The sequence below is a fragment of the Scyliorhinus canicula genome, chromosome 12 (assembly GCF_902713615.1).
Source record: "Scyliorhinus canicula chromosome 12, sScyCan1.1, whole genome shotgun sequence".
NCBI lineage: Eukaryota > Metazoa > Chordata > Chondrichthyes > Carcharhiniformes > Scyliorhinidae > Scyliorhinus > Scyliorhinus canicula.
In genome coordinates, this window is record NC_052157.1 from 9,920,453 (window position 1) to 10,042,348 (window position 121,896).

The following is a 121,896-nucleotide window of genomic DNA, read 5'->3' on the forward strand; positions in this document are numbered from 1 at the left end:
GAGAGATTGACCAGTATAGGCCGATACACTCTCGAGTTTAGAAGAGTGAGCAATCCAGACGGCACAGGGGCGCAGTTGTTACCACTGCTGCCTCACGGCACCAAGGACGCGGGTTCAATCACGGCTCCGGGCCACTGTCCGTGTGGAGTTTTCCCATTCTCCTAGTGTCTGTGTGGGTTTCACCCCCACAACCCAAAGATGTGCAGGGTAGGTAGATTGGCCAGGCTAAATTGCCCCTTAATTCGAAAAATTTATTTTTTAAAAGGAAGTATGAGTGATGTAATTGAGGTATATACGATGATAAAAGGTGTTGACAAAGTAGACATAGAGCGGATGTTTCCTCTTGTGGGGCAGTCTAGAACACGAGGTCATAGTTTTGGGATGAGGGACAGCAGATTTAAAACAGAGATGAGGAGAAATTACTTCCCACAATGGGCTGTGAATCTGTTGAATACACCACCCCAGAGAGCGGTGGGTGCCGGGACATTGAGTAAATTTCAGGAGGAGATAGACAGATGTTTGGTTTTTTTAATAAATGTTTTTTATTGAGTTTTCATGTTTTATATATGACAAATTACAAATTATTAGAGAGAAAAAAAGAAAACACAAAAATTTAACATGTATATTTACAGGTAAGCATCTTCATAACAACAATTGTGGCCGCCCCCTTTAGCCGGCATACATATTTTACATTCCCCAATATGGCCGAGGCACATGTTTATAGGCATTTATTTATAGTTTGGTTTTGGGCCTTAGCTTGCCATCAAACCCCCATAACGAACCCATAACCCCCCCCCCCCCCCCCCCCCCCCCGCCGGCTACCTTCCCCCGATTCCCGTCCATTTTCCCCTGATTCTTGGCCACCCGACTATTCTTCCTCTTGTACGTTGGCCACAAACAGGTCCCGGAACAATTGCATGAATGGCTCCCACGTTCTATGGAAGCCGTCGTCTGACCCTCGGATGGCGAATTTGATTCTGGGCGGTGCTGCTGACCGCCAGCCAAACAGGATTCTACGGTGGGCGATCAGGGAGGCAAAGGCAAGGGCGTCCGCCCTCCTCCCCAGGAATAGATCTGGCTGGATAGACAGATGTTTAATTAGTAAAGGGTTGAAGGGTAATGGAGAACGAGCAGGAAAGTGGAGATAAGGCCAAGAGGACATCCGCCGTGATAGTATTGAATGGCGCAGTGAGCTCGAGGGGCTGAAGTACCCACTTTTGCCCCTAGTTTTTATGCCCACTGAATACCAGAACCATAAGAGAAATTCCAGTTCCAAGGACCATCACGGAATTACAGAGGCTAAGGGATTGGTGAATCAATGGTAACATTTCTAAAAAACGGCACAAGAGTTCAACAAGCCACCACATCAGTTGTTACAGCAATGGTGTGGGGAAGAAGCACATCAGAAACCATTCCAAAAAAATCAAGATGGTGTTGATGCCATCTGATATACGGGAACGTTACAATCTGGAATTACGTACCATTATTACAATGGACGCATCCGCTGCAGCATTGCAAGCAGCATTGTTTCATGTACAAGGAGATGGAAAATGCAAACCAGTTTATCGTGCATCAAGTTCATTCACCCATACGGAGAAGATAAGCGCAGCAATCAAAATGAAGCATGAGCAGTCATGTGGGAATGCAAGAAATCTGCTGACTACGTCTTAGGTCCTCACATTACGATAAAAACAGACAATAAACCTTGAGTCATATGATTGAATCCAAAAGAACTTCAGGACTTCAAAGGTTTGAATGACGATTGATAAGGTTTGATCCTCACATGGTCCAGGTTCAAGGGAAACAGCGGAGCACAACAGATGCATTATCCCACATTCAAGCAGAGAATCCAGACAAATGTGGGGCTGGAATTATTGTCAGTTGGGCCTGTGAACGTGGCTGGCCCAGAAGCAGGTCCATAATGTACTCCCGCCCACCACAAGGCCCGGAACGTGATTTCTCGCTGCCTGGCCAATTAATGGGTGGCCAGGGTGGGACGTGGGCTGGGACAGGCTCAGTGCTGTCGGGGAGGCCGGGCACTGAGAAAGTGGAGGGTGAGGCCTGGAGCTGCTAATGTGCCCCTCCCTCAAGGGGACAGACATTGCAGGGCTGTCTCAGGAAGGGGCAGATCGGCGAACAATAAACAGCAACGGAAAAACTATGCAAAGAATGTTGATGCAGTACATTCCGACACAAACCTCAGTCCCTAGGCAACGTCTTTACTTTTATTTCAGCCCAGACAGTTCAGCCCGTCCTGGATCAAGGCTGAAGGCTGAATTGCGTTCAATTGACCTCTTCATGGGCTAAATTGTCTGCTTGATTATCCGGTGTGTCTGCTTCTGACTCTCGTGCTCACGCACCGATCCAACTATTGCGTTAGTGCGCGACAATGTCAGGACACGCGAACAAAGTCTTATCGCGTGACTTCACGTGCTTCCGCCCAAGAAATGTAAAAGTCTGGCCACGATGTGGAATTTGTGGGAGGGGTTGAGGAGTCTGCCATTTCGACGGTCCATACTCTCCCGACAACTACATGAAGATTACACTACGAGACCGGTGGTGGCGGCTACCCTCAAACTTTGGGGGCAGTGGAGGCGACACAGGGGGAAAGTGGGGGGCTCGGTGGAGGCCCCGCTGCGGGGGAACCACCGGTTTGTCCCAGGGAACATGGATGGCGGGTTCCTGGGTTGGCACAGGGCGGGCATTAGGAAGTTGGGAGACCTGTTCATTGATGGGAGGCTTGCGAGCCTTGGTGAACTGGAGGAGAAGTTTGAGCTCCCCCGGGGGATATGTTCAGGTACCTTCCGGTCAAGGCGTTTGCTAGGCGGCAGGTGGAGGGGTTCCCTTTGCTGCCCCCACGGGGGGTAAGGGATAGGGTGCTTTCGGGGTGTGGGTCGGGGATGGGAAGGTGTCTGACATCTACCATGTGATGCAGGAGGTGGGGGAGGCGTCGGTAGAGGAGCTGAAGGCTAAGTGGGAGGTGGAGCTATGGGGAACAGATTGAGGAGGGGACATGGGCGGACGCCCTGGAGAGGATGAACTCCTCCTCTTCATGTGCGAGGCTTAGTCTCATCCAGTTCAAGGTGCTACACCGGGCCCACATGTCCGGGTCTAGGATGAGTAGGTTCTTTGGGGGCGAAGACAGGTGTGTCAGGTGTTCGGGGAGTCCAGCGAACCATGCCCATATGTTCTGGGCATGCCCGGCACTGGAGGAGTTCTGGAAGGGGGTGGCGAGGACGGTGTCGAGGGTGGTAGGATCCAGGGTCAAGCCAGGCTGGGGACTCGCGATATTTGGGGTTGGCGTGGAGTTGGGAGTGCAGGAGGCGAAAGAGGCCGATGTTTTGGCCTGTGTGTCCCTAGTAGCCCGGCGGAGGATCTTGCTGCAGTGGAAAGATGCAAGACCTCCGAGCGTGGAGACCTGGATTAATGACATGGCGGGATTCATTCAGCTGGAGAGGGTCAAATTCGCCCTGAGGGGGTCGGTACAAGGGTTCTTTAGGAGGTGGCAGCCTTTCCTCGACTTTCTGGCTCAACGATAAGGAACTAGGTCAGCAGCAGCAGCAACCGGGGGGGGGGGGGGGGGGGGGGGGGAATAGTGTTTAAGTTAATTTGCTTATTGTTAATTTATTTTGTTGTTTATTGGGTTGGGGGGGTGGGGGGGGGGGTTGTTATATGCGTTGTTACGGGTGCCGGGGGGGTGTTTATTATTGTTATTGTTATTATTGTTCTGTTGATATATATTTTTCAAAAAATTCCAATAAAAATTATTTTTAAAAAAACTACATGAAGATTGGCAGCAAGGTAGCACAGTGATTAGCACTGCTGCCTCACAGTGCCAGGGACCCGGGTTCAATTCCGGCCTTGGGTGACTGTGTGAAGTTTGCACTTTCTCCCCGTGCCTGCGTAGGTTTCCTCCCCAGTGCTCCGGTTTCCCCCCACAGTCCAAAGATGTGCAGGTTAGGTGGATTGTCCATGATAAATTGCCCTTAGTGTCCAAAGGTTAGGTGATATTACAGGAATAGGGGAGGGACGTGGGTCTAGATATGGGACTTCAGAGTGTCGGTGCAGACTCGATGGGTTGAATAGTGTCCTTCAGCACTGTAGGGATTCTATTGTATGTGTTTATTTTTTTAAAAACTACGTGAAGGTCGTGCGAAATCAAAGAGGCTCAAAAGTCAGATGAGGAATGAAAGAAGATCAGAGCATTTGGCGTGAAGTGGCATAAAAAACCACATGGTCCAATTGTGATACTATAATGGGTTCAGAGAGCACATCTGTCAGTGATTGAGGATTTACTGGTATACAATGAAATGAAATGAAAATGAAAATTGCTTATTGTCACGAGTAGACTTCCGGCGCCTGTTCAGGGAGGCTGTTACGGGAATCGCTGCTGGCCTGCCTTGCTCTGCTTTCAAAGCCAGCGATTTAGCCCAGTGTGCTAAACAGCAAACAGCAAAGTAATCCCAAGAGCATTGAGAGTTGAAATTTTACAATGTCTACATCAAGATCATTTGGGTATTACTAAGTGCAGAGACAAAGGCCGATATTCGATATTAGCTTGAAGGCCGGGTCTCTCAAAATCATTAAAAGTATTGACATCCAGATGTATCACATTTACTGACAGGTATCTAAAGAACCACTAAAGTTATCTTCCTTTTTCTACAAGGCCATGGGAACATTTTAGGAATGGATTCATTTGAGCATAAACGGAAAATGTTCTTAATTATGGCAGATTACTTCTCAAGGTAGATTCATAGAATTATAGAATTTACAGTGCAGAAGGAGGCCATTTGGCCCATCGAGTCTGCACTGACCCTTGGAAAGTGCACCCTACTTAAGCCCACATCTCCATCCTATCACCATAACCCAGTAACCCCACCTGACCATTTATTTTGGACCCTGAGGACAATTTAGCATGTCCAATCCACCTAACCTGCATGTCTTTGGACTGTGGGAGGAAACCGGAGCACCCGGAGGAAACCCACGCAGACACAGGGAGAACGTGCAGACCGTCCACACAGACAGTGACCCAAGCCGGGAATCGAACCTGGGACCCTGGAGCTGTGAAGCAACAGTGCCAGTAACTGTGCTACTGTGCCTCCAGTGAAGCAGCTACATGCTCACTTGATCAGAGGCAGCGATGACATTAGTGAAAGGAATTTTTGCAATCCACGGGATTCCTGGTAATGCGATATCAGATAATGTCCACAATCTGCGAATATAGAGTTTCAAGAGTTCACAGAATTAGCTGTTCACACATCGAGTTCACTGAAGCTCTCTCAAGCTGATGGAAAAGTTGTGAGAGGTGTCAGAACTATAAAGATTATAGTGAAAAAGAATAAGGATTTTCAACTAGTTTTCTTGAGTTAATCCTCGCCCTTCCAGAGTAGATTGGCTCCATGCGAGTTCCTCATGGCAGGGAAGGTGCCGATGCAGATTCCAACACACACATATTGATGCCACAGGTCAAAAGACAAATGGGTACGTTTTCTGGTTCCACCTGGCACGGGAGTCGTCGAGGACGGGATGGACAATATGATGGACAATTGAAAGGTCCCTTAACCTTGGGTGGGAATTTATGGACCTGGGCCGGATGGGTAAATTCCACCTCCAGAATTTGAAAACGGACGAGTTCATAGAATTTACAGTGCAGAAGGAGGCCATTCGGCCCATTGAGTCTGCACCAGCTCTTGGAAAGAGCACCCTACCCAAGCCCATACCTCCACCCTATCCCCATAACCCAGTAACCCCACCTAACATTAAGGGCAATTTGGACCCGAAGGGCAATTTATCACGGCCAATCCACCTAACCTGCACATCTTTGGACTGTGGGAGGAAACCGGAGCACCCGGAGGAAACCCACGCACACACGGGGAGAATGTGCAGACTCCACACAGACAGTGACCCAAGCCGGGATTCGAACCTGGGACCCTGGAGCTGTGAAGCATTTGTGCTATCCACAATGCTACCGTGCTGCCCCTAGTTAGAGTGGAAACTTACCAAAGTAAACACGGTCGTCACAGAACGAGAACATGAGCAGATCCTTGAAAGGCAGAAGAGGTTTGGCTCAGAGACCAATCGAGATTTGGACAAATAGGGGTGAATCACAACACGCGAGACCTTACATTGTCCTGATTGTTCAGGGCACAGCAAATCAAGCCGAAGAGTGAAAATTTGAAAGCCGAGCGGTCACAATCATCAGAAATGAAAGAAGACACTGAAGCAAGTGATACCGAACCGTCTGCTTGTTCAGATTCTGCTCAACAATGTCCGGTGGACCGAGAGCAGGATGAGGATGCTTCACTCCCTACACCGAGAGGAGACCACGGAACAGTAATCTGGTGAAAACACCAGGGTGCTTATTGGTGTAAAAGGAGAGAATCTCAAAGAAATGGTGGAAGGAGAGAACAAGAAAAGGCCATGGAGAGAGAAAGAGAAACAACATTTACCTGAGAGAGCAAAAAGATTTAAAACACTGAAATATTCAGAATGACTAGGGGACTGAAGCAATGCATCGCCAGGAATATCAAAGAACATTGAAACCTGACCGGGTAGGGGGGGAATGCAGTATTATGGAGTATGTTAGACCAAGTCCATAGAAGTTTAACAGTAATGATCTGTGATGTCATAGAAAGAAGTGACATATATTCATGTGATCTGAGATTCTAGAAAAAGCAGTATGGTAAGAAGCAAGTGTCAGAGAGTATTCTCATTGCTGTAATTATGTTACCATACAGTTAGTGTTTGCAGACTGTAATCTTCAGGGTTTATTGTGGCTACTGCAACCCAACGACATGATAATATGGTCACGACTGTTTTGGTAATATGCCTTTAAGAGATTGTAGCAGAGCATCACTAGATGGGAAGTGTGTCATGTGATCCAGCTCGGTTTCACTTTGTCCTGTGAGCAGTATACACGGCAGACAGCTCTGCTGCTGATGCCTTCAAGCTTTCTATCCAAGTATATCCGTTTTCCTGTCCTGAGCTTTAAAATAAATGAGCCTACAACGTGTTTCCACATCCCCTTTCAGTGATTGGTGCTTTTATATAATTATAAACAACAACATGGTCTTCAGTGGTGGTAAAACAGTGTGGCAGCAAGATAAACTCCAGGTGCGACATGGCAAACAGCCTTAGATCATAATACATGTCTTGGGACGACCCTCAACGTTTTGGTCAGACTGTGAGATTAGTGTTGCTTAATGTTGCTAAGTGTGCTTTACACTTAATTTGCTCTGTTTAATCACCTTGCTCTAGAGTTGCCAGGTATCTTTATGATACCACCATGAGGTTCAAGTTCAAGTGCTGATCAATAACTCAATACACCAGTTAGTAAGGTTCAAATCAAAACACATTTATTATATACACAGTCAATCGCTACTCATGCATAAAATACTACTCACTAGACTATTTCTAACACTAACAGGCCAATACTTAGCTTTGGAAAAGGGACCCACTAGGTCAGGGGAACAATTGGCCTCTCGTTCGATCCAGAGTCTGTAGGCTTCCAGCTGGTATGGACTAATGATTATAGATAGACTAATGGATATACGAGATAGCGCCTATCTCGTAGCGTGCGTTGACTGGACACTTATTTGGTTGGTGCAGCTGCTAGGCAAGTCTCTCCGAGTTGAGAGTCACGGTCAAGAGTTCTTTGAGAGCTGCCAAGAAGCTGTTAGGCCAGTCTCTCCTCGCTGAGAGCCAAGTGCCAAGAAGATCGAACTGAACTTGGGGACTTTTTGGGCGGACCCCGTACCTGGTTCCAATTGATTGGACCATGTTCCAATCAATTGATTTGATTTCCCCAATACTGATCGCTGGGCGGTTCCTAAGTGTCCATTGGCCTTCCTTTGTCTTGGCTCCCGCTGGCGCCGAGGAGTCTGGCTTGGCCTCGATTATTGTTCCCGGGGATCGCTCATCAATATGTAGATGGTTGTTAGTTTCAGTGCTGTCTGGGTTTCTGCAAGTTCTAATATACAGGAGATTTTGCACCTGCTTGTTTTCCTGCGTTTGGCCATTTCTCCCTGCATTCTTAGTGGATCTCCATTTTAAAGTCGGGAAGTGCCCAACCCAGGTGGCTACACTAGGTAGATTAGTCGTGCTCTCTGGGGACATGTGTTTGAATGGCCTACATGTGACTCCAGGTCCACGGCAAGGTGGTTGACTCTTAATTTCCCTTAAGGATGGGCAATAAATGCTGGCCAGACAGTGTCATCCCGGGGACGAATTAAAGAACACACTTTGCAGATTGCCTAACACAGCAAAAACGGAAGATATATTCTTGGATCTACAAGTCATCTTCGAATTTATCGATGTTCTCCAAATTGATCCGGTACATTTTGTGTAACGCAAATGCCAGCAGCCACAAAAAACAGGACAGAAGATTCTACACTACAGAAATTATGGTAAGTCATAATTGAAGGATTGGCCTGATTCAATTCAGAGTGTCCATGGGCACATGAGGACATTTTTGCCTTGTCGGGAGGAGCTGAGGCATCTTCAGGGGAGTCAATTTTAAAGGCAGGCCTGATCTTCTTCAAATTGCTCCCACATGGGCACAGATCGCAGGGGAAGACTTGGAAGAGAGACAGTCCGTTAGCCGGGTACGAACACTGACATTGAAGCCATTGTCAAGGCATGCCAAGAGCAGTTGCCAAGTCCGAGTTGCCAAGTTTACAGTTGGGACAAGTTCACCTACAGGACCCCGGGGAGGATGCATAGCAACCAGTTCAGAGGACCAGGATTTTCTTGGAACCATGGCCTGATGAAGTAATTATGTATAATGGCGCAACGGGGAGATGTAACTGAAGACAAATCAGATCCATTCCAGCTCCCCTACCATCATGTAGTCTGACTGCATCAAGGAAAAGTTCCGAAATGCAACCAGGAGCAACGTCCAAGAATGACAACCCCACTGATCACTGTGAGAAATTAAGAACACATTCGGACAAGATTACCATTACAAGATCTGAATACCCCAGCAGGTATGGGCAGCATGGAGCACAGTGGTTAGCACTGTTGCTTCACAGCGCCAGGGCCCCAAGTTTGATTCCCGGCTTGGGTCTGTGTGGAGTCTGCACATTCTCCCCGTGTCTGCGTGGGTTTCCTCCAGGTGCTCTGGTTTCCTCCCACAAGTCCCGAAAGACGTGCTGTTAGATAATTTGGACATTCTGAATTCTCCCTCTGTGTACCCGAACAGGCGCCGGTGTGTGGCGATTCGGGGCTTTTCACAGTAACTTCATTGCAGTGTTAATGTAAGCCTACTTGTGACAATAATAAAGATTATTATTATTACCGATTACCTCTACGCATCAGAGACTTAGAGATTCATCAGTCCTATAGGGTTATGTAATGGTATCTAAACATAAACATGTATTGTAAATAGTTTACTTCTTTGGAAGGGGGTAAAGTTTCTCTGAAAACAAAAGGGGGATGTAATAATATATCCACAGAATCCTTACACTGCAGAAAACACCCATTCGGCCCACCAAGTCTGTATCAACGCTCTGAAAGAATACTCTACCTAGGCTCATTCCCCACCCGATACCCTAACCCCTGGCATTGATCATGGCCAATTCATTTAACCTGCACATCTTTGGACTGTGGGAGCAAACCCACGCAGAGACAGGGAGAATGTGCAAACTCCACACACTCACCCAAGATCAGAATTGAATCCAGGCGCTGTAAGGCAGCAGTATAAACCACTGTGCCACCCAGCTGCTCATATATTTAAGGGATCAGTAGAAGGGCAGTGCATCATGTGATCCAGCTCAGTTTCTCTTTGTCCTGGAGGAGAACACACCACACACAGCTCTGCCGCTGCATTTGTCAAGCTATTTAGCCATGTACATCTGTTCCCATGTGCCTGGTTTCACTAACAGAACCCACAATGTGCTGACACAAACTCTTACGAGTGGTTGGTGTCTTTAAATCATTATAAACACACGACAGGCTGGAGTACGGCGAGTACAGTGCAGTCAGTCCTTCAACAAAAAGGAAAATCAGTCGGGATTCCCTCTCTGCAGGATTCTGGAACTTTTAATACCAGCATTAAGGAAGCTAAATAGACTGATCAAAAACAGAACTTGCTTCAACATAGCAACAAAGATTACAACATAAGATTGCTAACCTATCTGCTCAGAAAGCAAACTGAAATGATGTACTTTGTCATGTAGAACATAGAACAGTACAGCACAGAACAGGCCCTTCGGCCCTCGATGTTGTGCCGAGCAATGATCACCCTACTTTAACCCGTATACCCGTAACCCAACAATCCCCCCATTAACCTTACACTACGGGCAATTTAGCATGGCCAATCCACCTAACCCGCACATCTTTGGACTGTGGGAGGAAACCGGAGCACCCGGAGGAAACCCACGCACACACGGGGAGGACGTGCAGACTCCACACAGACAGTGACCCAGCCGGGAATCGAACCTGGGACCCTGGAGCTGTGAAGCATTGATGCTAACCACCATGCTACCGTGAGAGTACCTTTAAGAAATGGTTGTGTTTATAAATGGGTGTGTATATAAATACCTGTAGTGAGAGTACCTTTAAGAAATGGGAGTTTATTACTGCAGTGATGTCAGAGAGTGGGTGGAGTTGGGCTGTCTTTCAGCTTTTTACTTTCGTTTTAGGCTGTTTGCTGCAGGGTGGGTTTGGTTTAATCTTAGTTTTGTAGAAGTTGCAATCACCGTAGGATGTGTGTGAAACTTTGCAAGCTTATGCATGTCCATTTGCTGATTTCAACGTGGTAACTGTTCTCAGTAGTGAAGTTAAACCTGATGTGCTTCTGTTAAAGGTTTTGTTTTTTTAAGTCTTATGGATGTTAAAAGGAAAGCTTAAAGGATTACTTAGTGTTGTAGTCTTTGGGGGTTGTATTTGAATTAATGGTTGCTCAGATGTTCACTGTTTGTTTTAAAACGGTTAACTTGAGTTCATAGAATAAACATTGTTTTTCTTTAAAAAGTACTTTTCCATTTCTGCTGTACCACACCTGTAGAGTGGACCGTGTGCTCCCCATACCACAATCTATTAAAAGTTACGGGTCAGGTGAACTCCATGATACACTTTCGGGTTCTCTAAACCCTGGCCCATAACAACTTGCACAGAAATAGGACATGTTAAAGAAAACAACTAAACAGCTTCCCAGTAAGACCGAAAGGGGCTGTGGGAAATACAAAGATTTCAAAACTGTTTCTGCAGCAGGTAGAACAAGCGGGAATGTAACACTGCTGAGGAATTTGATGCTGCCAGCAGCCAGAATGATCGGCAAAAGAACCAGAGACAACGTGAGAAAAACCTTTCTATTCAGAGGGTTATAACAATAATAACCTTTTATTGTCACAAGTAGGAAGTTACTGTGAAAAGCCCCTCGTCGCCACATTCCGGCACCTGTTCGGGTATGCTGGTACGGGAAATGAACCCACGCTGCTGGCTTTGTTCTGCATCACAAACCAGCTGTCTAGCCCACTGAGCTAAACCAGCCCACTAGCAACTTAATCAAGTAAAGCATAAGATCATAGATTCAATATCGCAATCTGCACTGAGGTAGTTATTCACTGTCTCACAATGGAGTATGTTAAACTAAGTCGCACAGAAGAGGACACTAAGGGCAATTTAGCACGGCCAATCCACCTAACCCGAACATCTTTGGACTGTGGGAGGAAACGGAGCACCCGGAGGAAACCCACGCAGACACGGGGAGAACGTGCAGACTACACACAGACAGTGACCCAAGCCGGGAATCGAACTTGGGACCCTGGATCTGTGAAGCAACAGTGCTACCCACTGTGCTACCATTGCCCAATCAGACATGATGTGCAATGATAGCTGCAATAGTGAGGGACACGTGAATTTGGTCAGTTTGGCTTGGCAGAATGTGACATGGAATAAGTTAAATTGCAGTGCCATTATGAAAAGTGGTAATAAATCCCGTTGTACAGGTTAAGCACTGATGCCAGGACCACATTAACGTGAGATGTAGGCTGTATCTGCCACTGGTGAAGCATGCTGTAAGTCAGTTCCAAGTCTGGTAAATATTATGAGAATGTTCCCAGAATAGGCTGTGGAGCCAAACTATTGCGAATTCATTCGCGTTTAATTGAGCACAGGGTATCAGGATAAACACTTGGAACAGGCAGAAACGCAATGTTAGATCTTCGCACTCTGCAACACTGCAGAAATCTGTCTGAGATTGGCCTGAAAGCAAGAAGACACAAGTGGGGAGTGATGATATCACCAGCGTGGTATGGTGTAGGAGAGGAAACCTTTTCAAATCGACTTAAACCGTAACCCATTTGAGCTGCCAGTGAGTGGTGAGAAAATCCAGACTGCAACACACTTCAGGAAACTGGGCCCCTGATCAAATCGGCAGATCTAAACTTTTATTCCACCTTAAACACATAAATTAGATCACACCATATTCGTCAATATTTATTTTTATATTCATTGATAGGATATGGAGGTCACTAGCAAGGCCATCATTTAATGCTCATCCTTCTTTTTTAAATTTAGAATACCCAATTACTTTTTTCCAATTTAACATGGCCAATCCACCGAGCCTGCACATCTTTGGGTTGTGGGGGTGAGACCCACGCAGACACGGGGAGAATGTGCAAACTCCACACGGAGAGTGACCCGGGGCCGGGATCGAACCTGGGACCTCAGCGCCGTGAGGCAGCACATTTGTTGCTCATCCTGTTAAGTTTTAATTGCTAAGGACCTGGAGTCACGTGTAGACCAGGCCCACCCAGTAAGGATGCCACATTTCCTTCCCAAGAGAGGATTAATGAACCAGATAGGTTTTTATGACAACCAATTTATGGGCAGCACGGTAGCATGGTGGTTAGCATAAATGCTTCACAGCTCCAGGGTCCCAGGTTCGGTTCCTGGCTGGGTCACTGTCTGTGCGGAGTCTGCACATCCTCCCCATGTGTGCGTGGGTTTCCTCCGGGTGCTCCGGTTTCCTCCCACAGTCCAAAGATGTGCGGGTTAGGTGGATTGGCCATGCTAAATTGCCCGTAGTGTCCTAAAAAGTGAGGCTAAGGGGGGGGTTGTTGGGTTACGGGTATTGGGTGGATACGTGGGTTTGAGTAGGGTGATCATTGCTCGGCACAACATCGAGGGCCGAAGGGCCTGTTCTGTGCTGTACTGTTCTATGTTCTAATTAAATTTTCATGGTTGCCATTTACTGAGACTATTTTTCAATTCCAGATTTGTTTTTCTTAATTCATTAAATTTAAATTCCACCAGCTGCCAGGGTGGGATTTGAACCCATGACCCCAGAGCATTAGTCTGGACCCTCTGGGTTACCAGTCCAGTGACATAGTATTAGGGTTTGTAAGGGTTTGTGTGGGACTGTGTAACTAACACCTCCACATAATGACGATATAAGAGAACACATGACGGAGAGAGGAGGGAAGAATGTTCATGGCTTCAGCACTGTAACACCTAGTCATTGATAGCTGTGCACAGTTCAGTTGTATAAAATATACCAGTTGTTGTTTGTACATACCAATGTCTCAATAATCATTCCAAAGCTAGATTAATATGGTGATTGTTACTTTAAGGGCAACACAGTAGAGTAAGGGCCACATGACCTGGTTGACTCCTTCACGAAGGACTGGACACAATACATCGAGCGTTGTGTTATTTCTACGCAAACAAAACAGGGGTGAGGCTGAAACGCAAAGTAATTTTACTAAGTCTTTGTGGAACTCCGACCTATAATCTTATTCACAGTCTTACAGCCCCATACATGCCCGTTTCCAAAACATTTAGTGGGCTTGTAGATTTAGTGAAGGCTCAATTACAACCTCAACCATCCGTCATACTCCAGAGATTCAAATTAAATTCAAGGGTGAGAGCCCAGGCAAATCAATCGCAACTTGCACTGCTGAACTGAAGCAATTACCAGAGTATTATGATTTTGGAGCCACCCTAAATGACACATTATGGGATCGGTTAGTCTGTGGCAGGAAGAACAACGATGCTATTCAATGCAGATTGCTTGCAGAGGCCGACATAAATTAAAATGAGCAATGGAGAAAGTGCTGGCAATGCAGTGTGCTGGGAAAGTTACACAGGAGCTGCAGAGCACACAAAACGGTGCCGTTTACCAGTTGGGCAGGAACCTGCAGCCAGCCATGGTGCCAAAACTGCCAAAGCAACTGCGAAACAGAGGGGGGGGGGGGGGGGGGGGGGGGGGGGGGGGGGGAATTCAGCCACCAACAAAAGAAAAAAGGTACAGAGTAGGCAATCAGTCAGTAATGTTTAAATGGAATTTACCGATGTGGAGATGATCACGCTCCTCAATCATGTGGTTTAAGGAGGCTGAGTGATTCTACCATCACAAAGAGGACATTTGATAAAGCTGTGCAGAGCTAAGTCAAGGTTACTGAGTAATTGATCAACCAAGATGTTACAAGTATACTGTGTGAAAGAGCTGAACATCGGTGATTCTGGTATTCACTCCCTGTTTAATCTAAAAACAGGCAAGATAGACCCTATTACTGTCACGCTCCGGGTAAATGGGAAGCCTGTTAAGATGGAAGTGGATACATGGGCATCAGCCACTGTGATGGGTGAGCAGGCATTTCAATTGCTAAAAGAGCGAGTCTAACCCTTGAACTTGAAGAGCACTTCATCCAAGTTGAAGACTTATATGGGAGAAGCAATAAAAATAAAAGGCACCGTAATGGTACCAGTAAGATGGGACAACAGTCTACCCAGCTCCCGGTGATAATAATGACGGGTGAAGGACCAAGTCTTCTTGGCCGTGATTAACTACAAGAAGTTACAAGAAAAATTGGTTACTGAGTTAAACAAGTTGGAAGAGGGTGACAGGGTGGTGCAGTGGTTAGCACTCCTGCCTCACGGTGCTGAGGCCAATTTAGCGTAGCCAATCCACCTAGCTTACACATCTTTGGGTTGTGGGAGTGAGACCCACGCAGACACGGGGAGAATGTACAAACTCCACATGAAATGAAAAATGAAAATGAAAGAAAATCGCTTATTGTCACGAGTAGGCTTCAATGAAGTTACTGTGAAAAGCCCCTAGTCGCCACATTCCGGCGCCTGTCCGGGGAGGCTGGTACGGGAATCGAACCGTGCTGCTGGCCTGCTTGGTCTGCTTTAAAAGCCAGCGATTTAGCCTTGTGAGCTAAACCAGCCCCTAGGGCTGTGTGACCTGGGGCTGGGATTGAACCCGGTTCCTCAGCGCTCTGAAGCAGCGGTGCTAACCACTTCGCCACCCTGCCACCCATATACCTGCCTTTGGCCCACGTCTCCTGACATCTTTGCTGAACAAAACTCTATCCCTCTTCAATTTAAAATTAGCAACTGTTCTAGTTTCAACTTCTGCTACCACCCTTTGAGTGAAGAAATGCTTCCTAACATCTTTCCTGAACGGTCTGGCCTTAATTTTTAGACTAGTTTTGGAATCTCCAACCAGTGGAAATAGTTTATTTTTAATTACACTTTCTTTTCCTATAAATATCTTGAAGGCTTCGATCAGATCACCCCTTAACCTCCTAAATTCTAGCGAAAACAGGCCTAATTTGTGTAATCTCTCCTCATAACTTAACCCCTGTGGTCCAGGTGTTATTTTTGTAAACCTATGTTGCTCTCCATCCAAGGCCAAAATATCCTTCCTGAGGTGTGGTGTTCAGAACTGCTCCCAGTGACTCCAATTGGAGTCTAATCAGGGGTTAGTATAGCTGCAGCATAACCCCTGTGACTTATACTCCAATCCTCTAGATGTAAAGGCCAGCATTTCATCAGCCTTTTTGATTATTTTTGTACTTGTTTGTGGCATTTTAAAGATCTATACACCTGAACCCCCAAGTCTCTTTGGGCATCCACTGTGCTTAACCTCTTTTCCTTTAGAAAGTACTTTGCTCAATCCTTTTCTGGTCCAAAATGGATAACCTCACCATTTGCTACAACTTTGCCCATTCACCTAGTCTGTCAATATCTCCTTGCAATTTTATGCTATCATCTAGACTGTCTACAATGCCAACTAACTTTGTATCATCATCAAATTTGGATATATGAATTTTGTCGTTAATGAATGGGAATAATTGAGGCCCCAACAAAGATCCATGTGATACACCACTAGTCACGTCCTGTCAATTAGAGAACTTACCCATTATCCCCACTCTCTGTTGCCTGCAACTCAACCAATTTCCTAACCATGTCAATAATTTGCCCTCAACTCCGTGGACTTCCAGCTTAGTTAACAGTCTCTTATGTGGGACTTTATTAAATGCCTTCTTGAAGTCCATATACATAACATCCATAGACATTCCGTGCCCACTACCATAGTCACCTCTTCAAACAAATTCAATTAGCTTTGTCAGGCATAATCTTTTCTTCACTAATCCATGCTGGCTCTCCCTGATCTATCAAAACCTTTCGACGTGTTCAATTACTAAATCCCTCAATATAGACTCCAGCAATTTCCCCACCACAGATGTTTGGCTAACCGGTCTGTAATTCCTTGGTTTCCACTTTCACCCTTCTTAAAAAGTGGAGTGACATCTGCAATTTTCCAATCCAGGTGGCCTACTCCTGAATCTAGGCACTTATATGCTAAAATGCTGGGTCCACAAGGTGGGTAACATCAAAGGGAAATAATGATATATCCATAGCAAAATAACTGGAGAAAGGGACAAAGTGGGAGCAGCTACTATCACAATCACACCCAGTTGTAGAAAACAGTCTTCCCTGAAAACAGGTTACGGCTAAAAGGGCAGCTGGTTAAAATCCAAAGCCTAAACCGGGAAGATTGTGCCTTCATTGAAACTGAAGACTGTTGTCCCAAATGTGGATAAATAACCTGTGCGTGGTAATTATCTGCTGGATTTAGCTTGTGGAGTTATATGATATTGGATGTTATTTGGGAAAAAGGGGCACCTCAGAATAAATATTCTTTATTAGTTGATCACAAAACGCATGGAATCTTCCTCCTTGGTTTCCATATCCTTTCTCACGGTATACCACATTGAAAATGTACACCACTAAGAACTGGTATTCCAAGTTACCCTTATGGGATTTCGGATATCCTCACATTTAACATCAGTGGGATTCTTAACACCGTTTAACCAAAGCCCCACCTGCTCCCAAGGTGCACTGCTGCTTCACAGCTCCAGGGTCCCAGGATCGATTCCCGGCTTGGATCACTGCCTGTGTGGAGTCTGCACGTTCGCCCTGTGTCTGCATGAGTTTCCTCCGGGTGCTCCGGTTTCCTCCCACAAGTCCCAAAAAACGGTGCTTGTTAGGTGAATTGGACATTCTGAATTCTCCCTCTGTGTACCCGAACAGGCGCCGGAGTGTGGCAACTAGGGGATTTTCACAGTAACTTCATTGCAGTGTTAATGTACGCCTACTTGTGACATGAATAAAGATTATTATTATAAAAGGTTTGAAGGGGAGCAGTTATCTTTTGGTGTGAAAGCAGAAAATGCTGGAAAACGCAATAGGTCTTGCAGCACCTGTGAAGATTGAAACAGAGTTAACTTATCAAGCCAGAGGGCAGCACGGTGGCCCATTGCTGTGGGTTAGCATTGCTGCCTCACGGCACCAAGATCCCAGGTTCAATCCCGGCTCTGGGTGACTGTCCGTGTGGAGTTTGCACATTCTCCCCGTGTTGCGTGGGTTTTGCCCCCAGAACCCAAAGATGTGCAGGCTAGGTGGATTGGCCACACTAAATTGCCCCTTAATTGGAAAAAATGCATTGGGTACTCTAAATTTATTTTTAAAAACTTATCAAGTCAACTAAAACTTCTTGAGAACTGGAGGAAGGCAGAAACGTGATGGATTATATGTTGTTGACAGTGTGGAGGGGGTGGAAGAACAAAAAGAAAGGTCAGGGATAGGGTAGAGGGTGGGAGAGATCAAATGACAAATGCATCACAGAACAAAAGGCAAAGGGAGTGGTAACGGTTGATGGAAACAAAGCATTTGTTTGGAGCAAATGGCAGAAGAAAAACAGCTCTGTCTGAAATCAAAGAGGTAAAAAGCAAGATTCAGACAGGACAAAAAAAAAAGAATTAAAATGGGGGACAGAGCTCATAGTTGGAAATGTTGAATTCAGAAGCCTGCAAAATGCCCAATCGGAAGATGAGGTGCTGTTTGTCAAGTTAGCGTTGAACTTGACTGAAACACAGGCCGCGGGCTGAAACACGAGGGTGAGAGCAAGGTGATGAATTAAAACAGCAAGCAGCCGGTAGCTCCCGCAGGGGGCATGCTTGATCACTGAGCAGAGGTGTTCCGCAAAGTGGTCGGCCAATGCAGAGGAGGCTGCACCGTGAGTAGCAAATACCGTATGCTAAACTGAAACAAGCAAATTGCTGCTTCACCCGAAGGGAATGTTTGGGGCCTTGGATGGTAAGGAGATGTCCTCTCCCAGATGGAATTGGCCAAAAGGAGGCAACCCTCGCCCTGCCCCCAACCCAATGTTGATAATAGGGCTAAAGAGGGCAAAGACTGATTGATATTTTGGGTACAAAGCCACTGTCAGAAACTGAAAAGGTAAAAGTGGGAGCAGGATAATGGGAAAGATCAACGGTCAGTGGCCCACAGTTGATGGTAGGGTAGAAAGGCGGAGGTGAGGTAGAAGATTTTAGTGAATGGCAGAACAGGCTTGATGGGCTGAATGGCCTATTCCTGATCCAATTTCTTATGTTCTTCTCACCTGGAGGTCGTTACCAGTCTGTGACCACGTTTTCATATATACTGGCCCAAATAAACAAGGGAAACAGTTGACGGACTGGTGAAAATACCAAATGAAAAGCAGGACAATCAAAGGAATAGAAACAAAACCAGAAAAAGCTGGAAAAACCGAGCAGGTCTGGAGAGAGGAACAGAGTTAATCAGGTGAATTCTCTGGTGGGATTCTCTGTTCGTCCGGCCGCTTGCCTCCACCTGTGGGATTCCCGGCGGCATGGGGGCCGACAATGGGAAATCCCATTGGCCAGCGGCGGGAATGGAGTATCCCGCTGCCAGCAACGACACAACGCCGGGAAACATGCAGCTAGGGAGCCGAAGAATTCACCCAAATGTTTCGAGTCCAACACGAGTCTTCTTCAGAGTTAAAGAGCCTGTTGCAGAGAAGAGCAGTGCTTCTTCAAGGGAGGTATTCCTGGAGGAGAAATGGCAGCGAATTAAACATTGAAATAAAAGCAAAATACCGTGGATGCTGAAAATCTGAAACAAAAGCAGAAAATGCCGGAAAATTGCCGCAAATCTGGCAGCATCTGTGAGGGGGAGGAACAGAGTCCACACTCTGTTGATAAACTAGTAGAACCTCTTGGAAGCCAAAGGCAACGAATGAAATGATAGAAGGATAATAAGCCTAATTTCTGAAATGAGAGCAGGCAATGCCAGAAATGTATAGCAGACCATTAAGGGCAGCATGGTAGCATTGTGGATAGCACAATGGCCTCACAGCTCCAGGGTCCCAGGTTCGATTCCGGCTTGGGTCACTGTCTGTGCGGAGTCTGCACATCCTCCCCGTGTGTGTGTGGGTTTCCTCCGGTTGCTCCGGTTTCCTCCCACAGTCCAAAGATGAACAGGTTAGGTGGATTGGCCATGATAAATTGCCCTTAGTGTCCAAAATTGCACTTAGTGTTGGGTGGGGTTACTGGGTTATTGGGATAGGGGGAGGTGTTGACCTTGGGTAGGGTGCTCTTTCCAAGAGCCGGTGCAGACTCGATGGGTCGAATAGCCTCCTTCTGCACTGTAAATTCTATGATAAGACCATAAATCCATAAGACATAGGAGCAGAATTAGGCCACTCGGCCCATCGAGGCTGCTCCGCCATTCAATCATGGCTGATATGTTATTCACCCCCATTCTCCTGCCTTCTCCCCATAACCCCTGATCCCCTTGTTAATCAAGAACCTTTCTATCTGTCTTAAAGACACTCAGTAATTTGGCTTCCACAGCCTTCTGCGGCAAAGAGTTCCACAGATTCACCACCCTCTGGCTGAAGAAATTCCTCCTCATCTCTGTTTTAAAGGATCTATCCAGACCTCACAGTATCCTGTAAGTTTCAATAAGATCCCCCCCTCTTCTTTCTAAACTCCGAGTACAGACCCAGAGTCATCAACCGTTCCTCATACGACGAGCTCTTCATTCCAGGGATCATCCCTTTGATGCACGTCTGACAACTTGTAAGAAAAGAGGCAGATTAATTTGTATTCAGATCTCTTTAATTTCTGTATTTTCCTTTTTTAAAATATAGACAAGCTGTTGTCCCTTTGCCACATTGTCTGCATTTAATTCAGATCTCCAACACTTCTCTTTAGCTCTGTGAAAGTTGTATTTTCTTAATGAATTATAGACAGGCTTCCATTTAGGAGTCTCCTCCAATCCCAGTTGCTCAATAACTGATAACAATTTGGTCAGTATTTATGCCTCGCAGTTCCCCACCATAAAAATCCACGATCCAGTATTTAAAAGTCAGATTAAAGGGGACTCGAAACGTATCTTGAAACAATCTATTCGCTGTTTTGATATACTTATTAAACGCTGCTAAATCATCTTGATCTTGTACACAACGAGACTGACAATGAAATCCAGAGCGCAATTCCGCACAATATAAAATGTTTATCTCCAATATCTCGAACTGTGCAGTTGTTTTAAATCTGAAGGCAATAAACGACTTGGAGAAAGGAGAGATTACGAATGAAGATTAACTGAAGTTTGTCTCTCTTTTTCTACCTCCGAGATTTAGCAGGCTGCAGATTGTAAGTATCCGGAGTCATATTGCCCAATGGTGATTGAACAAACTCGGGGCCTTGGACTATGATTGTGTTATTCACATCCAATTAGGCTTATAATGCATTAATAATGTCAACAACTTGAATACTAAGCAAACAAGCAGATGCACCTTGAGGCTTGGCAACTGGCACCTTGCCAAAGACACAAATACCATCCGTGGATTTTATATTTTCATTCTTTGCTTAAGGCCACAGGCACAACCTAATTGGACAGCAGTTTGAACGTGTGGATATCTTTCTGACACTGCAGGATAATAGTGTGATTTTGTTTCAATATCTCTGCCACCTTTTCCCTCTTCTGTTTAGTTTACCTCACACTTTGAACGGTGGCTGGGCCATGGTTCCATGGGCATCAGTCGCTCTCCCTTACTTTACACCACAGACCATCCCTGACTTGTGAATGCACAGAGGCCTGATGGACTATTCAAACGTGGGAGCATCACACTGCACCTTCCAAGGAGTGAGCAGGAGCAGGTCTTGTGGCTGATTCCTTTTCCTTAATCCAGGAGCAATTGAAGCCAGTTGGAGCATCCATTTCGATTTGTTTTCTGACGGGCAAATAGTGGCCAGCTCCTAATCTGTCAATAAATTCGGAAATATTCCAGTCTCCCTGTGATCGTCCGGGATTTTTTACTTTCAAACTCACGACCACTACCAACTAGAAGGACAAGGGCAGCAGATACCTGGGAAACCCACCACCTGGAGGTTCCCCTCCAAGTCACTCACCACCCTGACTTGGAAATGTATCGCCGTTCCTTCACTGTGACTGGGCAACATCCTGGAATTCCCTCCCTAACAGCACAGTGGGTGTACCTATACCTGAAGGACTGCAGTGGTTCAAGAAGGCAGCTCACCCACCACCTTCTGAAGGGCAACTAGGGATGGGCAATAAATGCTGGCCTAACCAGCGACACCCACATCTCGTAAATGAATAAAAAAGCTCACACACTATGCATTGGAGAGATGTGACCAGCAAGTAAATGCTGAGAACCTCACTTGTAATGAGATCCCATTTACTGGAGGGAGGTGCTCATTCATGGTCAAGGAGCTTGCTGACACTTAATTGTCTAGATATTTGAGCGAACAAATCTAGCCTTGACATTCCAGTGCAATATTGAGGTGGGGCCGCCCTTTCAGAGGTACTGTCTTTTCCAGGAGACATTAAACCAAGATACCTTCCGCTCTCTCGGGTAGATGTAAAATAAGTTTGTGTTCATCCATGCTGAGTATACATTCTCTCTCCAAAGGGACTTGCTACTTTTTATGTTTGTGGAATTATGGTAACGGCTGGCAAAGGCAATGAACATAGAACAGAGAGTGCAGAAGGAGGCCATTCGGCCCATCGAGTCTGCACCGACCCACTTAAACCCTCACTTCCACCCTAGCCCCGTAACCCAATAACCCCTCCTAAACTTTTTTGTGTCATTAAGAGCAATTCATCATGGCCAATCCACCTAATCTGCAAGTCTTTGTACTGTGGGAGGAACCCGGAGCACCCGGAGGAAACCCACGCAACCACGGGGAGAACGTGCAGACTCCGCAAAGACAGTGACCCAGCAGGGAATCGAACCCGGGAACCCGGTGCTGGGAAGCCACAGAGCTAATCACTTGTGCTACCGTGCTGCCCAAATGCTTAGGGATCCCTAAGATCTGAGACCGCCACTGGAGGTCAAGAAACCTGAAATGGTGCAACCTATCAGAACTGGTAAATTTCCCTCTAATTGCCCAATGATGGCTGTCGCCTTCCCCCCCTAAGGCATTGGTTTGTAGTTTTATCGGGAACAAAATGGGAAGAACCCTATGTAGGTCAGACCAGGCAAGATTGTCAGATTTCCTTCCCTGAAGGATATTAGTGAACCAGATTGTTTTTTTACAACAATCGATCAATGATAATTCATGGTCACCATTACTGAGACTAGCTTTACATTCCAGATTTTTATTAATTAAATTTAAATTCCACCAGCCGCCCTGGTGGGATTTGCACCCATGTCACCAGAGCATCTGGATTACTAGTCCCGTGATATCACACCATCATCCTCCCCAGGCATAAGATCAGGATTATGGTGATGGTCTTCTATTTCTGTAATTACACCCAGCTCCACTCCTGCCTCAGCCCATTTGATACTGAAACCCTCATCCATGCCTTTGTTATCTGAAGACTCCTCTGTTACAATGCTATCTTGGCCTGACTCCCATTTTTAATTTTCCCTAAATTTAAGTCCATCTGCTGCTTGTATCTGAACTTACACTAAATTCCATAATAGTAGCAAAATACTGTAGACGCTGGAATCCAAAAGAAGAACAGAGAATGCTGGAAAAAAGTAAGTTGCACTAAGTTCCGTTGACGCGTGGGCTCGTGGGCCTACATTGTTTCTCCTGACCCAGCAACATCTTGATTTTAAAATGCTCATCATTGTTCTCAAATCACTCCATGGCCTTGGCCCTCCCACGCTCTGTAACCGCCTTCAACCCTTCCACGCTCTGTAACCTCCTTCAACCCTTCCACGCTCTGTAACCTCCTTCAACCCTTCCACGCTCTGTCACCTCCTTCAACCCTTCCATTGTTTGGGAATTCAGTATTCCTCCAATTCTGACCTCTTTCATAAGTTCATAAGATATAGGAGCAGAATTAGGCCATTCGGCCCATCAAGTCTGCTCCTCCATTGTATCATGTCTGATATGTTCCTCATCTGCTGCCTACAATGTTACAGACCAAGAGTTGGATTGCGAAATCAGCCAGAGCATCTCCTCCCGAGAACACATGACCAAGGAGCAGGAGTTGGCAATTTAACCTCCCGAGCCTAAACACCCTCAATGTGATCATGGCTGATCCCATCCTGGCCTCAACTCCACTTTCCTGCCCCTTCTCCATAACCCTTCAACCCATTACCAATTCAAAATCTGTCTAATGCCTCCTTAAATTTACTCACTGTCCCAGCATCCACCGCACTGTGAGGTAGCGAATTCCACAGATTCACAACCCTTTGGGAGAAATAGTTTCTCCTCAAATCTGTTTTAAATTTGCTGCCTCTTATTCTAAGATTATGACCCCTCATTTTAGAATGCCCCACAAGAGGAAGCATCCGCTCCACGTCTACTTTATCTATGCTTTTTAACATCTTGTATACCTCAATTTGATCTCCCCTCATTCTTCTAAATTCCAAAGAGTATAGTCCTAAATTGTTCAATGTCTCCTCATACGACAAACCCCTCATCTCAGAATCAACCTAGTGAACCTCCTCTGAACTGCCTCCAATGCCACTACATCTTTCCTCAAATAAGGGGACCAAAACTGTGCACAGTACTCCAGGTGTGGACTTACCAATGCCTTGAGCAGTTGCAACCATCCCAACTTCCTACATCCCACCACTGGCAGCCATCCCTTCAGCAGTCAAAGTGTTAAGATCCGGGATTCCCCACCCAAACTTCTCCACCTGCTTTAAGACCCCCTTGTTGATCATGCATTTGCTCACATTTCCTAATACTTTCTTCTGTGACATGGTGCCGCTTTCTGTCTGACCATGCTGTTGTGAAGTGCCTTTGGGGACATTTTGCTGTGTTGAAGTTGCTGCGTAAACGTAAGATGTTGTGAGGGAGAGAGGAAACCTTCAAGAAAACCTCTATTAATGTCAGCGTCTGTCTCAATCTCTGAAACAGTGTCTATCTGTGTGCGCAAACTTCACGGCAAGTAAGTGCAATTTGTGATATCCCAGCACTTGCAAACAATTGTTGTGACAAGATGAAATGGAGGTTGGTGTCAGGGCTCTGAACGTGTAACATTAAGTCTTGTTTTCGCTGCAGGGGAGTAACGACCTCATTCAAGCCGCATTCAGAAATGTGGTGCTTTGAAATGGCACAAAGACAGTCAGAAACCCCACCAATCAGGATAAACGACTAATTTCTCATTCTAAAAATCAGAGTGTAGATGGCCAATGGTGCAGCCCCAGGGGAGCCAGGCTATCATCATACAAAGCACTTTCCCGACGGCCTGGAATTAGATCCCACTGCCTGCTTTCCCTCTGGGACTTACGTATAATAATGATAAACAAAGAGACGGATTTTAACTCGGAATACAATCATTTCTCACCTGCTGGAAGCAGCAGGGGACAATTGCCCATTCACTCCAAAATGGGTTTGGGGAGGGATGTGGAGGAGCCCGGACTGGTGAAGGTCAGGGTTGCCCTTGGCTGGCTGCCTGCCTCTAGATTAATGGTGGGAAGGGAGTTTCAGAGTGTCTTGTGGAACAAATGCCACACGAAGCAGGACTAGGATTGCCAACTGAGGTTAAATGTATTCCTGGCGATTACATTTGGTAAAGAGAAATGGACAAAGAAAATGACAAAATAATACACCAATCTTCTTTAATGCCCTGATGGTTTTTCTCCAAGGTCGCACACAGCAGTATCCTAGAGGTTGATCTTGGCAACCCTAGATATGAAATAATAATAATAATAATCGCTTATTGTCACAAGTAGGCTTCAATGAAGTTACTGTGAAAAGGGGCGATTTAATGGAGGTGTTGATGGGGCAAATCATGGAATTTACAGTGCAGAAGGAGGCCATTTGGCCCATCGAGTCTCCACCGGCCCTTGGAAAGAGCACCCTACCCAAGCCCACACCTCCACCTTATTTCCGTAACCCAGTAACCCCACCCAATCTTATTGTACACGAAGGGCAATTTAGCGTGGCCAATCCATCGAACCTGCACATCTTTGGACTGTGGGAGGAAACCGGAGCACCCGGAGGAAACGCACGCAAACACGGGGAGAATGTGCAGACTCAGCACAGACAGTGATCCAAGCTGGGAATCGAACCTGGGACCCTGGAGCTGTGAAGCAACTGCACTAACCACTGTGCTACCGCGCCGCCATTGTTCCTCATCTGCTACTTACAATGCTACAGACCAAGAGTTGGATTGCAAAATCAGCCAGAGCATCTCCTCCCTAGAGCAGTGTTTTTCAAACTTTCTCTGGGGACCCATTTTTACCAACTGGCCAAACTTCAGGACCCACGCCGGCCGACCTTCGCGACCCATGCTAGTTGACTTTCGCAACCTACACCGCCCAAACTTTGTGGCCCACCATTTCGCTTACCTTTAACGCGACAGGTGAGCCTGCTTGGTCCTCAACGATCTCACTTGCTTTGCCATTCAATGTTACATTTCTGTATGGGTTGTTCATCAGAGGTCCTGGAGCTCACACCAGCACTGCTTTGTCCTGATGTGGATTCTCCTGAGCCACTCACTCCAGCTGGTTTAGTTCTGAGATCCTGGCCTGGTTGTGTCTCTGGCCCTCTCTTTCTTAATACTAAATGATCCATTTTAAAATTTTCAGTCCTGATGAATTTAATCTGAGATATCAGAGGATGAGGTCTGCGATCACCAGTGGAGCTCTCAACGTTGTCCTTTCACCTATCCTTGTGTTTTCCCACAATACGATAGTAACCACACCTCAGCAGTACCTAATTGGTCATAAAGCACATTGGGACATCTAAAGGCCGTAGGCACCATTGAACCTCCCTTTCTCTCTCCTTCTCTCCCAACATCACCCCATACAAATGTTACAGAAGGAGAAATTAGAGTCTTAGGGAACCTTCCAGAGTGGGTGCGATTTGGGGAGGACAGAAAGCTGAACGGGCTTTCCGCTTCCTGTCCCAACCCATAATTCTATTTGTTAAGTCATGACCTCACCTCGCCTTTGTTAATCGAAATTGTCCAAGTTGCTTTACCTCCAGCTTGCAGAATGTTTACAGCTAACAAAGTTTGTATATATGAAACTCAATCGGGCATTATAATGAACACACAGTGATCACTCTGAATTTTTCTTCGCAATTTTCTCCCCCTTCTCTCTTAAAGCTGATAACTCATGCTGTGATACAGCAGAGGCAACACACTCAAGCAACCAGGCCTATTTATAAACAGTGAGTGTTAGCAATCTGTTTGACCATAGGAGCATCACAACTAAGCTTGATTCTGTCCTCACCTATATAAATGTAAATTCTTCCAGATCTTTTTGCAGCTCGTATCCATGCGTATGATTTCCATAATAGGTTACTTGGTGGCAATCAGGAACAGAAACCCTTATTAGTTTACAAACTTACCAATCCAGGGGTGCTGAGGCCAAATACAGCACCACTATTCGTAATAGATAGAGTCATAGATGTTTACAGCATGGAAACAGTCCCTTCGGCCCAGCTGGTCCATGCCGCCCAGTTTCTATCACTAGGCTAGTCCCTCCTGTCCGCATTTGGCCCATATCCCTCTATACCCACCCTGCCCATGTAACTGTCCAACTGTTTTTTAATGGAAAAAATTGTACCCGCCTCTATCACTGCCTCTGGCAGCTCATTCCAGATGCTCACCACCCTCTGTGTGAAAACATTTCCTCTCTGATCTCTTTTGTATCTCTCCCCTCTCACCTTAAACCTCTGCCCTCTAGTTCTAGACTCCTCTACCTTTGGGAAAAGGTGTTGATTATATACCTTATCCATGCTCCTCATTATTTTATAGACCTCTATAAGGTCACCCCTAAGCCTCCTACGCTCCAGGGAAAAAAGTCCCAGCCTATCCAGCCTCTCCTTATAACTCAGACCACCAAGTCCTGGTAGCATCCTCGTAAATCTCTTCTGCACTCTTTCTAGTTTAACAATATCCTTCCTATAATAGGGTGAGCACAGTAAGAAGTCTCAGAACACCAGGTTAAAGTCCAACAGGTTTGTTTCAAACACTAGCTTTCGGAGCACTGCTCCTTCCTCACCCGAGGAAGGAGCAGTGCTCCGAAAGCTAGTGTTTGAAACAACATAGCAGGGTAGCATGGTGGTTAGCATAAATGCTTCACAGCTCCAGGGTCCCAGGTTCGATTCCCGGCTGGGTCACTGTCTGTGTGGAGTCTGCACGTCCTCCCCCTGTGTGCGTGGGTTTCCTCCGGGTGCTCCGGTTTCCTCCCACAGTCCAAAGATGTGCGGGTTAGGTGGATTGGCCATGCTAAATTGCCCGTAGTGTCCTAATAAAAGTAAGGTTAAGGGGGGGGTTGTTGGGTTACGGGTATAGGGTGGATACGTGGGTTTGAGTAGGGTGATCATGGCTCGGCACAACATTGAGGGCCGAAGGGCCTGTTCTGTGCTGTACTGTTCTATGTTCTAAACTCCATCTGCCATTCATCGGCCCACTGGCCCAATTGGTCAAGATCCTGTTGCAAATTTATATAACCTGCTTCACTATCCACTATGCCACCAATCTTGGTGTCATCTGCAAACTTACTAACCATGCCTCCTACATTCTCATCCAAATCATTAATATAACAAATAACAGTGGACCCAGCACCGATCCCTGAGGCACACCGCTGGTCACAGGCCTCCAGTTTGAAAAACAACCCTCCACAACCAGCCTTTGGCTTTGGTCGCCAAGCCAATTTTGTATCCAATTGGCTACCTCACCCTGGATTCTGTAAGATTTAACCTTTTGCAACAACCTACCATGCGGTACCTTATCAAAGGCCTTGCTAAAGTCCATGCAGACAACGCCGACCGCACTGCCCTCATCTACCTTATTGCTTACCCCTTCAAAAAACTCAATCAAATTCGTGAGACATGACTTTCCCCTTACAAAGCTATGCTGACTTTCCCTAATTAGCCCTTGCCTGTCTAAATGCCTGTAGATCCTGTCCCTCAGAATACCTTCTAACAATTACCCACTACAGAAGTAAGGCTAACTGGTCTGTAGTTCCCAGGCTTATCTCCACAGCCCTTCTTAAACAAGGGCACAACATTTGCTACCCTCCAATCTTCAGGCACCTCTCCTGTGGCTGTCGATGATTCAAATATCTCAGCCAGGGGGCCGGCAATTTCCTCCCTAGCCTCCCACAACGTCCTGGAATACATTTCATCAGGTCCCGGGGATTTATCTATCTTGATGCACTTTAATACCTCCAGCACCTCCTCCTCTGTAATATGTACACTCCTCAAGACATCACTTTTTATTTCCCCAATTTCCCAAACATTCCTGCCTTTCTCAACAGTAAATACTGACGAGAAATATTCAGTTAAGACCTCTCCCATCCCTTGTGGATCTGCACATAGGTGACCTTGTTTATCCTTAAGAGGCCCTACCCTCTCCCTAGTCACCCCTTTATCCTTTATGTGTCTGTAAAAGCTCTTTGAATTTGGATTGGATTGGATTGGATTTGTTTATTGTCACGTGTACCGAGGCACAGTGAAAAGTATTTTTCTGCCAGCAGCTCAACAGATCATTAAGTACATGGGAAAAAAGGGAATAAAAGAAAATACATAATAGGGCAACACAAGATATACAGTGTAACTACATAAGCACTGGCATCGGGTGAAGCATACAGGGTATAGTGTTAATGAGGTCAGTCCATAAGAGGGTCATTTAGGAGTCTGGTGACAGTGGGGAAGAAGCTGTTTTTGAGTCTGTTCATGCGTGTTCTCAGACTTCTGTATCTCCTGCCCGATGGAAGAAGTTGGAAGAGTGAGTAAGCCGAGTGGGAGGAGTCTTTGATTATGCTGCCCGCTTTCCCAAGGCAGCGGGAGGTGTTGATGGAGTCAATGCATGGGAGGCAGGTTCGTGTGATGGACTGGGCTGAAGTTTCTTGTGGTCCTGGGCCGAGCAGTTGCCATACCAGGCTGTGATGCAGCCCGATGGGATGCTTTCTATGGTGCATCTGTAAAAGTTGGTAAGGGTTAATGTGGACATGCCAAATTTCCTTAGTTTCCTGAGGAAGTAGAGGCGCTGTTGTGCTTTCTTGGTGGTAATGTCGACGTGGGTGGACCAGGACAGATTTTTGGAGATGTGCACCCCTAGGAATTTGAAACTGCTAACCATCTCCCCCTCGGCTCTGTTGATGCTGACAGGGGTGTGCGCAGTAGTTTGCTTCCTGAAGTCAATGACCAGCTTTTTAGTTTTGCTGGCATTGAGGAAGAGATTGTTGTCGCTGCACCACTCCACTAGGTTCTCTATCTCCCTCCTGTATTCTGACTCATAGTAATTCGAGATGCGGCCCACTACAGTCACAGTTGTGTCGCCAGCAAACTTGTAGATGGCGTTGGAATCAAGTTTTGCCATGCAGTCGTGTGTGTACAGGGAGTAGAATAGGGGGCTAAGTATGCAGCCTTGCGGGGCCCCGGTATTGAGGACTATTGTGGAGGAGGTGTTGGTGTTCATTCTTACCGATTGTGGCCTGTTGGTCAGAAAGTCAAGGATCCAGTTGCAGAGTGGAGAGCCAAGTCCTAGGTTTTGGAGCTTTGATATGAGCTTGGCTGGGATTATGGTGTTGAAGGCAGAGCTGTAGTCAATAAATAGGAGTCTGATGTAGGAGTCCTTGTTTTCGAGATGCTCTCGGGATGAGTGTAGGGCCAGGGAAATGGCGTCTGATGTGGACCGGTTGCGACGGTATGCGAATTGCAGTGGATCAAGGCGTTCTGGGTGTATGGAGGTGATGCGCTTCATGATCAACCTCTCGAAGCACTTCATTACGACTGAAGACAGGGCCACCGGACGGTAGTCATTGACGCACATTGCCTGGTTCTTCTTTGGCACCGGTATGATGGTGGTCTTCTTGAAGCAGGTGGGGACCTCAGAGTGGAGTGGGGACAGGTTAAAGATGTCCGCGAACAACTCTGCCAGCTGGTCCACGCAGGCTCTGAGTGCACGACCAGGGATCCCGTCCGGGCCCGTCGCCTTCCGAGGTTTCACCGATCTGAGTTTGGAAGCTGTGATGGTGGGTATGGGTGAATTATGGGCTGCTGGGGCACTCGACAGCGGATTGTTGGTTACCTGCTCGAACCGAGCATAGAATGCCTTGAGTTCATCGGGGAGGGGTGTGCTGCTGCAAGAGATACTGCTCGGCTTTGCTTTGTAGCCCGCTATGTTGTTTAGTCCTTGCCACAGCCGCCGAGAGTCTGTCTGTGACTCTAGCTTGGTTTGATATTCTCTCTTGGCATCTCGGATGGCTTTGCGGAGGTCGTACCTGGATTTCTTGTATAGGTCAGGGTCGGCTGCCTTGAATGCCTCAGATCTGTCCTTCAGTAGGGAGTCAATCTCGCGATTGAGCCATGGTTTCCGGTTGGGGAACGTACGTACTGCTTTCTTTGGCACGCAGTCGTCCACACATTAGCTGATGAAGTCTGTGACGCTGGTGGCAAACTCATTTAAGTTGGTCGCTGAGTTCTTAAAGAATAATTTCCTTTGCCTTATCTGCCAAGACAATCTCATGTCCCCTTTTTGCCCTCCTGATTTCTCTCTTAACTCTACTCTGACATGTCCTATACTCTTCAAGGGATCCACTTTATACCAGCTGCCTGTGCATGTCATATGCCTCCTTCTTCCTTTTGACCATGGCCACAATATCCCGAGTCATCCATGGTTCCCTCCTTCTACCAGCCTTACCCTTCACTCTAGGAGGATGTGCTCACCTGAACCCTAGTTAATACCTTTTTGAAAGACTCCCACTTACCACCTGTCCCCTTGTCTCTAAACAGACACCCCCCAATCAACTTTTGAAAGTTCCCGCCTAATACCCTCTAAATTGGCCTTGCCCCAATTTAGAATTTTAACTTTTGGGCCAGAACTATCATTCTCCATAGCTGCCTTCCCCTCGTGAGCCATCTCCCTCAAAAGTATCCAAAATGGTATGCCTGTTTTGGAGGGAGATGACCGCAAGGGACCCCTGCACTACCATCCTACTCTTCCTCTGTCTGGTGGTCACCCATTTCCTCTCTCCCTCAGTACTCTTTATCTGCAGTGTGACCAACCCACTAAACATGCTATCCATGACTCCCGCAGCATCGCGGATGCTCCAAAGTGAGTCCATCCGCAGCTCCACAGCCGTCAAGCGGGCTAACAGGAGCTGCAGTTGGACACACTTCTTGCAGGTGAAGGAGCCAGGGACAGTGGACGTGTCCCTGAACTCCCACATCGCACAAGAGGAGCATGACATGGTTCTGGGATCTCCTGCCATGTCCAAACCCTTAAGTTAACTTACAAACAGGAGTAGACCATTTAGCCCTTCAATCCTGTTCCATCATTCAAGGAACTCATGGCTGATCTGTGTCTTAACTCTGTCTAGACACCTTGGCTCCACAACCCTTCCTACCCTTGCCGAACAAAATGTATCAATCTTAATTTTGACTGACTGGGGACTGAACTTGGGTTTTTCTGGTCTACGTGAATCAGACTACAGTGCAGTTGCCCTTTGAGACAATATAGTCAATTAAGAAACTGATCAGAAATCACTGGTCTAATAATCCCTTATTGGTTTATATTATGAGGTTTCTGGCACTTCTGAAACTATAGCCATCTTTTATTGTCTTTAGGAGAGTGGAGGAAAGGGGGAAATCTGGAGGAATGATGGTGAAATAGAAAGGTAAAAGTGATGAATGTAGATTAGAAACATGTTTCTCTGGCAATAAGACAATACAGAAGGTTCTTTGATACTTCTCGAGCCTCCCATTGCTTACTTGATGAAGTGACCTGTGTATTCTTGAAAGCTGCTGTCTTCACTTTGTAATCTAAGTTAATTCTCATGAAGGAAGAAGCCACTGTGCTAAGGAGAAGTTAATTGTCGGTGTCTGTTCCTAGTGCGGAAATGAGCTTTACAACCAGGGAGGTTCAGTTCAAACCCCTGTTCTGTTGTGAGATTGTTCATCTTGACTGCAGCTACAGGAGAGATGTAAATGTGCTGGAAGCAGTTCAGAGAAGGTTTACTAGACTAATACCCAGGAACGGGCAGGTCGTCTTATGAGGAAAGGTCAGAGAGGTTAGTTTTGTATCCACTGGAGTTTAGAAGAGTGAGAGAAATGATCAAAACCTTCAGGATCCTGAGGGATATTGACAGGATGGATGTGGAGAGGATGTTTCCTCTTGTGAGAGAATCGAGAACTAGGGGTCACTGTTTAAAAATGAGGGGTCACTAATTTAAGACAGAGATGAGGGGAAAATAAATCTTACAGTCTTGAGTTCCTGGAGCTCTTCCTCAAAAGACAGTGGAAGCAGCGTCTTTGAATATTTTCAAAGCCAGGCTAGATAGAATATAGAACATACAGTGCAGAAGGAGGCCATTTGGCCCATCGAGTCTGCACCGACCCACTTAAACCCTCACTTCCACCCTATCCCTGTAACCCAATAACCCCTCCTAACCTTTTTGGACACGAAATGCTGTTCCAATCAAACCACGTCAATATAGACGTAACCCTTTAAAATTGGCACAGGTTAACAAAGACATTGAGAGTATACTTACAAATGGCATAATTGAAGTGGGTTGCAGCCAATGGCACTCACCCATGGTGATGGTACCGAAACCAGACAGTACCCAACGGTTGTATGTGGACTATAGAAAGGTTAATGCAGTTACAAGAATGGACTCTTATCCTATCCCACGTTTGGAGGATTGCATTGAGAAAGTGGGACAATCAGTTTTTATTTCCAAACTGGATTTACTTAAAGGTTACTGGCAGGTACCTTTATCCGAAAGGGCGAAGGAGATTTCAGCTTTTGTGACTCCAGATGGTATATACCAATGCAAAGTTATGCCATTTGGCATGAAAAACGCCCCAGCCACATTTCAACTATTACCTAACAAAGGTGTTTCAGGATTACGCAATTTTGCGTTGTACATCGGCAATCTGGTAATTTTCAGCCAGACACGAAAAGAACATTTGAACCATCTGATGGAGTTATCCGATTGACTTCAGGAGGCAGGTTTGGTGATAAACCTAGCCAAAAGTGAATTTTGGAAAAGCCCGAATCACTTTCCTTGAGGAGTTTTCGATACCCTCGAGACGAAGGGATATAATGGGATTTCTTGGCATGAGTGGATTTGATCGAACATTTGTGCAAATGTTTTGAAGCGTGATGGCTCCACTGACGTCGAAAATTTCAATGGACAGCGGACTTTCAACGGTCATTGACTGCCTGAAAACTGTGATAACCAATGCTCCTGTGTTGGAGAATTGCAACGGACTCTATGATCAGATTGAACGAAATTATCTGACTTTAAAGAGAAATGCCGAGGCGTAGAGCAATGAACAGATCGTGCAGAGACCTTCTTGTTCAAAGAGACTGTCAATCGAGACGAATTTCAGTTGGAGGAAGAAGAACGGGGTAAAAATGGACTATATTATTATACTTGTTTGAGTGTGTTCTTTTTTGAAAGGATAAAGTATATTTACTGTGTGCATTTCGTAAAGGATGGTGAAAAGGTGAAAAATGAAACCATCTTGAAGTTAATGGTTTATTGTTTCTTCTTGGGGCGGAGGTCATATGTGGGAGTACCTTTTAAGAAATGGGTGTTTAGGAAATGTACCTGCTGCTCATGTTAGTGGAGTGATGTCAGAGTGTGGGTGGAGTTGAGCTCTACTTCTGCTTTTTAGTTTCAGTTTGAGAAAAGCTTGGGTGTGTCTGTGAGCTGCACTGCGGTTGATCTCTGCCATCCAAAGACTATCTATAGATCATTTGGGTGAACTCAGAATTGTAAAAAGGTCTCAGTATTAAATGTAAACCTAATGTCTTCTTGTTTGAAGGTTTGTTAAGTCTTTTGGGTGTAAAAAGTCAGCATACAGGTTATTTAGTGTTGTATTCTTTGGGGGGTGTATTTGATTTGCTCAGATATTCATTGTTTGTTTTAAAAAGGTTAACTTGAGTTCATAGAATAAACATTGCTTTGTTTTAAAAACCACGGGTCCATTTTCTGCTATACCATACCTGTAGAGTGAGCCGTGTGCTCCCCATACCATAATTTATTAAAAGTTGTGGTTCAGGTGAACTCCATGATACACTTTGGGATTCTCTAAACCCTGGCCCATAACAACACTGAAATGTCTGGTGGTTGTGAAAACTGCTATATAGGCAGCACGGTGGTGCTGAGGTCCCAGGTTCGATCCTGGCTCTGGGTCACTGTCCGTATGGAGTTTGCACATTCTCCCTGTGTCTACGAGGGTTTCGCCCCCACAACCCAAAGATGTGGGGCAGCACGGTAGCATGGTGGTTAGCATAAATGCTTCCCAGCTCCAGGGTCCCAGGTTCGATTCCCGGCTGGGTCACTGTCTGTGCGGAGTCTACACTTCCTCCTCGTGTGTGCGTGGGTTTCCTCCGGGTGCTCCGGTTTCCCCCCACAGTCCAAAGATGTACGGGTTAGGTGGATTGGCCATGCTAAATTGCCCGTAGTGTCCTAAAAAAAAAGTAAGGTTAAGGGGGGGGGTTGTTGGGTTACGGGTATAGGGTGGATACGTGGGTTTGAGTAGGGTGATCATTGCTCGGCACAACATCGAGGGCCGAAGGGCCTGTTCTGTGCTGTACTGTTCTATGTTCTATGTTCTATGTGTAGGCTAGGTGAATTGGGTACACTAAATTTAAAAATAAACCTGCTATATCAATAAATGCAAGTCTTTCTTGTTAAGAAAGTCAGGATTCAACTCCAATTTGAACCTGGGATTTCTTGCAATCTGTAGCCACTATTATGTATTCTCATGTATTCTCATGTATTTTCTTGAATTTTGTTTAATTCCCTTTTCTTCCATGTACTGAATGATCTGTTGAGCTGCTTGCAGAAAAATACTTTTCACTGTACCTCGGTACACGTGACAATAAACAAATCCAATCCAATCCAATCCAACAAAGCAAGGAGCAAAACCCAAGAGCAACGGACTGCACTGTGCCTATTGACCACCCATTGTAACCTAACGTGCAAATAGCCTTTTTAAAGTGATTGGAAGGCAAACTTGGCTGTGTTGTGCATCAGGCTGTCATTTTATTTTTCAGAACCACCCCAAACTAAAATGGCCGCCCATGTGTGCGGACATTAGTTGAGTGAGTTTGGACAGAGGGCCAAAGAGCTCTCTGATGTCCCAGCGCAGACTCGCATGTCGAGAATAGTAACTAGGGCAGAGCACTGCAGGCTGCCAGAGATGCCACTGAATGTGCAACTCAGTCAATGCCCTCAGGGGAGGAGTGAAGAGAACTGATGGGGGCGGGATAAAATTTAATCATTTCTAAAATAATTGCACTCGCTTTAACTCAGCTCAGACACTTCAATGAGCTTACAGAAAGAGGGCACTCATGAGTTAGAGGCCAGGTTTTTCTGAGTTACAAATAAACTATGCCAACAAACGTACTGAGATATTTGCACAAATTGAGTAGGTCACATAGACTTTTGAATATTAAGATCTCTAACTGTTGTCACTGCCAATGTTTAAATGGATGAGCGATTCAGTGGGACAGGCTGTCGGGATGTTTTCCACGGCAGACCAATTTGCTGATCGGCCTACACTGAATCTTTTATAATTCATCACTCCTCTCGCTATTAAATTGAAGCCTCCTGGTCAAAACTAAGGGCTTTGTCGTGATGGTAAACGGGTCATTTTTGAACATCCTTGACTGATTGAGGCTTTCCGTTTAATGTAAGCGGTACTTCTAAATAGCCCGATAGACAACTCTATCTTACCCCCTTTTCAACTCCCCCTCCTGACGATGCTGAATCACACGGCAACACAGGTGTCCGCTGTGGATTGGTCCATAGCACACTCACCGCTGAATTAAGAGCTAATGAGTTCATGGTTCCACTCTAGGACTTCAGCACGTAAATCCTAGTTGACTTTCTAATGTTGTAATGAGGGAGTGCTGCACTGTTGGAGTTGCTGTTTTTCAGATGAGATGCAGGGCGGCACGGTAGTGCAGTGGATAGCACTGTTGCTTCACAGCGCCAGGGTCCCAGGTTCCAGTACCGGCTTGGGTCACTGTCTGTGCGGAGTCTGCACGTTCTCCCCGTGTCTGCATAGGTTTCCTCCGGGTGCTCCGGTTTCCTCTCACAAGTCCTGAAAGACGTGCTTGTACCCGAACAGGCACCAGAGTGTGACGACTGGGGGATTTTCACAGTAACTTCATTGAAATAGAACATAGAACATAGAACTGTACAGCACAGAACAGGCCCTTCGGCCCTCAATGTTGTGCCGAGCCATGATCACCCTACTCAAACCCACGTATCCACCCTATACCCATAACCCAACAACCCCCCCCCCCCCCCCCCCCCCCCCCCCCCTTAACCTTACTTTTATTAGGACACTATGGGCAATTTAGCATGGCCAATCCACCTAACCCGCACATCTTTGGACTGTGGGAGGAAACCGGAGCACCCGGAGGTGTAAGACTACTTGCGACACTAATAAAGACTATTATTAAACTATCTGCCCACTGAGGTGGATGTCAAAGATTTCAGGGCACTATTTCGAAGCTGATGAATTCTCACAGATGGCCAATATCTATTTCTTGATCAAATACATTATAAACAGATTCACTGGTCAATATCACATCGCTTTTTATAGGATCTTGCCATTCTTTTTACCCTTTCATGGGATGTGGGTAACACTGGCAAGGCTAACATTTATTGCGCGTCCCTCACTGCCCGTCAATTGAGTGCCTCACTCGGCCATTTCAGAGGGCTGCCAAGAGTCAACCATGTTACTGTGGGTCTGGAGTCACATGTAGACCAGACCGGGTAAGGACGGCAGATTTCCTTCCCTCAAGGGCATACGTGAACCAGATAGGTTTTTACAGCAATCAATGATAGTTGTTACGGTTACCATTACTAGAAGAGCTTACTTTTCCAGGTTTAATAATTGAATTTAAATTCCAACCAGCTGCCATGGTGGGATTCAAACCCATCTTCTCAGAACTTTAACCTCGGCCGCTGGATTACTAGCTGAGTGGCGTTACCACTATGCCACCATCTTCCCTTGTTGTGTGTAAATTAATTGCTGTGTTTCCTTGGATAAGCAGGTTTATGGGGAAAATGAATTGTTTTTGCAGAGAGCTGCCATGGATTTTACAGGCGGAATGGCCTCCTATTGTGCAGCAACCTTTCTGGGATTCTCAATAACAACAGTGACTACACTTCAAAAGCAGTTAATTGACTTTGAATGTCCTCTGGCCATGAAAGACACAACATCGATACCAGCCTTTCTTTGATTAATCGTATGGGCACAAGTGGGACCATGGGGTATTGGCTGTAACTTATCAATTTTTATGATATGTATTATATCATCCTCATCACTGTGTGCTTTCAAACCACGATTACTCTCAATGCCCTTTCTCACATGGAGTTGTGTCTTTGAAACCCTGAGACTAAGTAGGTCCATTAGGCTTATGGGGAAGGGGGCAACACGGGTTACGCCAACTCTGTTCTTGCTCCGCACATAAGCAGTTTCCAACAGTTATGTCACAAATGCAAAAGAAAGTCACTGTCCGGTTAATCTCCAATGTACAGGACCCAAGGCAACATGTAACAAATGTTTGCTATGTCATTTACATGGAGTATGAAATTTATCCATGCGCAGCATCTTGACCACAGCCACTCTGCCACAAGCCACAGGCAGTTTAAAAATAAATCGAGCGGCCGAGTACTGGCTTTGAACGTGCAGAGTTTCCACCGTCACCATGGTAACGCTCGCAACGTGACTGATCTGAAGAATCCAGAAAGTGTCACCAGCATTTGTTGGGGGGTGATGTGGGAGAGAGACTTTGCTGATGCCAAAGAATTTTCCGACCAAGAAAAAAACCTGTAATCGGCAGCTTGATAAAATAGAACAAAGCAAAACTTTCAGCCAGTGGCTTCCCTCTTTCCCGATGGTGCCAACATTTCGTTGGGGAAATGCTTTGAAAGTGCCAACCGTCCAACGTCTACAGACTTTTGGGGGGAGGAATTCCAAATATCTACAACCCTCTCACTAGCTACTGTTATTGTGTCACTGGGGGCCTAGAGGTTTGGGGTGGGGCGGATTGAGAGGGACTAGTAATGTCATGAAGGTGGGCCGAGGACAGAACTGAATTTCAAAGAGCTGGCACAGGCGCACGGGCCGAATGGCTACCTTCTGTACTCTGAGATCCTACGGGCATTGTTTAATGGAGGGGACGTGCCTCTCACTGGCTGGCCAGAGAGCCAGCGAGAACCCCGCGTCACCTCTTTTCGGGAGTGAGTGCCAATCAGGCTCACACCACCCCTTCTAGATACTAGGTCTCTCGGAATCCCCCAACCAACCCGCAATGTTTACTTTTCAAGCGTCCCACTTGAGCGGCACGTTAGCACTGTGGTTAGCACTGTTGCTTCACAGCGCCAGGGACCCGGGTTCGATTCCGCACCGTCTGTGCGGAGTCTGCGCGTTCTCCCCGTGTCTGCGTGGGTTTCCTCCGGGTGCTCCGGTTTTCTCTCACAGTCCAAAGATGTGCAGGTTAGGTGGATTGGTCACGCTAAATTGCCCCGTATAGTGTCCAAGAGTTAGATGGGGTTACTGGGTTACGGGGCTAGGGTCCAGGTGTGGGCTTAAGTTAGGGTGCTCTTTCAGGGGCCGGTGTAGATTCAATGGGCCGAATGGCCTACTTCTGCGCTGTAAATTCTATGAAAACTGTGAGGGCGAGTGCCCTGCCCTGTCAGCCACTGCGCGATCCCAGCAGCAGTGGGATGAGGCCCTTAAATGACCATTAATTGCCCACTTGAGGACCTCAACAGACAGCGGGGCAGGAAGGCCATCCACAGGCTTTCCCACCTCGGATTTACTTGGGACACAGATAGAACGGGAACGGCGGCACACCTGCCATCTTCCAGGCTGATTAAATGACCCCCCACCCCTTCCCCCACCACCACCACCACTAAACGTTCCACAGCGGAGGGCATTCTAGGATTCTAAGATGTTGCAGGTCTGAAGGATATGAAAATAGAAGGTTCCCTCCTGACAGGCCTGCTCGGAAGAAAGGGAAAAAAAAAACAATCATTTTCTCTGGGCCATCGGCAACATCGACAATTCAGGAACAATTCAGGAACAACTATTAGAGACTCCCGGTAAAACTCACCAGCCATCCTCAGGCAGCAAGAGTCAGAATGCGGAGCTGCGTCGAAGTATGCATGCTGGCTGAGAGAGTTGGCAGCGCAGGTTCATCCTCACATAAATCTGTTGACTCAACTAATCCACCACCACCTGTCACCCTCGCCACTGGAGTGTCACCAGTGAGACATTCCTGCAAAGTTCAAATAGCTACGCTGACAGATTTGCTGCCTTCAAAATGCCTCATCTTCGATTGTTCACTATGAACTCTCTTGGTGGCGATATTTACGGTGGCTTTTAACCAGATCTGCAAAATGAAAAAAAAAAACATAATTCCCAGGACTGTGGGGCAAGGGCAGGGGGAGTGGTATATTTGGAGAGCTCCACCATAGACACGACGGGCTGAATGGTCTTCCGCGCTGTATTGTTCCATAACTCTATTTCTTATAGGTTCCCTAAAGTGCAGAAGGAGGCCATTCGGCCCAGAGAGTCTGCACAGACCCTCCGCCCACTCCCTTACCCTGTCCCCATAACCGCACCTAACCTGCGCATCTTGACACTCTAAGGGGTAATTTATCAAGGCCAATCCACCTAACCTGTACATAGGGGGCTGGTTTAGCTCAGTGGGCTAGACAGCTGGTTTGTGATGAACCAGACCAGCAGCACGGGTTCAATTCCATACCGGCTGAGAATTCTGAATTCTCCCTCTGTGTACCCGAACAGGCGCCAGAATGTGGTGACTAGGGGCTTTTCACAGTAACTTCATTGCAGTGTTAATGTAAACCTACTTGTGACAATAAAGATTATTTATTTTATTATCTTTGGACTGTGGGAGAAAACCGGAGCACCCGGAAAAAACCCTCGCAGACACAGGGAGAACGTGCAAACTCCACACAGTCAAAGAACAAAGAACAAAGAAAAGTACAGCACAGGAACAGGCCCGTCGGCCCACCAAGCCCGTACCGACCATGCTACCTATCTGAACTAAAATCTTCTACACTTCCGGGGTCCGTATCCCTCTATTCCCATCCTATTCAAGACGCCCCTTAAACGTCACTATCTTTCCTGTGTCCATCACCTCCTCTGGCACCGAGTTCCAGGCACCCACTACCCTCTGTGTAAAAAAGCTTGCCTCGTACATCTCCTCTGAACCTTGCCCCTCGCACCTTAAACCTATGCTCCCTAGTAATTGACCCCTCTACCCTGGGGAAAAAGCCTCTGACTATCCACTCTGTCTATGGCCCTCATAATTTTGTAGACCTATGTAAATGGCATTTAAATGCAATTTAAAGGCACCTTTATTTTAGCCTCAGCAATTTCTCGCAACATTATTAAGTATGCTAATTTATGCAATTATTCAATTTTGTTGAGCTCTACGCAAGGCTGAAGTTGGCAGATATGATGAGGAAATGCTGCTTCTGTTTGTTGCAGGAGGCGTTTTGTTCAGTAGGAAAATTAAAGGTGGGTTCAGATGCAAGTAGGTCGAAACCAAGAAAGAGATGAGCTGCCTTGCAAAATTGAGCAGTGCAGGTTGTCCTGGGCGAACTGTGCAAAGGAGGAATTGCTCCCTCGGAGTATAGGAACAGAAGGCAGTCATTTATCTTCTCCAACCTGTTCAACCATTTAATGAAATCAAGGTTGATCTATATTTTAATCATCTATCCACCTTTGTTCCATACCCCTTACTATCCTTGCCTAACAAATATCTATCAGTCTTCAAATAATCTCAACATCTTTTTATGGTGCCACTTTCAGATTTCTGTGTGACAAAATGCTTCCTGACAATACCTTCAACAGCCAGGGAAGTTTTATGATTATGGCCACTTGTTCTGAATTCTCCCCCCCCCAGAGTAAATAGTTCCTCTCTCGCTTTCTCCCTCTCCTCAATCTGATCATCCCTTAATATTCTTCACTCAAATGGATATGCGTTGAAAGACAACATAGTTTGTACATTTTGGCTGTCCAAATTTGGATTGTGTCTGAAGAGAACATATAGAACTCTGCAGTACATATGGGTGCAAGTCTGTGATAGCTACAACATCAAACTGGGATTATTCTTCTATCTATTTTCTCCCCTTCCGCTTCTGAAGGCATCAACTCCTTCTTTGAGACAGCCCCACGGCCTCTAGTAGCCCCCAGCTGTATTCACCCATCCAAAGAAAAGGGGCGGGATTCTCCGGTCGCCCATGCCGAAATCGGGTTCGGCAATCGGCCGGAGAATCCGAGTTTGCGCCAAAATCGGGGGCGGCTCCGGTTTTGCGATGCTCCACACCCTGGAAAACAGCGTACTCTTGCAGGCCCCCGGGACGCCACTTGAGGCTCTGCCCCTATGCTCCGCCCCCGATGGGCCGAGTTCCTGATGGCGTGGAACGCTTATCCTTTTTTCTTTGTGAATCCGGTCTGGCGGCTGTGGACTGAGTCCAGCGCCGCCACAGTGGGTGGGGGGGGGGAGGGGAGGAGGGGTGGGGGGGGCGTTCCATAGGCAGGGGGTGATTTGGCGGGGGCTGGGGGCACTGGTGGGGGTGCCCAGGGGTAGCGAGGGGTGTTACTGAGGGACATTACGTGGCAGGCCGGGCCCACCTGCGGCCGCGCCATGTTCAGGCCGCCGCCGTGCGCATGCGCGGTCACGGACCCGGCAGTTCTCCGGCTGTATCCGCAGGTAAAGCCGGGGGCTCTATGCTGCGTGGCTGCTAGCCCTCTGTTCCCACGCTGGCGTCAGCACTTAGTCTGCAAATCGGAGAATCCAGCCCAAGGTGTTTCTCTACCTACCTTGTCAAAGCCTTTAATAACCTGAAACACCTCAATTAGATGTACTCAAAGGAATATAAGCCTAATCCATGCAATCGTATAGGTCGTGGGAATCCTCATATCAGTTATCCATTTTTTGAAGGAGAATGAATAACGTTTTGTATGTCCCCGCCAAAAGACTTTCAATTTGAGGAAGCTTGGCCAGATAGGAGTCTGCTTCATTTCTCTAATGGAGAGGTGAAATGTTCCACCAGTTGACCTTTAAATATAGAATAATGTCTGTTTTGTTATGCTCTTGACGTAGCATAATCTGCTTCCTTGATGTGCACTCTGACAAAGGAAGGTTCAGACTTGGAGATAGCTTTAACATATTTATTAAACTGTTAACGATTCTCCTACTTGGATTCGACTCTCCTGTTAATCCTGCTATAGCTACTCAGACTGACAAACCAGTCTGCTACAATCCACGTGGTGGGTGTGATGTGTTTCAAATCAACCCTGTGTACTCACTGAGTGTCTCCACTGGAAAGAGGAAGATCATGTGTGCTGTGTCCTTTTATATGGGTTGGTGTAATGCCCTCCTGTGGTAGTGTCACCTCTGTTTGTGTCGTGAATGCCCATTGGCCGTGTCCTATCTTACTGGCCTATTGGTTGAATGTCTGTGTGTCATGTCCCTGGTGCTCCCTCTAGTGTCTATCTAGTCTACGTGTATTTACGTTAACCTCTTGTGTATTTACAGTGATGCATATCACCACAATGTCTATTGTCATTTGTGATTTGAGCACACGGACTGTATGAAGGTTGTGGAACAAAGTTCCTTATATTCCACTTGGCATTAAAGTGGTCTTAACCTCAAGGGAAAGCATGACTCCAAGAAACAAATTATCTACAGGGAATATTCACTGTTGATGCGCCAGATCGCTGTCCTATTGGGGTCTTTGGCTCTTCAAAGCAGTCACTCGCCCACCCAGCTCCTGGCTGGAGTCCTCTTCTTTGTCTCTGTCTTTCTCTGATCTCTCATGAGGCTTCCCAGACCCAGAGATGCTGCCAGTGGGTTTGACTAGATTTCAAATTCCCTTCCTGGCTCCTTAGTCACGCTCAGAGGCTGCAGGTTGCCCTGGGCTCCTGCCACTCACAAGTCCCGGCTCTGTCCTAGCTTTTTCTTTAACTTCATGGCGTCTGGCTCCACACTTCAGCTGTCAAAGACGCTCCTGCCTGCAGGGTGGGGTCCACAGGGACTGCCTGCTTGGTGTTCTCACCCAACATCACCGCCTGCGGCCAGAAGCTCCGCTTTATTACCAGCTGGATTCCAGAAAAATATTCCAGCCTATATTGATGCATGATGCCAAGGGATTTTCAATTAATAACTTAATAAATTAATAATTAATTTTCAAATAATGTAGCTTCTATCAACAGTGAGATAGATGCTCATAGCTCATTAATTTATTTGGGACTTTGAATGTGGAGTAATGATTTGCTTGATAATGTCTCTGCTCTTTTCACACCCAGCAACTCCATCAAAAAGTAGCCCATAACAGAAGACAGGAACACAAGACCAGGAGGAGGCCACCAAATACGCCATTAGATTGAGAGGTTGATACTTGAGATCTTGGACATTGAGTCCATGGCGCGGGTCCAGGTGAGTGATGCAGAAAGTTGTGCCAAGCTCTTGTTGATTGTTTTTCCTTCTCTACTCACGCACTCATTGCCACTTTGGCATTTCCAAACGGTTCACGCATCTCTTAGAATGGCCATGTTAATGCTACGCTGGTCGAAATTGTTCTTCACGAGCTTCCATTGGTTCTCCATTAATATTAATAATCTTTATTGTCGCAAGTAGGCTTACATTAACATTGCAATGAAGTTACTGTGAAACGCCCCTCGTCGCCACATTACGGCGCCTGTTCGGGTACACAGAGGGAGAATCCAGAATGTCCAAATCACTTAACAAACACGTCTTTCGGGACTTGTGGGAGGAAACCGGAACGCCTGGAGGAAACCCACGCAGACGCGGGGATAACTTGATGACTCCGCACAGACAGTGACCCAAGCCGGGAATCGAACTTGGGACCCTGGAGCTGTGAAGTAAAAGTGCTAACCACTGTGCTACCATGCTCAACAACAAAGTCAGTATATAATGGAGAATCCAGCACATGACAGAACTCCAGGACCCCCCCCCCCCCCCACCCCCCACACCTCCACCCCATTCCAGCCCCGGCACAAGCACCAGCATAAAAATATCCACCAGGGACTAAGGCACTGTGATTCCCGAGGACTACCCAGTTTGAACATGGAGTGCAAGAGTCCTTCCATTATATTTCCCCTTTTTTCATTTTTTGCCGTCATCATTTTAATCCATGGATGCTGAATGAACATGTATCTTTAAGTCAAGCAGCAGGGAGAATGAGGTATGTATGTGGGTTTGTCACTGGAACGAGGTTCAAATCCCGCCACTGCCGATGGTGAAATTTGAATCCAATAAAAATCTGGAATTAAAAGTCCAATGATGACCACAACATTGCCGATTGTCATAAAAACCCGTCTGGTTCATTAATGTCCTTTATGGAAGGAAATCTACCATCTTTACCTGGTCTAGCCTACACCTAACTCCAGATCCATAGCAAAGAGGTTGACTCTTAACTGCCCCTTTAAGGGGCAATCAATGCTGGCGCAGCCTGCGACTCCCACAGGTAGATCCCGGGCAGGTAGATCCCGCTGGTGAAAAACACACGGCGGGCAGGTGGAAAAATCCAACCCAGTATATTTTCGATCAGCAGAATTCAGGCTTTGTGGCACCCGAAAGATGGGGTGGGGCTCGGCTCAATTGTTTGGCCAAAAGGCCGTATTCTGCCCAGTAAAAGGTGGTAATTGGGTCCTACCCACGTGGCATGATTTCCAGAGACCGAAGGAAAGCAGGGTCTTGGATATTCAAGGAAGAAAAAGTTGTAAGTGCCTCCTCTGCCGCTCTTCTCTTGCTCTCTCTTTCTCAGGAATGCTGTGAGCTGCTGTATTTCTGAACCTAATCTACAGTGAAAACCATCACGGACTGAAAACAGAGACCTCGATCTGAAATCCTAGTTTGAAGGAAAGTGTGCTCAAAGACAACCATCTGAAAAAAAGACTCTTTACCCTTTGACTTATTATTTTTCACCCCAATCTGCCCTCTGTGTTTGTTTGTCTTGTGCATGTAGCAGGTAGGGCGATTAGTAATTCCATAATAGTTAACCAGTTGCATTTATTGCATGTTTCATTACAGTTCTCGTTATAAATAAAAAATAACATTAGGAGGGTAGTGAACATGGTAATGGCACCGGCCGAGGGGAAGAAAACAGAGGTGGTTGTAGCATTGGACGCTGAGAAAGCGTTTGACCGGGTAGAATGGGGGTAGAATGGGGGTAGAATGGGGGTATTTGACGGCAGTTCTACAGCGATTTGGAATTGGACCCAGATTTGTGGACTGGGTAAAGCTATTGTATAAGGAGCTGAGGGCCAGAATCCGCACAAATAATATCAGCTCAGAATACCCTCCTCTCCATTGTGGGACTAGGCAGGGATGTCCCATGTCCCCCCTGCTGTTTGCACTCACGATTGAGCCATTGGCCATCGCATTAAGAAGTTCGGGGGTAAGGAAAGGGGTAGTGGGGGGGGGGGGGGGGGGGGGGGGGGGGGGATACAGCATAGGGTGTCCTTATATGCCAATGACTTGTTATTATAGATGTCGGAACGACTGGAGCTGCTTCGGGTGTTTGGGTCTTTCTTGGGGTACAAATTAAATCTGGACAATAGTGAATATTTTGTGGTGCCTTGGCCAGGGGTGGGGGGACTGCCATTCCATAGGGCAGGGACTCACTTTAGATACCTGGGGGTGCAGGTTGCTCGGGATTGGGGGGGGGGGGCTCCGTAGGTACAACATTTCCAGTTTGATGGGGAGGGTGAAAGCTGACCTAGCAAGGTGGGATGGTCTCCCTCTGTCACTGGCGGGTTGGGTACAGGCGGTTAAAATGAATGTGCTGCCGCGATTCCTGTTTATTTTCCAATGCCTGCCGATTTTCCTGGCAAAGGCATTTTTTAGAGAAATTGAAGGGATGATTACCTCGTTCATACGGGGAGGGAAGGTGGCTAGAGGGGGGACTGCTGGAATTCTTAACACTTGAACAGGTCAAATTTGAACTGAGGGGAAGGACGGAGGGATTCTACAATTCATGGGCGTTATTCATTATGCACTTTTGAGAATTGGATCACATCGATCATTAGGGGGGTTGGGGGCTGGGAGGGTTGGGGGGAGAGGGACTGTATGTGTTAATGGTGACTATGGGTGATTCCTGATTCCTCTTTGTCATTTGTTTATGTTAACATGCGGGCTAATGTTTGGGGGTTTGGTGGGAGGTTGGGATTGTTGTTACTGATATGGGGATTGACATCACATTCGTTCCTGATTATTGCTTATTGTTGGGTGTAAATGTGGAACAAAATGTGAAAAAGGAGGAGAATAAAAAAAAGTAATTTTGTTTACATTTACAAACCTGGCGACTGTAATTATTGGGCAGCAAACGGCCAAAGACCTCGGGTATTCTTCTAAGAATTTTTGGTTAATTCAATTGTGTTGTGACTCTGCGTCAAGGGAGGGGATGCTGGAATTAACTGTACCCTAGCCCAGGGTGTTGCGACGTGGGTGGCACAATAGCACAGTGGTTAGCACTATGGCTTCACAGCGCCAGGGTCCCAGGTTCGATTCCTGGCTTGGGTCACTGTCTGTGCGGAGTCTGCACATTCTCCCTGTATCCACGTGCGTCTCCTCCGGGTGCTCCAGTTTCCTCCCACAGGTCCTGAAAGACATGCTGTTAGGTGAATTGGACATTCTGAATTCTCCCTCTGTGTACCCGAACAGGCTCCGGAATGTGGCAACTAGGGGCTTTTCACAGTGACGTCATTGCAGTGTTAATGTAAGCCTACTTGTGACAATAAAGATTATTATTATTATTATTATTAACAAGAGTGTTTGTCAGGCGGCAGGGGGCGGGGTTCCCCCTGCTGCCGCCGCGTGGGGTCCAGGACAGGGTGCTCTCAGGGGTATGGGTTGGAGAGGGGAGGATCTCGGAAGTGTACCAGGTGATGCAGGAGGTAGACGAGGCCTCAGTAGAGGAGCTGAAAGATAAATGGGAGGAGGAGCTGGGTGAGGAGATTGAGGAGGGGACATGGGCGGATGCCCTAGAAAGGGTGAACTCCTCTCCTTCGTGTGCCAGGCTTAGCCTCATACAGTTTAAGGTACTGCATAGGGCTCATATGACCGGGACAAGGGTGAGCCGGTTTTTTGGGACCGAGGACAGGTGTATTAGGTGCTCAGGGAGCCCAGCAAACCATATCCACATGTTCTGGGCATGCCCAGCACTGGGGGAATTTTGGACGGGTGTAGCAAGGACGGTATCGAGGGTGGTAGGATCCAGGGTCAATCCAGGCTGGGGACTCTCAATATTTGGGGTTGCAGTGGAGCCGGGAGTGCAGGAGGCGAAAGAGGGGTGGGGGGGGGGTTGTCTCTTTGTTTTAGTTTTGGGTTGAATATCTGTTTTTTGCCAATGATGGACGTTAATTTATTGTTTCTCTTTTGTATTTACGGTGGGTGGGGGGCGTTCTGTTTTTTTTTTGTTCTTAGAATTTTCTGTTATTGTTTTCTTTTTTGTGAAAATGTGAAAATGTGAATAAAAATTATTTTTTAAAAAAATAACATTATTATTAACAAGAGCACAAGTGACCACTGTGGAGCATCTACAGTTCATTTACCCAGTTGTCAAAGTTGACACCTCATGGGCCCCGACACACAAAATTGCAACTGAGCCCTGGTTCCGTTTCTCAGTAGCAGCATTGAACACAAGAGTACCTCAACTTCCACATTGCATTTCTGTACTTGAACCTTTAACAGGACGGAAGATTGCTGTGGAAGGGAACTTCTGACTTTTTCAGCAAGCATGGTTTGGGCGTTGATAGTTCTGGGTCACCTGCATATTGCTGCAATGGAAAACCCCTCTGTTTGTGAAAGCCAGAATGCTGCCACAATAATCGCATGGTTTTCATTGTAAGAAGTCTTACAACACCAGGTTAAAGTCCAACAGGTTTGTTTCAAACACAAGCTTTCGGAGCACGGTTTGAAACAAACCTGTTGGACTTTAACCTGGTATTGTAAGACTTTTTTTTTAAAAATAATTTTAATTCAAATTTTTACAAAATATTAATAACAACAAATTATATATGAACAACTGAGAAAAACCAAAGAGAACACCCCCCCCCCCCGTCCCCCCCCCATCCCCCCCCCCCCCCCCCCCCCCCCCCCCGGTAAATAGATTAACGCCCGTCGTAAACAAAGAACATGTGTACACGTCCCTTCAACCCTAACCACCGAGATGGTTGTAAGACTTCTTACTGTGCTCACCCCAGTCCAACGCTGGCATCTCCACATCATGGTTTTCATTGAGGAGGCCTTCTGCTCTTGAGAATCTGGCCACAACTTCCTCCTGGCAGTTCTCCTTTGGAGAAGATGTGAAATCATTTGCCCTGACAAGCAAACAATCAATGGCCTGACATCAGCAATGGAGCACTGCACTGCACATGGCAGATTAGACTAACAAACGAAGCTTGGATTGAGCCAGACACTCTCGTTGCCATAGGCAGAGGTATTCCCGTCTTCCGTTTAGTTAGATTTTCTGAGGAGTTTGCCGCTCTCCCTATGTCTGGGTGGTTTTCCCCGGATGCTCCGGTTTCCTCCTAGCGTCCACCTTTGTGCAGGGGGATTGGCCATGATAAATTGCCCCTTAGTGTCCAAATGTTAGGTGGGGCTATGGGATAGGGTGGCGGTGTGGGCCTAGATAGGATGCTCTTTCAGAGAGTCAGTGCAGACTCAATGGGCTGAATGGCCTCCTTGTACTGGAGGGAGTCTATGAATATATCTCAGACTAGAAAAGTTGGCAAGTTTTGGAGACTGCCTGCTCAATTGTATACAGTGAGCTATGTCAGGTAGCTCTGACAGTGACCATATACTGGTACCTTAGGATAAAATAAGAAAGACCTACATTTATGCAGTGCAATTATGCAGGGGCAATTTAGTGTGGCCAATCCACCTAACCTGCACATCTTTGCATTATGGGGGTGACGCCCACACATGTTAAGGAATGGGTTAAGAGACATTCCAATTAGATGGCTCACTGATGTTAAGTATCCAATAATTGACACCGATATGTAAAGGGGTTGCAGGTGGCATTTGTTTGATGTGGTGTGGTAATAGAGTTTAGTACAGAGTGTGTTCAAGGAAAATAAAGGTATTTGGGAAAGAAACAGAACTCTGGACTCTTTAGTCAACAGCAGCCACAAGCTAACTACGCAGACACAGGGAGAATGTGCAAACTCCACACGGACACTGATCCGGGGCTCGGATTGAACCCGGGTCCTCGCTACCATGACGCAGCAGTGCTAACCACTGCTCCACCGTGCTGTCCCAGAATTGGGTATATCTAAATTTATTTTTAAAAATAGATACAGGAAAAACCGAAGCGGAAACTGCAACAGGCAATGCAATACTAATAATAACCGATAATAGGAACTGCAATATGTGAGCCCCTGCCAGTCTAATTTATATGTAACTCGAGACCCACACCAGTATTGTTGACTCTTTTTTTTAAAATTTAGATTAGCCAATTATTTTTTCCAATTAAGGGGCAATTTAGAGTGGCCAATCCACCTACTCTGCACATTTTTGGGTTGTGGGGGCGAAACCCACGCAGACACGGGGAGAACGTGCAAACTTCACACGGACAGTGACCCAGAGCCGGGATCGAACCTGGGACCTCAGCGCCGTGAGGCGGTTGTGCTAACCACTAGGCCACCGTGCTGCCCTGTATTGTTGACTCTTAACTGTCCCCCGAAGTGACCCAGCAAACCACTCAGTTTTATCAAATTGCTGCAAAGAATCAAACTGCAATAGTTGAAGAAGACAGTCCGCCATAATCTGCTCAGGCCTTTCCAACAACATTGAATACAGTTTTAACATCCAAAGTTCCTGCTGATGGTTATGTGGCTGCAGTTGAAATAACATAGGCCATCAGCATACACCAGTGTTGAGTGTGTATGTTGAGTTACATTTTGTTCGTGATTTCACCAAGCTGTGTAATAAGCATATTGGAATGTTGTACATTTGATCCAAAGTAGCTGCAAATCCTTCTCAGTTTTTTTCCCCTCGTCTCTGGAAGACAGTGACTCATGTTGTAAGAATTGCACAGGCATCTGTAAAGTTCTCATACTGGGTTTTGTTGGCCTTCTACAAGCTCGGATTATGTGATGGTCGACTAATTGTGGAGGGTGGTTACATCCTGACTCACCTCTGCCCTTCCTCACCCTCTGCACTCTGCAGCAAATGGTGTGAGATAGGAAACTGGGTTTCGACGTTCCACTCCCTAGTTACATGTCCCCCGGGACCATTGAACGCACCACAAGCCAAGGATGATCCTGGCATTAATCACTCATTCGCCGCTCCCTTTCTCCACCCCACTTTCAGCCTCTGTTTACATAGTGTTGACAAGTGAGTCGATTGGTTACTGAAATCTTCAACTTGTAAGTTACCATTGGTAACTGGCGAAATCATACCACAAGAATAAATTAACAGAAGTTGAAAAATTGCCCCGGAACCAGCTACTGAGTGTCTGGCAGGTATCCGTGTGCTTTGATAAACTTTTTGAAATCTCTAATAGTCGCTTTAGCTCAGTGGGCTAGACAGCTGGTTTGTGATGCAGAACAAGGCCAGCAGCGCGGGTTCAGCGCGGTACCAGTTGAGAATTCTGAATTCTCCCTCTGTGTACCCAAACAGACGCCGGACTGTGGCAACTAGGGGCTTTTCACAGTAACTTCATTGCAGTGTTAATGTAAGCCTACTTGTGATAATAAAGACTATTTATTTATCATCTTCAGTTTGCAAGGTTTAACAATCGCACCCTCTGCCTTCAACCTCTATCCTACTCTTCCCCTACCAAGTCTGCACCTTTGTTGTGTAAAGATCACTGCTGTTTGTTGACCATTGATGGACTTACTTGAATTCATTGATCCACTTAGTTGAATTGACGACCTAAATGAATGTTGAGAAGCTTTTAGCCAATTAACCTTTAACCCTTACGTAACCTGCCCTGACCTCCATACAGAATATATACGGTCAAAGAAAGAAGCTGGAAAGATCAACATTGAAATGAAGGGCTGCAGAGATTCAGCTGCAAAGTACACAATAAGTTACTGTAACTAAGCTGAAGTGTACAACAGTATTCTCTCTGTGTGTCTGGCAGTGTCGCTTTTATATGAATGTAAACTGGAGTGGCAAATTGTTTTCAAAATTGGCTGAGGTGCATGAAGCAAAGGATGATGGTTGATGTATATTTTTCAGACTGGAAGGTCGTTACTAGTGAGGCTTCAGAGCGTTTAGTACTCAAGTCCCCCCCCCCCCCCCCCCCCAGGGGTGGCACGGTGGCGCAGTGGTTAGCACTGCTGCCTACTGCGCTGAGGACCCAAGTTTGATCTCTGCCCCAAGTTCGATCCTGGGTCACTGTCTGTGTGGAGTTTGCACATTCTCCCCGTGTCTGCGTGGGTTTCACCCCCACAACCCAAAGATGTGACGGTTAGGTGGATTGGCCATGCTACATTGCTCCTTAATTGGAAAATAATAATTGGGTACTCTAAATTTATATTTTCAAAAAAGTATTCAAGTCCCTTGGTTTTTGTATTTATATTAATGTTTTAGACTCAAATGTAGGCGACATGATGAAGAAATTTGAAGATGATAATGAAACGAAGTGAAAATCGCTTATTGTCACAAGTAGACTTCAATTAAGTTACTGTGAAAGCCCCTAGTCGCCACATTCCAGCGTCTGTTCGGGGAGGATGGTACGGGAATTGAACCGTGCTGCTGGCCTGCCTGGGTCTGCTTTAAAAACCAGCTAAAATTGTATACTGGCCCACAATAAGGATGTGCTTCTCTATAGGGTGGGTCATGCTCGATCAACTTTCCCCTCCCTTCTTCCTTTCTTCTCAAAGAACATCCCAAAATGCTCCCATGAAATGAAAATCACTATTGTCACGAGTAGGCTTCAATGAAGTTACTGTGAAAATCCCCTAGTCGCCATATTCCGGAGCCTGTTTGGGGAGGCTGGTATGGGAATTGAACTGTGCTGCTGGCCTGCCTTGGTCTGCTTTAAAAGCCAGCAATTTAGCCCAGTGTGCTAGATGTTATCCGCTTATATTGGTCCAATTGATTATAAGAAACTATAATGAAATGAAAATCGCTTATTGTCACGAGTAGGCTTCAATGAAGTTACTGTGAAAAGCCCCTAGTCGCCACATTCCGGCGCCTGTCCGGGGAGGCTGGTACGGGAATTGAACCGTGCTGCTGGCCTGCTTGGTCTATTTTAAAAGCCAGCGATTTAGCCTGGTGAGCTAAACCAGCCCCTTAATTCTACCTCTGACTCTTTAGCACTACATGATTAGTCAAGAGTTTTGACACAACTAAATAAGTTTGTTTTATCCCCTCTATTTTAACCTGGAAGCTGGCATTGCTGGTACTGCCAATGTTCTGGTACCTTGCTTGAATCATCATTCTTCATGTGTAAGCTAATAATGGATGCCAGCCGTCTACCTAGCTATGGAAACCATCATGCTGTTGCTAATCCTGGTCTCACCCACCAACCCTGCAATGGACACTTTGCAGTTAAGGGTGGAGATTATTATTATTAGTAGTTCACTAACCAGCAATCTCAAGGGCCATTGGGGATGGGCAATAAATGCTGGCCTAGTCAGTGATGGCCACATCCCGTGAAAGAGTGTGAAAGAAATCAAGCGTGGGAAAACTGGGTGTTTTTCTTGTCCCCTTTCAAACACACTGAGGCTATTTGCAGCACTTCTGCATCCACCTGTCCCCAACTGAGATCACCAAACTCCACTGGAGTTCCCAACAATCTTCCCTCTTAGTTTCCTGTCCCTGTGGCTGTGCAACAATCCAACAATCCAAATGCCGGTCACGTAGAAGTTTGCCTCTTTATATAACCGCGCCCCAGTAACCACACAAAAATATGTATAGAACCTACACACTTAAACAAATTGGCCACATGTTACAAAAAAAAAGAGGGGGCGGGTGGGCATGTTAGTTTGCCAACCCTCCAGGAATTAGAAACAAATCTGACAAAGCAAATTTCAAGCGAAAAATGAAACGAGAAGTGAAACAATTGTTTTATTCGAGGAAGGGTTTCTTTAAACACTTTCATGATTAGTAATAAGAATATCCAGAATGGGAGAAAAGAGATTGTTTGACTGGCAGTCAAAATTTGTCCAATTAGGTAACGACGGGTCTATCCACTTTCTCATTGTCATGGGAACCAGTGCACCATGGGTAGAAGCAGCGGGTAATGTGTTGAAATGTCCAGGAAGGTATGCAACATGAGTTCGTAACCCAGGCCATGTATTCAATGGTGTAATGTTTCCTGTATTCACGGGTGGCGGTGTCTTTGTAGTTGATGTGATCAGAGAACATATGGCTTTGTAAATGAACAAAACTGCTTATTAACTAATTAAAACACTAAAAGGTTTCTATGATGTCTACTACAATTACAGTTGGATACAGATGGCTAAATGGCTAAATACAAATAACTATGATTACCAAGCATTGATTCCCATTGACTAAGGAGCTACTCGATATGCGACTGGACTCTACGCCTGCTATCCACGCTCTGCCGCACATGTGTCTGTGTTCCAGTAATGTTCTCCTGTTGTCACGCCACCTGTGGTCGGATGTTAGAATTGTAATCGAAACATGCAGGCACTAATGTTTGGATACAGTTTGGTTATTATATTATATACACAGATGATAGTTCACATATCATCACAAATGGGAGACCTCCATGGTCTGCATGTGGCTCAGCACCTTTCTGGGTGGTGTGCTCATTACCCATGAGATCATTGGAGCTCCAGTTGGCCACTCCCACATACAGTTGAGTAAGCTTTATTCTGGCAACTAATCGAAAAGAAAATCACATTGCCTTTGTGGTCTAAAGGACGCTTCTTCCAGACCTGCTGAATCCTGATACCCATCAAACTTTCCAAAAAAAAGGACAATATTATGCTTGGACCACACTATAAAGTGCATATGTGAAATGAATCAACACCCTTTGTACCTGCGGCTCCCTGTTTATCCTGCAGCAGAATCTAAATGAAAGCAATGTGCTGCATACATTCATTGTTACACAAGATGTTAAGAAGATGTACTGGTGATCACGTGTGCCAGTTTGATTTGAAACATGTGGTGACATCCCTAGGTGACAGATTGACAATATACTGAGTGTTGATACATGAAGGATTGGGTGGTGACCTGGGAAGGACGTTAGGATTATTCATGTGTGTTATATCTGAACCAGGGGGGTCTCTGACTAACTGGAAAGAACAGGAAGTGATTTGGTGGATTGGAATTCTGTTCTTGGATCAAAGCTGTGCTTGGCTTGGGTACATCAATATGGAATCAATAGGCTTCCAGTTAAAGTTACATTAAAACAATATACTCGTGAACTTAAATTTCAGAAGCATTGTATTTGTAACAGTGGATCACTGAGAAGGCATGAAAATGTGAAGAGAAATGGAAAGAAAGATTTTTGTGTACTATCTAGTTACTATCTAGTTGTTGTCTTCGTCTCCAGAGCATGCTACCTCCAGCTGGTGTAAGTTTGCACAGTGTCAGCAATCCCACAATACCTCACTCAATGGCCAGTCGCCATGTGTGAACACGGACAGTGAATCTCAGTATTTTATTCTGTGGAATGGGTCCAAGGTACTCGGGCAAGTAGTTAGGGGTGGGGGAAGGGGGGAGTGCGGACCTTGACAGGGTCTGGAGGTTGAGGGAGAGAAGCCAGGGGTTACGAGGTGCCCAGGATTTCCCTGTGACTCGTGGAAGATGGTTGGGGGTGGGTGGGGGGGGATTTCCTGAAGGGAACTAAAAGCTACAAAGGATCCACTTTCCTTTCTGGACCTCCCCTTGGCGCCAGCTTGGCTGTGCTTGAAAACCTCACTGGCCGTCAGTTAAAATGCCGGTCCGAATGACACAGTTGTGACAAGAGCCTGATAATCCTCAACAGCAAACGCAGACAGATTCTCCAGTCGCATAGGCTGGTGTTCAGGACTAGGTGCAATATTTAAGATGTGGCTGACTGGAGAATAATACATTTTGAAAGCTGCTCATCCCATGATTTCCTCTCTGCATTCAAAAAACTTTAAATACCCTTGAATCAGGAAAATTGAAGTGTTAAAGCGATGTTTAAAACTATGTGGACTGATAAATTCCCTTTTAATTTATTTTCTCCCCTTGGTTATAAGGATGCTGACATATCCTTGGATACCGTTTAGGCATCCTGTGACCACATTCCTATGTGCAGCATACAGCAGCTCAACTTTTCAATTATCCGATGTGGTCCCAGGTTCAATCCCCTGGGATTACAATCAGTGCCCTAAATTAGGGAGGGGAAACTTGGCCAGGACTCTCAATCCAAACCTCAATCCAGGGAACCTGTGGTAAACCACAGTTACACCTGTATTAGGTGATGTAAGGTAGGACCTGTACTACAGGTTCGCCGGTAGCCCCTGCCTGCTGGCTCCGCCCAGTAGGAGGAGCGTGTCCTCTATTCAGCGGCCATTTCGCCAGCTGCTGTGGGAGGCCACACATCTTACTGCAATAAAGCCACAGTTGTATCCAACCTTAGTCTTTGTACAATTGATCGTGCATCAGAACCCTTGCATGTGGACGCAGAATGGGCACGGCTATAATTCACTCGATCTCATAGTAGAATGATTGAACAGAGCAGGAAGGACATTAGAGCCAGGCCATTCCATGTTCTCTTCCAGATTTCAGCAGATAGGCTCCGCCCTGAATGGGTTCAGATCAAAAGATCATAATCTGCAATTCACAAAGACCTTGCCAATCTCAGCTGTGTTGTCAGTACAAGTATTATCATTGACCTCAGCGTTCATGATCTTTTCCCAGTAAAACACCAGAGAATCAATGGGGAAAGTGCCAAATGCTTAGGGTTCCTCTGTTGTGCATATTTCAGTTGCACATAAGGCAGGAAATTTACAAACTAAAATTTTCCTGGTGTGACAACTGACCTGAAATCGTAGCGATTGAGTTGCAATGAAACTGCCGGCAAGTATTTGAGGAGTTTTGAGAATGAAAGGTGCCTGTAAATGGTCTAGAAGATAATGAAATAAGAACCTTGTATGTACAATACAGCCATAAACTTAGCTGAGAACATTACAGTTCAGGAAGATCCTGTGTGTGGTGAATGTAACTCTGTAATTCACACTGTGATATATATATGAGATCGTACGATTGCAAGCGCAGTTGCGTTGCCCGACCACTAGGGCGAGTAGTTCTGGGAATGCTTAGGAGTTTGTACAGGGCTCCACCCTTGGCTCCGCCCACGGCTCCTCCCCCTGGACTGCTGTATAAATATCAATGCCCAGAGCCAGCCGACCAGTTCATCGAGAGTTCAACGTGTAACAGGCTGGCTCTGTAGTAAGTAGATTAAAACCACTGTTCATACCTCAAAGCACGTGTCTAGTGAATTGATGGTCTCATCACCGTGTTTCTGCTGAGGGGTAATAGCAATGCTCAAATGGCTGGTACCCTAGGGCAGCATGGTGGGGCAGTTGTTAGCACTGCTGCTTCAAGGCACCAAGTACCCGGGTTTGATCCCGGCTCCCGTGTGGAGTTTGCACATTCTCCCCGTGTCTGCCTGGGTCTCACCTCCACAACCCAAAGGTGTGCAGGGCAGGTGAATTGGCCATGCTAAATTGCCCCTTAATTAGAAAAGTTTTTAAAAAAAATTGAAGTGGCTGCCACCTTGGATTAGGGAAAGGACAATCAACCAGTGTCCTGATCATTAACTAGTGACTACTGTTAGGAAGTGCATGTGAATGTAGGTACGTTGCTCAGCTGCAATGGCCTTCATTAAAGTAATCAGCAGGGGATAGTCACAGGTAACACATTCATCTGCTCCCATCACCAGTAATTCATTCAGGTTCAGAGCAACAACGCTCTAGGTGTGGTCCACAGAGGCCTCCAGGTGGTTCGCAGGCTGGCCCAAATAGCACGTCACTGACGCGCAGCCATGTGAGAGAACAGAGCAAGAACCCGCATCCCCACCACTCATGTCACATCATAGAACCAGACTGGCTCCTGTGTGTATTAAGCGTGAGCAACAGCAATGTAGTTTCATAAGCAAGATTTATGTTACTGTTACAACCTGCAGGTCTTGAAACATCAAAGGGAAACTGGCTGAATGTGAAGCTTGGAACCAGACATCATCTCATTTGGGCCTCATCAAAAGCAGTGCCCTTCTTCCCGTTAGCACTTTTAAAAAAATTTAGAGCACCCAATTATTATTTTTTTTCCAATTAAGGGACAATTTAACATGGCCAATCCACCAAACCTGCACATCTTTGGGTTGTGGGGGCGAAACCCACGCAGACATGGGGAGAATGTGCAAACTCTACACGGACAGTAACCCAGAGCCAGGATCGAACCCGGATCCTCAGCGCCGCAGTCCCAGTGCTAACCACTGTGCTACGTGCTGCCCTATTAATTCTGATGAGTTATTTGTAATGGCAGACTTAAGGGGATGTGGAAGGACCAGAAGGTCATCCATGGGGTCTCTTGCCCCATCTAAGTGATCTATGGACAGAAACGTTTGAGAACCAAATGGAATGATCAATGGAACGAAAAAAGGTCACGTGTTTCTGCAGCATCTCATCTTATCTCTTAAATACTTTAAAGTGATTCACACATGACATGGTAAGATTCTTGGTAGTGTGGATGAGCAAAGAGATCTCGGTGTCCATGCACATAGATCCCTGAAAGTCGCCACCCAGGTTGAGAGGGTTGTTAAGAAGGCGTACGGTGTGTTAGCTTTTATTGGTAGAGGGATTGAGTACAAAACTCTGCTGCGGCCGCATTTGGAGTATTGCGTGCAGTTCTGGTCGCCGCATTATAGGAAGGATGTGGAAGCATTGGGAAGGGTGCAGAGGAGATTTACCAGGATGTTGCCTGGTATGGAGGGAAGATCTTATGAGAAAGGCTGAGGGAATTGAGGCTGTTTTTGTTAGAGCGAAGAAGGTTAAGAGGTGACTTAATTGAGGCATACAAGATGATCAGAGGATTAGATAGCGTGGACAGTGAGAGTCTTTTTCCTTGGATCGTGATGTCTAGCACGAGGGGACATAGCTTTAAATTGAGGGGAGATAGATATAGGACAGATGTCAGAGGTAGGTTCTTTACTCAGAGAGTAGTAAGGGCGTGGAATGCCCTGCCTGCAACAGTAGTGGACTCGCCAACACTAAGGGCATTCAAATGGTCATTGGATAGGCATATGGACGATAAGGGAATAGTGTAGATGGGCTTTAGAGGGGTTTCACAGGTCGGCGCAACATCGAGGGCCGAAGGGCCTGTACTGCACTGTAATGTTCTATGTTCTATTATAAAGTACAACATACTAATATACGTGAAAGCAGCAGCCATTTTGCAGACAGGAATGTCCACAAAGTGCAGTATAATAAGTGACCGGTTAATTTGATACCAACTGTGTAAATGTGAATAAAAAGACATCTCATTGGGTATTTTTGCCATCAGAACAAATGAACATTTTATTCCAATAAAAGAAAGACTCGCATACATATAATACCTTTCATGATCTCGGGACATCCCAAGCAAGGCGTTATACAGCCAATGAGTTCCTGTACTTTTGAAGCGCAGTTGTTAGGTAGGAAGTGCAGCAACCAATTTGAAAACAGGAAGAGCTCACAAACAGCAGTAGCATAACAACTAGATAAAAATGAAATGAAATGAAAATCGCTTATTGTCACGAGTAGGCTTCAATGAAGTTACTGTGAAAAGCCCCTAGTCGCCACATTCCGGCGCCTATCCGGGGAGGCTGGTACGGGAATCAAACCGTACTACTGGCATGCTTGGTCTGCTTTGAAAGCCAGCGATTTAGCCCTGTGCTAAACCAGATCATCCCTCCTCTTCGTCAAAATGGGAACCTTCTAGCTGCTGTCGACTAATAGGATCATAGACACTTCTCTCTATTAGAGAGAGAGAGAGGCAAGAGGTCAGAGTGACCAGCTGAGTCACAGCTGACACTATCTGTGATATCCCAGACCTAACAGGGCAAAGGAAAGCTTTAGGATGAGTTGCTGTGTTTCAATGTGTCGTTAGAGGCTCATTGTTCCCTCTGGATTGCGCTTCTGTCTTTCTTTTTGTTCTTCATTCTGAAGGCTCACGGCTTCATTTGGAATTCTCCCTTGAGGCCGTTGCTTGTTTGGGAAATATTTCTGAAATGTTTTTCTTTATGGGGATTCCCCGCCTTTATTTGTTTATTGGAGGATGAAGCAACCTGATTGGGCAGCTGGAGATCTAGACAATGGCACCAGGTTGCTGAAGAGCATTCCTTAATGTCTGCCTGAATATTATCTACTGGAAAACCTTTGTGTTCCATGGGATTTGCGGAGAAGTTCCTGGAGCAGTACTCACTCCAGAATGTTGTTGATTGTAGAGAAGTCCTTTCTGATAGTGCTGGATGGGTTGATGTTGAACTCTGCCATCATTGCTGCTACTAGAGCACACCTACTGAGTGCCTTTCATTAATGTGCTTTGCAAATGTTTGTCTTTTCATGGCAGGATCCTGAGATCATTGCCTGCTCGGCAGCCAAGTCCTGACATCTTCAGAACATCTCCTCTGATATCTCATACTTTGGATCGCCAATCAGCCAAATGTTGATCTCCCTTCTACACTGTATCTGCATCACTTTGAGTTAACCTATCTGGACCACTGAGTGGAATTTATAGACTGTCATGTCATGGGCTAGTTGCAACCAGCTGAAGGGGAAACAGTGGTGCAGTGATGTTGTCACTGCATTATCAATCCAGAAACCCAGGGTAATTCTCTGGGGACCCGAGTTCGAATCCCACCATGGCTGATAATAAAATTCAAATTCGATCAATGTCTAATGAAACCATTGTTTAAAAACCCATCTGGTTCACTAATGTCCTTTAGGGAAGGAAATCTGCCGTCCTTACCTGGTCTGGCCCACATTGGATTGGATTTGTTTATTGTCACGAGTACCGAGGTACAGTGAAAAGTATTTTTCTGCGAGCAGCTCAACAGATCATTAAGTACATGGGAAGAAAAGGGAAGAAAAGAAAGTACATAATAGGGCATCACATATACAATGAAACTACATAAGCACTGGCATCGGATGAAGTGTTAATGAGGTCAGTCCATAAGAGGTCAGTCCATAAGAGGGTCATTTAGGAGTCTGGTGACAGTGGGGAAGAAGCTGTTTTTGAGTCTGTTCGTCCGTGTTCTCAGACTTCTGTATCTCCTGCCCGATGGAAGAAGTTGGAAGAGTGAGTAAGCCGGGTGACAGCAATGTGGTTGGCTCTGAACTGCCCCCTCTAGGGCAATTGGAAAGAATAAAAAAAGTTGCTGAAGGTTGTGGGATTATGGTGCCTGGCAGAGGGGACCACTGAAATATTCCCAATTCCAAGTTTTATGCATAATTCTTGGAAGGTGGGGTTTCAAAGTCCTTCCCCAGTTACTGCCAGGTGCTACTCAACTGGGAACTGAACTGAATATTGGAGCAGGTCTTTCAAATTTTTACATGGGAAAGGCAGAGATTAGTGCTATGCCTTACTCCCATCATCCCATTCAACAGCAGTTCATGAAACTGCTATACTTAATTGGAATGGCCTGGCAAAACTACTGATTATTTGCTCAATTCGGACAGTAGGCACTTTTCTGCCCTCTTGTCTACAATGGCATAATGGGTAAAATGGTTTTAAACCAACGCTAGTTATCATGTCCTGTGCCAATCAGTAACTCCTGACAGTCACATTATTGTCTCACCTGTTTCAGTGAGGGCCTCCTGACTCTGTAACTTGCTTTAACTCAGTACAACGGTACATGGTTTTGATGATTTGACTTGTCTTTCTGGATAGTAGCTAAAACCCAATACTATTGTCTCTGAAAATCCAATCCTTCGAGGATATCACTATAATAGATTGTAGATTAGCAGCCAGGCAAACTATGTTCGTCATTTCATCCATGAGAATGGGACAGGTTTCACAGTACCAAGGTATCCTTCTGTCATTGCTTATGCTTAAATGTAGCTGATGGAACCATCAATTCACTAGACATGTGCTTTAAGATATGAACAGTGGATTTAATCTACTTACTACAGAGCCAGCCTGTTACCCGTTGAACTCTCGATGAACTGCAGGCTGGCTCTGGACAAGGGTATTTATACACCAAGTCCGGGGGGAGGAGTCATGGGCGGAGCCAAGGGTGGAGCCCTGTACAAACTCCTGAGCATTCCCAGAGCTACTCTCCCTAGTGGTCGGATAACGCTACTTCACTTACAATAGTATTGGTAAATACAGTGTGAATTACTAAGTTACATTCACCACATTCACCCCCTGCAAAACAAATAAAGTCCGGCGGGGGTGGTGGTCTACAAAATAAGTCTGTCCGGTGGTCGAACTGCCCGCTGTGATCTGCGGAGCACCGGGGTTGCAGCCTCTTGCGGTGGCTGGATGGGTGTTGTGTGCTGGGGTATGATGGCGGACTCCAGGGAGGGTTGTGTCCGAGCTTCATACTCTTCTGGTTCGACCGGAGACTGGGGGCGCTGGGGGATGGCCGGCGCGGGTGCACGGAACTGGTGGAGCGAGCTTGTGGGCTTGGGAGCGCGAGGGGGCGGCAGCATGGAGTGTAGGGTGAGGGGTCCTTCTGTGGGGGTAGAGGGGGCGCTAGATCCGGCGGGTGCCAGATCCCTGAGGGATACTTTCTCCTGACGGCTGTCAGGGAACTCGACAAAGGCGTACTGGGGGTTGGAGTGGAGCAGGCGCACCTTCTCAACAAGGGGGTCGGTTTTGTGTGCCCTGACGTGTTTCCTCAGGAGTACTGGGCCCGGTTCCTCAGCCATGCCGGAAGTGAGACCCCCGTGGTAGTGCCCCTGGAAAATATGAAGAGCCTCTCGTGAGGGGTCTGATTGGTCGCTGTGCATAAGAGGGACCTAATAGCGTGGAGCGCGTCTGGGAGGACTTCCTGCCACTGGGAGACTTGGAGCTTTCTAGACCGGAGGGTCAGTAGGACGGTCTTCCAGACCACCCAGTTCTCCCTCTCCACCTGCCCGTTCCCCCTGGGGTTGTAGCTGGTAGTCCTGCTCGAGGCAATGCCCTTGTCGAGCAGGTACTGATGCAGCTCGTCGCTCATGAAGGACGAACCCCGGTCGCTGTGAACATAGCTGGGGAAACCAAATAGGGTGAAGATGCTATGCAGGGCCCTAATGACTGTGTGGGAGGTCATGTCGGAGCACGGGATAGCAAATGGGAAACAGGAGAACTCGTCTACGACATTTAGAAAGTAAACGTTCTTGTTAGTTGAGGGGAGTGGCCCTTTGAAATCAATCGCGAGGCGTTCAAAGAGCCTAGAAGCCTTGACTAGGTGGGCCCTGTCTGGTTTATAGAAGTGCGGTTTGCACTCCGCACAGATCGGGCAGTCCCTGGTGACTGCTTTTACCTCCTCGTTTGAGAAAGGCAGGTTTCGGGCTCTGATGTAGTGGGCGAGCCGGGTGACCCCCAGGTGGCAGAGGTCGTTGTGGATGACTTTCAGTTGGTCAATCTGCGCGCTGGCGCATGTCCCGCGGGATAGGGCATCCGGAGGCTCGTTGAGCTTCCCGGGTCGATACTTAATATCGTAGCTATAGGTGGAGAGTTCGATCCTCCACCGAAGAATTTTATCATTTTTTATTTTGCCCCTTTGTGAGTTATCAAACATAAAGGCAACCGATCTATGGTCGGTGATGAGGGTGAACCTCCTACCTGCGAGGTAGTGCCTCCAGTAACGAATAGCCTCCACAATGGCTTGTGCTTCTTTCTCGGCTGAGGAGCGTCGGAGTTCTGAAGCGGATAGGGTACGGGAGAAAAATGCAACTGGTCTGCCTGCCTGATTTAGTGTGGCTGCTAGAGCTACCTCTGAGGCGTCGCTCTCAACCTGGAATGGAGTGGATTCATCCACCGCCCGCATGACCGCTTTGATGATGTCCTCCTTGATGTAGTTGAAGGCCTGGCGAGCCTCAGCTGACAGGGGAAATCGTGTGGCCTTAAAGAGTGGGCGGGCTTTGTCCGCATATTGAGGGACCCACTGGGCGTAGTACGAAAAGAGCCCCAAGCACCGTTTGAGGGCCTTGGGGCAATGAGGGAGGGGGAGTTCTAAGAGCATGCGGTCCAGATCGGGGCCCAGGACTCCGTTCTCCACGACGTAGCCGAGGATGGCCAGTCTGTTTGAGCGGAACACGCATTTCTCCTTGTTATAAGTGAGGTTTAATTTCTGTGCCCTCTGGAGAAAACGGTGGAGGTTGGCGTCGTGGTCCTGCTGGTCATAGCCGCAGATGGTGACATTGTCCAGATACGGAAACGTGGCCCGCAGCCCGTACTGGTCTACCATTCGGTCCATTGCTCGTTGGAACACCGAAACCCCATTAGTGACGCCAAAAATAGACCCGGAGGAAGTGGAAGAGGCGGCCATCGGCCTCGAATGCCGTGTAGTGGCGGTCCTCCGGGCGGATTGGGAGCTGGCGGTATGCAGATTTCAGATCCACTGGGAAAAGAGCCGGGACTGGGCGATCTGGTTTACCATGTCTGCAATCCTGGGGAGAGGATACGCGTCGAGGAGCATAAATCTATTTATGGTCTGACTATAGTCGACAACCATGCGGAATTTTTCCCTGGTCTTAACGACCACCACCTGAGCTCTCCAGGGACTATTGCTGGCCTCTATAATCCCCTCACTGAGAAGCCTTCAGACCTCTGATCTGATAAATACCCTGTCCTGCAGGCTGTATCGCCTGCTCCGAGTGGCTACGGGTTTACAGTCCTTTGTGAGATTGGCGAAGAGAGGAGGGGGGTAGATTCGCAGCGTAGCGAGGCTGCAGATGTGAGTGGGGGCAGGGGCCCACTGAAGCTGAGGGTGAGGCTCTTAAGGTTACATTGAAAATCTAGGCCTATTAAGAGTGGCGCGCAGAGGTCGGGCAAAACGTAGAGTTGAAATTTTGAGTAGCTAGCGCCTCGGATTGTGAGTGTCGCGGTGGTGCGCCCCTGGATCTGGACAGAATGGGAGCCTGAAGCGAGCGAGATAGTTTGCCGCACGGGGTAAACGGGGAGCGAACAGCGTCTTACCAGGTCTGGGTGTATGAAGCTCTCAGTGCTCCTGGAGTCGAAAAGGCGTGGCGTGTTGTACATGTTGATTTGGACCTCTGCCATCGAATTTCGCAGATGCTTCGGGCGTGATTGGTCCAGAGTGACTGCGCTGAGTTGCGGGTAGTCGGCGGCTCGATCAGCTGTGCTGGAGTGGCCCCGTGATGACTGCCCTCTGAGTTTGTAGTCGTACTCTTCCGATGAGTTGTCCGAGCGTGGAGATGCAGGTCGGGCCCGTGGATCGCACGTGGTGAGCGGCGAGGAAGATGGCGTCCAAGATGGCAGCCCCCATGAGTCGCACGTGGCCAGCCACCTGGTGGAGGTTTCCCAAGATGGCGGCCCCCATGGATCGCATGTGGCGGGAGGGGGCAGGGTCGGGGCATAGGCCGCAGCGTTTCGGGCCCCGCGGGCCTGCGGGTGTGGGAAGCGATTACTTTGTGCCGCTGTGGAGTTGGAAGCTGGGGCCCTTTTTGCGAGGCACACTCTCGCGTAGTGGCCTTTCCGCCAGTAGCTGCTGCAGGTCGCATTGCGGGCCGGGCAGTGCTGCCGCAGGTGCTGATTCTGGCCGCAGAAATGGCAGGCTGGAGCAGCATAGTGGCTGGCTGGAGCAGCATAGTGGCTGGGGCAGCATAGTGGCTGGGGCAGCATAGTGGCTGGCTGGGGCAGCATAGTGGCTGGCTGGGGCAGCATAGTGGCTGGGGCAGCATGGTGGCTGGCTGGGGCAGCATGGTGGCTGGCTGGGGCAGCATAGTGGCTGGCTGGAACAGCATAGTGGCTGGAGCAGACTGGTGGCTGGGCGGCCGCGTGGCACAGGCCTGGGGGAGTCGTTGGTCGGGGGCCCATGATTGGGTTGCGGGGTCCACGGGGAACGAGTTGAGGGTGCGGAAGGAGACCTCCATCGTGGTAGCAATTTCCACAGTTGTTTCTAAGTCTTGGGCCCCCTTTTCCAGCAGTCGTTGACGCACATAATTAGACCTGAGGCCCGCTACAAAAACATCGCGTACAGCAAGTTCTCTGTGTTCAGCCGTGGTAACCGCTTGATAGTTACAGTCATTTGATAGATTATTGAACTCTCTTAAAAATTCGGTGAGTGATTCTGTAGGCCGCTGGCGGCGAGTCGTGAACACATGGTGTGCGTAAACTTCGTTAATGAATGAAATGAAATGAAAATCGCTTATTGTCACGAGTCGGCTTCAATGAAGTTGCTGTGAAAAGCCCCTAGTCGCCACATTCCGGCGAGGCTGGTACGGGAATCGAACCGTGCTGCTGGCCTGCTTGGTCTGCTTTAAAAGCTAGCAATTTAGCACAGTGAGCTAAACCAGCCCCTGGGCCTTACATACATCTTATCGAGTATCGCTAGCGCTGCAGTATATGAACCGGCCGAGTTTAGTTGCGTAGAGATTCTGTTGCTCACCCTCGCGTGCAGTAGACTTAACTTCTGTTCCTCTGTCGTTTCGGCTGTGCTCGCTTCTGCCAGGTAGGCCTTAAAGCACCGCAGCCAGTGGGAGAAGATTTCTTTTGCCTCTGCATCCTGTGGGTCGAGTTCCAGGCGTCCAGGCTTGAGGGCTGATTCCATGATCGATCCTGACTGTTCTTAAGTAGATTAAATTGATGGAACCATCAATTCACTAGACACGTGCTTTAAGATATGAACAGTGGTTTTAATCTACTTACTACAGAGCCAGTCTGTTACCCGTTGAACTCTCAATGAACTTCAGGCTGACTCTGGACAAGGGTATTTATACAGCAAGTCCAGGGGGGGGGAGTCGTGGGCGGAGCCAAGGGTGAAGCCCTGTACAAACTCCTGAGCATTCCCAGAGCTACTCCCCCTAATGGTTGGATAACGCTACTGCGCTTACAATGGTATTGGTAAATACAGTGTGAATTACTAAGTTACATTCATTATAGTAGCACCCTCTCCAATTCTCGAGTTACTGACAATTTAGGGTGATGTCTGACTGAATTTCACATTATTGTGGAGGCTGGATTTCCCTGTGGTCTACGAAGCTTCCATTATCCTTAACTTTAAGCGGTTATTTTCCCGGCATGCCCAGGCACCCCCATTACATCCTTTATTTAGATCAACTTCCTGCTCCAATCCTCTTTGTTTCCTTCCTCTGCTAACATATCAAATCGTTTCTCTCTCACTCACAATATTACTCACTTGTTCCCGGCTGCGGCTCAGAACGTATCATGAACAGGTCACTTTCACATGTACCCGTCTTCAGCACATGCTCCAACAGGCCCATCGTACTGAGCTATTTTGGCATGCATCTCCCTCTATATCCAAAACGCTAGCTCTGGAGTTTTTAATTAAGCCTCTTGGATTTGCTACTAAGTCGCAGCCTGGGCTTGTTGAGGTTCCAGCTGAGGTTATTGAATTTGTTGCCTTGTTTCCAGCTGGCCTTGCTGATCACTTGCTTGTGATTGCTTTATTTTGCTGCTGGGCTTCAGGCCTGGGGATTTTGTACTCTCATCCTGAATCCTATTTTTTAGTGCATGGTGGTGGTGAGGCGGGGTTTGACGGTTGGGCGGTGGGATGGGGGGGCGGGGGTTCGTGGGGGGAGGGGGGGGAGGGTAGCGTTGTGGGGCACGATTTAATGAAAAAAGAGCAGAGCCCCGTTCTGGGCATGCACACCAGGGTGTTTCTTGATTCCTGCAGCCCTATCAAACGGGACTATGCCGGGGCTTTTTTGGCCTCTGCGGGGAATGTCCCGTCAAGGCCACATTTACCTCATACCCCTCACTGAGGAGCTCACTTCATTAGTACAGGGAGAGTTGGGGCACCATTTTTAAATGCCGTCCGGATCTCCCGACCCCCCCCCCCCTCAGCAGCCCCACCGCAGCCTCTGGACCCCACCACAGCTCCAACGTCCCTATTAGCGGGTCCTCGATCCACCCCTCACCCCACTTCTTAAGGGTAGGGAAACCCCTGGCCAGATCCACATCATGGGCAATCAGGCACCCGGGCACCTTGGCAGCACCAGCCTGGCAGCGTCACCTGGGCACCTTGGCAGTGCCAGCCTGGCATTCTGGCAGTGTGAGGGTGGCACTGCCAGGGTGTCAGGTTGGCAGTGCCACACTGGCGGTACCAAGGTGCCTGGGCGCCAGCAGGAGTGCCAGGGTACCACCTTGCCCTGAGCTCGACCACCCAGAGACTCCAATGGCCTAGGAGAGCCCCCAGGTATTGTTACGCCTGAGCCACGTTTGTGTGGATCCTGCATAATGGCGCCATGGCGAGGTCTTCCAGGCGAGGCCATTAGTTCCCGGGGTTCAGGAGAAACTGGTGTAGACATATTTAACTGAGCCAAATGGGCGAGATCCGGATCATGACATCGTGCAAGATCTCATTACATCTCACGAGGCGTTCCGAGCATCATGAATCGCGCGAGTGGCTGAAGCGGCGTCATCGCGTCACCAAGTCGGGAGCGACAAGGCCATTAAATCGTGCCCCTGTACTGCTCCTATTTTCTGTGTTTCTATAATATGATAACCTCCGGCACTCTACCCCATGGAGGGCTCAATACTACAGTCAACAGCCTTCTAATATCACTTGACAATTGCTGCCCCATAACAAACCCTGTCAGGTCCTCTGAGACCACCTTCTATACAAACCCTTCCAACACTCTCGCTAAAACCTTCGCCAGTACCGTCACATCCGTATTTAATAAGGACATGGTTCTATAAGACCCTCGCTCCGTCGGGTCTTTATCCTTCTTTGGGGTCACCGATATAGAAGCTTGCACAAGTGTGGCCGAAAATTCCCTTTTCACTAACGATTCATTATTCATATCCAGGAAATGTGACTCCAACTCTGCCAAAAACCACTGATAAAATTCAACTGGGAAGCCCCGATGCCTTCCTCGATTGCATCAACCCCACACATTCCATTAATTCCATTATCTCCTTCAACCCCAATGGCACCTCCAATCCCTGGGTGAGATTCTCCATCGGTGGAATCCTCCACTTTGCTGGCAGCGCACTCAATCCCGTAGATTTCCCAAGAGTGCGGGGTGCCCACAATGGGAAACCCCAATGGCCGGCTGCCGGGACAGAGAATCCCGCTGCCCTGCCAGAAAACAGGTCTGGGGGGACGGAAAATACTGTCCCCTCTCTCTTCCCATTTTCCATCTCCGGAAACACCAACCCATCCAAAAATTCCCATATCCGCATCTTCCCCCAGGGGCTCAGATCTATGCAGCCCACGATTGATGGCCTCAAATGCCTCATTGATTTATCTGGCACCGTCACCAATCCCCACCTCTTGCCTCCTTCCTGCACAATCTCACGTGCAGCCGCCTGCCGCCTCAACTGATGGTCTAGCAGCGACTGGCCTTCTCCCAATACTTATACTGGACCCCCCCTAGATCGACGAAGCTGACCCATCGCCATCCCGATTGTCAACTGGTCAAATTGTCCCTGCGGTTTCTTCCTTTCTGCCAACAGCTCCTTAGTCGGGGCCCCAGAGTACCTCCACTATTTTTGTTTTTGCCTGAGAAGCAAACTGCCCCTTTAATCTAGTAAAATATTCCAAGGTGGTGTAGAGGAGCTGGAGGAGGAGTTTGAGTTGCCAGGTGGGAACGGGTTCTGGTACCTGCAAGTGAGGGATTTTGTACGGAGGCAGGTCTCGAGCTTTCCACGCCTCCCGCAAAGGGGGTTACAGGATAGGGTGATGTCGAGATTGAGAACAGGAGTTAGAGAGGGGAAGGTCTTGGAGATCTATAAGGAGCTGATGGGGTGGGACGGAGCCCCGATAGGGGAGGTGAAGAGAAAGTGGGAAGAGGAGTTGAAGGAAGAATTTGAAGGCTGGGTTATGGGAGGAGGCCCTGCGGAGAGTTAACGCGTCCTCGTCGTGTGCCAGGCTCAGCCTGATCCAATTCAAGGTGGTCCACAGGGCTCACATGACTGTGGCCCGGATGAGCAGGTTCTTTGAGGAGGTGGAGGACAGGTGTGGGCGCTGTGGGGGAAGTCCTGCGAATCATGTACACATGTTCTGGGCGTGCTCGAGGCTGAGGGGCTTTTGGCAGGGATTTGCGGATGTCATGTCAGAGGTCCTGCAAGGGAGGGTGGCTCTGAGTCCAGAGGTGGCGATCTTTGGAGTGTCGGAAGACCTTTGCTTCCCTGGTGGCCCAGAAATGGATTTTACTGGGATGGAGGGACTCAGAGTCCCCGCAGTTGGGGGTTTGGGTAAGCAACATGGCGGGGGTTTCTCAGGCAGGCGAAGATTAAATCTGCCTTGAGGGGTTCGTTACAGGGGTTCACTCGCAGGTGGAAACCGTTCATCGAGAAAAATGAGATTGTCAGCGGAGGGGGGGATGGGGGGGGGGGGAGGTGGGGAGGCTTGGAAATGATGAATAAGGGTGGGGAATCCAATGGCAGTGGGCCGGGAAGGGCTGACGGTGTGTCTTTATAAGCCATGTTGGTTGGGGTTTGTGTTTGGGTGGAATGTGTGTTCTGTTGGATGTTATTGTTGAAAAGTGTTAAATTTATAAATGCCTCAATGAAATATTTTCTTAAAAAAAACAATATTCCAAGGTGCTTCACAGGAGCATTATCAAACAAAATTTGACACAGCCACATACCGAGGTATTACGCCAGATGACCAACAGCTTGATCAAAGAGGTGGGTATGAAGGAGCGTCTTGAAGAGAGGTAGAGAGGATCTTTGGAGTGTCGGAAGAGCCGGGAGACCAGGGGGCGAGAGCGGCTGACGTTTTGGCATTTGCCTCCCTGGTAGCCCAGAGACGGAGTCTGTTAATGTGGAGGGACTCACAGCCCCCGAAATTAGAGGCCTGGGCTAGTGACATGGCTATTGTTTTATTGGTGGGGGTGTGAGGAGCGTGATAGGGATGGAAATGTTTTATGTACCATGTTTATGTTGCTGTTATTGTTATTATTATAAAAACTACAAATATCCTCATAAAATGTGTTTTTTTTAAATAGAGAGGTAGAGAGACAGAAATCTTTAGGGAAGAAATTCCAGTTTTTGGGATCTGAAGATATAGGTGCCAATAGTGAAATGGCAGGATGTGCAAGAGGCCAGAATTGGTTGTGCATTTTACGGTTGGAGTAGATTAGGGAAATAGGGAGAGCGAGGCATTGGGAAAGAAAGGATGGGAATTTTACAATTGTTAACCAGCAGAAAGTTAGGGCACTGGGAGCAGAGATTTGGGAAGTCTAGGAAGGTGTCTTTTTATTCATTCATGGGATGTGGGCATCGCTGGTTGGGCCAGCATTTATTACCCATCCCTAATTGCCCCTGAATTGAGTGGCTTTCAGAGGGCAATTTAAGAGCTGACTACATTGCTGTGGATCTGGAGTCTCGTGAGATTCAAACCCAGGTCTCTCGATTCCTAGTTTAGTGGCAATACCACGACAGCACTGTCTCCCCAGGACAAAGTGGTAACTCATATTGTGGCAATTTTTGTAAGTCAACCTAGACAATAAGTATCTCTGGGACATTCAGTATATGGTAATTTTGATCCCAGGTCTGTGTCTGATCCAGGCAGCAGAACGATATTTACGGTCGGACTCACCACCCCAAGAATAGGAAGGGAAAATGTAATTTGGGTCCAACAATTTCTGGTACCAGACAAGGACAAACATTAACATGAATGTCAGATATATTGCAAATATAATTGCTTCAATATAATTTTGATCAGGTCCGAATGACAAATACTTTTAGGATAGATCAATAGGAATTGATCGTGTCTTCAGGATCCTGAAGGGGGAGGGTGAGCAGCCAGAAGTCGTGGTGCACATTGGTACCAACGACGTAGGTAGGAAAAGGGGTGTGGTGGTAATAAACAAGTTTAGGGAGTTAGGCTGGAAGTTAAAAGCCAGGACAGACAGAGTTGTTATCTCTGGTTTGTTGCCGGTGCCACGTGATAGCGAGGCTAGGAATAGGGAGAGAGTGCAGTTGAACACGTGGCTGCAGGAATGGTGTAGGAGGGAGGGCTTCAGGTATTTGAATAATTGGAGCGCATTCTGTGGAAGGTGGGACCTGTATAAGCAGGACGGGTTGCATCTGAACCAGAGGGGCACCAATATCCTGGGAGGGAGGTTTTCTAGTAGTCTTCGCGAGGGTTTAAACTAATTTGGCAGGGGAATGGGAACCGGATTTGTAGTCCAGCAACTAAGGAAGCCGATATTCAGGATGCCAAAGCATGTAGCGACGCAGTGGGGAAGGTAACACTGACAAAGGAGAGTGCTTGCAGGCAAGGAGATGGGTTGAAGTGCGTATACTTCAACAAAAGAAGCATCAGGAAGAAGGTGGGTGAACTTAAGGCATGGATCGGTACTTGGGACTACGATGTAGTAGCCATCACGGAAACTTGGATAGAAGAGGGACAGAAATGGTTGTTGGAGGTCCCTGGTTATAGATGTTTCAACAAGATTAGGAAGGATGGTAAAAGAGGTGGGGGTGGCATTGTTAATTAGAGATAGTATAACAGCTGCAGAAAGGCAGTTCGAGGAGGATCTGCCTACTGAGGTAGTATGGGTTGAAGTAAAAAATAGGAAGGGTGCAGTCACCTTGTTGGGAGTTTTCTATAGGCCCCCCAATAGCAGCAGAGATGTGGAGGAACAGATTGGGAAACAGATTTTGGAAAGGTGCAGAAGTCACAGGGTAGTAGTCATGGGTGACTTCAACTTCCCTAATATTGAGTGGAAACTCTTTAGATCAAATAGTTTGGATGGGGTGGTGTTCTAACACAGTATGTAGATTGTCCGACCAGAGGGGAGGCCATATTGGATTTAATACTTGGTAATGAACCAGGGCAGGTGATAGATTTGTTAATGGGGAGCATTTTGGAGGTAGTGACCACAATTCTGTGACTTTCACTTTAGTTATGGAGAGGGATAGGTGCATGCAACAGGGCAAGGTTTACAATTGGGGGAAGGGTAAATACAATGCTGTCAGACAAGAATTGAAGTGCAGAAGTTGGGAACATAGGCTGTCAGGGAAGGACACAAGTGAAATGTGGAACTTGTTCAAGGAACAGGTACTGCGTGTCTTTGATATGTATGTCCCTGTCAGGCAGGGAAGAGATGGACGAGTGAGGGAACCATGGTTGACATGAGAGGTTGAATGTCTTGTTACGAGGAAGAAGGAGACTTATGTAAGGCTGAAGAAACAAGGTTCAGACAGGCGCTGGAGGGATACAAGATAGTCAGGAGGGAACTGAAGAAAGGGATTAGGAGAGCTAAGAGAGGGCATGAAAAATCTTTGGCGGGTAGGATCAAGGAAAACCTCCAAGGCCTTTTACACATATGTGAGAAATATGAGAATGACTAGAGCGAGGGTGGGTACGATCAAGGACAGTAGCGGGAGATTGTGTATTGAGTCTGAAGAGATAGGAGAGGTCTTGAACGAGTACTTTTCTTCAGTATTTACAAACGAGAGGGGCCATATTGTTGGAGAGGACAGTGTGAAACAGACTGGTAAGCGCGAGGAGATACTTGTTAGGAAGGAAGATGTGTTGGGTGTTTTGAAAAACTTGAGGATAGACAAGTCTCCCGGGCCTGATGGGATATATCCAAGGATTCTATGGGAAGCAAGAAATGAAATTGCAGAGCCGTTGGCAATGATCTTTTCGTCCTCACTGTCAACAGGGGTGGTACCAGGGGATTGGAGAGCGGCGAATGTTGTGCCCCTGTTCAAAAAAGGGACTAGGGATAACCCTGGGAATTACAGGCCTGTTAGTGGTAGGCAAAGTGAAAAATTAAATGAAAATCGCTTATTGTCACGAGTAGGCTTCAATGAACTTACTGTGAAAAGCCCCTAGTCGCCACATTCCGGTGCCTGTTCGGGGAGGCTGGTACGGGAATTGAACCGTGCTGCTGGCCTGCCATGGTCTGCTTTAAAAGCCAGCGATTTAGCCCAGTGTGCTAAACCAAGTAATGGAAAGGGTACTGAGGGATAGGATTTCTGAGCATCTGGAAAGACACTGCTTGATTAGGGATAGTCAGCACGGATTTATGAGGGGTAGGTCTTGCTTTACACGTCTTATTGACTTCTTTGAGGAGGTGACCAAGCATGTGGATGAAGGTAAAGCAGTGGATGTAGTGTACATGGATTTTAGTAAGACATTTGATAAGGTTCCCCATGGTAGGCTTTTGCAGAAAGTAAGGAGGCATGGGATAGTGGGAAATTTGGCCAGTTGGATAACGAACTGGCTAACCGATAGAAGTCAGAGAGTGATGGTGGATGGCAAATATTCAGCCTGGAGCCCAGTTACCAGTAGCATACCGCAGGGATCAGTTCTGGGTCCTCTGCTGTTTGTGATTTTCATTAATGACTTGGATGAGGGAGTTGAAGGGTGGGTCAGTAAATTTGCAGATGATATGAAGATTGGTGGAGTTGTGGATAGTGAGGAGGGCTGTTGTCGGCTGCAAAGGGACATAGATAGGATGCAGAGCTGGGCTGAGAAGTGGCAGATGGAGTTTAACCCTGGCAAGTGTCAGATTGTCCATTTTGGAAGGACAAATATGAATGCGGAATACAGGGTTAACGGTAGGGTTCTTGGCAATGTAGAGGAGCAGAGAAATCTTGGGGTCTATGTTCATAGATCTTTGAAAGTTGCCACTCTAGTGGATAGAGCTGTGAAGAAGACCTATGGTGTGCTAGCGTTCATTAGCAGAGGGATTGAATTCAAGAGCCATGAGGTGATGATGCAGCTGTACAAAACCTTGGTCAGGCCACATTTGGAGTACTGTGTGCAGTTCTGGTCACCTCATTTTAGGAAGGATGTGGAAGCTTTGGAAAAGGTGCAAAGGAGATTTACCAGGATATTGCCTGGAATGGAGAGTAGGTCTTACGAGGAAAGGTTGAGGGTGCTAGGCTTTTTCTCATTAGAACGGAGAAGGATGAGGGGCGACTTGATAGAGGTTTATAAGATGATCAGGGGATTAGATAGAGGAGACAGTCAGAGACTTTTTCCCCGGGTGGAACAAACCATTACTAGGGGACATAAATTTAAGATAAATGGTGGAAGATATAGGGGGGTTGTCAGAGGTAGGTTCTTTACCCAGAGTGTAGTGGGGGCATGGAATGCACTGCCTGTGGAAGTAGTTGAGTCGGAAACGTTAGGGACCTTCAAGCGGCTATTGGATAGGTACATGGATTATGGTAGAATAATGGAGTGTAGATTAATTTGTTCTTAAGGGCAGCACGGTAGCATTGTGGATAGCACAATTGCTTCACAGCTCCAGGGTCCCAGGTTCGATTTCGGCTTGGGTCACTGTCTGTGTGGAGTCTGCACATCCTCCCCGTGTGTACGTGGGTTTCCTCCGGGTGCTCCGGTTTCCTCCCACAGTCCAAAGATGTGCAGGTCGGGTGGATTGGCCATGCTAAATTGCCCTTAGTGTCCAAAATTCTATGATCTATGATTAACCTAGGACAAAAGTTCGGCACAACATCGTGGGCCGAAGGGCCTGTTCTGTGCTGTATTTTTCTATGTTCTATGTTCTATGATCACTATACATCTGATTACTTTCTCTATGTAATATGCATTAAGTAGATGTAGTTATGATACATTTCCCTGTCTAATGAATGCATTGCACGGTTTGGTACTGAGTCATCTCCACTGGGAGGTTTGCAGTTCGATCCACATCATGTGTTGAGTTTATTGAACTCATCTTGGCAGCAGCTATGAACCTCCATGACTACAGCTCGTGATGATCAAAATCATCCTGCCCCTGACCCTGAATACCACATTGACTGAAAACATATGTATGTGGATGTTGTATGAACATAGGGTCAAGCTCAGCGTTCCCACAGCTAACTAGGCTGACGATGCTCCCTCATCAGGCCCATGCATCCAAATTGGTCACATGTGTGAGGTATTAAAAAGCCGTTGAAGCTGGTGCAATGATTCCCAAGCGAATAATTGTCTTCTGGAATGGAGAGAGAAAGCATGAAGAAATTGGATTGGATTTGTTTATTATCACGTGTACCGAGGTACAGTGAAAAGTATTGTTCTGCGTACAGTTCAGACAGATCATCCTGTACATGAAAAGAAAATACATAATAGGGCAAACATAAAATACACAATGTAAATACATAGATACAGGCATCAGGTGAAGCATACAGGAGCGTAGGGACGATGTGTGAAGAGATCTGGGGCTGGATTCTCCGTAGACAGATTCCGAAATCGGAATCGGCGATCGGACGGAGAATGGATTCCAACACCGGTCCGCCCCCTCCAAACCGGCATCATTGTGATGGCGTTGGCACCTCATTGGCTGGCCCACCTACGATGCTCTGCCCCCGATAGGCCGAGTTCCCGACAGCGCGGGCCACGTGTGGTCCCGAGCACGCGGGATCCCAGCGTGCCGGCTGCGGATAGTGCCCGGTGCGGCAACACACGGCTGGGATCTGTGCTGCTGGCCGGGGGGAAGGGGGGGGGGCTTCAGCTAGGGCTTGGGGGATTGATGGGGGGTGGCCAGGGGTGGCCAGGGGATGGGCTGTCGGGTCACGGTTGGCGGGATGGGTTCACGCATGGCCGGCGCCATGTTGTACGGCGCGACCAGTGCAGACCGTCAGCCATGCGCATGTGCGGCACAGGACCCGGCCGTTCTCCAGACGTTTTTGTAGCGGTCTGTGGGAGTTTCACTCTTCACCGGTGCTAGCCCCTCACTGGTACCAGAATCGGTGAGAGTTTTGTGCTAATTTTTCGGTCGTGAAAATCCATACGTGCTCCGTTGGCGTCAACGCTTAGTTTCCCAAATGGAGAATCCAGCCCCAGATCAGTCCATAAGAGGGTCGTTTAGGAGTCTGGTGACAGTGGAGAAGAAGCTGTTTTTGAGTCTGTTCGTGCGTGTTCTCAGACTTCTGTATCTCCTGCCCAGTGAAAGAAGTTGGAAGAGTGAGTAAGCCGGGTGGGAGGGATCTTTGATTATGCTGCCCACTTTCCCCAGGCAGCGGGAGGTGTAGATGGAGTCAATGGATGGGAGGCAGGTTTGTGTGATGGACTGGGCGGTATTCACGACTCTCTGAAGTTTCTTGCGGTGTTGGGCTGAGCAGTTGCCATACCAGGCTGTGATGCAGCCCGATAGGATGTTTTCTATGGTGTATCTGTAAAAGTTGGTAAGAGTTAATGTGGACATGCCGAATTTCCTTAGTTTCCTGAGAAAGTTTAGGTGCTGTTGTGCTTTCTTGGTTGTAGCGTTGACGTGGGTGGACCAGGACAGATTTGGTGATGTGCACCGCTAGGAATTTGAAGCTGTCAACCATCTCCACCTCGGCCCTGTTGATGCTGACAGGGGTGTGTACAGTACTTTGCTTCCTGAAATTAATGACTTACTCTTTAGTTTTGCTGGCATTGAGGGAGAGATTGTTGTCGCTGCACCACTCCACTAGGTTCTCTGTCCCCCTCCTGTATTCTGACTCATTATTGTTCCAGACCCGACCCACTACAGTTGTGGCACCAGCAAACTTGTAGATGGAGTTGGAGCCAAATTTTGCCACGCAGTCGTGTGTGTACAGGGAGTAGAGTAGGGGGCTAAGTACGCAGCCTTGCGGGGCCCCGGTATTGAGGGCTATCGTGGAGAAGATGTTGTTGTTTATCCTTACTGTTTGTAGCCTATTGGTCAGAAAGTCGAGGATCCAGTTGCAGAGTGAAGAGCCAAGTCCTAGGTTTTGGAGCTTTGATATGAGCTTGGCAGGGATTATGGTACTGAAGGCAGAGCTGTAGTCAATAAATAGGAGTCTGATGTAGGTGTCCTTGTTGTCGAGATGCTCCAGGGATGAACGTAGGGCCAGGGAAATGGCGTCTGCTGTGGACCGGTTGTTGCGGTATACACTCCTGGCACAAAAATGTACTGTCCCCAACTCTGCAATATAAAATGCATTTTTGAATCACTGCTGCAGGTTTGTTGTCAGTTAGCAGCAGAGTTGGTGACATTTGTGATACCGTTGCCAATTTAGCCCTATTGTTTAAATAATGCGGCAATAAACTATATTAAAAGTATTGTGCAAAATCAAGAAATCGTTAATGGAATTACATGCGTGCAATGTGTCAAATTTAATTTGTTAATCAACCTGCCTTGGCTTAGATTCAACATCCTGCACTCCTGTGTATCTATTATTGCTTAAGTACTTGGAAAGATGTCCATGAGGAACCGTGTTGCATTACAAACCCATGATTACCCATTAGGTTCCTGCAGGAGCATTGCTTCACCAAAGGAATAGAGAACAATTTCCAGATCCCTGTACTGTAGCATAAAATTTTTTAAAAAATCTTTTTACCTAACAATTCAAAGATCCTAAAGTCTCCCCTCCTCTCCTGAGACCTGTGCTGGGGTGAGCTCCCACAAACACCAGGCACTCTGTATCCTGTCTTCATTCACTTTGCTCCGAGAGTGAATGTGATGGGATGGGATGAGGTTGGGGTGGGGGTGACGGTGGGGATGGGCTGGGCAGGGGGACGGTGGTGGTGGGGGGAGTAATGGTGGGCGGTGGGGTGGCGGGGGTGGGGTGAAAATCACAGCCATGTCTGAATCTGCCCTCAGCCACCTTCAGTAGATCAGTGAGGAGTAATACAGAATGGGACCACTGACCCCAGGAGGAGGTTACACTCTTATTTCTCCAACAACCCTTTACAGAAGATTAGGACTGCACTTTACATGCCACTGCTGGGAGTATTTTGGGCAGTGGGGGGGGGGGGATATAAAATAGGCTAGCTGCCCTCCCCACCACCTTTCCACCCACCTCTGAGCTCACCCCATAATTTGGGAACGGGGGGGGGGTGCACGCCAAATTTGTTTGTCATATTTAAAGAGCTAATCAAGGGTCAATTAGTATTGTTACCAAGCCAACTGACCCAGATAATACCAATGCCATAAAACGTTTGGCTTGGATAGACTGATTTTTTAAAATAATCTTTTCAAAGGGTAGAAAGGAAGGGTGGAGTTCTATCTGTGGGGGCTGCCCTTTCCTGTTTGGGGGTTGTTCCCCCGGCTCCAAGAAAGAACGTCCCTCCCCCCTTTTCCTCCCAGCACGCAGTTTTAAACCCACATCCCCACCCTCCTGCCCACTTCCGTGACCTTGCCCAAACCCTGCTGCCCAAGATTCCGGACTGACCTGTCTCTGAGGATCCATGGACCTCCTTCGTCCTTCTCTGGCAGTCCCAGCAGTGCCCACTGAGTTGCCCTTGGTGCTGTCAATCCAATTGGATTGGCCAGCAGAGTTCCTGAGTGCGGGACGTCCTCCACGGTGAGAACGTGAAGTCCCACTCAGCCCTTTTTTAACCTGTCCATAGCACATTAGAGCTCCATGGGGTGGGGGGGGGGGGTGGGGGGGGCTGGCACAGACTGCTGAGCTCTACACTGAATTTGCTTCTGTGGGGGGACAAGCTGTCTGACCCCCCCCCCCCCCATAATATTCAGCCCTATTCAGAAGGAATCACACTGAGAACCACAGTATTTACCCAGTAAACTATGAAATAAATACCTCTCATACACACCGTGTAATGGTTGCAATCGTATTTGTACCTATCCAGGTCTACTGATCTATTCGAATCTCACTTGCCTTCGACTTGAAGGCCGGGACTTTCTAAATCTTGTTCTCACCAGTGTCTGATTACTGTTCTTCAACAGGACATTTAGAAAATCATAATCAAGCAGAGTCAACATGGTTTTATGGAAGGAAATTGTGTTTGGCAAATTTATTAGAGTTCTTCATAGAACATATAACATACAGTACAGAAGAAGGCCATTCGGCCCATCGAGTCTGCACCGACCCACTTAAGCCCTCACTTCCACCCTATCCCCATAACCCAATAACCCCTCCAAACCTTTTTGGACACTAAGGGCAATTTATCATGGCCAATCCACCTAACCTGCACATCTTTGGACTGTGGGAGGAAACCGGAGCACCCGGAGAGAACCCACGCAGACACGGGGAGAACGTGCAGCCTCCGCACAGACAGTGACCCAGCAGGGAATCAAACCTGACCCTGGCGCTGTGGAGCCACAGTGCTAATCACTTGTGCTACCGTGCTGCCCGTAAGGTGGATTCGAGTTCAGGGTGGATAAAGGGGAACCTGCAGATGTATTGTATTTGGATTTCTAAAAGATATTCAATAAGGTGCCACATAACTGATTGCTGCATTAGGTAAGAGATCACCTTGGGGGTAATATATTAGCATGGGTAGTGGATGGGCCAACTAACAGGAGACGTTTTCAGGCTGGCAAACTGTAACCGATGGGATGACACAGAGAACAGTGCTAAGGCCTTGGCTAATTACAATATGTGTTAATGAATTGTGCGAAATGCTTTGTAGTTAGATTTGCTGATAAAACCAAGACAGGTGGAAAAGCAAGTTGTGAGGCAGTCACAAAGAGCCTGCAAAGGGAGGTTAAGTGAATGGACAAAAATTGGACAGATGGAGTATAATGTGGGAAAATGTGAGGTTACATACTTTGTTGGGAAGAATGGAAAAGCAGCATATTATTTAAATGGAGACGACAGAATGCTATAGGACAACATGATCTGGGTATCCATGTACATGGATCACAAAAAGTTAGTATGTAGATGCGACAAGTAATTAGAAAGTCAAATGGAATGTTGGCCTTTATTGCAAAGGGATTGGAGTATAAAAGTAATGAAGTCTTCCTACAACTGTACACGGCGTGGGCGAGACTGCTCCTGGAGTATTGCGTACTGTTTTTGGTCTCCTTGTTTAAGGAGGGAAAACCTTGCTTTGGAGGCGGTTCAGGAAAGGTTCACTAGGTTGATTCCTGGGGACGAAGGGGTTGTCTTACGAGGAAAGATTGAACAGGTTAGTATCCAGGGAATCCATAGACTCCCTACAGTGCAGAAGGAGGCCATTCAGCTCATCGAGTCTGTGCTGACCCTCCGAAAGAGTACCCTACCTAGGCCCACTCCTCCGCCCCTTCCTTGCAACCCCATAACCCTACCTAACCTGCACATCTTTGGACACTTAGGGACAATTTAGCATGGTCAATACAGTTTAGAAGAGTGGGTGGCGATATTACTGAAACACATAAGATTCTGCAGGGTTTGACAGGGCTGAGAGTATAATCCAGAAACTGCAGCATTTCGCTTTTATATTAGTAAATGCTGAGAGGAGGTTTCCCCTCATGGGGGAATCTAGAACTCAGGGTCACAAGAGTCTCCCATTCGAAATGAAATGAATGAAATGAAAATCGCTTATTGTCACAAGTAGGCTTCAAATGAAGTTACTGTGAAAGGCCCCTAGTCGCCACATTCCGGCGCCTGTTCGGGGAGGATGGTACGGGAATTCAAGGCTGAGATGAGGCAGGATTTCTTCTCTCAGAGAGGCATTAGTCTTTAGAATTCTCTACCCAGACAGCAATGGAGGCAGGTCATTAAATATAATAAGAATCTTTATTGTCACGAGTAGGCTTACATTAACACTGCAATGAAGTTACTGTGAAAATCCCCTAGTCACCACATTCCGGAGCTTGTAATCCAGTTGAAGAAGAACACATGAGTTGTGTTAATATTCTTGGGAAAAGTTTTCTAAGCAATTACCCTTGTGTGACAAATCAACTTAATTTTCAGTGGCTTTGTTAGTATTCCAGATCTAGCCAGAGAAAGTGCTGCATTTAGGAATTAACTCAATAAATGTTTGAGGAAAAGGTCTCGCTGGTTGTTTCCTTCAACTTAAATTGTGTACGTGGAATTAGAGATTAAGAACCAGAACCTCCAATTGATTTATATGTAATTGTTTGCCATAAGGAACAATGTTCTGATATGTACTGCCAATTGGCAGCTGCTCTCTTAGGCACAACCTGAGGAAATAATTAAACTGGCTTATGTATGCTTCCATATAACACCTTTTAAGGTTTTAATCTAAACACCTTCTCAAAGAGGAAAAATTAAACTGCATTTTCAGGAAGGCAAGTTGAGGATAATTATGGATGAAAATGTTAAGAAGTGAAGTCATCTATCTTCAAAGGGCCAGTTGATGAAGATTTATACGGATGGTGATGGCTAGAACGAGGGGACATAGCTTTAAATTGAGGGGAGATAGATATAGGACAGATGTCAGAGGTAGGTTCTTTACTCAGAGAGTAGTAAGGGTGTGGAATGCCCTGCCTGCAACAGTAGTGGACTCGCCAACATTAAGGGCATTTAAATGGTCATTGGATAAACATAGGTGATAAGGGAATAGTGTAGATGGGCTTTAGAGTGGTTTCACAGGTCGGCGCAACATCGAGGGCCGAAGGGCCTGTACTGAGCTGTAATGTTCTATGTTCGGGTACACTGAGGGAGAATTCAGAATGTCCAATTCACCTAACAGCACGCCTTTCTGGATTTGTGGGAGAGAACCGGAGCACCCGGAGGAAACCCATGCAGACGGGGGGAGAACATGCAGACTCCGCACAGACAGTGACCCAAGCCGAAAATCAAACCTGGGACCCTGGAGCTGTGAAACAACAGTGCAAACCACTGTGCTACCGTGCCACCCATACTTCAGTCTCTCTAATCTGGGATTTTTCTGTGAAACAATAAATAAACTAAAGTTTAAATCTATACTTAGAGCTCTTGAAGGGTTAATAATTGTGTAATCTTCCAGGTATGTGCTCCAATTACTACATGTATCATCCTGCGCATAAGTTATGCACTGTGTGGACTTGCTATGGGTATTTCTCAAATACCATCTCTATATAGAGCCATATTTACCTGTGGCATCTGTTATTTTCAAAAAGAGTATATATCTTTTGCTCTAGTTTTCTCCTCTCACCTCGACCCAAATGTTATTTGATTTTCTATTTTCTTTTCTTATTTCCAATATTAACTCTTATATAATTCCAGAATTTTTGTTCTTTTCAGCTTTCCAGCTTTTAGAAAACAAACCTTTTCCACATGGTAGGGAATACCTACCAGTGATACAAGGCTCAGAAGAGATTGTAGCGGTGTGACGTTGGCCAGCCTCATTTTTCTGCTCCCCTCCTTCCCTCTAACCTGTCTCGCTCTGAACTTTCTGCATCCTGTTCTCTCAGGTCGAACCCTGACATTGTTATCAAACCTGCTGCCAAGGGTAGTGCTGTTGCTCTGGCATAAACGACCTCTACCTTCCAGAGGCTGAGCACCAACCGTCAGCCGTTCCTTCCTGCTTCACCCCTGGAGCGTGACCCCACCACCAAACATCAAGCCATCGTTTTCAAGACTGTCACTGACCTCATGCCATCTGGAGATCTTCCCTCCATCACTTCCCACCTCCTGGTACCCCAATTCTGAAAATCCATCTACTTCCCAAAATCCACAAAGAGGGCTTTATGCAAGAAGTATAACGGGTAAGGCAGATGAACTGAGCGCTTGGATTAGTACTTGCAACTATGATGTTGTTGCCATTACAGAGACCTGCTGGAGGGAAGGATAGGATTGGCAGCTAAACGTTCCAGGATTTAGATGTTTCAGGCGGGATAGAGGGGGATGTAAAAGGGGTGGCGGAGTTGCGCTACTGGTTAGGGAGAATATCACAGCTGTACTATGGGAGGACACCTCAGAGGGCAGCGAGGCTATATGGGTAGAGATCTGGAATAAGAAGGGTGCAGTCACAATGTTGGTGGTTTACTACAGGCCTCTAGCAGCCAGCGGGAGATAGAGGAGCAGATAGGTAAACAGATTTTGGAAAAGAGTAAAAGCAACAGGGTTGTTGTGATAGGAAACTTCAACTTCCCCAATGTTGACTAGGACTCACTTAGTGCTAGGGGATTGGATGGGGCAGAGTTTGTAAGGAACATCCAGGAGGGCTTCTTAAAACAATATGTAGACAGTCCAATTAGGGAAGGGGCTGTACTGGACCTGGTATTGAGGAATGAGTCCGGCCAGGTGGTAGAAGTTTCAGTAGGGGAGCATTTCGGGAACAGTGACCACAATTCAGTAAGTTTTAAAATGCTGGTGGACAAGGATAAGAGTGATCCTCGGGTGAATGTGCTAAATTGGGGGAAGGCTAATTATAACAATATTAGGTGGGAACCTAGATTGGGGGCGGATGTTTGAGGGTAAATCAACATCTGACATGTGGGAGGCTTTCAAATGTCAGTTGAAAGGAATTCAGGACCGGCATGTTCCTGTGCAGAAGAAGGAGAAATACCCCAAATTTCGGGAACCTTGGATAACAAGAGATATTGTAGACCTCGTCAAAAAGAAAAAGGAGGTATTTGTCAGGGCTAGAAGGCTGGGAACAGCCGAACCCTGTGTGAAATGTAAGGAAAGTAGGAAGGAACGTTAGCAAGGAGTCAGGAGGACTAAAATGGGTCACGAAAAGTCATTGGCAAATAGGGTTAAGGAAAATCCCATGGCTTTTTACACATACATAAAAAGCAAGAGGGTAGCCAGGGAAAGGGTTGGCCCACTGAAGGACAGGCAAGGGAATTGATGTGTGGAGCCAGATGAAATGGGCAAAGTACTAAATGAATACTTTGCATCAGTTTTCACCAAAGAGAAGGAATTGGTGGATGTTGAATCTGGAGAAGGGTGTGTAGATAGCCTGGGTCACATTGAGATCCAAAAAGACGAGGGGCGGAATTCTCCGCTCCAGGGAAAAATCGGGAGGGCCGTCATGAACTCGTCCGAGTTTCACAACGGCCTCGGAGGCCGCTCCTCGCCCCCCATTCTCCCCTCCCAGTGGGGCTAGGAGCGGCGCTCTGTAACTCTCGGCCGCGGGGGCGTCGCGCCAAGAATGACGTGGCCGGAGCGCCCAATGACGTCAGCTGCGCATGCGCAGGTTGGCCGGCTCCAACTCGCGCATGCGCGGCTGACGTCATGATGCTGACGGCACAAACCCGCGCATGCGCGGTGGCCGTCTTTCCCCTCAGCTGCCCCACAAGACGTGGCGGCTTGATCTTGCGGGGCGGCGGAGGGGAAATAGTGCGTCCGATTTGGACGCCGGCCCGACGATCGGTGGGCACCGATCGCGGGCCTGTCCCCTCCCGAGCACAGTCGTGGTGCTCGTGCCCTAAACGGCCCCCTAGAAGCCCCAAACGGGTATCTGGCGCCCATTTCACAACGGCAGTGACGAAGTGTGTTTGCCGCCGTTGTGAAACGGTCGTGAACGGCCGGCCGCTCGGCCCATCGTGAAAAAAGGCGAGCGGCGATTCTTCCGGGGGGGGGGAGGGGGAGAGAATCGCGGGGGGCGCCAGGGGGGCGTGAAAAATGTCGGGGGGCCCTCCCGCGATTCTCCCATGCCACGTGGGGAGCGGAAAATTCCGCCCTGTTGGGCGTCTTGAAAAATATTAAGCTGGATAAGTCCTCAGGGCCTGATGGGATCTAGCCCAGAAAACTGAAGGAGGCTAGAGAGGAAATTTCTGAGGCCTTGACTGAAATCTTTGGAACCTCGCTGTCTTCAGGTGATGTCCCGGAGGACTGGAGAATAGCCAATGTTGTTCCTTTGTTTAAGAAGGGTAGCAAGGATAATTCAGGGAACTACAGGCCGGTGAGCCTTACGTAAGTGGTAGGGAAATTACTGGATAAAATTCTTTGAGACAGGATCTACTTCCATTTGGAAGCAAATGGACGTATTAGCACGAGGCAGCACGGTTTTGTGAAGGGGCAGTCGTGTCTCACTAACTTGATAGAGGTTTTCAATGAGATCTCAAAGATGATTGATGCAGTTAGAGCAGTGGATGTTGTCTATATGGACTTCAGTAAGGCTTTTGACAACGTCCCTCATGGCAGACTGGTACAAAAAGTGAAGTCACATGGGATCAGGGGTGAGCTGGCAAGATGGATACAGAACTGGCTAGGTCATGGAAGGCAGAGAGTAGCAATGGAAGGGTGCTTTTCTGATTGGAGGGCTGTGACTAGTGGTGTTCCGCAGGGATCAGTGCTGGGACCTTTGCTGTTCGTAGTATATATAAATGATTTGGAGGAAAATGTAACTGGTCTGATTAGTAAGTTTGCAGACGACACAAAGGTTGGTGGAATTGCGGATAGCGATGAGGACTGTCAGAGGATACAGCAGGATTTAGATCGTTTGGAGACTTGGGCGGAGAGATGGCAGATGGAGTTTAATCCGGACAAATGTGAGGTAATGCATTTTGGAAGGTCTAATGCAGGTAGGGAATTTACAGTGAATGGTAGAACCCTCAAGAGTATTGACAGTCAGAGAGATCTAGGTGTACAGGCCCACAGGTCATTGAAAGGGGCAACACAGGTGGAGAAGGTAGTCAAGAAGGCATACGGCATGCTTGCCTTCATTGGCCGGGGCATTGAGTATACGAATTGGCAAGTCATGTTGCAGCTGTATAGAATCTTAGTTAGGCCACACTTGGAGTATAGTGTTCAATTCTGGTCGCCAGAAGGATGTGGAGGCTATGAGAGGGTGCAGAAGAGATTTACCAGGATGTTGCCTGGTACGGAGGGCATTAGCAATGAGGAGCGGTTGAATAAACTCGGTTTGTTCTCACTGAAACGGCGGAGGTTGAGGGGCGACCTGATAGAGGTCTACAAAATTATGAGGGGCAGACAGAATGGATCGTCAGAGGCTTTTCCTCCAGGGTAGAGGGGTCAATTACTAGGGGGCATAGGTTTAAGGTGCGAGGCGCAAGGTTTAGAGGAGATGTACGAGGCAAGTTTTTTACACAGAAGGTAGTGGGTGCCCGGAACTCGCTGCCGGAGAAGGTGGTGGAAGCAGGGACGATAGTGACATTTAAGGGGCATCTTGACAAATATATGAATCGGATGGGAATAGAGGGATACGGACCCAGGAAGTGTAGAAGATTTTAGTTTAGATGGGCAACATGGTCGGTGCAGGCTTGGAGGGCTGAAGGGCCTGTTCCTGTGCTGTACTTTCCTTTGTTCTTTGTTCTTTGACTGTCCTGGTGGGCACATCATTCCAGCCTGCTCCTCCCCCACTGAACCTATTTCTTCTGATCTTGATTATTTTCTTCTTCCCTTGTCCTGTCTCCTCCCACCTACCTTTGTGAATCTTCAGATGCTCTGCGTTATTTCAACAATTTGCAGTTTCCTTGACTTAACAGTGTCCTTCCCACAATGGACGTCTAATCCTGCTGTGCAGCCCCCCCCCCCCCCCCCCCCCCCCCCCCGCCACGAGGATGACCTGAGGGTTCTCTGCTTTTTTCGTGAATGGATGCCCATCCAATACCACCTATCTCCAGGAGGGAGAGAAATCGTGGGTCCCAGTGATTCTCCTGTTTCTGGACCCCTTATTCCCTCCCTCACTACAGCGCCGCCCCCACCCCCATGCCCACCACCTGCCTCCACTCAGAGCTGGTCCCACCACCGCTGCCAGCGGGAAAGGAGAATTCGGTGCTCAACTCAAACTCCCATTCACTGCAGCGGGACTGAAGAATCCAGCCGGCATGAACAGGCGGAGATTTCCGGCCTGAACCTCCTCCTCAATCATGTGTAACATCATTTCCACCTTCAGGATTCACCAATCACCAAACAATCACGGGAATGTCCTAGTCAAATGATAACGGCCATCATTGGTATCTGGTTACAAATCAATAGGGTGGCACAGTGGCACAGTGGTCAGCACTGCTGCCTCATGGCGCCAAGGTCCCAGGTTGCACGTACTCCGTGTCTGCCTGGGTCTCACTCCCACAACCCAAAAGATGTGCAGGGTAGGTGGATTGGCCACACTAAATTGCCCCTTAATTGGAAAAAAAAATTGGATACTCTAAATTAAAAATCAAATAAAAAAAATAAATCTAATTTGATACATATTCAGCATGGGTAAATAATAGAAGCAGCAATATAATACAGTGTTAGTTTCTGTGTGTCCCATAGGGGATTCCCCTGTGACTATTAAACAAACCAGAGAGTACAAATTTAATTTTAACATCACATGCAATATTGTTATTTTGACAGGAAAATATAACATTAGTTGTTTATTTTTTTTAATAAGCTTAGAGTATCCAATTCTTTTTTTCCAATTAAGGGGCAATTTAACGTGGCCAATTCACCTACCTGCAAATTTTTTTTGGGGGTGTGGGGGTGATGCCCACTCAGGCACAGGGAGAATGCATAAACTCCTCACGAACATTGACCCAGGACCGGGGTCAAACCCAGATCTTCGGCGCCGTGAGGCAGCAGTGCTAACCACTGCGCCACCATCCCACCACATATATTAGTTGTTTATAACACTGTGCAGATGATAATGCTGATTTCGGGACTGCCTCAGTCCTCATTAATATTCTGCACGTTGCACCTTGGATATAGTGACAGTAGCTTCACATCTGGGGAGAAATTCAGGGCGCGATTCTCCGGACTCACGGCGGTTCGGAGAATAGCGGGCGTCGGAAATTTTTACGGCGACGCTGTTCCGACGCCCTCCCGCTATTCTCCGAACCCCGCAAATTGTCGGAGTCGCGTTTCCCGACAAACGCCTCCTTCCCGCCCCTGACACGACCAGAATCGCCACTGAGAGCCCCCCCGCTATTCACCGGCCCGGATGGGCCGAAGTCCCGACGTCATGGCGCCCTGTTTGGACGTCGTGAAGCACACCTGCTTTTTAAATTCGTCAACCAGTCGGCCTGGCTGACGACTGCTTGGAGGAGGTCAGGGCACCACTCTGCGCACCGCTCAGCGCACCGTTCAGCGCACCACTCGAGTCTGGCCACAACGGGGAAGGCATCCCTGGGAACGGGAGGGGGTCCAGAACGGGGGCAGTGGGGGGGAGACGGGGGAGGCAGTGGGGGAGACGGGGGAGGCAGTGGGGGAGACGGAGGGGGCAGTGGGGGAGACGGAGGGGGCAGTGGGGGAGACGGAGGGGGCAGTGGGGGAGACGGAGGATGCAGTGGGGGAGACGGAGGGGGCAGTGGGGGAGACGGAGGAGGCAGTGGGGGAGACGGAGGGGGCAGTGGGGGAGACGGAGGAGGCAGTGGGGGAGACGGAGGGGGGGGGAGACGGGGGAGGCAGTGGGGGGCGACGGAGGGGGGGGGGGGGTTAGGTAGAGAGTGAGCCGTCCAACCCCGTAACAAAATGTCTGCCAGCATGCCATGGTGTGCAGGTGACGAGGACACGGCCGCTGGTTCCCCTGTGGCTTCCGGCCACAGGCCACTGACGCACCCGTGAGGAGGCCATAGTTTACTGGCCGTTGGATGCAGAAAGTGACCAGGGGTTAGGCTGACCGCGTGTCAGCAGCGCGACCAGACCACCGGGACACACTGGTATCCCATGGCTGGCGGCTGCCGAGGTGTCGACTAACGTCCGTCTAACATGTCCCGTTTCTCTGCCTCCTACCACCCTTCTGTAGGTTAGCACGATGCATGGGAACAGAACGGCTATGTTCTGCGCAGTGGTTGGGGCCGCTCTACTGGATTTGGAGATGCAGCAGCATCCACACCCACAACCCGCCGTGGCTGCAGGGCCAGCTGCAGCAGCAGAGGGAAGGGCCGAGGAGTTGCCAGTCGTCGAGCAGCATGGGGGGGGGGGAGGAGGAGGAGGAGGAGGAGGAGGAGGAGGAGGAGGAGGAAGAGGAGGAGGAGGAGGAAGAGGAGAGAGTGAGGGTGCAGCCACGGCGTCAGAGGCGACGACCAAAGCCGAGGGTGTACCGTGTCCGGGTCTCTTTCCTAACAATGCCGGACATCACCTGCAGGAGAAGACTCCGGCTGAGTAGGCAGATGGTGATACATATCTGCGAACTCCTGTCGCACCTCGCCCCACGTGGAACGGGGGGAGGACACGCGATCCCGGTAGCCATCAAGGTGACGGTCGCTCTGAACTTCTATGCTACCGGCTCCTTCCAGTCTCCGAGCGGGGACGTCTCCGGGATCTCCCAGTCATCGGTCCACAGGTGTATCCGGGATGTGACCGACGCCCTCTATGCCATCGCCGATCGCTACATCACCTTTCCCGAGGACCAAGCAAGTCAAGACTCACGAGCCCGTGGATTTGCCAGTGTGGCCGGGATACCGAGGGTTCAGGGGTCAATCGACTGTGTTCACGTCCCCATGCGCCCGCCTGCTGTGGACAAGGAAGTGTTCACAAACAGGAGGGGGACATACTCCATTAATGTCCAGGTGGTATGCGACCCCCACATGAGGTTCATGAACGTCTGTGCAAGGTTCCCAGGGAGTGTGCATGACTCCTACATACTAGCGCAGTCGTTCATCCCTGCGATGTTTGAGGGACGTCCCCCCCCGGCTGAGGGGCTGGTTGCTAGGTGACAGGGGTTATCCGCTGAGGTCTTGGCTGATGACGCCTATACGGAGGCCTCAGACCAATGCGGAAACACGATACAACGAGGCCCATGCAGCAACCAGGGGTGTGGTGGAGCGCTGCCTTGGCCTCCTGAAGATGAGATTCAGGTGCCTGGCCCGCTCCGGAGGGGCCCTGCAGTACCAGGCCGACAGGGTCGCTCGCATTGTAGTGGTCTGCTGTGCGCTGCACAACATCGCGATGCAGAGGGGAGATGACCTGTTGCAGGAGGCGGAGGGAGAAGCTAGTGGCAGTGGTGCCAGCACAGAGGAGGAGGAGGAGGAGGAGGAGGAGGAGGAGGAGGAGGAGGAGGCTGGCGGAGTGGCGGGCGCAGAACGCAGACACGACCCAGGTGCTGGTGATGTCCAGGAGGCGGCACGACGGACCCGGCAAGGACGGCGGGCACGCGACGCCCTGGTGGCAGCACGGTTCACGCATCGCATGTGACGTCCCCGATGAACACCAAACCACCACCTGCATCGCTAGTCATGCAGAGGGTCACCACACAACTGCCACCACCACAACCCCCCCCCCCCCCCCCCTCAGTGTACACTGCTCCACTTCGACATGACGCTTATCACTGGGTCCAGACGGTATGGCACACTATTGATGGCTGTGTCAGCGGGTGTGATCAGTGCCATGTGGAATGATGACAGCCCGCTCTGCGAAGAGCTGTGAGCTCAGAATCGTTAGAGAGAGTCTGACCCATGGCAATAGCTGAACCATCCACCTTGGTGGCCGCTGAGTTCGTCACTGACACTCCATCACGTGCCCGCGTGGGCTAGCTGTGGGAGGGGGGTAGGGGCAGGGACTGCACACCCGGCACCGAGGTTTCACCACCCGTCACCCCCAGCGACACTCGGTCACCATCACGATTCCTGTGGCTGTGGAACAATCACACGGTATTACAAGTAAGGTGGAACAGTGCGTTTAATATTAACAATTATTTACAGGTGCCCTAGCCCCTACAACTAAACTGTGCCCTTCACCCGTGCCAAATAACTCAGTGTCTATCTTAGTTGCCTTACGGGCCCTACCACTACGTCTAAGTGAATCCCCAGATGATACAGCAGGAGTGGAGGAGGATTGCTGCGAATCGCCCCCCTCGACTCGTTTCTCCTTGGCTATGCATTTCCTGGGGCGACCCGGCCTTGATGGGCCAGGCTGCTCTGCGGGCGTCTCGGGTGACATTGTGCCACCCTGCTCTGCCTGCTGCCCACCCGATGCACCAGGGATGGGACGGGGGGAGGCCGAGAATTCCGGGACGTCCCGTGATGGAGTTAATGGGACGGGCCCCGAAACCTCCTCCTCCCTCGGGGAGCCCGGTGGCCCCCGGGCCTCACTTTGGGACAGAGGTGCGAGCGGGGAGGTTCCCCGTCGCACCACCGACACCTGGCACTGCCAGTCCTGGAGGCCTGCAACGGTATCCACCAGGATCCGAAGGTTTGCAGAGACGGAGTCCAGGGAGTTAGACATTCCCGCCAGGGACTGTGCGATCTCAACCTGTGTGTGCACGACGCCATCCAGCACATGTGTCAGGCGGTTGATGGTCTCCGCGACTGACAGCTGGGACTGTGCCAGCGACTGCTGGGACTGTGCTATCGACTGCTGTGCCATGGCGTGCTGCGACTGGCCAATGACCTGATGAGACTCGGCCATGGCCCGCAGGGCGCCGGCAATGTCGTTTTGGCTCTGGCACATTGCTGCCTGTGAGAGGGCAACCCTGTCCAGGGCCGAGGATGACGCGTGCACATTAACCCCAACGTCTTGCATAACCTGACCCATTGCCTCCACCGCGGATGCCACCCGTGCGGTGTCGGACTGGGTCTCTGCCATGAGCGGCACCACTCCCTGCTCTTGGACGCGGTTCGACTCCTCTAACAGCGTCTGCAGAGTCTGGGAGGAAGCCCTCATCCCGTCATTGTTTCCCTGGGTTTCCTGAGGCATCGGCTGTGCGGGTGGGTTGATAAACTCCAGGAACTCAGAAAACGTCTGGGAGCCAGCTGCATCCTGGGCCTGGTCTGGCCTCCGCGAGTCCGGGCCCTCTGTTGCTCCGACCTCCACCTGCTGTACCTGCTCATCTGTGATGTGCCAACCAGACTGTGCCCCAGGAGACTCATCACTAAATAGGCCCGCCGGGGTGTGTATCTCTGGGATGATGGATGTGGTGGGAGAAAGCAGTGCCGCAAGCCCGACGCTCTCAATGCTTAGGGCCTTGTCCATGGCGTGGGGCTGCTCAGCGACAGGAGGGTTGTCCCTGGCCATTTCTGGTGGTGGTGGTGGACTTCGAACCCTCTGTGCGTCCTGGTCCGCAGATTGGGTTGGGGCGGATAGGGCTGCCCGCTGATCGGGCACCCTCTGTTGTGAGGCCCCGGGTGAGGTGGCGGCAGATTCCTGTCTCCGTCTGCAGCCAGACGGACCTGGTCGTTGGGCATCACGTCCTAGGGAAGAGAATGAGACGGGTTATTTCGATTTGCTCGGCAGGCCGCTGGACGGTCCCAGTGGGCAGGGTGTGTGAAGGGACAGAGGATGGGGGAGGTGTCCCAGTGGGCAGGGTGTGTGAAGGGACAGAGGATGGGGGAGGTGTCCCAGTGGGCAGGGTGTGTGAAGGGACAGAGGATGGGGGAGGTGTCCCAGTGGGCAGGGTTTGTGAAGGGACAGAGGATGGGGGAGGGGGGGGGGGGGGTGTTTGTCAGGGAGGGTTGTCTCACTTGCTGCAGTTCCGCCAACCTCGCATTGCGCGATATCGTGGGTGGCAGACCCCCCAACAAGGTCCAGTGCCCTCTGTTCAAAGGTGTTGAGGGGGTGCATGTTGGGCGAACCCCCTCCAGTCTTGTGCCGCTCACGGTGGTTATGACCGGCCTTGGCCTGTTGGGGGAGGGAACATAGGTAGATCATTACAAAACGGTAGGTATCAGCAGTCCGTTCAGATACTGGCACAGTTTGGGAGGGGCAAGTTGTCATCAGACGATTGCATCTCTCCTCGGGGCCAGAGCGCTGGGTCTGTGACAACTTTGTGAACCACCCTCAAATAACTCTGCCCCAATCCCTCTCTCCCCCCCCCCCCCCCCCCCCCCCCCCCCCCCCCCGGGCAGTTAAGGGGGAGGGATGGTTGTGACTAGGGGGCACCCTCATGGCACTTACCCTGGCAGACCTGGTGAGGTCGTGTAGCTTCTTTCGACATTGCTCTGCTGAGCGAGGGGTCTGCCCCACAGCACTGACGGCAGCAGCCACGTCACGCCAGGCCTGGCGTACCGTGCTGGCAGGTTGGCGATGCCCTCTCCGCGGGCGGATGATGCCCCTCCTCTGCTCCACGGCATCGAGCAGCGCCTCGACGTCTGCATCTACAAAGCGAGGAGCAGCTCTCCTCGGCTCCGACATCCTGCCCGACAGATTCTGTGGTCGCCCGCGCCTTTTTACGGCGTCGGGCGGCGTCACATGGGCGGGTTCGTGTCGTCGTCGCGTTCCGTCGTCATCACGCACGTAATTGACGCGGCCGCGCTACTAGCCCATTTCCAGGAAGTGAATCCGTCGGGAAATGAAGCCTTCGCGACCGTCGTAAAACGGTCCCGATTTTTACGACGGTTTGCCGACTTTCCGCGGGTGCGGAGAATTTCGCCCTCAATATTGCAACCCAGCTAAACTGGACAAAAATCCTTTCCATTCTGTAAAGGTAGAAGGAAACTTTCTTCTGCCTTGGTGCATGATATTATTATTCAATACAATTATTTCATAAAAAGTGTGTAAATGGATTCTATTTTATTATTAATCTCACAGAATAGAAAGATCAAATAACTCCTGAGCAACAAAATGGAATGATTGCACAACATAGGTCTTTACTGCCAGTGAGAAGCATTGGAGCCCTTAGGTGTCTCTGTGCAGCACCATTTCTAAGACGCCAGAGGACAAACGCTGAATGGTTCACAGCTGTATTATATTTTCTTGATCTGCAAGTGTAACGACTCTCATTGCTGCTTCTCGCTACAATAGATTTTCAGTAACTACTAAACTACACAACTTTATTTCAATACCTCCATAGAACCTAATGAAAATCACCGAGGCAGAGTGGGTAAGTAAGTAGAAGGTAAGTAAGTAAGTAAAAGGAGAAGATTGAAGTCAATGGAAAAGCCTATTGAGACTCATGTGGGGGGGGCAATTTTCAGCCTTTGTTCGCCGTCAGAGAGAACAGCAACGTGGGTGGAAAATCCAGAGAGCTTCGGGAAACGCAATTCTCTCCAAAGAGATTGTGTTTCCTAATTTTTCACGCCCCTCACCATGAGGTTCACACCCACAAAGGGCGGGAACCTCATTTTCATGGCTGTGAATAAATTTGAATATGATTAGCCAGCCGCCCCACCACATGATCCCCCATCACTGAATATTTAAACTTTGCAAATGTGACAGCACATCGGTGAGGTTCACAACGGCCTTTTAAACATGAGATTCAGTCGAGGCGATCCCTCCGGGGTACAAAGGTAAGTATAGCCCCCAGGGAGAGCTATATCCCCGGTAGGTGCGCTGGCACTTCCCCTGGCACAGGTTGGCGCTTCTAGGGTGATGCTGTCTGGTGGCACTGACAGGGTGGCACTGTGCCCAACCTGGCAGTCCCAATCTGTGGCAAAGTTTGGAAGCGGGACCTTTGGGGAGCCACATGAGGGAGGGTACCCGTAATGTGTGTTGGGTGTTGTCGAAGAGCGCCGAGGCCTTTGAGAGGGGGAACTTGCAGGCATAGGGTGAGGTTTGCCGGCAGTGAGGGGGTGGGGGAACGCTGGCCATACTTCCTTGGTGTGTGGGGTGGAGAGAGAGCCCGATGATTGTATGGGGGGGGGGGGGGGGGGGAGTCTTCTGATTATGGGGTGAGTGGGTGAGAGAGAGCCCGATGATTGTGGGGTGGGGGGGAGGAGTAGAGCCTAATTATTGTGAGGGGGGAGAGAGACAGCCTGATAATTATGGGGGGTGGTGGTGGTGGGGGAGAGAGAGCCCAATGATTGTTGGGGGGGGGGGGGAGGGGGCGTTGGGCAGGGTGCAGTTGATGTTCATTTCTGATTGGGGGGCCCTTTAAAGATGGCACACTTGGATCTCTGTGGAAACGCCCTTGCCGGTTCCATCAGGCCCCGCCCTGCCAGACTGATGGCAATAACCCGGCCCACTCATTTTCTTTCTTCAGAAAGGTTGAAGATCTGGAGTGAAAAATGGTCTGTGCCGCTGGAGCGCTTACAAGCTAGTTTTCAGCAACAGAAAGTTGGGTTCATTGGCATTAATATTCCTCATGTGTTGAACTGAAACAGCAGTAAAAATAGACGACTTTCATGTCTTATATCAGAAGAATGCCAAAGCATAATTAAATTACAATAGTAAGATGCCACTCTCTTGAAGCATCATGTGTTGCATTTTCATCTATGTAAAGATCTACCCCATCCTCCAGCTAATCTCTGACTGATACTTATTCCAATGTCTTCAATCTTCTGTCTCACACACTAGACACATGATGAGCTATTGGCTGCTTCTTTGGCTGTGCACACATTCTATGTCACCCAGTTCCCCCTCGGCCTCCTTCACTTCTAGTTAATAAAAGCTACAAAGCTGTTCATTTTGGATCATTTTCAAATTTATTTTAATCCTCGTTATTTGGTAGTATAACACATAAACATAATATGCAATGCATGGTGCTCGAAGCCGGTGCAATTAATGTTCTTACCTTAGATTAACTTGCAATCTTTCTTTCTGAAGGATGACATTAGGTAACGTTTTTTGTTTTTGTTTGCTCTGGACTGTTATTGAGAGAAGTAATTGGCAGGTAGCCCATTGAAACTTTTCCTTCAGTGGAATATCATCTCCCAGATATCACATCGCACATTGTCATAAATTGATGAACAAAACCAACTATTTTCTCCCTGGAAGCAATTAAAATAAGGAACACACACACACATTATTGAACTAAACAAGAAATATATTTCAATTGATCAGTTGTGTTAAACATTTCACTGATCATTTCAGGAATTACATTCAGATGCAATGTGAATTTAATATAAACAGATTATGTGGATATCTATCATTGTTTTTTATAAGGTACAGCAAGAAGTCTTACAACATTAGGTTAAAGTCCAACAGTCTTATTTGGAATCACTGGCTTTCGGAGCGTAGCTCCTTCATCAGGTGAGGACTTTAACGCCGGCATCTCCACATCATGGCTACGATCGTACATAAAGAAGCTTGCCACAGACTATCATTTTCATTCTTTTTTTCCCTCCTATTCTCTCCCTTACCCCTCCCAAAGATGCTGATTTAGAGTTCAATGGATGTCAGCTCTCCTTCGGTGACTTGCCCATGTTTCGTTTGAGAGACTTAGAAAGTGAATGCCCACAGGCCATGGGGGAGGTGGTGGACTGGGGGTTGGTCATCTGAGCCCAGTCCTGTCCTCGCCTGATGTCCAGCTTGCACAACCTTGCAGCAAAGGTCAATGGAAAATGATGAGACGTGGGAACCCCTGGATGACTGGCGTCTTCCCTAATGCAGGAGACAGTGGGGGTCAAATCCAGCACTCACTATATTCCTGTTACTGGCGACACACACTGAGATTGGAACCTAGTAGGGAGATTCCTGATTAATAAACTGGCTCAGTTCCACGTGAGGTGATGCATCAGTGGAGATGGACCTTGCCATGAATTAAATAAACAAAGGTCCACTTTAAGCTAATTTGAATTGAAGGCGCCCACAATATGCAAATTTGACTTTGTTCTGATTCTAAAGGAACAAAAATAGTTTCTGCAGGGGGTTATTGCTTGTCGTTCTATGACTATGAACACAAGCTGAATTAAACATTCCACAATCCCCACAACCTAATTTAGGACACCAGTAGGCGTCTTAAATATTTGTGCTTTGATCGAAAGACAGTTCAAAAAATTGAGGACACCCTCTTGTGACTAGTTACCAGGCAGTGAACAATGGTTCGAGCAATTGGATTTATATTATGTGATTGAGGATGACCTACATCTCGTTGTGATTGAATTATAGAGGTCAACCATGCAAAAGGAATTTTTAAAAAAAGTTATCCATTGCATAATTTTCTACGGCATGTTTACATTCGTGGGCAAAGCAAAAGCAAAAATGTTTAATTTTTTTAAATAGTGAGAATTAGAAATGATATTGTTTCCTCCTGTGAAATGTTTGACACAGACAGGAGGTGTGTCAATAATTCCTACGTTGTCATCTGATATTGCAACTGACTCCACTCTACCCAGTCAGAGGGTTTGGGCTGTATGCATCTGGTTGTCATGAGGGAAAAATCTCACAGAGTGTAGCATAAATTGCAACTTTAAAACAAAACATTAATGAGCTCCCTAGATAAACACAATGCTGCTGGGAAATACAGAAGGCCCCAGGCTCAATTCCAGGCCTTGGCTGAATTAACTGGTCTCTGTTGGGATGACGGTAGGGATAATAGAATTGCTTTCTACATTCCGAAGTTGTAGAAGGTAGAATCAGGTTGAACTCATGCTCATTTTTTTTGGAAAATATTTTAATTAAATTTGTAACGTTTTATATATAAACATCAATCAAACAATAACACATGCATCAGCAACCACAATAAACACATCAAAGAAAATACCCCACCACCAATTATAATCCCCCCAACATAACATTCTACCCAATAGCTAACAGTGACCAGATTCTTGAAATAGGCACGGGAGCACCGTGGTTAGCACTGTTGCTTCACAGCACCAGGAACCTGGGTTCGATTCCCAGCTTGGATCACTGTCTGTGCGGAGTCTGCATGTTCTCCCCGTGTCTGTGTGGGTTTCCTCCGGGTGCTCCGGTTTCCTCCCATAAGTTCCGAAAGACGTGCTTGTTAGGTGAATTGGACATTCTGAATTCTCCCTCCGTGTACCCAAACAGGCGCCGGAGTGTGGGGGTTTTCCACAGTACCGTCACTACAGTATTAATTTAAAGCCTATTTGTGACACTAATAAAAATATTTTTAATACAATATAAACTGTCGCCATTGATGATAAAACCCATCAATCGTTCCCCTCTCCATGACCTTAACCTTCTCGTGGTGCAAGAACTCCATTAAATCACCCAGCCACACTGCGGCGCTGTCTCCATCTCAGCTAAATCTGCCACCAAGCCAACAATGAAGCAAAGGCCAAAGCATCCGCCATCACACCTGTCCTCAATTCCGGCTAGTCTGACACTCCAAATATCGCTACTAATGGGCAGGACTCTAAATCCACATTTAAAATGGCCGATTTGGGGGCGGGATTCTCTGATGCCACGCCAGATCGGAGAATTGCCGGGGGGGGGAGGGGGGCGCGAACCACGCAACGCCACTCTGATGCCGGGCTGCTGATTCTCCAGTTGCCAATGGCGCCAGTCGGAGGCCGCTCAACGCGGCCCCCCCGGCGGTTCTCCGGGCTGAATGCCCGCCAGGTTCGGCCGAGTCCTGCCCACGTCGCTCGCGTGTGGTCCTACCCGGCGGGACCTCGGTGTTCTGGCTGTGGGGGCTGTACTGATGGAGGGAGAGGGGGGTTCGGACTCCGGGGGGGCCTCAACGGTGGCCAGGCCCGTGATTGGGGGCAACCGATCGGCCGTCGGGCTAATTCGGGGGGGGGAGCCTATGTTCCTGCGCACCGAGCCCCTGTAGGGCTCCGCCATGTTGCCCGGGGGCCGGCATGGAGAAGGCAACCCATGCGCATGCGTGGACCCGCGCCGGCTGTAGCTGCATGGGCGGACTGGCGCCCATATGAGCATCTGGAACAGCATGAAGCAATCCAGTGTCATGCTGGCCCCCTGTGGGTTGGGGGATTGCAGCTCCTAATGGCCAGATGACGCCGTTGTAAAACGCTCCGGCGTTTACGATGGAGTCAACACTCTGCCGCTAAAAAGGAGAATCCAGCCCCTGGTGTTGAAAATAGATCCCCAAAAACCCACCAATTTTGGGCAGGACCTGAACACGTGCACATGATTTACAGGCCCTCTCGAGCACTGCTCACACCTATCCACAACCCCTCAATAAATCAACTAATTCTGTCCTTGGTGAGGTGTGCCCTGAACACCACCTTGAGCTGTATCAAACTTTTCTTTTTTCTTTTTAAAAATAAATTTAGAGTACCCAATTCATTTTTGTCCAATCAAAAGGTAATTTAGCGTGGCCAATCCACCTACCCTGCACATCTTTGGGATGTGGGAGTGAAACCCACGCAAATACGGGGAGAATGTGCAAACTCCACACGGACAGTGACCCAGAGCCGGGACCGAACCTGGGACCTCGGCGCCGTGAGGCAGCAATGCTAACCACTGCGCCACCGTTTGGACCTAGCTGTATCAAACTTAACCTCGTGCAGGATGACGTAGCGTTCACCCTGTGGAGGGACTCACTCCACACCTCTCCCTCCAAAATGGGACCCGGCTCCTTGTCCCATCTGGTCTTTGTGGTGACATGCATGACTGCAAATACACAAGGGGTGAATGTAAATACACTTATAGAGGGAGCACACATGACACACAGGCATTCAACCAATAGGTCAGTAAGATAGGACACTACCAATGGGCATTCACGATACACGCAGAGGTGACACTACCACAAGGGGGCTACCCACATATAAGGACACAGCGCACATGATCTTTCTCTTTCCAGTGGAGACACTTAGTGAGTACACAGGGTTGATTGAACACATCACACCCACCGCGTGGATTGTAGCAGACTGGTTAGATAGTCTGAGTAGCAAAAGCAGGATTAACAGGAGAGTCAAATCCAAGTAGGAGAATCGTTAACAGTTTAATAAATGTGTTAAAGCTATCTCCAAGTCAGAACCTTCCTTTGTCAGAGTGCACATCAAGGAAGCAGCTTATGCTACTTCAAGAGCATAACAAAACATGGTACCAGTGAATGACTGTTAAATCCATATAGTTACAACTCAGCAAACAGTGACAACGAGCAACGGCACCTAAGCAAGATGATGTTCGAGATTCAGGTTCCACAGCAGCTCAGTACCAAGGCAATCTCATTGAAAACTGGCGTGAGTTCAGGCAGAGACTCGAGATCGACCTGGTAGCGTCCGACTTAGATAGAGTGACGGATGCAGAGAAAATAAAGCTTCTACTTACCATCGCGGGTCCAAGAGCAGCTGAAATCTTCCAGACCTTCAAATACTCAAATGGGCAAAACAAAAGCGACTTCCAGGCAGTCCTGGACATATTCCAAGAATTCTGTGAGGAGCATACAAGAAAAAACAGTAAAAGAGGCGCCAGTACAGACCACGAGGGGAAGGTAGGCTTTTCATTGCAGAAAACGGCAGTTTTGATTGGGGGCCATCTTGGAAAAGGTGTAGCACATGCGCAGTTGCGCGAACAGTGCACAGAATGGGAAGGTCCGTTTGTGCATGCGGAGAAGCCCCAAGTAAAAGAACAGCGATCTGCGCAATCCCTTCCTACGCTCTACGTCACAAGCTTCGTGACATCAGAGGCCCTGGACCACGCCCACTTAAAGGGGAAGTGTCCCAAAACAAGAAAAAAAATTTTAAAGCCTCAAAACCAGATTCTTTCACCTGGAACGACAGCACAATGCCTGAAATTCGACCAGTAGCTGAAAGTAACCTCCGCAGAACCCTGCAACAAGCAGTTAGCACCGCCCTAGAAGATGATATGTTTTTTGTACACAACGACTCAGGCGAAGATTTCACCTTGGGAGGTGGCTACCCCAGTACCAAATCCGTACCGCAAGTAGACGTGTTTTACATTGAAGACCCTGATGACGAGTTCTTTGGATTGGGGAATCCTCAGCCCAGCATATATGACATCCCGACTCTGAGTGCAGGATTATGCTGCAGCCTGACGCCAAGAGACAGAGAGCGGTACAAGCCCACAGAGAGCTGCCTGCTGCCACACACAGCGTGGTCCACGCACCACGAAGAGTCCCTGACTCCACACAGAAAGCGATGAATGACTCCACAGGGAGTCAACTGCATGTCTCCACACAGAAAGTGGCTCCAGTGACACAAGCCTCCACAGCGAGCTCGTGGGCAGACTCTACGATGGAAGGAATGCAAGACTCCAGAGCGCAGTCCTTGCATGAACAAGACCATGAGGGTCCAGCAACCTCCTCTGAGCAACGAGCAGCAGACAAAACAACGCTCAAGTGAACAACAGAAAGACTATGACAGTCTGCCATACTCAAGTGCACAGCAAGAAGACTCTGACAGTCTACCACGCTCAAGTGAACGACAAGAAGACACTGAGACTCTACCCACTGTATGTGCGACAAGTGACGACGGCATCCCACTTCCCATACATGATGTGCAACGTGACAGACCTCAGCTAGTGTGTACAGAGGCACTCGACAATCACAGTGAGACTACTGGTGACTCCGGTGACACCACGTTAATTCAATCCTCATCTGCTCGAGCCTCTCCACAAGCAAATGAATTCCTGAATGTTTTGACTCCGGACGTGGAGCATCAAGAAACCTCAGAAGATGCAAATGAACCTGAAATGACTCCGGATGGCGAGCATCAAGAAACCAAACCTGATTCAGGTGAACCAGAAAGGGCTCCAGACGGAGAGCATCGACAAGCCAAAACTGACTCAGGTGAACCAGAAAGGGCTCCAGACGGGGAGCATCGACAAGCCAAAGCTGACTCAGGTGAACCAGAAAGGGCTCCAGACGGGGAGCATCGACAAGCCAAAGCTGACTCAGGTGAAACAGACCAGACTCCAGACAGGGAGCATCGACAAGCCAAAGCTGACTCAGGTGAACCAGAAAGGGCTCCAGACGGGGAGCATCGACAAGCCAAAGCTGACTCAGGTGAACCAGAAAGGGCTCCAGACGGGGAGCATCGACAAGCCAAAGCTGACTCAGGTGAAACAGACCAGACTCCAGACGGGGAGCATCGACAAGCCAAAGCTGATTCAGGTGAACCAGACCAGACTCCAGACGGGGAGCATCGACAAGCCAAAACTGACTCAGGTGAACCAGACCAGACTCCAGACAGGGAGCATCGACAAGCCAAAGCTGACTCAGGTGAACCAGAAAGGGCTCCAGACGGGGAGCATCGACAAGCCAAAGCTGATTCCAGTAAGCCGGACATGACTCCAGATGGGGAGCGCCACAAACTCAGTGACGGCACGCTCAAGGAAACAGCAGATGCCACAAAGCACGCTGACACGAGTAACTGTGAAGGACTCGTATTATCCACAGAGTGTGGTCCTTGAGTGCAGCAAACACGACAACAAAACCAACCAACACAACCTATGAAAACCATATCAAAGATAATAACAAGAAGCGTACCAGAGGCAACAACGCCGACAGCAAGCACGACAAAAACAACAACAATGGAACTACAACTGGTCCAACATGGTACAACTCTGCAACTGCGGGACACTGTTACTGCTCAGCTCAGTACAATGACATACCACGGCAGGACGATGCATCTTCCCAATTCACATTTGCTACACTACCAACAGGCAATCTGGCTTTCAGGACAGATGCCATCAAGAATTACTACCATAAGCATCGAAAAAAAAAGTCTCCAAATCAGTCAATGAAGTGATTTGGACACTTGAACACCTCCTGATGACCAAGCACCAGGACACTGATGGCGTTCACAAGGGAATGACAACGTCACCATTGACACTTCTTATCCAGACCATATAAATTCATGAACTATTGGACTCATAACTTTTATTTTTATTGTCTTATCCTCAAAGTCATCACAACTATTGTTTGGTCTTGTGTACTATTGTATAGTCATCACAGTCATCATAACTTGTACATAGCATCACTTATCTGCCTGTTTTTGTTCAATTTTCTTTAACACTGTACAGAAATTATGTAAGATGAAAAAAGGGGGGGGGGAGGTGTGGTGATATTCATCACTGTAAATACACAACGGGTTAATGTAAATACACTTAGACTAGATAGACACTAGAGGGAGCACCAGAAACATCATGACACATTCAACCAATAGGTCAGTAAGATAGGACACGACCAACGGGCAGTCAAGACACACACAGAGGTGACACTACCACAAGGGGGCTACCCATATATAAGGGCACAGCACACATGATCCTTCTCTTTCCAGTGGAGACACTTAGTGAGTACACAGGGTTGATTTGAAACACATCACACCCACCACGTGGATTGTAGCAGACTGGTTCGTCAGTCTGAGTAGCTATAGCAGGATTAACAGAAGAGTCGAATCCAAGTAGGAGAATCGTTAACAGTTTAATAAATGTGTTAAAGCCATCTCCAAGTCTGAACCTTCCTTTGTCAGAGTGCACATCAAGGAAGCAGCTTATGCTACGTCAAGAACATAACAAAACAGTCTTCACCTACTCAACCAAAACCCGCTCTTCCCCCATGATCTGACCAGATAACCCGGACGTACCGCCCTCCTCTGACCCCGCATGGGAGAGTATCTGTTCCAGCAAGGCTGTGAATGGTCATTTGAGAACGGTCCTGTGGTGAATCAGGTGTCGGTAGAAGTACACACCAGCAAGAATCAGCCCTGTTAAGGAACAGAGGGAAGAAATCCTGGGTGATGGTTGTTGGGTGAAGGGGGGAGTGGGGAGGGATGCTGTGGCCAAAAATTAATCATGGGCCGCACAATTGATACTATTTTCCCAGGACTGTTTCCTTTTCACTTCCAAAAGGTGCTCGCTGATCATGATCCAAAGCAGAGATCCCCGTTTCTGATTTCACTCTCTTCTGAAATCAGGAACCTTATGGGTAATTGCAGCATTAGTGCAGTTGCTCCGGTGCAGGCTGCGCTCGTGGGACTTCCCCTATCTACATAGCTGAGACGAAGGAGCACTGAGTATCACACTTAACCATTGCACTGTCAAGGAGCATTTGGCATTATATACTGACCAGCTAGATCAGAGCGATATGTTTTCTGGAGCACTGATATGTTACCTAAGATTATACCCACAATGGGTGTTATCTAGTTCAGCTCTTTATATAAAATAAAACTTAATTTCCATTTCAGAACAGTCATTTTTAAATAGTATAAATCTGCACCACTCTTTGTTGCCTTACAACGTACATTATTGTTTTCATTAGCACTAATGGGATTCAGATTACAGGCTTGCATTTATAATGTGTTTTCAATTAATATTGAAATGTTTTCTTCTTGACGGTGGGTATTATTCCCCACTGTACACCTCAGCAATTGGTAAGGGTTGAGAACTATACCTTTATCTCCCACAGGGCAGGTGCAGACGGCTTCGGGCTGTCATGTGGTGGCTGCCATGGAAACAAGCAGACTGAACCATCAGGTGCCGAGCTAACCACTGTCATGCACTTGGTGTGACAGGCACCTGCCGAGTGTCAGTCGTGTTGCCAGGCAACAGCACTGAGCAACAGGCTGCTGCCCCCAAACCATGTCTGGTCCTCCACTGCCTGCTCCAGTTTGGGGATACCTCCACCTTCAATCTGCCCCATCCACCTCCTGTCTCCCCCTCCCCCAGCAACCCCCCCACCCACCGATCCTGTTTGCCCTGTGTGTGTGTGAGAGTCTGCAACATGAGTAAAAGGTGAGTTATGCTTTTTATTTTAAAAAAAAAGATCCTGGATGTACAAGTGCTAAAATATCAAGCATTAGCCCCGGTGAATATTCAATTGTTATACAGACTGGCCTTTCTATAACTCCTCCCATGACCGCTGGACATTCCAAAGCACTTTACAGGCAAATTAAGTAGTTTCACTGTTTAATCATAGGAAATGCGACAGCCAATTTGTGCATGGTAAGCTCCCACAAACAGGAATGTGATAATTGGGCAGCATTGGTAGCATAGCGGTTAGCACTGTTGCTTCACACTCCAGGGTCCCAGGTTCAATTCCCGGCTTGGGTCACTGTCTGTGCGGAGTCTGCACCTTCTCCCGTGTCTGCGTGGGTTTCCTCCGGGTGCTCCGGAGTTTACTCCCAGTCCAAAGATGTACAGGTTTTGATGGATTGGCCACGCTAAATTGCCCTTAGTGTCCAAAAAGGATAGGTGGGGTTACTGGGTTGCAGGGATAGGGTGGAGGTGTGGGTTTAAGTAGGGCGCTCTTTCCAAGGGCCGGGGCCGACCTGATGGGCCGAATGGCCTCCTTCGCCACTGTAAATTTTATGTTAATTACCAGGTGTTGATTGAGGGATGAATATTGGTCAGGATAATGGTTATATCTCCTATGTCTTCAAATTAATGCTGTGGGATCCCTTGTGTCTGCCTGAGAGGGTTTGGCATCCCGTCTAAGAGGTAGTGGTGCTATCAGTGCCTCACGCCCTCACTACTTCACTGGAGTGGCAGCCTTGATTTGTGCACTCACGTCCAAGAGTGGGACTTGCACATGCAACCTTCTGACTCAGAGGTGAGATTGCTACCCACAGAGCCACGGCTGACACTATGACACATTTGTACAGAGCCAGGTTTTGCAACACGGTTCCTGCAGATTGGAAGGTAGCAATTGTAACCCCATTACTTAAGAAAGGTTGTAGAGAGAAAACTGCGAATGACAGACCTGTTAGCTTGATATCAATACAAAGAACACAGAGCAATACGCACAGGATCAGGCCCTTCGGACCTCCAAGCCTGTACCGGTCATGATACCAACCTTTGGCAAAACCCTCAGCACTTCCTTGTGCCGTACCCCTCTAAACCCATCCTATCCATATGTTTGTCAAGATGCCGTTTGAACACTGTTAATGTATCTGCTTCCACAACCTCCCCTGGGAACGCTTTCCAGGCACTCACCACCCTCTGTGTAAAAAACCTGCCTCGCACATCCCCTCGAAACTTTGCCTTATGGACCTTAAACCTATACCCCCTGATGACTGATCCCTCCACCCTTCCCTCCAACCTGGGAAAGAGTGCCTGCCCATCCACTCTATCCACTCCCCTCATAATCTTGTAGACCTCTATCAGGTCACCCCTCAACCTCCGTCTTTCTAATGAAAACAGTCCGAGTCTATTCAGCCTCTCCGCGTAGCTAACACCCTCCAGACAAGGCAACATCCTGGTAAACCTCCTCTGCTCCCTCTCCAGAGCCTCCACATCCTTCTGGTAGTGTGGCAACCAGAATTGTGCGCAGTATTCCAAGTGCGGCCTTACCAAGGTTCTATACAACTTTAGCATGACTTGCCAGTTTTTATACTGGATGGCCTGTCCAATGAAGGCAAGCATTCCGTCTGCTTTCTTGACTACCTTGTCCACTTGTGTTGCCACCTTCAAAGATCTGTAGACCTGCACACTCAGATCTGTCTGACTTTCTAGTAGTAGGGAAAATGATATAGGATGTGATAACTGGACACTTGGATTAGGCAGAGTCGACGTGAATTTCTGAAAGGCCAATCATATGCAGGATGTACTGACCAACCCGCCGTGAGTTTTCCAGCAGGGAAGGCAGCCTACCAGTGGGAATATCGGTCCCGCCGTTGTCAAGGGGATTTCCCGTTGACTGCACCCCTTGTCGCCGGGAAACCCATGCGCCAGCGTGAGACCGGAATTCTCGCCAGCATAAAAGGAGGGAACTAGCAGATGTGGTGTATTTGAATTTTCAGAAGGCTTTTGATAAGACCCCACACGGGAGGTTAATAAGCAAAATTTGAACATTGGATTGGGGGTGATATGCTGGCATGGATTGAGAATTGGTTAACGGACGGAAAACAGGTTGGTGTCGACACAAAACTAAGTGTGAATGTGAGTTGTGAGGAGGATGCAAAGAGGGGATTTAATCAAACTAAGTGAGTGGGCAAGTAGATGGCAGATGGAATGTTGAGTGCGATGTAACGGAAACATTTCGAAGTGTCATTCTGGGCATGATTGGCAGGATGTTTCTCGACAGCAGAGTTGGCGAAATCGCGGCCAGTATTTAACGGAAATGAGCTCCAACGGACCTCTCGCCACTCCTGGCTGCCTCACCGTCTGATTCGTACCTCAGAATTCATTCGCAATGCTGTCAACACGCGGGCATGGCTGCGCGAGGACCTGCTCCTTGCTATGGCGATGTAGGTCTGGCCAGGCTTCCGGACGCTGTGGAGGGGAAACGGGCATCCTTTTTAACTGAGGGGGTGGGAGAGCCAGCAGCAGGGCCACCAATGCCACCTGGGAGGCAGGGATACCAGCTGTCAGTTCAGGCAGCATGACCAGGAAGACCGCGATCCAATGCAGGAAGAAGACAAACGACCTCCCCCGAGCTGCAAGGGTAAGTTACCGCCTCTTGGGGCAACAGGGTGGCACAGTGTTTAGCACTGCTGCCTCAAGGCGCCGAGGACCCAGGTTCGGTACTGGCCCCCGGTCACTGTCCGTGTGGAGTTTGCACATTCTCCCCGTGTCTGCGTGGGTCTCACCCACACAACCCAAAGATGTGCAGGGTAGGTGGATTGGCCACGCTAAATTGGAAATATTTTGAAAATAATTTTTTTTAAATTACCACCTCTCTCCTGGCATCGGTTCCACCTGCCACCCCTCAAATTCCCAACCACCTTCCACAACCCCCCACCAAATCAGCGGCTGACACCTCGTACCTTCCCCACTTTGATCTTCGTGCCTGTCCCCCAGCACTCTTTGGCACCCACCAGCACAACCCCTTCATGTCCAGTTGTGGTGCCCACACATGCCACCTGCCGCCTGCCATAGACCCCCCCTCACAATGCCCTCACTTTGTCCCCGCAGGAGGAGATAGCCCAAATTAAGGTGTGAAAGGGCCAAGACGGGGGGCAGGGTACCTGCGATCCCAGTCCTCATCCCCTATGAGGAATGGGCACTGCAGGTCTCGGGGTTTGCAGAGGAGAGAGCAGTCACCGACAGCGAGAGAGGCCTACGCCGCAGAGGTGAGGCCACACTGCCCCTTCACCCAGACGACCTGTCTCAAGTGAGTTGCACACATCAGACAAAATGGTCCTTCCCTCTCACTGACCACATGTCTAATCTCTCACGGGATCTCCATCTGATGAGGCTGGGTCAGAGTCATCCCCCCCCCCACCCCCGCCACCCAAGAGAACATCGCGGAGGAGAGCGCTGAAGGAACCCCCATTGAAGGGTCACAGATATTACCCACACCTTCTACCAGTGCAGAGACACACATATAAGTGAGTGACATTAGTGGACAGGCTTCTGGGGCACAATCTGGTGAGCACCGCACAGTTGCTGGTGCAGATCAGGTGGAGGCAGGAACATCCAAAGGGGTTAGCAGTCGAAGATCTACTGGATCCCAGGATCAGCTGGGTTCCAGCCAGATGCAAACCTCTGGCCAAGGTTACTCCAGAGCTTGTGCAAATGCTAGGACAGCGACATTCCAGCAAGGCATCGCCGATTGGAGGAGTCCCAAAGGCTACGGGCGCAGGAGATGCTGCCGACAATGTGTCGCACCAAGGACAACACTGCTAGGGTGGCGACCGCAGTGGAAAACCTGGAGCATGGCGCCAGAGTGTTGAGTGGTGGTGCCCAAGGTGTTGCTCAGTCTGCAACGACCATGGTTGAGAGCCTCAACACCAGTCACTGGGGTATGTGTCCCAGACATATTTGGACTACCAAACCACATGCCAGGGTATGTACCAGTTGCTGAGGGATATATCTCAGGCCCATGTAGACATTGCCAGGGCACTGCAGAGCATGGCCCAGTCACTAAGGAGCATCGCTGAGGGTGTCAACATCATGGTGCAGACAATGGGAAGGGGCAAGGACTGGTGGAACCAGATGACACAGGCTGGCGCTCACTCCAGCTGCCTCTCCATCCCATGGAGGCCCCCAAGGGCCCTACGGGCACTGTCAGGGAGGAGAAAGTGCAGGAGGCCAACCGTGGGCCTGCCACCAAGGAGATATTGGCGGTCTCCTGTTCTTCCAAATCCCCCCTCCTGACACCGGCGCATCTCAAGGGCAGTGGGCAGAACAGGGTGGCATGGCAACGCCAGTGACACTGGTAAGACGGCTGGGGGCCTCCAGTTCCAGGCCCTCCAGAGGACATCCGCCAAGGGCATCGAAGGCCACAGGGCGTGAAAAGCAGCAGGCTGCCTTCACCTCTGATGTGCATCCTGGGGACACACCTAGATATAACAATAGATCACGTAAGATCAAGAAGATCGAGGATCACTGAGTGGGCACTGTGGAAGGGGGGGAAGATCTTGTTATATTGGGTCTCCACATTGGTCTCTGACCTCCGCACTGGCGTCATAAGCCAGGACCTCAGCCAGGGCCCTTACCTCTAAGAGCCAACCAGTCATCCTTGAGAGGTCTCCCAAAGATGCCAGGCATCTCTGAGTCCCAGGGTGTAGTTGTCATGCACGCTCCCTGGGAAGCATGCACACACACGCTTGACCCGGAGGTAGCGGTTGCACACGAGTTGGATATTCAAGGAGTGGAACCCCTTTCTGTTCATGAAGGGAACTCCCTGATGCCCTGGTGCGCGCAAGGCGACACAATTACCCCCTGGACCTGGGGGATCCTGGCATTGGAGGAGAATGAAATGAAAATGAAATGAAAATCGCTTATTGTCACGAGTAGGCTTCAATGAAGTTACTGTGAAAAGCCCCTAGTCGCCACATTCCGGCGCCTGTCCGGGGAGGCTGGTACGGGAATCGAACCGTGCTGCTGGCCTGCTTGGTCTGCTTTAAAAGCCAGCGATTTAGCCCAGTGAGCTAAACCAGCCCCTGGTGCACGGAATCCATCTTGGTGAGCTTGGTCCAGCTCAAAGTTGATATAGTTAGTTGCCCGGACATACTGGGTCTCATCTGTAACCTCAGGGATGCACTTGTGCCTGAAGCTTGAAAATTGTCGCACAGTGGTTAGCACTGCTGCCTCACGCCGCCAAGGACCCTGGTTTGATCCCAGCCCCGGGTCACTGTCTTGGTGGAGTTTGCACATTCTCCCCATGTCTGCGTGGGTCTCACCCCACAACCCAAAGATGTGCAGGTTAGGTGGATTAAGGACGCTAAATTTCCCCTTGATTGGAAAAATAATTTTAAAAAGAAAAGGGCCACACAAGTCGCCGCTTGAGCCCTGGAATGAACCGGTGACAAAAAGGTTCAGGGCTGCGATGACCTTCATGGCCACCGGGAGCAGATGTTCTCTCCCTCCATGGGGTACACGTTCGTGAGGACTTGGCACAGGTGCCGCACTGTCTCTTTGTCGAGACGGAGTCGCCTGCGGAACAGGCTGTCTGTCATCTCCTTGAAAAACCAACGATGCCTGTACACCTTGGGCTATCACTGGTGTGCCCCTCTGGGTCGCTCCACGGCCTGAAGGGTGGCCAGGTCTTCACCCTTGCATATGGGGTGCTATCTCTGGTCTAGGTCGATGCTGCTGCCACCTTCTCTAGCGTCTGGGCTGCCATCAGCATCGCGAGGGTAGACTGTGGACCGACACCAACATTCATTTTGGTATCTGTAAGGAATTGGAGAAGGAGAGAGACCGACAATCGGTTCGGGCTTCCACTCTGGGACCCTCAAATCCCCCAAACCTCCCCCACCCTTGCGTGTCTCGCCTTCTCTCAGAGTGCCATCCACCGAGCCAGTTGTGTTTGAAAACCTCGCTCTGCACCCTCACCCCTGGCCACAACAGGAGCCCCTAGACCCCAGACCCTTGCCAGGAACATTAGGGAGACCCTGCTCAGGTGCCCTCCCATGATCCACACACTCACTTTTTGGTCGTGAGGATATCTCCAGTACCTGAGCCCAGCTCCTGAGAGTTTGATTGTTGGCTGCTCCCTCTATGGTGCTGACGCTTGTAGAGGTCAAACAAACTGTTCAGGCTTCAAAGGTTGATTGAATTGTGATGTAATAATCATCGTCTGAGACATGGCACATGTAACCATGAGAATGCACTTGAGTAGATTTTATTGGCAAAAACGGTCAACATTAACAAAGATTCGACAATCAACTATGTAACATTCCACATATCACACTACCATTAATCAACAAGGAACACGTTCCATATTGGTACCAATACAAAGCTAGATCAGCTTATTCTCACACAAAAAACACACGGTATCGCCCCTCACAGGTTCCTCAATAGAAATGGAACAGAAACCAACAGTACATAAATCAACAATGAAAAGGCACCGTGCCATACTTACACAAGTACTTTTTTGCTACAGAATATCGGTACAAACACAAAGGTACAACAGTTCATTTGTACAAAGAAATCCAAACAAACAGGATGGAGGATCCCTGCTGAGCGGTCGTTTTGTATATCAGTCACTGTCCATGAGGGTCTGTTGTACAGGCCTAATATCATCAGTACCAAATCTCGGTATCCACATGTTCCACTGGGGTTCAAGGTGCAATAAAATAGCCTCGACGTCCAGTGTGTCTGACTCGGAGCGTTGGGCTAGTCGATATGCAACACTCACCACACTCACAATAAAATCACCAGCAATTTGCAAAAGCATTTCTTCAACACCTTCATCAAGTTGCTCATTCAGATCAATCCGCCTCCTGCAGCTCCCAGCAGTAGACTCCCCAGCAGTGGAAAATTGCACCGACCCAGAGCGCGCCAGAAAAGGGAAAGAGTTCCCTTCCCCTATTCTAGCCCAGGCAGCACGTCATCTTACCATCCTCCCTTTCCAGAAATAGAAGCAACAGCAGTCTCCAGCCGTTTGCAGTTGCAAGAGGCAAACACAACCTTCAGCACCACTTGAAAATATTTTGTTTATTAAATGGTTAACAGTAACAAGGATTTGAAAATCACCTATGTTACATTCGACATATTACATTGACCATTAAACAACAAGGAAATGTTACCCATTCCATATTGGTACCAATACAAAGCTATATCAGCTCATTTTCAACAAAAAAAACACACACGGTATCGCCCCTCACAGGTTCCTCAACAGAAATTGAGGATAAGTCTGAGAATGTGTTATCATGTCCAGAACGTTGTCGTAGAAATGATCTGTCCATCAATGTGTGGCTTGTTCCACGTATCAGTGCCATTCCCCGTCCAGGAGCCGCAGCTGTGCAGCCTCTCCCACCCGGCCCAATCCCACGGGAAACAAATCCTGGCATCCACATATTTCACTGGAGATCAAGGGTGAACATCATTGAGTTCCAGCGTGTTTAACCCGCGGTGACGTGCCAGTTACATGCAGCACTCACCACACCAGCAACGAAAGCATCAGCAATCTGCAAAAGCATTTCTTCAATGGTGTCATCAGGTGGTCCAAGTATATAGTTCTGTGGATGAGGGTGGGATCTAGATCCGGGGGGACAGTCTCAGAATAAGAGGTAGGACATTCTTTAGGGCTGAGATGAGTAGGAATTTCTTCAGTCAGAGGATGGTGAATCTTTAGAATTCTCTACCCCAGAGGGCAGTGGAGGATCAGCCATTGATTATATTCAAGACAAAGATCTCTATATTTCTAGATAATAAAGATAACAATGGATATAGGAATAGTGTAGGGAAAATGGCCTCAAGGTAGAGGAGCAGCCATTAAGTATTTGAATGGCTGTCCAAGCTCGAGGGACTGAGTTCCTGTGTTCCTATGTTGATGACGTGACTTAATCACTTCACTTGTTACAATTGTTCTTTAAAGCGTTCAACGTAATACAAAATAAACATTTTAAATGACTCCTCTGACGGGTTGGCAAGTGTTGTGTTTATGCTGCTTCAGATAACACAGGCTGCTACTTGATGCATTCTTAACTAAAGGATGCTCCAGACTCTGAAATGAGTTCAACGTGTTTATTGAACTATTAACACAGTTCTCAAATGAGTTTGACTCTCTGCTAATCTAACTGTAGTAACTCAGTCTAACTGTACCAGCTTGCTCTAAGCCACGTGCTGGGGTGTGATGCTGCTGATCAACCCTGTTTAACTCTTTAGATGTCTGTCTGTGGAAAGAGGCAGCGTGTGAGTGTCTCATCCCTTTTATAGTGGTTATGTCATGCCCCCTTGATGCCACCTCTGAGTGTCCTGACTGCCCATTGGTTGTGTCCTATTCTGACTGTTCATTGGTTGCATGTTTGCATATCATGACAGCAAGTTCACCCCATTGGCAGCTCAGCTGCCTGTGAGCAGATTCCAGATTTAATTCCTACATTTTGTTGAGTTAGCAGATTTAAGTTGGAGCAGCAGGTCATACAATGGGTCTCATTATCCTGCAGGAAAGGCAAAAAACGTTCTGCATCCTGCTTTTCAGAGCACTTGTTCTTGAAATTTGGATCACACTGGTAAGGCAGTATTTATCACCCATCCCTAATTTACCTGAGGGCACTTAGGAGTCAACCACCTGGGGTAGGACTGGATTTAAATGGCTATGAAACCAGATAAGGAGGGGAGAGGTAGGTACAAGTGCCTTTCCTGGTGCTAGCCCACAGTTTAACAGTGGTACTCAGAACCTCTGGATTAATAATCCAGTATGATATCCATTAGATTACTGTCCCCTGATATGTTATTGTCATGTCCAGTAAAGGCATGTCATACTCATAACTGTAAAGCATCAATGCTACTCAGTCTAGAATCTTCTGGAACTGACTTTTAAAAAAAATAGATGGACAATAAAATACTGCATAAAATGGTCGCCAAGGGCCATCTGACTTGTGGATTCATAACTGCCACACTGTCATTGAAGGACAAACGGACACATTCCAGATTAAGAAGGTATCACTATCCATCTCCTTGGGACCAAGGAATGGGTTGTTCTGGAATTGCAGAGTGATTATTTCATCTCGGAAAAAGAGAATGTCTTCAAACAATAACCCACATTGCGGTTCATCAACTTAAGTCCCAACACCATATTTGGAAAAGGGAACTGTGTGAAGTCATGGCCTCAATTTTTTGCTCCCTCACCCCAACCCGCCTCTCCCCCCCCCCCCCCCCCCCCCCCCCCCCCCAGTGAGTTTTGAGGAGGTAAGGGAACATGAAATTGCACGGACAGGCCCACCCTGACCTGGAAGCAATGTTACAGTGGGGCAGGTAGGACCTCGGAGGTTAAGGGGGAGGGGTGATAAAGCCTGTCCTAGCCCCAATTGACTGTGCCAGCGCTGTGCCTGGAGGGGGCTGGAGAGCTGCCAGCAATCAGATTGATTGACAGCTCTTCGAGTCAGCACTTCCTCCTGTTGCCAATCAACACTCACTCGATTGTAAAATGGCAACAGGCCTGTTGGGGTCGGTGGGGACGCGCTTTTCTTTGATTGTGCTTAGTGTGTGACTGGGTGAGTGAGTGACGTGGTGTTGGATTTTCAGAGCAAGTTTGTGAATAAATAACGCTCTTTATTTAAACCCCAAAAAGCTCACTGCTGGTTATTCACATGGTCCACACACACAGGGGTTAAGAAACACGTATATCTTTGTTCTGAAAAGCATACTGATTGTGGACAATAGGGTTTCAGTCGTTTTTCCTCACCCTGTCTGTAACACAACACAGTTACCTGGCTGGAAAGGGGGAATGTGCCATTGTCAGACATGGTCAAGTTTTGACTTGGTCTGATCACTGTTTGTCTTCTTGTAATAAATGTTATTGTTTCCATTAATATTGCCCTACCTGAAATCAGCCAATTTAGCAAAGAGCTTGGATTAAATCTTGGCACCGTCTTGCTTAGTTGCTCAGCTACCAATTGGCTAAACTAGCTGAACCAACATTTTGAAATGTTACTCTGTATTATATTTAATGTTTCTCAGGAGAGAGATAAGTAACCCTACTAATTCTCACCATCAGGTTTCAGACATGAATATCGACCACTTGAGGTATAAAGCTGGATGTCAGCAGGAAAGGGCCACTCCTGGGCTTCAGTGAAAATGGGGAAGGGACAACATTGGGAGCCAAAGATGTTTTCCGCAGAGCCTGATTTAAAAAAAAATTTAGAGTACCCAATTCATTTTTTCCAATTAAGGGCCAATTTAGCGTGGCCAATCCACCTACCCTGCACATCTTTGGGTTGTCGGGGTGAGACCCACGCAGACATGGGGAGAATGTGCAAACTGCGCATGGACAGTGACCCAGGGTTGGGATCGAACACACACACACAAGCACGCATGCACACACACCTATTCCCTCCATGCCCTCACCCATGTCCTATTGCTTCTGTGTGAATCTTTGTCCGATTATGCTAATATCAAGTGCCTTGGGCTGTTTTACTATGCTGAAGGTGATATATCACAGAGTCATGGAATTTACTGTGCAGAAGGAGGCCATTCGGCTCATTGAGTCTGCACCGGCCCTTGGAAAGAGCACCCTACGTAGGCCCACGTCTCCACCCTATCCCCGTAACCCAGTAACCCTACCTAGTCTTTTTGGACACGAAGGGCAATTTAGCATGGCCAATCCACTTAACCTGCACGTCTTTGGACTGTGGGAGGAAACTGGAGCACCCGGAGGAAACCCACGCAGACACGGGAAGAACGTGCAGACTCCGCACAGACAGTGATCCAAGCCGGGAATCGAACCTGGGACCTAGGAGCTGTGAAGCAACTGTGATAGCCACGGTGCTACCATGCTGCCATATCAAGTGCCTTGGGATGTTTTACTACACTAAAGGTGATATATAAATGCAAGTTGCTGTTGTTGGTCATTCCATAATGTTTTCTTCACACCTGAGTTGGGCCAAATGGTTTAAATTTCACAAGTAACATAGTTTTGAATTTCTTGAGAGATCGAATCACCATTCATCATAATTTTCAGAGAAACATTGGAATTCTGATACAAGTTACACAAAGTTCGGGGCTTTTCAAACATTCCACCTTTAATTTTTACTTTAATCTGTTAAAGTCCTTCAGGTATTGTGATTTACTATTTGAAGCAAAGGATAATTCTATGTTGAAATTCTGATAACATCAACATGCAGGCCAACTTCCCGCGCCTCGCGTTTCCTGTGAAGAGGAATGTTTGGAATCAATGACATACTTTCATCTTAAAGATGAACACTGAACCTTTTGAGCTCTTCTTTCCATTACCCCCATCACTGCTCCGATCAAATATAACCATGGCAGGTGAGTCTGGGATCTTGCTGTACTTACGCAGGTGTGGTCGTGACTCAGCTACGAGGAGAGGAGGCGAGAGGAGAGCAAGCTGTCTTCACGATTGAGCTTTTGCTGGACGGCAGGGTATTTGCAACACAGGAGCCATGGTTTTGATGGGGCTATTGTGAGAGTTGCTGCGAGTGTCCATTTGGTTGTTAACCAAGAGCGAGACAGGAGCACAGGGTGGATGGGGTGCTTCCTCACTAGGTGGAGGCAGAAACAGCAAAGCAGTCCCCCAGCCAGAGTTAAATCCTCCACTTTGCTTTGTATGCTGGGCATGGCGTCTACAGGAGAGGTGGGGAAGGGAGAACTTTGAGGAGCTGAAGATGTTTCAAGCAGACTGGAGGAAGAGGCTCCACAAATATCCCCCATCCTCAATGATGGGGAATCCCGGTGCCTTAGTGCAAAATGTAAAACTGAAGAATTTCCAATAATCTTCAGCCAGCAATGCCAAAGAGGATGATCCATCTCAGACTCCTCCGGAGGTCCCCAGCATCACAGATTCCAGTCTTCAGCCAATTTGATTCACTCCACATGATATCAAGAAATGGTTGGCAGCACTGGATACTGCAAAGGCTATGGGTCCTGACAATATTCCAGCAAAAGCACTGAAGACTTGTGCTCCCAAACTTGGCGAGCCCCTAATGAAGCTGTTCCAGGACAGCGACAGCAACTACCAATGGAAAGTTGTCCAGTTATGTCCTGTACACAAAATGCAGGACAAATCCAACACAGCCAATTACCGCCCATCAGTCTGCTCTCTACCATCAGCAAAGTAATGGATGGGGTCATCCACAGTGCTAGCAAACAGCACTTGCTGAGAAATAATGAGCTGACTGAGGCTCATTTTGGATTCCGCCAGGGTCACTCAGTTCCTGACCTCATTACAGTTCAAACATGGACAAAAGAGTTCAACTCCAGAGGTGAGGTGAGAGTTACTGCCATTAATATCAAGGCAGCATTTGACCGAGTATGGCATCAAGGAGTCTTTGCAAAACTGGAGTCAGTGTGAATCATGGGGGAAAACTCTTCGCTGGTGGGGTCATACCTAGCACAAAGGAAAATGGCTGTGGTTTTTGGAGGTCAGTTATCTCAGTTCCAGGCATTCGTAAAGGTACTGTCTTAGGCTCAACCATCTTCTGCTGCTTCATCAATGTACTTACTTCCATCATAAGGTCAGAAGTGGGATGTTCACTGATGACTGCACAATGTTCAGCACCATTCACAACCCCTTAGATACTGAAGCAGTCCATACCCGAATGCAGCAAGACCGTGACAAAATCCAGGCTTGCACTAACAAGCAAAATGTAACCCTTGTGTCTCACATGTGCCAGGCAATGACCATCTCTAGTAAGAAAGAATCTAATCATCGACCCTTGACATTAAATAGCATTACCCCCACTATCAACATCCTGGGGGTTAGCATTGACCAGAAACTGAACTGGACTAGCCATATAAACATTGTGGCTACCAGGGCAAGTCAGAGGCTTAGAATCCTGCGGCGAGTAACTCTCTCGCTGACTCCCCAAAGCCTGTCCACAACTACAAGGCACAAGTCAAGGGTGTGATCGACTCCACTTGCCTGGGTGAGTGCAGCTCCAACAACACTCAAGAAACTTGACACCATCCAGGACAAAGCAATCCACTTGATTGGAACCCCTTCCATAAACATTCACTCACTTCACCACCGACGCACAGTAGCAGCCGCCTGTACCATCTACAATATGCACTGCAGGAACTGACCGAGGCTCCTTCAGCGGCACATTATCATTTGGAAGGAGAAGGACAGCAGATACATGGGAAGGTCACCACCTGGAGATTCCCCATCAAGCCTGACTTGGAAATATATCATTGTTCGTTTACTGCTGCTGGGTCAAAATCTTGGAAACTCCCTCCCTCGCAGTACCTACACCACATGGACTGCAGTGGTTCAAGAAGGCAGCCCACCACCACCTTCTCATGGGCAATTAATGCTGGCCTAGGGGCAGCACGGTGGTGCAGTGATTAGCATTACTGCCTATGGCGCTGAGGACCCGGGTTCGAATCCCGGCCCTGGGTCACTGCCCGTGTGGAGTTTGCACGTTCTCCCCATGTCTGCGTGGGTTTCACCCCCACAACCCAAAGCTGTGCAGGATAGGTGGATTGGCCACGCTAAATTGCCCTTTAATTGGAAAATAAATTTAGTATTCTAAATTTAAAAATAAAATTAATGCTGGCCTAGACAGCGTTGCCCACATCCGATGAATGATTCTTTTAAATTAAGAGTTTGTAGGTGTGACTCTGTTGACATTTTTCAATCATTCACGAGATGAGGCAATAGCAAATTTCCCTCAGAATACATTTGTACTGTTTTAGGTATTAGTAATGGTCAATGTCTGAAGCTAATAGCATTGTCGAAATCATAAATACGCGACACACAAAGCAAGTCAAATATTCTTGAGTGAGACTTTGTTTCGAAGCCTTGTATTCATCAGTCCTTTTTAAACTAACCCACAGGGAGGCTCTGGTTTGCCCCAGTGAACCGCAAATCAAACAAATATGCCCCCTGTGTTTCAATGGGGCACAAGTAATAAATAACTCCGCCACAGAAAACAACAAAAAACTATCAAAGCTGAACAATAATGCTTTCACTATGGTTGACAATGTGTTGAAGTTGAGCTCAAAACCAAATAAAATTTAGAATTAAATTTTTTTTAAACATAAACTTAATTTCCTCCAAACAAGATTTTATTTTACCGCTTCAGAGGATGTGAGTGTTACCAACAAGGTCTATCCATAATAGTAATTGAGTATCCCACAGTGTATCTCCACACAGACACTTTACTTTCCTTTTGAGGAACAGATTCCTGAGCTGAATATCAGCTCGTTGAACTGCGTTGGGAATGCTCTGTCTGTGGCCAACAAGTCCTGGTGTTGGACTTGAACCTGGAGTTTCTGATCCCGAGGTAGGACCGCTACCAGTGTGCCACAAAAACCTCCTATAACAACAGCGAGAATCCTTCAAGAAGGACCTAATTGGCCAGAAAGGCCCAATGTAAATCCCAGATGGGTTGTGACTTCAAGTCCCCCACCAGGACTGGAGCATAACATCAAGGCTGGCACCCCAGAGCAGTGCTACACTGCCGGAGATGCTGTCTTTCACATGAGACGTAAACCAAAGCTTCAGTGGAATGGGTAACACAGAATGAGGGGTCAGTTGCCTCATTCTGTTTATACTTAGAGTTTAGAGGCTACCACGTCAGCTGTGGCTCAATTGGTAACATGCTCATCTCAGAGTCAGTAGCTTGTCGATTCAAGAGCCACTCCAGGACTTGATAAAAACCTTGGGTGACAATTCAACGTGGGACTGAGGGAGCGCTGCACCGTTGGACTGTGCTTCCCCTCAGATAAGAAGTTAAACTGAGACAACTTCTGCTCTCTGAGGTTTTGTAAAAGATCCCAGGGCATTGTTTCAAAGTAGGGCAAGGGAATTATCTCCCATTTCTTGGCCAATATCTATTTCTTAAACAATATCACATACACAGATGACCTGGTCATTAGCAAGTTGCTGCTTATGGGATCTCCCTGCATGGAAATTGGCTGGCATGTTTCTACATTGCAACAGCGTCTACACATCAAAAAGGATTTAATTAGCTGTAAATCGCTTTGGGACCTGCTGAGGGTGTGAAAGATGCAATATAAGTGCAGTTGTTTCTTTCCTCCTCTCCTTCACGGATGTGAAAGCTGAGCTGGGTGAAGTGAACTGGGAAACGGGGCTCGAGGACAGATAAACAGAAAAGCAGTGGCAGGTATTTAAGGACCTATTCCTGAATACTCAGTATAAGTATGTTCCTGCTGAAAAGGACAATTCTAAATGGAGGAGCTGTCACGATATTCTGCACTAGTGTGAGGTCAATTCCAGCCCCACTTGACCCGGAGTTCCAACACAGGTAAAATTAGATTTATTAAAAATACCCGAGGTCCTTGGTTGAGTCCAATAAACTGCAGGCACCAGGTTTGTAGTTTTAAAACACAGGTAATCTTTTATTATGTACAGTATTAGAATTAAAATGACAGAAAATGTAACTGACTACTACCCCTTTCTAAACCTCCACCTTCCTAACTCACCCCACTCTCTAATTGGTGTACATATACACATACACAGACAAGCAATGCAGAGAGGAAAGGGTGGTGGAAAGGGAACAAAAATATAAATAAACATAAAAAGATAAGGATCTTTGATGCACTGTGATGACTTCCAGTCAATGTCTTTCTGAAGTTCAGGCTTTCGTTTTGATACTTCCTCCTTCGAGGCTTGCGATGGTTTTCTCTGGCAAGGTTGTCTACTTTCTCTGCAGACTCAGCATCATTTCAGGTTCACACTAACGGATGTGCCAGACACTCTACTTTCAGAACAATAGTTATTTAACTTCAGCCAGGAGAGAGAGAGACAATGTTCCTTTTATTTCCAAAGTCTAAACACTTCTGCCAAGTTCTCTCAGAAAGCACCACTTAGGAACCAATCATTGACCGTTGTCAGGTAGAACACTGTCCCTGGCCAACCCGCCAGTTGCCAGTGAACCAATTGAATTGACTCCCTCCAAAGCTGGTTCCTAATATCCACTCGGTGCCGAAGAATCTGGCTTCTTCCTTCCAGAATACAAAGCCTGGGAACACAATGTCCTGATAAGCAGGCTGTTTTAACTTTGACTCTTCTGCTTAAATGCACATTCCGATTATTCCAAAATAATAAAAATAAAATAAGTAGGAACAAAGGAAATAACCAGGAAGGATTCTTCCATACCTCCCCCCTTTAGTGGGATGAAACATCATTGCAAGAATGTTTCACCACAAGGTATGTGACACAAAACACACATCCATTCTTCCTTCCTTTCCGACTACATAAATTCTCCCAATCTTACATCTGCCACTTATCAGCACTTAAACTCGTGATAATGCGTCTGCAATAATATTGTCTTTTTCAGGAATATGCACAATTTTTACATTGAAAGTTTGCAACAGTAAACTCCAATGGAACAATCTTGCATTTCCAAGTTGTAAATGTTTCCACAAATGCAAGCACATAATGGGCCTGGGGTGGGCAGACTTTTCCGTGCAAGGGCCACATTCAGAAATTCAAAATTTTAAAGGGCCGCATAGTATATTAAGTAAAATAATTACTTCACCCGGTTATGATTCTGGGCGCCTCATATAGAACATAGAACATAGAACAGTACAGCACAGAACAGGCCCTTCGGCCCTCGATGTTGTGCCGAGCACCCTACTCAAGTCAACGTATCCACCCTATACCAGTAAGTAACCCAACAGCCCCCCCCCCCCCCCCCCCCCCATTAACCTTAAAAAAAAACAACTTTTTTTAATGACTTGGTGGGCCGCATAAAGACCTTTGGCGGGCCGCATGTGACCCGCGGGCCGTAGTTTGCCCACGCCTGGTATGGGCTATACTTTGCTTATCATCATTCCGGACATAAACTTCATAATGGTGATGGTGAAGGCCTGGTAGCAAGGCTAAGACTTCCTCCTCAGTGATGGAGGACTTTCTTTGGCACAGTCTTAGTGTCTTTGGAAAGTACCCAGTGGCCTCTCTATTCCTGACTCATCATCCTGTAGTAACACTGCTCCCCCCCCACCCCGCCTTCCAGGTCGCTGGCAACAGTGACTATTTTAAAGGGTTTGGAAAAATCAGGGGCGGCCAACATTTGTTCGCTTACCAATATGGCCCTCAATTTCGCAAAAGCTGTTTGGCATTCTGTGGACCATACCATTTTTGCTTGTTTCTGTTTTGTCGGGTTGGAGGCACCTACGTTTACATCACAGACCGGCCCTCCTGAGGTACGACAGACTATCTCTGTCCTTTTCCACTATTCCTAACGCCTGACACTTTGGTTCCTTTCTATCTTCTTCCCTATGATTATATTTTTTCAACATATTTAATAATGTTAATTTTATTATTGCGACAAGTAGGCTTACATTAACACTGCAATGAAGTTGCTGTGAAAATCCCCTAGTCGCCACATTCCGGCACTTGTTTGGGTACATTGATGGAGAATTCAGAATGCCCAATTCACCTAACAGCACGTCTTTGGACTTGTGGGAGGAAACCGGAGCACCCAGAGGAAACCCACGCAGACATGAGGA

The 121,896-nt window shown here is 47.9% G+C and overlaps 1 long non-coding RNA gene across 3 annotated transcripts; it reads right to left on the bottom strand.

The window, feature by feature from the left end:
• Positions 1-53,694: 53,694 nt before the first annotated feature.
• LOC119975233 lies at positions 53,695-110,527 on the bottom strand. Of its 3 annotated transcripts, none has more exons than XR_005462684.1 (5): positions 110,469-110,527; positions 99,162-99,273; positions 95,525-95,720; positions 54,034-54,154; positions 53,695-53,911 (listed from the first exon to the last, which is right to left on the bottom strand). It is a non-coding gene; the product is annotated as an uncharacterized LOC119975233 (long non-coding RNA). The 3 variants fall into 3 exon arrangements; XR_005462682.1 differs by having other exon boundaries at positions 110,441-110,517; XR_005462683.1 differs by lacking the exon at positions 99,162-99,273 and having other exon boundaries at positions 110,441-110,499.
• Positions 110,528-121,896: the final 11,369 nt, after the last annotated feature.